This window comes from Python bivittatus, unplaced genomic scaffold (assembly GCF_059951505.1).
Source record: "Python bivittatus isolate LINGU-HERP-01145 unplaced genomic scaffold, Pbiv_v1 ctg000480_np1212, whole genome shotgun sequence".
Lineage (NCBI taxonomy): Eukaryota > Metazoa > Chordata > Lepidosauria > Squamata > Pythonidae > Python > Python bivittatus.
In genome coordinates this window covers 9,814,039-9,958,217 of record NW_028277075.1, presented here as the reverse complement: position 1 = coordinate 9,958,217, position 144,179 = coordinate 9,814,039, and the positions used below count along the sequence as shown (strand labels likewise).

The 144,179-nt window shown below is 40.2% G+C and overlaps 3 protein-coding genes across 5 annotated transcripts; 2 read left to right on the top strand and 1 right to left on the bottom strand.

Moving 5' to 3' along the window:
* The first annotated feature begins 38,503 nt into the window (after positions 1–38,503).
* VASH1 (vasohibin 1) lies at positions 38,504–61,130 on the top strand. 2 transcript variants are annotated; one of them, XM_007438866.3, is made up of 8 exons: positions 38,504–39,150; positions 39,466–39,821; positions 47,699–47,787; positions 48,450–48,506; positions 49,179–49,253; positions 50,514–50,895; positions 51,873–51,985; positions 52,853–61,130. In XM_007438866.3, exons 2-8 carry the CDS (start codon positions 39,552–39,554, stop codon positions 52,923–52,925), a joined length of 1,059 nt encoding a protein of 352 aa, XP_007438928.1. In that variant the 5' UTR covers positions 38,504–39,150; positions 39,466–39,551; the 3' UTR covers positions 52,926–61,130. The 2 variants fall into 2 exon arrangements, with proteins under 2 accessions (XP_007438928.1, XP_025029355.1); XM_025173587.2 differs by having other exon boundaries at positions 39,435–39,821.
* Positions 61,131–64,226: 3,096 nt separating this feature from the next.
* Positions 64,227–80,373, bottom strand: ANGEL1 (angel homolog 1). 2 transcript variants are annotated; one of them, XM_088145294.1, is made up of 10 exons: positions 80,094–80,373; positions 77,756–78,364; positions 75,217–75,437; positions 73,727–73,796; positions 72,950–73,383; positions 71,233–71,359; positions 70,061–70,171; positions 68,676–68,745; positions 66,271–66,434; positions 64,227–65,152 (listed from the first exon to the last, which is right to left on the bottom strand). In XM_088145294.1, the coding sequence occupies exons 1-10, from the start codon at positions 80,155–80,157 to the stop codon at positions 64,992–64,994; spliced, it is 2,031 nt and encodes a 676-aa protein (XP_088001420.1). In that variant the 5' UTR covers positions 80,158–80,373; the 3' UTR covers positions 64,227–64,991. The 2 variants fall into 2 exon arrangements, with proteins under 2 accessions (XP_088001420.1, XP_088001421.1); XM_088145295.1 differs by lacking the exon at positions 80,094–80,373 and adding an exon at positions 79,661–80,069.
* A 127-nt stretch (positions 80,374–80,500) lies between these two features.
* Positions 80,501–109,386, top strand: LRRC74A (leucine rich repeat containing 74A). Its single transcript, XM_007438868.3, has 14 exons — positions 80,501–82,864; positions 84,767–84,880; positions 85,572–85,747; positions 86,631–86,738; positions 88,505–88,601; positions 90,746–90,795; positions 92,305–92,386; positions 94,923–95,008; positions 97,431–97,625; positions 99,386–99,481; positions 102,245–102,388; positions 105,160–105,267; positions 107,684–107,769; positions 109,311–109,386. Exons 1-14 carry the CDS (start codon positions 82,822–82,824, stop codon positions 109,384–109,386), a joined length of 1,461 nt encoding a protein of 486 aa, XP_007438930.2. The 5' UTR covers positions 80,501–82,821.
* The last annotated feature ends 34,793 nt before the right edge of the window (positions 109,387–144,179 follow it).

The following is a 144,179-nucleotide window of genomic DNA, read 5'->3' as shown; positions in this document are numbered from 1 at the left end:
TATTTCATCCCCTATCCACCATGGAGGCAGCTTACATTAGTCTTCAGCTGTTCCAGTGCTAAAGTGGTTTGTCCCTTTTCTCCCAACATAAGTCTTGCCCTACATGTGAACTGTGATGTATGATTGGCAATGTGTTTGATGACACAGTTGGAAGCTGGGATTTGTACAGCTTCCATTGGTCACTCTAGACTGCTAAGGGCATGACCCTCCCTTCTGTTGGGTGGGAGGTTCCAGGACCATTCAGCTTTGTGCATGAGTCTTCTTTTAAACTGGGTTTACTAAAGACCCATCTCTCCTCACTTCTCCTGCGTCCTCGGCAAGAGCAGGCTACAGATATCTAGGCTACTGGGACTTGCAGTAGTGCTAAGAAGATGGTGGACCAACTCTTTCTCTGCCAGATTTCCAATCATACAGAGCTCTTCCATGGATCAGTGACCTAACGGGCAACACATTCCCTGCACTGCTCTTGCTGATTCGCTCTGAGGCTGCTAGGGCTAGGTGGAGTGGCAAGAGAGGCAGCAGAGAGCCAACACTTTCCTTCCCCAGGTTCCAGTCACATGAATTGAACTCTGTAGTTAGAAACCTGGTAGGGAAATGGTCAGCTTCCTGCAACCAGCACTGCCATAGTGCAAGCAAATGTCATGTGTTTTTTGGCCTACAGGTATCCCCCAGTTTAAGAACGAGTTCCATTCCCAAGGTCTGTCCTTAAGTCGAATTTGTATGTAAGCCGGAACAGTATTTCTGTATAATATTGTATAAGTAGTATTGTGTAATTAACTCGAACCATTGTGTATTTAACTTGAATAATTGTGTATTTAACTCAAATTTTGCTACTACAATAGGCTCTATTCTTAACTATGGGTCATCCTTAAACCAGACATTCTTAACCCAGGGATTACCTGTACTTTTAAGCTGACAGTGGTGGTGGTGGGGGAGTTAACTGCAAGGTGAAGTTGGAGAGCTCTTTCCCACTTTACCTCACAACCACTGCCCATTAGCTGGGGGCGGGGGGGTTGCCTTTAAACATGGATTTATTGCTATTCCAGAATAGCATTATTTCAGAGTAGCTCTAAACCCATGTTCAAAACGAATCTGTGTATCAGCTGATAGGCCAGTCCCCCTTGATCGTACTTATATGAGATGGTTAAACCACCAGTCTTGTCATCGATAAAAAATTATCTCTTCCTCAATCCCAGCCTCACTCCACATTAAAGAAAGTGATTGATGGATGCTCCACCCCACCCCAAGCTGGCAACATTTTGACGGGAGGGGAAATGAAGCCAAAGGACTCTGCCAATTATTTTCTTTAACTTGTCCTAGTCAAAACTAAAGGGCAGCACTACATGTTAGCCTCCTTATTGAGGCAGAATAGGGCTCGACAGTGAGGAAAGCACAACTGATGCCTGCATGCTTAACTACCAATTCAAGGACAGGAAAACGCACATGAATGTGGCTATGCGGAATTGCCCTTAAACTCGGTTAAATAACTGCAACATCATTAGAGAAATAAAATGGAGTTTTCACCTATTGTCCTGAAGTTAAACTTAGTCATTTAGGAGCAAGTATTGCAAAAGTAAAAATACTAAAATTTGCATTAATAATCAAGTCTATGCCTCACTGAACATTCATACACTGAGCGTAGTATCAGTCCCGTTGGCCACAGTTCATGTTGCCTAGTACTCTGTAGCTGTGAACTAGAGGGGAGCAGGTAAGTGTTTTATGAAGACCCTGGACTTTGACCAGAAGTCTGACCTATTGGACACTGCAGATGCATCATTAGGGGAGAAAGAGAGAGAGGCAGGGAGGGAGAGAGAGTACAGCCGTTAAGTATCTGGTGGTATACAAAATTCAGAAGAGTGAAAATCAGGTGTTCTCCCATTTTAAATGGTGTTATGGGTGACATGGTGAGCCTATTAATAATGAGTGTGAATATAGAACAAAGGAATGAAAGTAATTCAAAATTAAGTGGCATTACTGAGGATCTACAGTGAAGTTTAATAGACACCTGGATCAAGGCTGAAAAAGTAAGTATTTGGTGCCCTCATGTGGTCAGAAGATTACTGGTACAACTGGATTATTCCTGGAATAACATCACTTTGCTCAGGCTTCAAGAGTGAGGTACCTATTCCTCTCCTGATATTGGAGTATGGCTCCCAGAGCCCCAGTCAGTATATCCAGTTGAAACATCTGGAAAGCTGTAGGTCCTCTTCATGGGCCACAGGACAAATTGTTGTTCCAGTGTTGGATTTGAAAACAGGTTAAAAACTTTTGTTTCTACCATGACTACCAGATCTGGGCAACAATCCAGAGTTACAGGTTTATTTGCTGCCATCTAATGGTCATCTGGATTTTGGCAGCCCAGATCTAGTAGCCCAATTTGATAGAAAAGTTAGTAATAAGCCATTTCTCTTTACTCATTGGAGGAATCCTCCAAGGACAAAGTAAAAAACCAGGGGATCCGCTAACCCAGGATTCTCAGGGAAGGCAGCTCAAAGCCCAGCCTAGAGGCTGATGTCCTGCTAAGCTCCTGAGAATGCAGTGGCTGAACATTCAAAGACATCAGGAATGCTCAGTTACAATAAAAGTCTCCTTGGGAGTAAAAGAACTACTTGGCTGCACATTCCTAGTCCTTTTCCATCACAATAGCCATCTTAGATGACAAACTGGACTGCAAATTAGCTAATAGGGCTGTGCACACCTAAAATGATTCAGAAGAAACACTGTGGATCTCAAGTAAGCACAGCATTTCCCATGTAAGCAACATTTTTCAGGCCTCCATCCTAGCCTGGAAAAAAAATCCCTCAGTGCTTTAAGAATTACATTAGTAGACTGAATTCCATCAAAGCTGATACTAACTTATAGAGGAAACTTTGAACACAGCATCCAACACTGCGGCCACACAGTTTTCTTCCACAGCTAATAGGCCCTTTAAGGGGAGATTTTGTTTATTATAGCCATCTCATAGCAGGACTTAATGTGAAAAATCCATTAAGATGCAAGAACAATTAAAAGCAGAAAAACAAGTAGAAAACCCTTTTTTGAGAACTCCAGAACAGAAGTTGTTTAAAGTTGGGGTATCACAGAAAAGGTGAAAATACAGCTGTACTTCAGTATTGATTAGAGTGTCAATTAAATAAAACAAAGCAAAGCTGCTGCTTGATTAAAAAAAATTAAAATGCAGCTTTGTATAATGTGTAGCTTGCTCTGGACTTGATTCCATTATCAGTACACTTTGGGCCAGTTCCTACAACCTCTGTTTAGACTAAGAATTGATATCTGATACATTTTATAGCTTTTATCAGACCTGATCTGAATTTGAGTAGCCTTTGTTAAATACTGCTAAATGATTCGTAACAGCCCATGCTGCTCTATATGTTTAGCATAAAATTGCTAAACCATTCTGGGCCTCAACCAGCAGTTCATAAGAAGGTATATAATCTTCTTTCCTAGAGCAACTACATTGCTTTTTATAATGAATTTTAACAAGTGAGTCAATTGCTCTGCAATGGATAATTCAAAAAGCTCAGGCCTCTCTTCAGGAAATCCATTTTATTTCTTAAGACTTCCGAAACTATAGGGTAAATAGAAATCAACATTCCTTGTGATCATAGCTTCAGGCCCTGCACAGCTGAGTACATAACTACTTACATGGAATACAATCCAAATCCATTTAAAATGATGTTTATATCATTGGCTTCCAGCCTCTGAGCCCAATGGTGAACAGATTAATCCTTCATGCCACTCGAAAAGCTGGGATGCTGGTCTCTCAAGTGATATGAATATTATTTGTCCCACTTTGATTACTGATCACTCAGCATCATGCCAGAAACCACACAGGAAAAATATGATAGTACTGGTTAATTATTTTTTTTTCAGGCAGGTATCTTTGATATTTTGCAAACTATCTCTCCAAAGTGAAGTGCGAGGTAATAACAGGTAACTAATTTATTAACAGATTTTTAAGTGAGTTTCAATTTATTATAGAGAATTATCTTTGGAAAATTTAGAGGAGTTTTGATTAAACTTAAATATGAATCACACAGGATATGTGCTACATGTTTTTGCTTTCATCCAATTCACATCAGCCCAACAACCCATTTTCTGTTATGTAATCATTAAGACCCCTTCATGGATCACTGCCTTGTCGTGGCGAAGGGGCTTGCGTAACTCAGTGAAGCCATTAGCTATACCGTGCAGGGCCACCCAAGATGGACAGGTCATGACAGAGAGTTCTGACAAAATGTGGTCCACTGGAGAAGGAAATGGCAACCCATTCCAGTATCCTTGCCAAGAAAACCCCATGGACAATGTTAAAAGGCTAAAAGATATGACGCTGGAAGATGAGCCCCTCAGGTCGGAAGGTGTCCAATATGCTACTGGGGAAGAGCGGAGGGCAATTCCAAGTAGCTCCAGAAAGAGTGAAGCAGCTGGGCCAAAGCCGAAAGGACGTTGAGCTGTGGATGTATCTGGAAGCGAAAAGAAGGTCCGATGCTGTAAAGAACAATATTGTATAGGTACCTGGAATGTAAGATCTATGAACCAAGGCAGGCTGGATGTGGTCAAACATGAGATGACAAGATTGAACATCGACATCTTGGGAATCAGCGAACTGAAATGGACGGGAATGGGTGAATTTAATTTGGGTGAACATTATATCTACTACTGTGGGCAAGAAACCCTTAGAAGAAATGGAGTTGCACTCATAGTCAATAAGAGAGTGGGAAAGGCAGTAATGGAGTACAACCTCAAAAACGACAGAATGATCTCAGTGTGTATCCAAGGCAAACCATTCAATATCACAGTCATCCAAGTCTATGCCCCAACCACTGATGCTGAAGAAGCTGAAGTTGACCGCTTCTATGAAGACCTACAACACCTTCTAGAACTAGCACCAAAAAAAGATGTCCTTTTCATCATAGTGGATTGGAATGCTAAAGTAGGAAGTCAAGGAGTAATCGGAATAACAGGCAAGTTTGGCCTTGGAGTACAAAATGAAGCAGGGCAAAGGCTAATAGAGTTCTGTCAAGAGAACAAGCTAGTCATAGCAAACACTCTTTTCCAACAACACAAGAGATGACTCTACACATGGACATCACCAGATGGTCAATACCGAAACCAGATTGATTATATACTTTGCAGCCAAAGATAGAGAAGCTCTATACAGACAGCAAAAACAAGACCAGGAGCTGACTGTGGCTCAGATCATGAACTTCTTACTGCAAAATTTAGGCTTAAATTGAAGAATGTAGGGAAAACCACTAGACCACTCAGGTATGACTTAGATCATATTCCTTGTGAGTACACAGTGAAGGTGATGAATAGATTTAGAGGATTAGATTTGGTAGACAGAGTGCCTGAGGAACTATGGACGGAGGTCCGTAACATTGTACAGGAGGCAGCAACTGAAACCATCCCAAAGAAAAAGAAATGCAAGAAAGCAAAATGGCTGTCTGATGAGGCTTTACAAATAGCTGTGGAAAGAAGGAATGCGAAAAGCAAGGGTGAAAGGGAAAGATATAAGCAACTGAATGCAGATTTCCAGAGAATAGCAAGGAGAGATAAGAAGGCCTTCTTAAATGAACAATGCAAAGAAATCAAGGAAAACAATAGAATGGGGAAGACTAGAGATCTCTACAAGAAAATTGGAGATATGAAAGGAACATTTAGTGCAAAGATGGGCATGATAAAGGACAAAAAAGGCAGGGACCTAACAGAAGCAGAAGAGATTAAGAAGAGGTGGCAAGAATACACAGAAGAACTATATAAGAAAGATCTTAATGTCCCTGATGTCCACGCTGGTGTGATCACTGACCTTGAGCCAGACATCCTAGAGAGTGAAGTCAAGTGGGCCTTAGGAACCATTGCTAACAACAAAGCTAGTGGAGATGACAGTATTCCAGCTGAGTTATTTAAAATACTAAAAGACGATGGTGTTAAAGTGCTGCACTCAATATGCCAGCAAGTTTGGAAAACGCAACAGAGGCCACGGGATTGGAAAAGGTCAGTTTATGTTCCAATTCCAAAGAAGGGCAATGCCAAAGAATGCTCAAACTATCGCACAATTGCACTCATTTCACATGCTAGCAAGGTTATGCTCAAAATCCTACAAGCTAGGCTTCAGCAATACATGAATCGAGAACTACCGGATGTACAAGCTGGGTTTCAAAGAGGCAGAGGAACTAGAGATCAAATCACCAACATTCGCTGGATCATGGAGAAAGCACGAGAGTTCCAGAAAAATATCTACTTCTACTTCATTGACTATGCAAAAGCCTTTGATTGTGTGGATCACGACAAACTGTGGCAAATTCTTAAAGAGATGGGAGTACCAGACCACCTTACCTGTCTCCTGAGAAATCTGTATGCGGGCCAAGAAGCAACAGTTAGAACCGGTCATGGAACAACCGATTGGTTCAAAATAGGGAAAGGTGTACGACAAGGCTGTATACTGTCACCCTGCTTATTTAACCTATATGCAGAGTACATCATGAGAAATGCCAGGCTGGAAGAATCACAAGCCGGAATTAAGATTGCAGGGAGAATCATCAACAACCTCAGATATGCAGACGATACCACCCTAATGGCAGAAAGTGAAGAAGAACTAAAGAACCTCTTGATGAGGGTGAAAGAGAAGAGTGCGAAAGCTGGCTTGAAACTCAACATTAAAAAAACTAAGATCATGGCATCTGGCCCCATCAATTTCTGGCAAATAGAAGGGATAGAAATGGAAGCAGTAACAGACTTCATTTATTTGGGCTCCAAGATCACCGCAGACGGAGACTGCAGCCATGAAATTAAAAGACGCTTGCTCCTTGGGAGGAAAGCTATGGCAAGCCTAGATAGCATATTAAAAAGCAGAGATGTCACCTTGCTGTCAAAGATCCGCATAGTCAAAGCTATGGTTTTTCCGGTAGTAATGTATGGCTGTGAGAGCTGGACCATAAAGAAGGCTGAGCGCCGAAGAATTGATGCCTTTGAACTGTGGTGCTGGAGAAGACTCTTGAGAGTCCCCTGGACTGCTAGGAGGTCAAACCAGTCAATCTTAAAGGAAATCAACCCTGATTGCTCATTGGAAGGATCGATAATGAAGCTCAAGCTCAGATACTTTGGTCACCTAATGCGAAGAGAGATCTCTTTGGAGAAGACCCTGATGCTGGGAAAGATTGAAGGCAACAGAAGAAGAGGACGGCAGAGGATGAGATGGTTAGATAGCATCACTGAGGCAATGAGCATGAAACTGAGCAAACTCAGGGAGGCAGTGAAGGACAGGAAGGCCTGGCACAATATGGTTCATGGGGTCACAAAGAGTCGGACACGACTTAACGACTAAACAACAACAACAACAATCATTAAGAAATTAGTTTAAAATGAATTTTTTTATATATAATGCTGCAATCATTCTTTGAATGCTATATACAGATCTGATCACCACACCTCAAAAAATAAATAAATCTGAATCTAGAAAAGGGAAATAAAAGGGCAATCTATTGGGTTCAAGCACCTTTCTTGTGAAAGGTTACAACGTTTCCATTCCTTAGCATGGGGAAGAATATAAGTAAGGGAAACATGATAGAGGTCTATAAAATTATTCATAGTGTAAGGAAATGGACAGGAGGTTTTTCTCCCTATTTGATAATGCTAGAACCTAGTATCATTCAATAAAGTTAAGAAAACATTTAAATGGATTACTGCATCATGAGAGATATTTCTAACTAACTGCAAGCAGTCTGTATACAGGCCATCTTTCTACATATTGCAATACTTCCAATGGGGTGGGACTGGCTCCTCCAGAATCCTGATATGTAGGTTAGTTGAATTAGATGGATTCTCCTGAACGGAGTATCAAACTCTGCCAATTGTTCCAGCATAGTGTTGGGAGGTGAGTGCGCCTCTGCTTTTCTTGTGGAGTGCTGTCCTTGGTACTGAAATCTTTAGGCTACCACTTTCTCTCCTTTAGCAATTCTCCAGAGTTCTGAACTTCTGTGTCTCAGATTTGCATTTTTGTAGTACATCTTCCTTCTTGAGCCAGTGCGGCCTTTGATAATGCAAGCCCTGATAGACCAGAATATCAAGTTGTGGAAACTTCTTGTAGGAGAGAGGCAACCAAAGCCTTTTACTTGCCATAATTCTTAACACAAACCAGTGTTTCTCAGCCTTGGCAACTTTAAGATGTGTGGACTTCAACTCCCAGAATTTCCTAGCCAGCATGATGGCTGGAAAGTTCTGGGAGTTGAAGTCCACACATTTTAAAGTTACCAAGGTTGGGAAATACTGACTTAAACAATTCAATCCTATGCAAGTGTAATAAAAAGTAATCCTCTTACAATTCTTTTTTCTCTGTTTTTCTTTCTTTCTTTCTTTCTTTCTTTCTTTCTTTCTTTCTTTCTTTCTTTCTTTCTTTTTCTCTTCCTTCCTTTCTTTCTTTCTTTCTTCCTTTCTTTCTTTCTTCTTGTTCATTTTCTGTTTAAAAAAGATTAATAAGTGATTTTTTAAAAGTAATCCTCTACTCTCAGATAAAAAACATGATGATGATGATGATGATGATGATGATGATGATGATGATGATGATGATGATAGAGTTGGAGGAAGAACAGGAGGAAGAGCCACCCAATACCTTTGGGGGGGGAGGGTCATAGGAGTGGAGAACTAAGGATTCCACAACTAATAACAATCCTGCTTTATACATGGAAGAATAATATTTCAGTATTCCATGCTACTCCAGTAACAAAGCACTTTTAGCCAACTTCCAGAGACTTCAACATATATGCACAGAGACAGAATGGAGAGCCACAGCCAGTGGGATTAAAACTATTCTAGGCTGTGTTAGAGGGAAAACAGAATAGTCCATTTTATGGATTTGTTGTTTCCATACAGTAATAATATTCTAGAAATCCTGACAACTCTAATTTACCACACAACAGAAATCTGTTTTCCCTGGAGCACATGAGTCAACGGTTTAGACCAGGCAGACATATAAAGGTCTTGCTTATTTGCACTTCTCTCTCCATAGAAGGGTGGGATGAATTCTTCAGTTTACAAATACTTTACCTAGAACTGACTCTGAGCTGTTATGTAAAGTGATGGAATCTTTCCCTTCATTTTGCTTTGGTGAGCAGGGAAATACATTGCACAACTATATCACTGGCCATGCTTTATTTGTCCATGATAAGTAAAATCAATATCTTCAGACTGATTAAATATATTTGCAATCCTCTGCTCCTTGGATGTAGCTTGGGACATGCTGTCTAGTATTCCAGGAAGATGGTGTTCCATGGAGGGGGACAAAAATAATCAATGGCTATAACCTTCATTGCCTTTAGCAGAATGAAATGCTTATTTGCATGTTACATTTTTAAATTTCATTAGGTAGAATTTTTTTTTAATGATCTTGTGAATATATTCTGGGCTGAAGGATTAATTAGCTTCCCTTGGGAATGTTTGCATTGAGCTTCCACATTCCTCATCATTTATCACATTCAGATCCAATATTTATCACCCAGAACAATGAATAGCTGGACCCTGCATTCCCTATTGCATTCCTCTTATTTTATATCTATAGTAATTATATTCTGTGTCAATCCTAGGGGGAAATACATTTTTAAATATAAGAAGTTTCTGATTAGCCATAAAACATAATACTCAGGTCAGAGACTGAAGTGTAGCATCTAAAATTTCAAACACCTGAATTGCTCTAGCAGTTAGGTGACTGTATGTTTCCAAACAGAAAATAAAAAACATAGAAAATCAAGTTAAAATGGTTGCTGTGATTTACCTGCAGGTAGAAATGATACTGCTCAGAAGTCTTTTTTTTAAGTGAAATGCTACAGTTATCATGAATATATAACAAGAGGGTAAAATAACGACTAGATTGGAAACAGAGACAGAAACAGAGACAATTCCAGCATTAACTAGGACTTTTTCTACCCCCCCCCAAAAAAACCCCATAAATATTATATAACAAGAAGGATCTGAACCATGATATGCACAAACCTGATGAATGCTAGATTGGCACCTCAGCTAACTGCTAGAGGTCCATCATACTAGAAGATCAATACAAGTAACAAAGCAGGATCATAGATAAAAATAAAAAAAATCAATCTCTCCTCTTCACTTGCCATGGTTCTGGTAATTATTATGCTACATTCAGGAAGGATTTCTGAATAATAACCAAAGCTGGCCTTCAGAATTACATTTGGAGGCATCTCTTCAGACTACTCCCACTTTCTGCTGAGGTGCTGAAAAAATATGCCACCTGGAAGCATTGTAATGCTAATTGGATTTGGGCAGGTATGGTTCAGAAAATCCTGTGGTTTGAGAGTCTACTCTTGTAGTAGAAGGAATTTTTGAAGGCCACCATAGAGTCAACTACCAGAAACTTTGATGTGTCCACAAAGGGGACAATTAATGAAATATAATTGTTTAAAGGCCACCTATACTTATTCTGTCACCTTGCCTGCAGCCATAGCTAAATACCTGATTTACTATCTCAGAGGTATGTTGTTCTTTTTTTCCTCTCTTTTTCTGTGTCTTCAAGTTAGTGTTGACTCCTGGCAACTGCCTGGACAAGCCCCTGAAGTTGTCTTGGCAAGATTTCAGAAGTGGTTTGCCATTGCTTTCTTCTTCCTAGGGCTAAGAGGGAGTGACTGGCCCAAGGTCACCCAGCTGACTTCAGGCCTAAGCCAGGACTAGAACTCATGGTCTCTCAGTTTCCAGCCTGGTGCCTTAACCACTACATCAAACTGGCTCTCATTTTTGGTCATACAGGTTACATATAGGTATAGGTAAATGGAATGTGAAATAACATTTCTTTTGGTGCTGCTCCAGTTACAGAGGAATTTTAGAACTGCAGCATTATAGATCTGGAACCATGCCTATCATCCAATCCGGCTGGCAGCTTAGTAAAGAATTTTGCAACTATAAAATCCCTGACAATACAATAGCCATCAAGCCTCTGTTGAAATGCATTCAGCAAAGGAGAACCCACAATTCCCATGGCAGTTTATCTTACTGTTTGGGTTTGTATATTTCACAAAGCTATGGTTTTTCATCATAGTTTATTGAATAAAATTAGTTAGCTTCACTGGAGAGGATGAGCCACAAACTGTGGTTTATAAAACATAATTCTGGGTCACACAAGTTAAGGCTGAAACCAACATATATAATATATAAACCAGCCTCTGTCAAACAAATGCCCCCAAGGTTAGCCAAACTACTTTCTATCTCCTTGCAATGTGCAGCAGGCACTGTACGCATTGTCTGGCATGATAATTGAATAACGCTCACCTAATCACAATGGCATATTTCCCTGCAATTCAGTTTATCAAAAATACAGAAAAAAACAACAGTGATTCATCAATTATTATACAGAATATCAGCACAGTGGAAGAAGCCAGTCTTTCCTCAAACTAGCACCCCTTTGATGTGTTAGAATTGCAACTTCGAGTATCCCAGCCAACATGGCCCCTAAGTTTTACCATGTCTCTGCAAAGTTCAGTGTCATTGTCTTTGCACTATCTGCTGTAGTCACCTTCCTCTTATCAATTTCTGCTAATTAAAAGATCAGGAGATCTGAAAGGTCACCCTGAGGGACAGGTTGTTACCAACAAGTACAGTGCTTAGAAAAAGAGTTTAGATCTTTCTTAGGTGCACAAACCACACCTCCACCTGAAATACAAATGAGTTATATTTGTTCAATATATCATGATTGGCATTGAAATAAACAGATTTTTATATCAAGTTTAGGTTTAAAAATGCAAATATACAAACTATATGCTTTGCACTGAGTCTAATCCATCTCTAACCTGTTTAGTCAAGTGTTGTTTTCATAGAGGTCACCCTAGAAGCTAAATACTATAATAGCCCTCTGGAGACTCAGAGCAGACATTTGTAGCAAACTTGTGGCATTTTCTGATCTGCCCAAAACATTATATTTTCTGTAGGCTTTTTCTTGTTTAATGTATTTGTAACTGCGGTGTACCATGATCTGAACAACTCTGTGCTGCCTTTCCAGCAATCAAAGTAAAAAAGTTGAAATAATTTCTATGGTGCCAACCTCTGGCCATATATTGTATAGGCCTGTGGCTAGGATCCAACCCATTTTTACTTCCTTGGGAGATAGACAAAACTCACAAGAGATAAACAAAATCAAACATTATTTAGAAGAAAAAAGTAAAAACTATGCTTAAAAACATTATTTCAACTTTTTTACTTTGACTGCTGGAAAGGCGGCACAGATTGTTGAGAGCCCTCTCTCTCATTCACATGGGATGAATAGTGAACACAAGGTGGGGTGCTTCTGGAAGCTAGAAGGTGGCAGTGAAACTACCAAATTGCTACTCTAAGGCAGAAGACTCAGAAGGCTTCTTGGAGGAGAAGTTTGAGATTACCAGCTTTCCACAGGCTCAGCTGTTTGCTACAATGGCATATCTTTATTGCTCTGCATAAAAAAGGAAAAGCAGGGACTCCAAGGAGAGAGTTTCATGTTGATTGAGCTTGTATAAATATACTCCAGTGTTTGTGGAAGGGAGAGAATGCCTGACAGTTGGCAAACACCTTCCCTCTATTCCCTCTAAGCCTTTTCCAGGTATAAGGACATATCAGCTGCCTATAAAACAGCAGCATTTTCACACTCTAAGTGTGGAGAAGGATGGCAGAATTGTATGTGTTTTGGGTCGACCAACAAAGCAGAGAGAAGACAGGTTTGCTGCAGAACCCAAGAGAGAAAAGGAACAGAGCCTACCAAAGATAAAGCTCATCTCTTCTGAGGGAACTATTGGGTGACTGAACAGAGCGAGAGCTCAAAGGAAGCTGCAGCTGAGCTGAAATTTCTGCTGAGTGAGAATCCCTAGGAAGCAGCTGCTGGAAGCCTGGGGAAGTGTGTGTTGTGTTGTTCCTTTGTTTCTGCTGCCCTTCCCTCTCAAACAATGATAAAAGCTCTTCCAAACAGGAAGAGGGACATAAAGAAGGCTGAGAGTGCCAAAAAGGCTCAGGTGCTCCGTCTACTGGCCAGTCATGGGATGGCAGAGACTTTAATAAAGTACAACAAGGCAAGACAATGTACAAAGCAGACAACGAATCAGATTCCTTGAATCAAGGAAAAGCGCCAGCCTACCTCAGGAGGACAGTAGAGTTAGGAAAGGTACAGAGTGGAAGTTAATGTTAGAGCGAGGGAGAGATACAGTGAAAGCAATAGTTATATGAGAGTAAGTAGAAGGGAAGTAGGGCAGAAGTAAGATATTAGTAATATAGCATGTGTAATAGATTGACATAAGCCTAAGTAGTGTAGCTGATTAGGAGTACAGCATAGGAGTATAGCATACAGTATGTAATATAACAGTATAGGTAGTCCTTGCTTAACAGCCACAGTTGGGAATGGCAACTCTGTTGCTAAGTGATGCGGTTGTTAAGCAAGACATCATGTGACCACGACTTGCAATTTTACTGCTGGGTTCTCCATTGACTCTACTTATCAGAAGCTGGCTGTGAAGTGGGCAAATGGCGATCATGTGACCATGGGACTCTGTGACGCTCATAAACACCCGCCAGTTGCAAAGCAACCAAATTGTGATCATGTGACTGCAGGGATGCTGCAACAGTTGTAAGTGCGAGAACTGGTTGTAAAGTTACTTTTTCAGTGCCATTGTAACTTTGAACAGTTGCTAAACAGGGCAGTCATTAAGGACTACCTGTATAGGACATTGGGTTAGACAGAGATAAGGAACCTAATTACGTTTTATTTGTATATGTTTGTATTTGTAGTTCCTTTGTAATTCTGTGTAATACCAGTTGCGAACAACACCTTGTTATATATAGTAAACATAACAGAGAAAAAAGAAAAGCACTTTCTGTGTCCAGTACTTGTTGGAACTTTACAGAATCTAAGGTCAGCTTGATTGAAGGTAGAAAAAAAGAACCTCCTACGGTGTTAATCTCTCCAAGAACACAAACTTCTGGGAGATGATCCTTGGACAATTTCCTACTGTGGGAGCTAAACTGAGAACTAGAGTATCTCAGAGAAGAAATGTTAATTACATCACTAACCAATGGACACAGCTGCCTTTTAGCACCAATCCTGATGAACCCAAAGCTAAAAGACCTTTAAGGCCTGGAAAAGATAGGAAGAAGAAATCCAGAATTTAAATCACAGAAGGTAAAAGAAGGGTCTGGACGCTTGTGATGATGGATTAAAATCCGCTGATGAATGTGGCTTCAACTTGATTGGAATAAAGAACGTAATCTTGTTCTGCCAGTTTCCTGCCAAGTGTGAATCATGGAGCCTGATGCCTATCATCCTCAGTAGAAAATGTGTACAGTAGTAATTGTTTTAGGTAAACTGAAGATGGATAGCAGAGCTAAGAACTGGTTGGGTCAATAATGTATGTTACTATTTCTGAAATTATTCCAAATATTTAAACCAGAAATACTAAGATACTGGAGAAGCCCACCACTATATGTGTATATTGTATGTATAACATTATGTGTATATAAACCACCCAAGAAGAACTGCAGTCAGAATCAGTTGCAGTAACCTATAAGCCTTGTAAAAAGAGATAAATACATAAACACATAAGCTCTTTCTTTAATTTTGCTGATGTTGCCTGTAACACGTGACAACTCATCCAAATTGTTATTCATAACTTTTCCAGATGATCCTGTGCCGTGGATCATCAATGTTAACAATAACAACCCGTTGCATACATAGTGGGAAATTAAGAGTAGATTTTAGTACAAAATGACAGTCTAATTTTGGTACCAAACAGCATTTCTTGGGCTCACAGGTACCTCATTCTTCAATGAAATTTCTAAGCATACACTTGTTCTCTAGATCTTGCACCTGCACAGAGACATGTGTGCACACACAGAGAGAAATGCACGCATCACTATTTTACAGCTCTGGCTGGGATTCTAATTAAAAAACTCATATATTTCCCATGAATAAGAAATCTGTCCATCCCTGGTTGGCTGTGTTTTTTTAATTTGTTGTTGTTATCTCTTTTTCTCTTTTTATGGAACATGGGCATCCTATTTTGGGTTCTCATAGCATGACCTTGATGAATGATGATATTAATGGTACTAACTCATTTAAACTTTTGCTGAACTGCAACTATTGCATAACTATTAAATTGTTACTATTCCATATTATAATAATATTTATTGTATTTCAATCATCTATTCAGTCAGTCATCTTAAGGAACTGTGTCAAAATTCCTCAATGATATAAATTTAAAATATCCTGGTGGGCCAAAACCAAATGATTTTTTCACAAATAACATCATATAGGAACTGTGATATGTATTAATAATCCCATATAATCTCTATTTTATTGGATATATTTGTGATTACAAATACAGCAAGTCAGAGCAAATCATGGATTACTAACAACTATAAACACCTGTGGGATTTGCATAAATAATATGTAAGGCATTTATATAATACATGATTGACTAGATCAGTGTTTCTCAACCTTGGTAGCAGAGGTGTGGACTTCAACTCTAGAAGTCCACACTTCTAAAAGCTGCCAAGTTTGAGAAACACTGGACTAGATCAATTTTTTTTTTTTTTGATAAGCCAAGGCCAAATCTTGTGTGTCTCATTAGGAGCTACATTCCAAAAAGTAGTTGGTGCCAGGATAAAGAGTAAATTTGATTCAAGTGAAGTTTAAAGTTCCATCAAATGGATTAAATATGATTACTCAAATGTATTCAATAATTTTCCCCATTTGTCTCATTCAGAATCAGAATGCCGCAGCAGCACCTTGGGAGCGGCACCTCAGGCCTTGTTCTCTCCTGCCCCAGGTTTTCAGGCAGGAAATAAATGACATCCTTGTGGGGTTCCTGTTCTTCTACTCCTTTTCCAGCTTGTGAAAACCAAGAGCTTGTTATTGAACAGGGAGAGGGAATGAATTAACCTAACCGCTTCTCCACACAGCAATTAGCAAATGAAATCAAAACAAGGGAAATGTCCTCCATTTATCTCCGCTTGCCAAAGAGACCTGACTGCCATATAATCCACAGCAATTAGCCAAATAATAGGGCAGTAGATTTATCATGATGCAGGAATTAGGGAAAAGACAATTAATGTGCTGTACAGAAATGTACATTGCAAAGTTGCAGGAGAAAGAAGAAAAATTTAGCAGAGTGATCCTTCTGCACTCTTTGCTATGTACGAAGCATATATGGAAAGAAGGGAAAATGTTGGCATGCGCTACATTTCAGCCTGGTGGGATGAATTTTATTGTTGCTGAATTCTTTTGTTTTGTTTCTCAAATCCCAAACTCCATCAACCAGACTTAGCCCTGTACATTACAAAACTCACTGTCCAGAAGTTTCTTCTGAATTGCAGAACCAAAATAAATCATGGTCTTTCTATAATTGGTTATCATGGCTTTCTTTTTTTGAGTTCAGCGGATTAATGGTGAAGGGAAAGGGGTCCTTCTGTTGCCACTATCATGACAGAAGACCCAGAAATCCTTCCGCAGAGATTTTTTGCCCATTTTCTGCTCACAACTGAACGATGGGCTCAAGCCCCCTCCAATATCCTAACTGTTTTTAGTGCCTGCATGACATTGGGACAATAGCTTTTAAATATTTTCATTTTGTTTTCTGGGCTACTCATTAATGTATTTTCACTACTTTCCTATTTCATCACTTTTATCACTTCGCTGTTTTTAATGCTTAAAACAAAAATTTAATCTGCCCAGTGCATTCCACTTACTGCAGATTTTTTTTTTTAAGAAAAGCAAAATAAATCATGCAAGACTACAGAGGGGTGCACTTGCTGGCAAAAACAAGCAGCAAGGAATGGGTATTAAAACTTGCTACCAGCTGCTAAATTATGTGCTGCAAAGGGCCACCAGCTGGCTTAAAACTTTTTCCCAAGTATGCCTTGGGTACAAAAAGGTAAAAGTCATGGTCCTCCAGAAGGACTCTTGTGAGTTGGGGGAGCGGGACTGACTATAAGCCTACCCAGAGGAGCCCAGGTCTAGCTTTGGTATCTTGATAGAATTAACTTCCTCTGTCCTTTTCTTCCCAGTTCAGACCTTTGAGTCTGCTACTGATTGTAGACCTGAATTGTGGACAAGGCTTTGATTGTGGTTTTGTATACAGTTCAACTGTAAGTTCTTTGTGTTGATTTTGACCCAAAGTATCTGACCATGATTTTTGTCTTCCTGTATGACTCCTAGATAGAATAGCGAAACACTGCAGAGAAAGAACGGCCTTGTACAAGGTAACCTGTTGTTTCACAGCAGTTAAGCAAACCTGTGCCTAGCTAGACTGCCCAACTTCCCTACAATGGGAATCCTAGCCCCAAACTCTCTATTTCATCAAATGTGGGGTTATGTTAATTTTAACAGCAATAATTAGATTGTGCTATAATAAGCCATCCTGTGCTTAATTCCTAAATTCACATTACAAGTGCCAAGGCTGTAAGTCTGCACTTATACTACTAAATGAATTTTGACTTTCAAGATGTTCTTGAACTACAATTCACAGCAGCCTCGGTCTATATAGCCTGTGGGTTAGGATGCTGGTAGTTTTGGTTCAGGAGTATCTGGAGGTCTTAAAGTTTCCTCATCCCCAGTGGGAGGGATGATATTCTCCTAAGCAAAGATATCCTAGAACAGGGCTGTTGGGGGGGGGTGTCAACAGCCCTGTTCTAAAAAAGTCAAGATAATAGCCATGACCACATGATTAGAATTCCACTTCCTGTTCGTTTGTCACTTGTGCACTGCCTGTCAAAAGGGGCAGGACTCCTGTTTTGCATTTGTGGGCACCATCTTGACTTTTTTGGACCCACCTTATGGATGCTGTGCCCTAGAATTTGCTTCCCCTGGACTGTGTCTCCATTTTATAAGAAGAGTCAGCTACGTCCTCATCATTCATCTACTACAACCATTGTGTGGAAATGATTCTAGGAAGAAAAAAAATAAAAGGTAGGCAATGACGATAGCAAAGCCAGAGTTTAATCAAGACAGATTATAAGTATTTGAATGACTCAGATACCTGCTCATGTTTCAGATAGATTATTCCTTCCCCCAACTTCCGTAGGGCCACTGAAATACCACTGACAATCCTCTGGGAAGAATGTTAATGATCTGTAATATACTGATAATGTTTATTGTATTTTAAAATTTTATTTTGGAGTTATTTGTAATAGCATATAAGTTCAGAGATGCTAGCCCACATGCCCCATTCTGTCTAGGAACCCTGGTCCCATATCAACTGAGAGTTGGGGATTACGATAATGTAAGCAATAACATGGTTGGGGGTTTCAGGCCTTAATGTGATGTGAATTAACATAGCTTACCAACTGAAACTGTGGCTTAGCACAATGAGCAAACAGGGATGAATAGTCAGATTGTGGCATACTGGTTTGCAGAATTGCCTGTTTCTAACACTATACATGTCATATACCAAACTAGGACTGCTTAAAAAGAAGAGAAAATAAACCTTGAAACTGATCAAACAAGTCAGGACTGATGATTCAACAAATCATGGCTAAAATTAATGTGATGTGTGAACGCAACCATATTTTGATGTTGAGGTTATTCAGTGGTGATAAGAAAACATCCAGTATATCTTCTTCTTTATATATCCAGATTACTTCTCATATAATGCCCTGTGCTGGCACTGGAAATGCATTCTAGTTACAGTGATAAGCCCTCAAGCATCCTTTCAAATTATGCAGAACAAACTGTTTGAGCCCCTTAATCTTATTTAGGATCTAAGAATTGGCACAGAATGAATGCTCCTTAGTTTTCTTTTATATAATTGAAACATTTAATGGTTTCATACATTTATGGACTTATGTTTTATCATAAATATTTCAGTACTACAACGCTCTAAGAGGCTGTTAGACGAATTCTAAAAATCCAAATAGCCATTATGAATGATAGCCCACGCTTCAAGGACACTCGGATTTGATCTCTTTGTATAAAAGAAAAGGTACAGGATTGTTTATCATACATCTTATTTTTTAAATATCTGTATGGTTTTTTAAACTATTAAGGAAGATGCAGTGCTCTAATGGTGGAGCTCCAAAGGGGAGGAGATATATTAGGAGAAAGGGAAGGAACAAGGAGGAGAGCTGTGTTAAAATAGCAATAACATGGCTTGGGAAGGATGGTGAGATAGATGTATGTCATAAAATTTATAATATTGCTGGCATCAGATCAATAAAGGAAGGGTATGAACAATTGGCCCAAAGCAATTTGCTCAGAATAGACAGGCCATGGTGTGTGTGTGGGGGGGGGGGGGGGGGAGTCCAGGAACTCAGTGATGCATAATTAATGTTCAGATATTCCTTTGTTTTGCATCAGTGCATGTGGAAATAGGATTGTGGTATTTGCACTGTGCTGTCTTTTGTACCTCCAAAAAATGCACCCACTTACATAGTCCAGAAATATGGCTTTTAGAGGGTGCCCAACTGGGCATAGAAACCTAGAGAAAGTGACGGGTAGCATTCTGATAAATTGGTGTTTTGTGAGTGGTTATGTTTCCCAGTTGCAAGGCTGCCATTTTATGAATAGGAGAGCCTGCCCCAGGCCACAACTGGGGTATGCATCATGATCCAATTTGCAGCTGTTGCTAATGCTAGAAAATAAGCATATTAATTCACTATGGGATCCTAACAATTACTCAAGTTATCAAAACAACTTCCTTCCATTAATTTGTTTATTTTCAGGAATTCCCCTAAGTGACAAGCCCTTATAATAATTTTCTAAAAAGAAGTTAAAACAGAAAAGAGTTTGTGCATAGTTGCCACAGTCTTATTTCCTCAAGCTGTGATACCTTTTTGCCTTCTTAACCATTCAGTAAAACAATCACATGATGTAACTCATAGTTTTACCTTACCTAAAAGGGCAGCAAGTTTTCTGCCCTAAAAAATGAATAAGTTTAACAAACTGAATGAAAGGAGAGTGAAGGACACTATGGATGAAAAGTGAGATGTAGAGTAAAAGATTCTTGGTTCTGACATAGACATTTTTACATTGGATGATTATATCACATCACAGTCTGATATGAAGCCCTGGTCTCTATTTAATTCTTGAGAAATGGCATTAAATTCTCTTTTTCAGCCCATTAATAAGTAGCAATTCTAACTGTTAGCCTTCTGAACTTATAGCAATCCTACCAATTCCCCTTGTCTTTCTCTTCTTTCTATCAACTCTATGTACTTATTAAACACATAATATTCTAACATAGATACCAGGCAATCTCTGGAACATATTATTAAGCAGTTGGTTTGGCAATATTTACAAAAAATTCATTGCTTGGCAGGAGACAGCATGGGCTTATCAAGATCAAATCATACCAAACCAACCTGATCTCTTTTTTTTTAATCAGATGACCAGTTTTGTTGACTGCAGGAATGTGCTGGGCATAGTATATCTTGATTTCAGACAACCATTTGACAAAGTCTCCCATGAAATTTAAGTCCAAAAATGTAGGCTAGATTATGCTACCATCAGATGGATACAGTTAAACAACTGTGATTGAACAATCATACCCAACAAACATACATCATTGACTCAGCATCCAAGTGGAAGAAAGTGTTGTGTGGTGAATTACAGGGCTTTGTTCTGGACCTGTGATATTCAACGTATTTTTAATGATGGATGAATAGTTAACAATTATCATATCTGCAATGACCCAAAGGTAGGGTGGATAACAAACACCTCTGAGAAATAGTTGGAGGCATTGCATATGTTTAGGCTGGAGAAAAGAAGACTGCAGGGAGGCATGATAGCTATCTTTGAATATCTGAAGGGCTGTCATATAGAAAAGAAGCAGAATTGCTTAGAGTTGTGCCTGAACATAGGGCAGGAAAAATGGTTTACATTATAAGCAAGTAGATTCCCACTGGATATCAGGAAAACATTTTGAACTGTACAAGCTGTTTAAGAATGGTAGAGAGAAATTTGGGAGATGGTGGACTGTCCTTTTGCTGGAGGCATTTAAACTGAGATTAGATGACATCTGTTGGGGACATTGTAGCAGTGGATGTATGCATTGTGCAGGGAATTGGACTAGCTCATGCTGGCTAGGGAATTCTGGGAGTCAGAGTCGACACATCTTAAAGTTGCTGAGGTTGAGATATTCTGGGCTAGATGATCTCCAAAGATCCTTTCCAACCCTTGAATTCTATGATTCTGTGATCCAAAATCTCTCTCACTCAACTTTATTTAGGTGGACATTATCCATGAACGTTTATGTGAAAATAAACATGCTGGATGCCACAAGATTTTGTTGATTTCATTTCTAGAAGGAATTTAAACTGAAACAGTTTGGGGATTTTGTGAAGGTTTTTAATTTCAAAATGTAACAGTAAAGATTTATTTGATTCTTTGTGCACCTCACTGGAATGTTATCCTCTTAAGACTTAAACCAACATGTTCCTTCAGCCATAATGCTCAATTCAATCAAGCATTTCAAGCTCAATCAATAAAATGTCCAAGCTATCTTCAGAGGGGCCTTGCCTATCAATATTCGTAGAAGTACTTTACATAATATTTATTACTTAATTTCCTTTAAGCATTTCTGACTACCTTTCAGCTCAGAAAGTTTCCCATTATTTATAATTTAAAATTTTAAAATAATGTTAAAATACCTAGCTGCTACATTACATGTTGCTGTGATAGAGTACATGGGGGGGGGGGGGAAGTAGCAAGTTATCAGCAAAAACTCGTTGGACTGTTATTTTACTTGGAAAGTTGTGTTCAGTCTAAAAGGACAGAAGGAACTAGGAACAAGCAGGGTTCGAAAGTCAACCCAGAGATGGATGGGTTTCTAAAGCACTCCAGACAAGAACCAGAGAAAACCCAGAAATAGACAGCATTATGGAGGGAAAAATAACCAAGAGTGATCCTGCTGGGCTGAGGAAGGGAGCTGAATTTGCAGCTCTGAGGAAGCTGACTTTAAGGCGACCTTCAGTAGACTCCTTTGCAGTGCATGCCAGGCAATCGCTGGTAAATCTTTATTAATTTTAATTGGCGGCACCCATTTATAAGAACCATTAAAAAGGATAAATTGAGCCCATCCGGCGTAATGTCTTTTGTTAATTAGTTTGTCAGCACTGTTTTAATATCCCCTAATGACTTCATATTTCAGGCCTGACATTAAAGGAGACGCTGTGAGAAAGGAAATGGTCTTATCACTGTGTACCTTTTCTCTCTCTCTCTCCCTTTTTTAACAAAAGTGTCCTTCCAGGACTAGCCAAGGTTAGGTGTCATTAACTCTGAAGCAGGTATGGGGGGACTTGGAAGGACACTCCTCTCTTGTGCTGAATTTCTCCTGTCCCCAGCAGTTCACAGTGTCAGACAGCTGTATCTCCTATGAAGTTCCCTCTCCCTCTGCCTGCTCGGCCAACAGAGTCACTGGAGAACATTCCAACTGCAGTGAAAGGCCTTCATCTTTGATTTTCATAGACTCCTTATCTATGCTTTTCAAATATGTTTACACCCAATCTCTGTGGACTTAACTTTTTCTGCAGATCTGCCTGCCTTCTTTCTCAGAAGAAAATATCACATGCCATTTCAAGGCCCTGAGGAGAGATTACTTGCAGTTTTCTTACAAGAAGAAGCAGAAGGAGCAAGGAAAAGTGCTCAGCCTCCTCTGAAAAGAAAGCTTCAGCAGGAATTGCAATTCATTTACCAGTATGATGAACAAGAAAGGGACTGTCTTTAGATATTTATTCTAATGTTTAGTGCCATTCAAATGATAATTTGTTCATTTTATGCTATCACTACTGATGGAGTTTTACAAAATACTAGAGGAGCAAGTCCCACTCCGGGAGGCTCACAAACTAAATGCCATGCAAAAGAAACAGAAAGAGAAGGCTAAACATACAGTAATGTCTTAGAACATGTCCTTCAAGATGGTATCTACCTTTTACCAAAGCAGTTTCCACAGTAATGCTAGGTTTGGATTTCCAAAGAGTTCAAGCGTAATCTCTGAGCAACAGTGGTATCATTCAAAGTCATGGTACGTGAGACTTCTACAGAAAATGCCTGATCTCTCTGGCTCAAACAAATCTTGATGCCAACCAAATCTTTCATTCCCCCTCTTGTCCTTGCGGTATATACCAGATCATGAAACAAGCCAAAAGAGGACAAGGCACCTATAGTTCCCAAATCTTCATGACTACACGTCATGAAATTGATTCCCTTTTCACACACCCCAAAAGAAAGACACAGTAACTCACTGGACTCCTTTTCTATTCAGAGACTCTCAGTCCTGCTCTACCCAGAGTGCAAAACCCATCTGATCTGAGATAGGGAGAAATGCTGGGGACGCTGGGTCTGTATATGAGAAAAAGACCGCAGTTTGGGAGGAGAAAGAAAAAAATAGAGGTTGAAATAGGCCATATAAATCCCAAAACCAAAAGAAAAACAGAAATTAAATCTGAGAAAAATGGAAATATATAAAAGGACAAAAAGGAAAGGGTCATTTAATCCCAAGCTAAACAACTGTCATGCTGGCAATGAAAATCCCCTAGCTTGCATTTCCAACAATCACACTTGCACTGGTTGTAGAATACAAAACAAGACCCCATTGATTATCAGAAGTTCACATTTATGCAGCAAAATACAAACTTTCAATGTCCCAGCTCTGATTCATTTAGGGATTCAGAGCTGTACGCAATCGGATTCAGGCATAATTAGAAGCCAGTTCATTTTTATAAGACCACTGTCACATGTTCATTAAAAAAACACACACACCAGTAATTAACTGGCCTTTTTACACCAGCTGTATCTTTTTAACATTTGCAAAGTTCATTGATCTTGCATCTATTGCAGGAATCTCCTCTAGATGTGACAAAAAAAGCAAACATACATAGAACTAGGGCCAGATCTGCTTATTCCAGAAAAGATGCAGTTAGCATACTGTTTATTACAGTTACTTGCCTGTTCTCCAGAAACCCAAAGCAGAGACGTAGATCTAGATTTAATCCTTACAGCAACTTGTAAAACAGGTTATGATGAGAGACAGCAACTGGCTTAAAATCATCAGGAAGTAACATGCCTGAGTGGAGATTTGAACCTATATTTTCCTCAAGTTTCTCATCTTACATTCTGACATGGCACCACTCTCTGATAGGCAAAACTGGGCAAAAATACTCCCAGCCTTAGGAGCTGGCCATCCAGGGGCAATATTGAGTCCAGAAATACTACAAACTGAAGGGCTATACTTCCGAAAGCAATCCCCATTCAGGTAAGTTATATTTCATGACCCTGGATACAAACAGCAAGGACTTTATAGTACTACTGAGGAGCATGGAATGGAAAAGTACTGTGCCTGTGATTCTTGCAGGACAACAAGGATGTATTCACCCATAGCTGACCCTTCTAGGTTAGCCTATATCTAACCTTGGTAACCTATTAACTGTATTCACCTGTAGTTGACATCTCTTGAGACAACAAAAGATATGGGGATGGGTCCACAGCACAGAAGAGATCAAAGGGAAATCCCAGTTAAGGGGATGAAGAACTTCTTGAACAATCAGTAATCTCTAAATGTTATATCTCCTTAAAGCAAAATGTATAAAAACTCTGATCTCTTTGTGTTCGGAGAGCCTCTTTTCATAGAGGTATCCCCTTTACTGCTGCACACCAATAAAGGAATTTTGCTCTAAGGGGTTCTTGTGTCCGGCAAAGTTATTGGCAGTCGTCTCCGGGCAAAGAACCCTGTTTTGGGTCCAACACTACCTTCATCTATCTTCCGATTTATTGTAGATGTGCAACCTTATACAAAGACAGATTTCTGTCTTTGAAGGAGGATTTTGTCATACCAAGCTTCTTTGTTTTGTTCAGTGTCTATCACACGTACCAAGTATCACTGTGGCTGACATTGCCTATTTAAGTATAACTATTATGAAGGCTAAGATTAATATCGTTCCAGCCAGCTCCTAGAACTGTCCAATATGAAATAAGATTTATTAAATAATTGATGGGAATAAAATCCACTCATATTCATTAAAATGATGGGTCAAGTTAATATTATTCCATCTGTTCTAATCAATGACCAAATACACTGCAGAAGAAGCTGATCTCTGGCGCCACCAATAGCTTCACAGGCCCATCAAAGCAAGAAACAGAGAGCTGTTTTATAAATTGGAACACCACCTAATTAAATTGAAACACTTTGCTACAGTCTATGCATGATATTATTTATAGTATAGATATGCCAGGGCAGGGATGGAGGGACACAAAAATTAAGTTTCCTGTTAAACTTTCAGTGGTAAATGGACCTTTAGATGGTTGATCACCCTAAAAGAGACTAGACATTTCTTCTGATGTCCAGAAAACAACATTGTTTTTAATAAGTTGCACAACAGAAGGAGAGACACGATGGAATAGAGATGCTGAAGGCATATTTCACGCTTATATTTCATCAAGCTCTACTCACACACACCCCTTTAATTTGAGGGCCAATTAACAAAGCAGGAGAAACAGCCATTTCTATGCACATTATGTCTAAAATACGTTATTTCTGAATGTCCAACTCCAATTTAATTGGGAGGAATAGCCTAGAGTCCTCTGCTCGCTGGTTTGGGAAAGGAAAGGAGTGCTGTAATATGGTCATGTCTTTGGAGTCCAAGGGAATCAAATCCAGGGCCAGATAGAGGTTTGACAGAAACTGAAATGAGCGGATAAGCCTGTGGAAGAACAGGCTGTTGAGGAACAATTGCCATGGCTGCATAACATATGGGTGGAGCTGAAGAATCCTTTGTGACATAATACAGCCTCACCTATTGCCCTGGACAAGGCCTTTACTCATTGACTTAGAAACATGGCGGGGGAGGGGGGAGGGAGACTTTTCTGGTAATACTTTTATTGAATGTTATATTCTGGAAAAAATGGAGAGAGAAAAAAAATCCTGCTATATCCTTCATTACACACACCAAATGGAAGATACTGTGGTGGTAAAAGGTACCCCTCCATACACATGTGAGCTGCGTTCATTACCAAACCTCTGAGATGTCCCCTCCCTGCCCATATATGTGAACTCCTTAAAGTGCCCTTCTAAGAAAACATTCACAGCAAGTTGAATTGACCCTGAGTGGTGACAGGTAGAAGACTCAGTCAGAAACCTGTGGCCCAGTAAACCAGACTGTTTCTATTCACTGACCGTATCTCAGAGTTAGTGTGGCTAGCATGCTGACCTAGTAGGAAGGTCACATTGATGGGTTTACAACATTCCAATGTCATGCTGTAATTTTCACTGTCTCTGTGTCTTGTTTTTCTGTTTTGTCTTTTGCAATGCAGTGGGCAAACGCCCTGGTTCTGCTTTTGCTCATGGCTGTCCAACCAGCTGCCAATGCTTTGCTAGGAGCCTAATATATGCTGTATGCATGTAATAAAATTATACTGTAACTTCAAAGTGATTTGGTTGCTTTAGGTGAGCCATGTTTTGGCCACTACAATATGTACTATTATGCTGGGAGGCTTTGAAAGGCCCACATCTTTCAAAGAAACATATATTTTAAAAGACTGAAATGGAGAATAATGATCATAGGAAAGGGGATAGACCTTTATAAATTATTTAATGCATTTTATACCACATTCATATATTACAACCATCTCAAATGGTGTACATAATTACAAGAAAACACAAAATACAACAAAGTTTAAAACATTTGCTGTTAAATAATATTTAAAGATGGGGAGCAAAAAAATAACATTCGCATATACTGTAACTTTCAGACAGGAAAGGCCTAGTTAAGAAACAAATATTCCATCAATGGCTCAAAGGAATAATAACAGGTGACTCTGGACTATGAGGAGGGAGAGCATTACGGAGGGTGGGTACACCTGCAAGAAGGCCCGTGAGATTGTTCAGTTGAGCACATAAGCACTTCTGCAGTAGAGTCCAAAAAACCATAAAGCCATAAACCAGATCTTTGGATGACTGGATTTCCCTCCTTCGAAAACCATCTTGGGCATGGACATCTGACCTACATCCTCAGTGAAGACAAAAGCAAGGAATTCATTTAGTTCCTCTACTACTTCCCCATCCTCCTTTAACACATTTTTGACACCAGCATCCTCCAATGACCCAACAAATTCCCTGATCAGTTTCCTATTCCAAATACATCTGAAGAACTTTTTGTTGTTTGCCTTAATAATTTTTACCATGTGCTCCTTCCAGTCTCAAAGAGCACCTCTGACCCTCCTTGTAATCACTATGGTGTCCTCTTGAGTTTCATGGCAGCTTTCTTGATTTTTTTGTTCAAGAAATGGTATATTATTAAGAAATACTGAATAATAATTGTGATTTATTTGCATATTAATTCAGAAGCTGCAAATTCGGTAAAGTTGGGTACTTTAAAATGTCATTGGAATGAATTATTCCATTATGAGTAAAAGATTAGCAAAAACTCCAGTTCTGGAAAAGTCTTGGGGTAAGATGCCCTTAATGCCCCACCTCTCCTTTCCTGTCGCTGCTGCTGCCATCACTCAAATGTGCCCTTCCTCTGGACCGGATCCACCCCACTTTTCAGAGGAAGGGCACCTGACAAGTATAGGAAGGGTTTGCTGCATTACCTTTTTATTCATGTGGTGCCTGAATATTCAGAGAAAAAGTGGTGCCAGGAAGCTGTAGGATTCTTCTACTGGGAGGTGGGCTTTGGTAAGTGCCTATAATACCTACTGCTGATGCTATCACTGGAGACAGCCCAGCTTCAATATTGTGGCATCTCTTATTAAAATAGTTAAATAATTACTTGAGATCCAAGATAGAGCTGCTGGTAAGCTAATTTGGTAAGTGTCTTCCCTATGCTTGGTGCCTGGAGGAGAGATCCCCTGAGATTCCTATGTATGCCATTTGAATTTCTGTGGAAGAAGAATGGGGTATAAGATAAATAAACTAGTGATGGTTGTATCAGAGAGACTGTTACCACTGCCCCATAAATCCTGTAAAACATTTCTTTGAATGCAACAACCATAATTAGTCTCTGCAGGACTGTTTCCTAAAAACAGATAGATCTATCATGGAGAACATTTCCAGATACCTTCATTAGGGTCTGCTCAAGCATGCATTTCAGCAAGAATAACACTAAAAAAATCCTACTGTGCATTGCATGTTTCACTTAGGACCCTTGATGCTGAAACCAAGAATACAAGAATGCAGTTGTTCTTATTATCAAGGACTGCCATAAGATTTTGCATTTATCAGTCTTCTGAAAGGTTCAGGTTTTTCTATCTGGACTATTTAAATATCCAGTCTGCTTCACCCACAAAGTACAGTACAAGTAACAACAGGTTTTAAAATAGCATAGATTTTTAGGAAACCACTTTATAGTTATTGAATACTGTTTTCTAGCTGATTTCAGTGTGCTCTACTATGGCTATAGTTTTATGCAGGGGAACGTGTATGCAGAGAAAACTAAAAATAAGGGAAAAATTCATAGAAGGATTTCTGGAGAGGAGGCAGAGGGGGAGAGGGGAAAAAGAAGGAGTTGTTTATTAAGAAATTAATTTAGATTGAAAGCCTAACTCAGTGTTTCTCAACCTTAGCAACTTTAAGATATGTGGACTTCAACTCCCAGAATTCCCCAGCCAGCATCAACAGCAACTAATCTACCATGTTCATCAGTCAGTACAAGTTCTGGTTTTAGGTGAGAATTTATATACAAAACAACTCCATTTCTTTTCTTTTCTTTTTTGTTCCTGTTGAAATAAATTCTTCACCCAAATTTTTATAAATAAAATATTTTATGTCCTTTTTTCTAATATGTGTCTCCAATCTTTTCTAATATGTGCACAAGTTGATACCTGCAGCACCTAGTTCAAGTGTCATCCCTTTCAGTTTCCTGTTGCACCTGTTGAAGTCCTTGTGTAGTTTTATCTGACAACTCTGTTTGAATCTCCTCCAATTCCTCTTTAAATTTTTCTAGAAATTCCCTCTCCTTCTGGACAGAATTGCTAAAGCTTTAATAATCTTTTCTCTAATATGTTCACCAGAATCCTCTGGGATTGCTCTAAATCTCAAACAAGATTCCTTCTCTCTTAATTCCAATAGAGCCAAATTATCTAGTTCTCTTTCCAACTCTCTGCCTATAACTTACTCTCCAAAATGTCCACTTCATCATTAATTTGTTTTACATTTCCAGACACTTGTTTTATAGAGCTTTCCATCTTATTAACTTCTTCTTTCTAATTCTCTTTCATCTTTACATGTTGTTGGTGTATTCTTTTTTCAAAAGTCGTTGATTTAGTATCAAGTGATTAAGCTAACTTATTGCCTAATTCCTCAAACATTTTCTGAAGTAAATCTGGTGTAATTCCTCTCTCTGCAGATTGCTCTAGTGATCCTCCCCTCCGCTCTCCTGTTTTTGCTGTTTTTCTGGTGGTTGCCATTGTAATATTGTAATCCAAAAGTGAAAGTGTCTCAACTGCAAGGGAAAAAGGCAAGCTTCCCCCCCCCTTTCTTTTATTTTTTTGTTTAGTCTTCCTGTGCCCTTAATACTTTTATCTCAGTTGGCTCTCTGTAGTTACAGTCAGCATCACCGTCTGGCTCATATTACCTTTATCTTTTGTTTTATAAAATTCACCAATTGTCTACACTTGGTTTAGTGGCAGACCATTGGTGAATTTACTTTTGTTTAGTAATAAACAAGAAACATTCCCACGAAGGTCTGGTTCATTTGTCTATTTTAATTCCAATTTATTCAAAAACACTTTCACCAAAAAGTAATCCTTCAAAATAACTATCCCCTTTATCTGCTTTGAACTTTCTTACATCCACTTCTTATTAAGTTTTATGCCAAAAGTTTTTAAATCTTTGAAACTTGTTTTTTCTTTTTTAATCCAGAAAGAAGGTTGACTCACCAAGTGGAATTTTCTTATCCTGCTGCTCAGAAAAATATCTCTTTAGCTGTAAATTAATTACATCCAAAAGTGTTTTAGAAATGAGGCTTGTCCTTGCCTTGTGTCCATACAGGCTGCATTACGGCTGTGAGCTTGGTTCAAATCTCTCAACTCCCAGTCGCTCAACTCATGAGCCAACTGCAAAAACCTCAGTTCCTGCGTGCAAACTCATGAGGAGCAGCTGTTCCGAGTGCAAGGAGGCAATCTCACGATCTCTCTTTTATCCAGAAAGACTGTGCCAGCCCAAATTTACTGTCTGGCTGCCAATCTCTGCCACAATGCCATCCCTGCTCCTTCAGAGATGTCTAGTTTGCCATGAATCCTCATTGGAAGCAGAGCATTGCTTCCTTTTAAATGAAGCTCTGTTTTAGCTGGGAGTGGGGAGGCTTGTGCTGAAAATAATGCCATGCAGAAAAAAAACCTTCTGCCTTTTTTTAACCAGCTGTCATTTTCTTAGTTGAGAAAGTTTGTTTTAGACATTCCTTCTGAGTATTTCAGATACTCATGGTTAGAATGTGGTGTTCTTCTACTTATTCAGTTACAAGGTGTCCGAGGTATGTGTCTTTCATTGTACAAGCATCTTCCCAGATGTCTTCCATAATTCACTAAATCCCAAAAAGAAACTTCTCCAACTGGGGTTTTGTTTCTGTTTATTTTTGTATTGTAATGGTACAGTATTAATGTAACCGCTAGAGGGATGTTTTGTCCATAAGAAATTGTTGGAGAATTTCTATTTCTTCAGCAATTCTGGGAATGTGTCCACCCAGTTTCTCTGTTAATAAATTGGCAGGAGAATTTTTAATTTTTAAAGTCTATTTGTGCCTTGCTTCAAATTTTGTTTAGCTTTGATGCTTAGTAGGTGACATTGGCTCTATCACTCAGTAGTGCAAATGGGTAATTTTAGATTATGGACTTATAATTCTTACATATAGAGTGGGTTTGTAGACACTCTAATGTCTATTACTTCAATTAGTTTATGGTGCCACATTGCATCTTTAGATGATAACAGGTATGATTTCATTTATATTAAAGTGCAATATACCAGTCCTGCTGCATCTGGAATCAAGTGCATTGCACTCTTTGGCTAAGCCATAGTTTGCTTAAATGTGGTTTGTTCAATGATCATAGTCATTTAGGTTCATATATAACATTAAGATATAAAGCATGGTTTCCAAACCAAAGCCAAAGCCAAATAAACCACAATATGATTGGTGTTATGTTTGAACTTTGTCTTGGTTTTTTTTTTTGCCATAATCCAGTTTACAGACTTTCTGTGAGAATAACACTGGTGGAAGAGAGGACTACATATTTTGTAATCTGATATTTTGAATCATGATTCTCATCACTCCCAAAGAATTATTCCTTTGTGGAGTCCTTGGGGTTCTCTGAACTTTGTTGTTTTCTTGCAAATGTTTCATTACCTGGCTAGGTAACATCAGACTTAACCATAGCTGGTGTGGGTCTTCCGGGCTGTGTGGCCGTGTTCTTGAAGTTTTGTTTCCTAACGTTTCGCCAGCACCTGTGACCGGCATCTTCAGAGTGCTGGGCACAGAGAGAACTGCTCCTGTCTGTGCTCCTGCACTCTGAAGATGCCAGTCACAGGTGCTGGCGAAATGTTAGGAAACAAAACTTCAAGAACACGGCCACACAGCCCGGAAGACCCACACTAGCCATCGTATGCCGGCCGTGAAAGCCTTCGACAATACACAGACTTAACCATAGTTTCAACTGGGAAACTGTCAGCATCTTAGACCAAGTTAAATCCAAAAATGCGAGGGAATTCTTGGAAGCTTGGTATTCAGACAAGGCAGCCATCAACAGGCACATAGAGATAAACAACATCTACACACTATTCAAAAGAGACAATAGAAAGGAAAACAGAAGACCAGAACATCTCCTCACCAGCAATCGTCACCCAGATAAGCAGAGATTAACACCAACATCACTACCAGACATACAACCAAGCAGTAAACAATACCCTAATCAAGGAACTACCAGAGGGAAAAAATAAAACAAAACCCCCACCCCCACCAACACTGGCAGGGCATGCCACAGTATATAAACAGAGAGCAAACCCCATTCCATTCTATCACTGAAGATGTTACCTTGCTGGGTAACAAAATGTTTGCAAGAAAACAACCAAGCTCAGAGAACCCCAAGGACTCCACAGTTCAACCCTAAGCTACACATATTCACTTCTATGGTAATTATTCCTTTCCCCAGAGGGGAACATCCAAACCAGTGTTCCTCAATCTCAGAGCCTTTATGCTGGCTGGGGAATTCTGGGAATTGAAGTCCACACATCTAAAAGGCTCTGCGATTGAGAAACAGTGATCCAAACCCTTTCTCATTTCTCCTTGTAAATATTATCTGCTTGTCACTAGGGGGCTCTAAAGACAACTGTAAATGAATATCAGTGAATTAGGAAGATTCTTTTAAAGTATTTATTTTCATCATTACTTTTCTAAGGCACTTGTGATTCAGAAGCAATGAATTTAAAGTTTGGACCAGTCCACAAAATTAATGAATTGGAGACAACGAAACTGCTACTTCTGGGAAATCAGTGACCAAATTAAACAGCAAAAGTTTCCACTGGTTATATTATAACTATCTTCCAATAGAAGAGAATATATGTAATTCAGGGTTGAACTGTGGAGTCCCTGGTGCTCTCTGAGCTTGCAGACATTTCATTACCCAACTAGGTAACACTGTCATTGCTGGTGAGTGTGGGGTTTGCTCCCTGTTTATATACAGTAGCTTGCCCTGGCAGTGTTGGTGGGGGTATGGTTTTCTCCTTGGCAGTTCCTTGATTAGGATATTGTTTTCTGCTTGATTCTTTGTCTGGTGTTAATCCCTGCTTATCTGGGTTTTGGCTATTGGAGAGGATGTTTTCTGATCTTTTTGTTTCCTTCTTAGCTTTCTTACTATCTCTTTTGAATGGTGTGTAAATGTGGTTTATCTCTGTGTGTCTGTTGATGGCTGATTTGTCTGAGTGCCAAGCTTCCAGGAATTCCCTAGCATTTTTGAATTTAGCTTGGTCTAGGATGCTCACAGTTTCCTAGTTGAAACTACGGTTGAGTCTGTCCATGTGTTGTGAGATTAAGGAGTTTTCATCGTGTCTTCTGACTGCTAGTTGGTGTTTATGGATATGCTCTGCCATTCTTCTGCCTGTCTGTCCTACATAATGTTTCAAGCAGAAGCTCTACTCATAGAAATGAAAGTGTGATCTCTCTCTATCCCGTAGACTATACATAGTAAAATGTTATAGACCTGGTACTGTTCTATCTTTTCTAGGGCATAGCAGCCTGGTTTGCATACATGATTCTGCAAAAGTACCTATGACAAATTGAAATTATATTTGGAATTTCTATGCTTTCATTACAACAGATGTGGATATAGGTATTTGGCTAGAGCAGGATCTGACATTGTGGCTCATAGACACACAACACCCCTCACAATTTGATGGCCTCCAGAACACATCCTTTTAAATTCAGTGGTAAAACTGCCAACTGCAGTGGGATGAATTCTAGCTTTTATTGTTGTTAAAATAAGGGATAATCCTCCAGAATGCATAAAACACCCATTTTGCCCCTTAAAATCCCCCAAATGCTCCTCTAAAAAGTAGAAAATGGATCAGAAAATAGCATCCATCCTGTGACATTATCAGATTCACCCTTGTTGTTCTTGCAGCATGCGTGGGAGTTTGAGGGTTCTGCGCAGTATCTTAGCTGTTCCTAGCCCTGTACTCTTCTGGACAGGGAACTCTGATGCTGTTGCTGGGATCTGTTGGAGCCACTCTCCCAGCTTAGGAGTCACAGCCCCGAGTCCTCCTACCACCACTGGGACCACTTTGGCCTTTACTGTCCAAATCCTCTCTAGTTTCTCCTTCAGGCCCTGGTACTTCTCCAACTTCTCATACTCCTTCTTCCTGATGTCGCTGTCACTTGGCACAGCTACATCTATCATTGCCGCTATCTTCTGGACATTCTCTCCTATCTCAATGTCTGGTTGATTGGCCAATACCTGCCTGTCTGTCTGGATCTAGAAGCGCCACAGGATCTTAGCCCTGTTATTCTCCATGACCTTCTGTGGAATCTCTCATCTAGACTTGGGAGGGTCCAGCCCATACACTGTGTAGATGTTCCTGTACACAATGCTAGCTACTTGGTTATGCCGTTCAGTGTATGCTGTTCCTGCCTGCATCTTACACCATGCCACTATGTGTTGGACTGTCTCTGAGGCCTCCCTGCACAGTCTGCACCTTGGGTCCTGTCTAGTGTGGTAGACCCCTGCTTCTATGGATCTGGTGCTTAGTGCCTGTTCTTGTGTTGCTATGATCAGTGCCTCAGTGCTGTCTTTTAGTCCAGCCCTTTCCAGCCACTGGTAGGATTTCCCAATGTCAACCATCTCAGCTATCTGTGGATGGTACATCCCATGCAGGGACTTGTCTTGCCATGGCACTTCCTTTCCTTGAACTTCCTCCCATGTCTGCTGCTGCCTCAGGCATTCTCTCAGCAGCTCATCTTACTGATGTACTCCTGGATGCTCTGGGTTTCATCCAAGACAGTGGCTCTGACACTCACCAGATCTTGCCCACCCTTTTTCCGTCTCCTATATAGTCTCTGGGTGACTTTGGGTGGAAACCTCCATACATGGTGAGGAGCTTCTAGTTCTTCACATTGGCAGCTTCCATGTCCTCCTTTGGCCAGCTCACTATACCGGCAGGGTATCTGATGACTGGCAAGAAGACATGTTGATGGCGTGGATCTTGTTCTTCCCATTGAGCTGGCTCTTCAGGACCTGTCTTATCCTTTGGTGGTACTTGGATGTTGCTGTCTTCCTTGCCTCCTCATTATGGTTCCCATGTGACTGTGGCCCACTGATAGTTACAAAGCAAAATGGAGCCCCTGACCACAAAAAAATCACCTGGCCCTGAACTGGCAGTATATATGGGACTTCGACAGGAGCAATCTGTCTGAGTAGGAAGAACTGAAATTTCAGTAGTAGATCCTTTTAAAATTCCAGAGCTATATGAAACAACCAATGATTGAAAGAAACCAATAATTTTATGTATTTAACATTTAAAATGGGTGAGAATAAGAAACCTGTACATTTTAAAATTTAAGTAGTGTAAGAGAAAGCAAAATTGATACCTATTTAAGGGTTTCTGACTGGTATGGAGGTTTGAAGAAATCCTAGTGATCTCATGTGCCTCATGATGTCATAGTGCCATTGACATGATGTACATTAGGTGATCTGCCTCAATTATGTCATGATGCAAAAGGATGTCATTTACATCATTTTTGTAATGATGTAAGAAAGTATTTGATATCACTTGCCCCCTCCACAGTTGCCCATACCAGGGGTGACTGTGGGTGGGGGGGCAGAATAGCAGATATGTCCACATGATTGAAGCTCTGCCCCTTTCTCTTTCTGTTGACATTGCCTACATGTACAATGGGGCAGGGCTTTGATCATGCAAAGTCATGCCTGTCATCTTGGCTCCTTGCTCTCCTTGCAGATGGCCCTGGTCCTGCCCAGCGTACTGACCATACTAACAACACTTATTGTTGTTAAACAGGATATGTGTGACTAGTAGAGAGATAAGACTATTCTCATGGTTCATATAAAAATGAATCTAAATGGTACTCTTGCTCTCTCAAAAACCCTTCCAGCTAACTCTGACTCGTGTGGAAAAGACTGAACATTACAGCTGCCAGTGCAGGAGCAAGAAATGGCATGAGAGTCCAGCAAGATTACAGACGCTCTGCTGCTCATATACATTGCTACTATTTCCAATAGGGCAACAGGTTGATTTATTATAAATGTTGGGGTGGGGGTGGAATCTTTTGGCAGCTGATTAAATCAAAGCCAGTGGTAAGCAATTCTGTAATTCAATAATGCTTTTGAAAAGGTGGTAAATAAACATATCAGAGGTGATGCTCTGATTTATTTAATGCTGACGTTGTCTGGCAATGAATGCATTTGTGCAGAAGTATGGCAGAGTAAACTAAAATGTGCTAATTAATGGCTTGTGGGAGTAGTAGTGAATTCATAAGTAAGAATAATAATTTAGGGAAAAGACAGTGCTTGTATCACAGTACACGTGATGAGGCATCTATAAGGAGGAAATTAACAGACAGAATTATTGAAGTTTGGGTGGTAGGAGACCACCAAACCTAGGCTGCATCTTTCTGACTTTCTAAACATAAGGGATGGGTTTAAAAAAAAAAGAAGAAGAAGAAGGAAAAGACAGAAGAAGAAAAGTAAGTCATACACACAAACGTGGAGAGAGGATCTCATTTTGTAATTAAAAGCCAGGAACTTAAAAGTGGAAAGGACTCAGTTTGCACTGATTGTAAACATATCCAGACTTAGAGTAAACTTAATCAAAGCTATAAGGCATGCTTTTAGTCAAGATTAAGATACCCCTTTGATTTCAGCATGTCTTCTTCAGTAAGTCTGACTAGATCCAATGCATAAACTAGGCTGGATTGGCTCCAAGGCCCACCTCCCAGCATCCTGTGTCTTATAGTAGCCAACCAGAAGATTCTACAAACTGAGCATTTCAACAACTAGGCAATACCACACCATTTGATTTTACTGGATTTTTTATCGAACAAAGCACCCAACAAGTTGCTTTGGTGAGCAGACCATCTCTTCATTGCTTTTTGCCAGGCCTTCACTGCACTTTAAGACAGCCTCTAGTTGGTTTCAGAGATGATCAGTAAGACTCCACTCAGAAATCTGTTCATCATTGCTTGGGTCAGCTCTTGAATGAAGACATAAAGGCAGCAATGTATTTGAACATAAATGGAACTTACTCATTTTTATGCACTCAACTCTAGGTATCTTTTGAATTGTATAAATCAAGTGTATTGGGAGCAAGTGTTAAAAAAACAGACTATGACTGGTTTCTAAATTAAAACAATAACAGCAAAGCACTATTATTCCTACAGTTAAGGATTCCAGGGCAATGTATATAAAGATCTGAATCTCATAAACCAGCAGTTTCATTATTTTTAAACCTAACTTTATAATGTTGATTCAACTGTTTGGAATGTACAAAAAAATTAAAATAAAAGATTACTCTGGATCAAGCAATTTATTTAGCTGCACTATTATTTTTTCAAGAAAAAATGAATACTATGAAACCAGTGATACTAGGTAATGCCACTGATTCCAATGGTTTTTCTGACTGATTGACAGGAAGTATTTTTTATTGTCTTCCTCCTGTATTTCTGGAGGTTTGCAAGGATGCCTTTTCATGTAAAGTGTTTTGATCTACCTTTAGCTATGTTTTTATATCTTTAATTCTGAAGGCAGGTAAGGATCCTGCAGAGTGCATGTTATCTTCAAATTTCTTTATTAAATGTAGATGCTAAAGTGTTGACAGAGACTTTAGCTCAAAGACTCTAAATTATATTACTTCTGAGAGTTTATCATGCACATTTTGATTTTATAAAAGGATCCCAGGTATTGGATAGCATCAGATTACTAGTGGATATACTTAGCATACTATCAGATTAACTGGATTTGGAAGCGGCTGTTTTGTTAGATGTGGAGAAAGTCTTTGACAGGCTACAGTTAAAATTTTTGGAGCACGCTCCGATTAAATGCAGTTTTCATACAATGTTGTTGATTGGATTAAAATGTGATATAACTCATTAGCTAAGTTATCATAAATGGATTTGTTTCTTCAGCCATTAGGATGTTACACAGAATTTGTCCACTTTCTCCTCTTTTATTTAATCTGACCTTGGCACCGCTAGACAGTCAAAAGATATTTGAGGTAACAAGGTGGCTGGAATCCTTGCTATTGATTTAACAAAAGATTACTTTCCATGTTTACTGCATCTCAGAGGATGCGTAGTAAGGATTGGAGTTTGTATGTTTGACATGTAACATGTCAAAGGGGGTATCAATTTACATGTTTTGGGCTTGTTCTATGGTGGCACCATTTTGGTTTCACATTTGAAAGGTGGTGGGGAAAACAAATAAAGGAAAAGAAATACGATGTGAATGGAATGTTAAATTATTTTCCAGTAATTTGTGGTCAAAGAAAAAATGTTGGATTTGTCATGGATGGGCTGCATAAGGTCGTTTATTCCATCAAAAAGATTCTAGTTCACTTGACTTGACAACCTCATGGGAAGACATGAGTTGACTTATGACCCAAGTTTTTGTTTTATATATTTATTTCAATGTGTATTTTTTTCTTTTATTCTTCATTCTTTCTGATCCTTTATTTTCGTTTGTGTCATTTATGTTCTGCTAATTTTTGTAGCTGGTTTTGGTTTTGTTTCGTTTTTCCCACAGGTTTTAAAAAGCAGTATTTTTTTTTAGAGGGTAAATCCCGAGAGTATTTTCCACAGCCCTAGATCACAGTTCTCCGCAAACCCCAGGGATGAGGGTCCCATGGGAGGGTAGGGGGCGTGCAAGGAGGCCGTAGAAACAAGCAGCGACCAGCCTCTTCCTCCTACCGTCCAGGCCGTTCCTGGTCCAAGCGCAGCAGCAGCCCGGCTGCCCACTCCGGCTGCAGGCGAGTGTCTGTCCCTTTAACTATCCCCTGCTGCCGGGAAGACACGCATGCGCAGGGACCGTTCGATTCCTGCCACCGGGAGGGGGGCAGGGGAGACCCAGCGAAGCTACCCCGGGCGCTTAAGCCCGCGCAGCGCCAAGCCCGCTTTCTTGCGCTCAGGCCCGAGGCGCCGCCTGGAGAATTTCAAGGCGGCGGCCCCGGCGCAGCTGCAGCGGCTTTTCTGGTCGCCGGCATCCGCAGCTGCCCGGCAGCCGGCTGCTCTTCGCAGAAGCGGCGAGGGGAGCTGCAGCCGCTACCTCCTCGGCGCGGCCCGACCTTTGTCCGTCCGGCTCGCCCGCGCAGCTGCTGGGGTTGCCTGGGAAGAAGGAACCCCGCGGGGTTCCCCGTATTTCCAGGGCGGCGGCGGCGGCAGTCCTGGCTCTCGGCCCCCTCCCTTCCCCGGTGGCAGCGCATTGTGACCCGCGCTGAGTTCACCTGCCTTGCAGCGGGCGGGCTTTGGCTGCAGGAAAAGACTCCCCCCTCCCCGCCCAGAAACCCGGAGCAAGGCGCCTCCTTCACTCCCGCGCCCCCTCCCCGCCCGCCTGCGTGTAGCCCGCTGCTTCATCTTTTGTCTGCCTCTCTTCTCTCCGTGTCGGGCTGGGTGGGAGGTCGCCTTTCCTCCAGCTCCTTTAGCATCGCCCTCTCGCTCTTGGGATGGTTTCCCGGACCTGGTGGCGGCCAGCTAATGATGTCCAGCTAGGTGAGTGAGATCTTCATTCTCAGATCATCATTTCTCTCCCCTCCTCTGCTTTCTTCGGATAACGGAACCTGGTACTGTTTTATCGCTGCAGCCTTGAGGGATAGTCACCCCCGGGGCTTGTTTTCTTTAAAAAGACCAGCAGACTCTTTCTGAGCAAAAATTCTGAAGTTCCCAAAGCAACAGCCTTGCTGCTCCCTGGCTGGAGAATTTCAAAATCCCAACATTGCTGTTGCACTTTTATTCTCTGTGAATGAACCCCACCCTTTTGTCTGTCTGTCTTAAAGGGCCTCTACTCTCTAACTACTATGTCTTCAGCAGCAGCATTTCTGTCTCAAACAATCTGAAGAGGCCCAAAGGTTTTGTGGTCTGAAGAACAGAAGGTCAGATTGATAGATGCTGGGATGTCAGTTTGCAAAGTGGATGGCAGTGGTGGTGGCGTGGCTGTTCTGCGGAGGTCCCAGGCCAGGGAAGGGGTGGCCCAGCGAGAAGAAGAGCAAGAAGAAGATGGAGACGAAGATCTCCGAGATGGAGGAGTCCCTTTCTTTGTGAACCGTGGAGGGCTTCCCATCAATGAGGCCACCTGGGAAAGAATGTGGAAGCATGTGGCCAAGATCCACCCTGAGGGAGAATTAGTAGCTCTGAGGATCCGGGGAGCCACTGATCTACCCAAGGTGAGAAGACTCAGAAAAAGAATGTTGGAGGAAACTGCTTCATTGACATCAGTCAATGAATGGAAATAGGAAAAAGCATTAACCGGAAACCAATGCCAGGGCTTTTCTAATTTGAATCTGATGATGAAAGGATGTGAATCACAGATAAAAGTTGCAAGTATGGGGATCCATCTGTATCTTCACATAAACATACATATAATTTATCTGTTCAACTCATAAAGATCCCACTAAGTTAAGCTTGGTTCCTGCTGACTAAGAGAGCATATCCATGTAGATTAATTGACACAAATATGGAAGTGTTTACCATTACCTTTTTCCAAAATATTTTTGACTACCCTATCTCGCCTATTGCCTTGGGATTTCCTGCTGGTTTTCCATCTGTGCTAACTAGAATCAACTAACCCTGCTTAGCTTATTTTCAAGATCATCTAAGCTAGGCTCATTAACTAATAAATGAAACAAAGAATAGGCAGATTGTCCATTTCTATTAAAGCAATCAGTTAACATTTTTAGACACAGTTCAACAGAATACAGTATGTTTGAAGTGCATTTATTTGCAATGTTTGTATGCCGGTGACTCCATATGAACTCCCAACCCTTTACAAGAGTACACAGTTGGGCAGTGGCTTCTATAACAAGCTACAATGACATAAAAATGACACATCTAGACATCGTTATGCAGAGGTGCAACTTAGCATTTATGTCATGATGCCTAACATAAGGATGTAAGTCATCATGATTTCATGAGGCACATATCATTGGTTCTTCCCACTTCTGCCTCCTGCAAACATCTCATTTGGGAATACTTCCTCTTTTGATGGGGGTGTGCCCATATTGTCTTTAGCAGTGATCTGCCTGGGGTATGCAAGGGTCTGAGTTGACTTAAGTTTATTCATACTGCCCTGCATTGAACAATTTTTCTTTATTCTGATACTTGTGCTGGGAAAAAAACTGAGTTGAATTCACATGACCATTCACAGCTAGCTAAATGCCTAGTGTATTAAGAATTATATCCCCAAGAGTTGTATGAAATAGCATAACTAGCTTCAAGAATCTGAGGCTAAGAAAGAAACAGCTTTGAGGAAAGCAACTTAGAAAAAAACATTTTTCATACTTCTAACACTGGACTGAAAAAAATATTTTTACTGTAGGGTAGATTATAGTTGTAAGGTGTGTTAACATTATTCTTGATCACTTAGAACCTGTGTTTGGGGGATACTTAAATGTTATCAGGTTATGCTAGATATGTTTTGAGTCAATAATATGTGGATCATTGCAATTTTGTAGACAGCTTCCTACTGCTTCTGGAAAGCGTCACTGTTGTCTTTCAAGTCTGGGAGAGATGATCTAAACTTGCTAAGCTACAGCCACACAGATATAGACTAAAGGAGGCTTTTACTGCAGTGTAATTGTATGATGTGAACCGATCTGAATTCCAAATAGGAACTAAGAGCCTGTATTACTGTGTTGTGGGAAAAATGAATGTACCAACTGCCAAGGCTAAGAAGAACAAATGCATAGGAAAGGCTAAGAACACTTGAGTTATTTCCACCAAATCTTATAGTGTAGCCTTCTGAACTTTGCCCTTTGGCTGTGCTTCCTGATAATTTTGGGAATCCCAGACCCTATTTATACATGTTGAGGTCAGGGTATCAGGAGGAGAAGACTGTTTAGTATATGATTCAAGCTTTATTTTCTTGAAAGTGCATGAAATGCTATTGTGCGTCTATATTTGAAAAATGTTTCTTGTGTGGTTGGTATATAGTTATAGCTCAGTGGGTGTGGATGGCAGGTTCTTCCATAAATGCAAAGAATGGGGTGAATATTCACTGCCGTATTTTTTTCTTTCCCCTTATACATGGTACTTATGTGATTTCCAGTATGGTTTATATTAAATGCTGAGTTAACCTTCTTAGGAACTTTAAGAAATCATAGTGGTATAAACCAATAGCTTGGATAATTGAAGCAGATCTTTCTTCTGTCTGATGAGCAGTAATGCCAGATGACTAGGTTAAATGGGTAAAGACAAGTAGCACTTTGGAAAAGGCAGATGAAAAATAGCATTACTAAAACTGGAAATAGAGTGCAATCCACTTAACATAGATTGTGTCAACTCTTCATAGTTGCCTTACACTGGAAAAAAATGTGATCAGCAAGGAACTTTTTTGAAAATGCAACCATGTGATAACCTGTGTAGTCATGACAATGATAGCAGAAATTGAGAACAGACTGTTGAAATAACCAGTACAAATCTATCTGCCAGTCTTCCTCTGTGCAGTTACATTTTGAGTTATGCTTTCTTAAACAGAATGGAAGAAAACTGTTTATATTCAACTAATAGAGACGTCTCATACGAGATATTGGACTATGAAACAGTCTGGATTTGAAGGGGAAAAGGTGATGGTACAAGCACACATGTGACACTTGCCCATGTGCACTCCAGATCACTTATTCCCTTTTGAATTCAAATAACTGTGCAGCCCTACAAGTTGTATTTTCATTCAAATAACTGTTCTTAAATATATGCTTAGCTACAGGCCAGTCTTCTGGGTCAACACTCTATCTCCTCAAATGACTTAAGCATGAGATTGTAGTGCCATTGCTAAGTTGGCTAACCCAACAAGCTTCATGAAGTTGCTGGGAGTCGGATGCCGTATAAAGTTTATATTATTATTATTATTATTATTATTATTATTATTATTATTATTATTATTATTATTATTATTAGGCTCCATGAGGTGAGTTGCCATTGGGCAAATGCAGAAGGTGGGCAGACTTGTGTTATTAACTTAAGCAGGTTTCCCAGGTCCACTAAAGCCAGTGCCAGCCTCACCATGTGGTAATTGACTTGGTAGCCATTTTCCTGCCACACAGCAGTGCCCAAATGAGCTGCTTGCTGCAGAAAGGGTGATCACATGCCTCCCCACCTCCAGTGCTACTCTGTATTATCTCTTGTTCATCTTGGACAGATGGATAGTCTCCAGAAAGGTTGTAGAGAATACAAAAAGACTCATTTGTGCTAACAGGAAGATGTGTTGGAATGAACAGAGCTGCGTTTCAGAGTTAGTACTGGAATACAGTCTGTTTCTTCTGTTGCTTCAGGCCATGTTGCAGAGTCTGAAAAGCAGCTCCTAAATTTGGTTTATTTTATTCCTGTGCATTATCACCAAGCTTTGTCTTTCCTTGATGTCTTCAGAGGTAATACTATCTGTACTGTCTGAATGCCTAGAACATGGCAGACTCTCCAGATCTTCACATTTCCAAAGTCTAGGAAGGAATAATCCTTGTTCTGCAGACATTTGCATCTGGATAAGTTCCAGCCCCAAACTCTGAGTCAAATATGGGTGTCTGGCAGATCTAGTGACTCAGTACCAGGAATTCACATATAGATTTCTAACTGTAGTTTTGTCAGCATTACAAGAGATAAGTGGGAGTGTTTGAAAATTAACAGTATACTCAGTCTGCTGCCTTTAGGGAGGCCTGTGCACTAGAGCAATGCTGCAGCTTGATTATGTGACATCAACCTGCCACTGCATAGATAGACCTTCACCAGATTATCTGTCCCAATCTGGATCTTTAGGTGTCCCAACAGTACCCCTATCACTGCTGTCATTGAATCCATCCACCTTGCTGCTAGTTATCCTTTTCTCTCCTTTCACCTTTCCAAGCTTATGGTCTTCTCAAGGAAGCTGGGTCTTTGCATAGTGTGTCCAAAGTATGATAATCTGAGCCTGATCATTTGTGCCTCAAATGAGAACTCTGAGTTGATTTATTCAAGTGATCCATTTGTTGTTTTCCTGGGTATCTATGGTATTTGCAAGAGTCTTCTTCAGTGCTAAAGTTCAAAAGTGACACTACTCTTTCTGTCATGCTTCTTCAAAGTCCAACTTACGCTTCCACAGAGTGTCACAGGAAAAGCCATTGCCTGCATGATTCTGCTCTTTGTAGGTATAGAAATCTAAATATATCTTCCAAGGCTTTCATTGCAACTCTATCAAGTGTTAGTATGTGGTGTATTTATTTCTTGACTTCTGATTCCTTTACCATTGATAGTCGATCCTAAAAAGCAGAAGCTACTCACTACTTCAGTGTCTTCATTGTCAATTCTAAGGCTGATTGCTGTAGCTGTTGTCATTAGTTTGGTATTCTTTATATTTAATCTTAGTCCCATTTTTTCACTGTTTTCTTTGACCTTCATGACTAGAGCTCACAGATTATTTGCATTTTTAGCTATCAGAGTACTGTCATGGGCATAGTATAAATTATTGACATTACTTCACCCAATTTGAAAACCACTTTCATCTTCCAATCCATCTTCCCTCAATATATGTTTTGCATGTAGGTTAAATAAATAAGGGGAGAATATACAGCCTTGTCTCATTCCTTTGCTGACCTAGAGCCAGTCTGTTTCACCATGTTCTGCCCAGACCATGGGTTCCTAACGTGTATAGGTTTCACATGAGGACAATGAGATGTCCTGGCATTCCCATTTTTGTAAGGAGATTTCATAGCTTGGCATGACTGACACAAATTGAAGACCTTTTTATAATCAACAAACTATGTATTGGATCATTTTTGTTTTTGTTTGGCTTTCTCAATTATCCAACATGCATCAGCAATGTCTTGTGTTCCTTGGCCTTTTCTAAAGCCAGCTTGAACATCTGGCATCTCTCTTTCCACATAGGTCTGTATTCTGTATTAAATGATCCTCAGGATTATTTTTCTAGCATGTGAAATTAAGGATATTCCAATAGCTTTCCACTTAGTAATGTCTAGAGTGCTGATCTAACTTCATCTTCTGGAACTAAAAGTCCTTATAAATAGGGAATATCTTCTAAGGGATCTTAGATGTTGTACAGAACCAGTTTACTCCTTCCATCTTTGTTTGCTGCAAAAAATATTCTAAATTGTAGTCACTCCAGTGAAGCTTTGTCTTTTTGTTGGACATTTCCCAATATTAACTATTGTAAATACAGCAATTGTCTATGGTAGCTGCTTTCAGATATGCCCATGCAGAAAATGGAAATGTGGAAATGGCATAGGAATACATAGTTGAAGGCTAGGACATTCATGGGTTACAGGCTCCTCTTGCTCCCCAGGTTCTTTATCCTACATGACACTATTTCTAAAAATGTCTTCCTTTTTTATTATTAAAAGAATCTGGCATTCTGCAAAGCACCGGCCTCTTATATAATATTATTTATAAGTATGCTTCCAGGTGCCATATAGCTTTGAAAAGACATTCTTTAAAAATTGGTGGCCAGTGTTTTGTTTGAAAATAGGACTTCCTGATGCCTCCCCTCCCCAAAGGGGTGGGGGAAAGAACAGTGGAACAATAGAAATCATCTTGGGAGAGCTATAACAGGTGGCAGAAAGCAACTTCACCAGCTTGGCTTCTGGTGAAAAAGAGTTTAATAATTGACCACATTTGTATCCATTACATGGTCTCAGTTTTCCAAATGTGCTGGTTCTGTCCTAATATCTCCAGTCACACATTCCTTGCTCCCACACTTTCCAGTTTGCATGCCAAGGTCTAGAAGGGCATTGAATGGACTCATATTCATTGGAATGTGAATAGAATTCTCTTGTTATCAAGGAGGCTGATTTAACAGGGTTTCCAGTTTTATGGGCAGGAGACTCCAGTTGCATTAAATAAGTGTTTTCTCTAACATCACCAAGAGAATTGCATGGAACCAGGCTTGACTCAAGGGCATCTTTACATTTTTAACCATGAAATGAAAAAGCACACAAACACACACCCCAGATCTCCTGGTGAGGAAGACCAATACAATAGAATCACATATTCCCAAATGAACTTTATGTACATTTAATGTCATTCAAGTATAATACCTGAAAAGACAAGTGTAACCACCTTATCCCCTGCAAGTTTCCTTTTCTTTGTTTAGTTATTAAATGGTTACGCTTGGAATCTTCAGATGTACAGACTGTCCAATGGTGGGCCAACTCTCATAATTTTGTGTCTCATGATTTTGAAAATTGCTTTCAGGATTCTAGCAGCTGTGGAATGCAGAACATCTTTACTGTATTGCTAACATTGCTGTGTAGCTATAACCAGTGTGACCTAGTAGTCTACACTCTCTTTAAAGGAAAATAATAGCCTGCTTTTTTGGTAGAAGAAACTGTAGCAGGGCACTGTCCCAAGAAAGTATTATTGTAGCATCTCAATTAGCTTGGAGGTAAGAGGAACAAGTTATTGTCTTTCATTCTGCCTTCTCTTTCTCTTAAGGGACAGAACTGGAATCCTTGATACAGTGGAAATCTTAACCTAGTCTGGGCTCAAGGCCCAGGTCTGTGTATAGTGAATTCCTCATCACTCTAATTGCTTACACGAGAAGCTAGTTACAGTAGAGGACCTGCATGCTTTAAGCGATTTCCATTACATTGTGTAGGTCTACATATGCCCTATGCTAAAGCAGATGGGGAGAAGCAGAGAAAGGAGCAGCTAAAAAGAGTTGTTAGTCTAAGTGCAACCAAGATGCCCTTCTCTAAATACCTTCTGCAAAGAGGGTTGTAACAATGCTAACTGGGAGTTATGGCCAGTTCTACCATTAGGCAGAGGTGAGTGGCTGTCTCAGGCAGCCGATTTTGGGTGATAGGAAAAAAAACTCAGCAGCTTGTTTCTCACCAATTGACTATTGTATATTTTTCCTGCCTGGAAGTTGGAGGTGCTTGAGAGATTTTCTGCTTCAAATGCTAAAATAACTTGGCTGTGGGATATTGGAAGAAGGCAACTTAAGAAATAAAATGTCTTGGGCTGCTGGGAGAGGCTCTTCACTGTTTCTTATCAGAACTGAAGAGTATTTTCCCATTCATCAGGAATCCCCTAATGTACTCTGTTCTGAAGAATGGACACATATCTCAATATCACTTTCTCTCATGTTCAGATGTTTCAAAACTTTCCATCTTGTTTTATAACATAATTCACAAATTACATTAAATGTTGGTAAAAAAATGAACCATGCAAAATTCTCACCTTCCTACTTGTTTATTGTTAAAATATCACAGTTATCCTTAGCTTGACATAGTCCTGATGAGTTTAATGACAACTCCCACAATTCCAAGGCCTCTAAGAATTAATGAAGTTGCAATATAGCACTTCTAGAATGTATTGTTCTGATTTAAAGGATAGAGAAAAGGGCATATAGGAGAAAAGTTTTTATCATCATTAGTTTTTTTCTCTTAACTAACTAGTTGTTATCATTAGACCTTTTTCTTAACCTACTCCAGTTAATCCTTACTTAACAACCACAGTTGGGACCGGCAACTTGGTCGCTAAGTGGAAAATCATGTGACCGCGAAGGGCTTACAACCTTACTTCCCTTTCAGTCATTAAGCAAAGTGCCATGGTCACTAAGCGAAAAATCACTCGACCACAACTTATGATTTTACTTCTACCTTCTCTATTAACTCTGCTGTCCACAAGCCAGTTGCAAAGCACGCAAATGATGATCACATGACTGCAGAACACTGCAACGGCCATAAATGTGCGCCAGTTACAAAGGGCACAAATGGCAATCTTATGACCACTGCAACAGTTGTAAATGCAAGGATTGGTCACAAAGTTGTTTTTTTTACACCATCATAACTTCAAACAGTTGCTGCACGAGGCAGTCAGTAAGTGAGGACTACCTGTAATAGGCACGAGGTAGGCAATCCTGTGGCAATCCTAATATTAATGAATGACACCTTCCAGTAGCCCCAGAAAGTATAATTATGATGAGGGAAGCTGGGAGTTGCAATTGACTTGCCTCTGGAGTGCTACAGGTTGCCAACCTTTGCACTAGAGAATAAATGGAATCTCATCTTTGGTTTGATGATCATGAATCTCACCTTCTCCCTCCCCTTCTTATGTACAGATTCCCATACCAAGTGTGCCTACGCTACAGCCATCCACTCTCATCCCTGAGCGCCTGGAAGCTATACAGCGCTATATCAGGGAGCTTCAGTATCCTTTCAGCTATATCTGAATCCCCAAGAAATGAAAAGGGAAGCAAGGCAACTTCCTTGCTTGACCACAAAAGAAAATAACTGACTTGTTAACATTTCAGCTCTGCTGGGAAATGAATATTTCTCTCTCTCTCTCTCTCTTTAAGGAAGCTGTTCTTTGTTAGAGCCAGTGGCCTTGCTGCCTTATTCATTTCCTTTAACTTGTTCCCTTGGCATTCCATCATCATTGTTGTGAGCAAGCCAGAGTTAACTTGTTTCAAACTTTGCTTTGCCTGCATCAGAAATACAGCATTCAAACGGCATTTGACTTGATGCCTTTCCCAATGCATGGAGGGAAACCAGGGATTGTAGAAAGGATTTTGAGTGCTTAGAGTGCACATTGCTGCAGCTGGACTCACTGGCACTCATAGCAGTATTTTGGAGGGGGGGGGGGAGAGAGAGAGAGTGTAGAAGTGGGGGAGAATTTTGTGGGGATCATTATTGATGAAAGAAAAGCCAAATTTTCTTGCTGCATGCACTGCATTCCCTCTAACTTGCTATTATATATTTTTTTTAATTCACATCCTGTCATTATTTTTCTAATAACGTGCTTATGATTCCTCCTTCCCCATCCTCCAGCAGCTCTTCCAACCCATGCAGCCCTTAACTTCTTCTTCCCAGGTACAATCACACCGGGACACAGTTCTTTGAAATCAAGAAGAGCAGGCCTTTGACTGGGTAAGTGTTGTCTTTCTAGGCCTTATTTTGAGAATTGTTCTTTTTCTGACCCCAATACTAATACAAGAGCACACCTTTCTTCCAGTTGCAGAGGGTCCATGAAACAGCAGCAGCAAAAATGTTATATAATCTGGTAAAGAAACAGCTTGCACTTCATAATTACTTGCTGGATTTATAGGTCTTCTGTCTCTTTCAGTGCAGTTCAGTATTTCTGAACTCCTGCAACATCGCCATAATTAGTGTCTAGCTGATGTAATAAATACGGATGGAGGTGCTTATTATTCCTGATTGCAGTGGCACTCATGTAGTTGAATTTTCTGCAAGCCTCCATTACACGCTACATTTGGGTCTCTTGACCTGAGGCATCTAATGATAGAGATTAAACACACAATGTTATATGATTATACTCAAATTATTCTAAATATATACCAAGGCTGTAATCTGGTTTGGAAGACGATTTTTTACTGAATGGTGAATTCAGTATTGGTAGTGAAAGATAAGTGTGACATGAAGAGGAACTGACTGTCATGGGTACTTTTCTGTTCTTGTATGATTAAACAGTTATTTCCCATCGTGCTTTCCTTCTCTCCGAGCTATTCTCTACCTATATATTATATGACAAAAGCCTTTAAAATATTAGTTTTCTTGTTCTTCCTTTGACTTGTCCCACAGGCTGATGGATCTGGCCAAAGAAATGACAAAGGAAGCCCTGCCAATCAAGTGTTTGGAGGCTGTGATCCTAGGAATGTATCCTTTTATTTTAGAAGATTAAATGGGAGTGCATAGTTTTCAAACATAATGCCTTAACATTAATGTGCTTATGCTTTGATGCAGACTTCCCCAACATGGGTGTCTTCAAGATGTGTGGTCTTCAGCTTCCAGTATTCTCAGCAATGGTCATGGTGCCTGGGAAATGAAGTCTGCACATCTAGAAAACCCCAAGGTTAGAGAGGTTACAGGTTCTGTGAAGCCTGTAATATCATAAATATGCAAACTATCCAAATAAGCATTGTTTAATTTTCTTCTTGCTTTAGACAAGAAGCATATATAGAGAATGGGGAAGCTCTCATTCTCTAATTAGGAATACTTTTAGTTGAGTGACAGATTTCTTTTTTCTTGTACTAATAATCTAGGAGTCACATCTTGTTTTGAGAGAATTATGTCTTATTCCCCAGTATTTCTTGTGATTATAGGTTTTCCCTTGATTTTGTTGTAACATTGAATTATTGACTGTGAATACAGTTGAAACAAGATTTTCATTGCACTGCATATTTGAATTAGTGTCAGAATCTTGTTCGGTGGGCTGTATTATAAAATTTTGAATTGAGTCCTTGGGGTTCTCTGAGCTTGGTTGTTTTCTTGCAGATGTTTCATTACCTGGCTAGGTAACATCTTCAGTGCTAGCCCCGGCTAGGTAACATCTTCAGTCCTAGCACTGAAGATGTCACCAAGCCAGGTAACAAAACGTTTGCAAAAAAACAACCAAGCTCTGTCTTTATGATGCTAGATGATTTGTCCAAGCCCATAATCTCAATGATTAATATAAAGAAGTGTTGCATTGTAATCCCTGCTTTTTTCTTTTTGCACTCCAATTTGCGACTGGGGAGAGGCAAAGAGGGAAATTAGAAATATGTGGTTCTGTGCAATGTTGCTGGATAGAAGTAATACATTGTCTTCAGTCTTCAGTTATTAAAGGCGATATACTAGGGCTATGTTCTGGGAAGAGGAAATAAATATTAATATAAATATGAACATTTGCTACTAGATTAGTTAGGGTCAAGTTTGCTATTAATTTTATATACAAACCACTCTTCCTAAACAAAGGAATGGCAACTATTGCCTGAGTTTATAGTTTATAAATATAAACTTTTGTAGCCCATACTCATAGCTCCTGTGTTCCTTCCATTTTGTAAACTGGCAAGCCAATCAAGAAGTCATCAATTAATCTAAGGTTCATTACTTTTCTTTGTCATACCACCTATTTCCTGAATATTTCATCATTAACAGTTACCTCACCAACAACATGCCAACACTGGACCGCTTCCCCATCAGTTTCAAAACCTACTTCTCAGGGAACTACTTCCACCATATTGTGCTGGGAGTGAACGTTGGGGGCCGCTATGGAGCACTTGGCATAAGTCGACGCGAGGATCTCATGTACAAAGCTCCCACTTTCCGCACATTGAGTGAGCTTATCTTTGACTATGAGGAGGCGTATCGGTGCTGCTGGCATACCCTCAAAAAGGTGAAGCTTGGCCAGTGTGTGTCCCATGATCCACACAGTGTGGAGCAAATTGAATGGAAGCATTCCATCTTAGACGTGGAGAAGCTGAGCCGTGAAGACTTCCGCAAGGAGCTTGAAAAACATTCCCGTGACATGAGACTAAAGGTAAGGGGATGGAGGAAAAGAAGTTATCTTACCTCTGTACTGTTTGTTTAATCTACACCTGTAAAGTATGGGTGAGTGCCCTTTCAGTGCCTAGAACTGCTCTTAAATTACAGGTAGTCCCTGGGTTAAGAACCCCTGGTTTAAGGATGACCCATAGTTAAGAATGGAGCGTACTGTAGCAAAATTCGGGTTAAATACAGAGTGATTTGAGTTAATTACACAATATTACTTATACAGTATATAATAATACTGTTCCGACCTACATACAAATTCGACTTAAAGACAGACCTTAGGAACGAAATTTGTTCTTACACTGGGGACTACCTGTATTTTGGAACCATACTCATTGGGTTGATTATTTAGAACAGGTGGAACAATGTCATATACACATGAGTCTTTTCTTGGGGTTTGGGGGAATGTTATTTCTTTTATAACAGTTAAGCCTGTTTTGGACTTATACTGTAATTTTTGTGTGGTTCACATCTTGAAATAGAGAGGAGCCATTTCATCCATTTTTGGCAATCATAGTTGGAGGGACTCTGGTACCTACAAAAATATTGCTGGGGGAGGGGGGCGCTGTGTGTAGCCTTTGTCAGAGTCGCGCCTTGATACTTCAGGTTGCTCACCCCTATCTTAGTTAAATATTACTCAGTTGAATTTCTCATATTTGCATGCTTGAAGGTGAAATATGCTACAGAAAATACCAATTTTTACCACTGGGAAGGAAGGAATAATTGTTTGATCTTTCTTAAGGCCAAGTCTTGGATGTGCTCATTTGGCAAATATTGCCTTCCTATCAGCATGATATTAACAGCAACTTACTCTTTCTGTAGATATATGTAGCTGAGTTTTTATATACAAAATGTTGGTAAAGTGCTTTGAACATTACCTGAACAGTGCTAAACATATTGTAAGCTCCTTCCTAATTTTTGCATCAAGAGAGATTCCTAACGGTATGAACTTTCTCTTTCCCCTAGATCAGCAAAGGAACTGGGCCACCATCACCCACCAAGGATAGGAAAAAGGATGTATCATCCCCACAGCGTAGCCAATCCAGTCCACATCGTCGTAACAGCCGGACAGAAAGGCGGTAAGCCTGAAATGTTTTGCTCTGCCTTTATGTAGTTTTTTGTTTCCTTCTTGTTTTTGCTATAATTTAAGTGCACATACAACGTTTTTGTCCTATGTGAGTAGAGACAAAAGTGTATATATTGTGTCAATATATACACTTTGCACCTACATTTTTCCTCTGTTTTTAAGTAACCTATTTGGTTGTTGCTCCCAATAATGTTTTGAAATTAAATGATTGATTGATTAATCACTCATGGATTTTTGAGAATAACCATTATCTGAAATTCCGCTCCTTTTCAATGGAGCAGTATTTTGCATATTTATATGGAATTATGATCTTTGCTGAGTGGGACCGTTCCCAAACAAGGGTGTTTTTAGAATTGTGGGTTAGAAAAGATATCTGTTAGTCATGGATATCTTTGGAAAGCATTGCACAAACTCCTCCCTTCAATGAATAGTCATCACAGAAAAACAGTGGATGCCATCTGCAAGAAATTACCTTCAGCCAATGCATTCCGGTATTGTAGACTCATTGTCATAATGAAAGCTCATTAATAGAAAGAAACAGGCATTGCTTCCTGTCTCCTCCTGATGCCTCCACTGAAGCAAGAAAACCTCTTGCTTCCTGAGTTACTGTATGACTCATAGACGGAGAGGAGGTATTGATGCTGACTAAAGCCTGGTGTTTCTGCCAAGTCAAGGCTCTCAGAACTCTGCTTGAATTATGTCCAAAATGGATCCTTAAAGAATGTGTGGGGTGACTACTTAGCTAAGTTCCTCAGATACTGTTAACAAATTAAGATATTGAAATAGTTCAGACTTTTTCTTGTGAGAAGGTGCAGACTCTTTTCATTTGTTATTTGCTTTTTTTCTCTCCCTTGCATAGACCATCTGGAGAGAAGAAACCTACAGAGCCCAAAGCCATGCCCGATCTTAATGGTTACCAAATCAGAGTATAAAGATCTTCCCATTTGTGAACCATTTGGTGGAGAGCATTTGGACCAATGTTACCTATGAGATGTGCAGTGTGGGAGGGGACTCAGAGGGTACGAAATGCATATTTTCCAAGGTATTTCTTTACTCTGGGTTGTATCCTGTGGAATAGAGGATATCCATTTCTCTGAATTATATCAGGAACTGTTTCTAAATGCACCAACTAAACAAAAGAAATTAAATAGCAGATCTTCCACCAATTATTCAGTGTTCTACATATTGGCAAGGAAAGATACATTTTGCAAAGTAACAGTAAAAGCCCTTTCCATGCTGTTTCTCAGCCCACACAGAACTGGAATGCTTTTGACTTCAAAAAGCCCCATGATAGGCTACATGTCTCCTCTCTGCTTTTGAAGGAATCAAATTAGGAGGTCTCAGGAGAGAGACGGGGGCTAGAAGCAAAAAATACTGACTCCTATGGAAGAATTTCTTAATTTGTATTTTCTGAGAATTTTAATATTTTTAATAACTTGGGGAGTGGGGGAAAGCATACCAGATTGTTGCATATGCTCTAAAATCACCAATGTGATCCTTGTGTTTTTGTTTCAAATAATGGATTGCCTGGAATGAAAACCCACATCATGCAACTCCCGCTGCAAACTGGCCGGTTGGATCTTCAAGACATACATTTTGTAAATAGGAGGCAGTTTAGGAACTGCCTGTGTTTTGGAGCATGGATGTCAGATGAATGTGATAGCTTAATTGGCTTGTCATGACAGTACTCCATTGTGATGGATTCTAGAGATTAATTGGAGACTAGGTTTCCATTTTCCTCACTTTCTGGTGCTATTCTAGAATTGATTGTTGTTAGAGTATTAGAACCTTTCAGATGGCAGCAGAACAGCCCCAATCTGACACTCTCCATATGTGTGGGAATTGCAGTCTCACCATTTGGAGGGTGTCTTGTTGAGAGCAGGCTGCTGGGTAAGCATATCTCCCATTTCTTGGAAAAGAGTGTCCTACTCTTTTATAGTAACATGACCCTTGCTCTTTCTCCCTGTCAAGATGTGAATTCATTCTTGCTGTATGAAATAGCATACTGAGGATTCCTAGAGTGTGTCAAGTAACTTCTTGTAGCAGTGTATTTAGATATTAACACAGGGGGATCAGATCCTGGAATACGTCTTTCTGTGCTCTCTTTTCTTATTCTTTTTTTCCTCCCTTCTTGACTTGTGCAAAGTGGGTAGAAACCCAGACTTTTTCTGTGGAACAAGTATTTTGTTGCCTTTTCTTAATCCTATATTTTGATGGTGAATTTGCACTACTTTACTGGTGCATCTTTTTCTTTTGGATGTTTTGTTAATTAAGTATGGCTGCTAATATTGGCAGGAGCCAAACTTAGTTACTTTATGAACCTGCTCCACAGTTCAGTCCAAATCCCTTTGTCACTGAACTGGAAGATGGGAGAAAGGTTGGTAGGGCTTTAGATGCATGAATGGAACACTCTGTAGTGGTCATTGTCAAAAAGTTGTATGGGCACCCAAAAAGCAGAATAAACTGGACATTTAATATTTATTAAGTTCTGTGAAAAAGAATGTGATGGGCCTCTTAGACAACAGTTACAGTGGTACCTTGGGTCACGAACTTAATTCGTTCCGCGACTCTGGTCGCAACCCGAATTGGTCGCGACCCGAATCAAATTTTCCCATAAGGTTCAATGTAAATACGGTTAATCCATTCTGACCCCTACGAATTTGGTCGCCAACCGATTTTGGTCGCCAACTGAATCAAATTTTCCCATAAAGTTCAATGTAAATATGGTTAATCCATTCTGAACCATATGTATTTTTTTTTTAAACCACAAAAATATGAAACAAAGTACAGTACAGTACAGTATGAAGAGAGAGAACGCTAACCTTGCTTGAGGCGACTTCTGGCGTGGAGGACAGGAAGGCGGGTGGGGAGGCGGTTATTGTTTGGAGGGAGAGTCCCCCTCCCTACAGGAAGCCACGACCACGTGTCATGGCAGGGAAAATGGCCGCGGGTCATGTTCATCACCCGATCCGGCATTCGCGAATGGAGGCAAAATTTTGCGAACGGAGCTGTTCATGAACCAAATTGTTCGTGAACAGAAGTGTTCGTGACCCGAGGTACCACTGTATTTGAAAAACCTCTAAGGAATCTGATGTTAAGTCTTCACTTACCACAATTTATTAGCTCAGTGTCTCATACACTGTACATTTTGTACTTGCAAATCACTGAAAGAAGTCATGATGAACAGTATAAGGAGAAGAGCCCAGAGAGACCTTAAAATACTTGACCCACTCTATTCTCCTGTTCAGGATGTAGCTTTCCTATAATTGAAAGAAACTCAGTAGACTTTTGTCACACTTCAGTTATTGTTCCCTACCACCTTTATCACAATTATATATTATCTTTCAGGGTTTTTTAAAAAATTATTGTCTTGTAGCAGAATAGACCTGCTATGAATTAAATACTTAAGATTCTGATGTGCCTTGCATGTGTCTACCTATAGACGCAGGGAGCATTTCTGGTGAATAGTATTGCATTTTGTATATATTGAGAGGGGAAAAGAAAGGTATGATATGGGCTTAAAAAAGGACAGAGCTACAATATATTAGATAATTTAGAGGCAGTGATAAGGAAGCACGCATGAAATATTCCCACAGTCTTTTTGAACTATTGGGTACATGTGAAATTTTGAAATAATGCTATGTGTGATCTCAAAAAATGGCTACCATTGTAGGATTTGCTAATTCATAACATGGCTACAATAGTGGATATGGCCAGCCATAAAATGCCTATTTACTAGAAAACAGCCTGGGAAGATACTCCCTTCCATTTCCTCTGGCCCTCCCAGATTGCTTCATATCCTAGTTTACTGTTGACTTTTTTTTCTGGTAAAAGAGGCACACTTTCAGAAAAACTGTAGCCTCCTATCATTTTTATTTGTGAAGTATGCTTATAGGGTTGTGTGGGATCCAGTGGCCCTCTTGGAAATAAAGTTGTTGTTGGCCATTGACTTTGCAGCAGGCCAGCTTTTGATATATTTGTTTTAATTAAGACTAGATGGAAGTATCCTGTCAGCTCCACCATGTAGACCAGGTCAGGCAATCAACTCCACAGGAAGGCTAAAACTACTTTTCTTGAGATTGCCTATAATTACAGAATCTTGCAAGTCTCCTTGTGCTGTACCTTCTTCCCATTCTTATACTCCTGTGAATTAGGGAGGTGTCTGCCTCAGCCATTTCCAAATATCTTCTATTTGTTGTGGACTTAAGATACGTTTCACCCCTTGCTGCTTTGGGAACAAAGCTTGCATATCTCTGTCAAGGCCATCTTCCTTACTCTCTACATATCCTTGTACACACTGATCCTCACAGGCACCACTTGGTGATCTTAGTCACGTGTTGCATTATACTACAGAATGTATACAAGCATTCCTGCCCCAGTACAAGCAGGTCACAAACAAAAGATGCATTTGGAAAATCGTTGCCTGTATCTTTTCATCTTTATAAAAGCAAGGGAGAAAACATATAATTGGATAATATTTATCTTTAATATTTTATTGTGGTTTGTTTTTACACCGAGTCTAGTTTCTAGGTAATAAATGATGGATTCTAATGAAATTGAACTGTGTATTAATCCATTAACAGTTGCCTGTGCAAAATGCTTAAGCATCCTCCTTTTTAAAAGTCTGCCTGCTCTCATCTGAGTTGTATTCACCTTGTACTTTGTCACCATTATTTATATATTTCTTAGCTGTTACGCCCCCTTTAAAATAAATGGACGACAGCAGGGAAAGCCTTGATACAGTGGTGACTGAGATCAACTCTAAGCCTGATTTATCCAAAAAGTTGAGCCAAAGTCCAAGATGAAATGGAAAGAAAGCATTAAATCTTTGGCATCCATCACTTGGCTGAGACCTTGTATGAAATGATAGCTGCCATTAGTTCTCTCGGAAGAAAGGCTCCATTCTGAAGCACTCTAAATTTTTGTTTTTTTGTTGTAGATAGTAATAAGAAGGTGAAAGTAAATAAAACATACAACTAAACTTAAATTCTTTTACCAGTCTGTGACTGGATATGTGTTCCTGGGCTGGCTCTGAGAGAGAAGAATTTAGTTGAGAAATTTAAAGGATTCAAAGCAGAGCTACAAATTTCGATGAGATTTGGTGGATAACTGCATAAACTTAGTGTAACACAAAAGGGCAGCAGAGAAATAATTGAAAGAATAATGGGAGTGAAGAATGGCAGTTGCTTACGTTCTCCCCTGCAGAAAAGGAAATTATGGAGTGAAGTTGAGGAAACCTTTCTCAGTGAAATAGAATTCATGAACAAAATAAGGAGCTCAGTGAGTTTATGCAATCTCCTTCCCTTAAAAGCATTCACACAAGCGCTGGCTTCACCCTTCATGCTCTCCATAACAGTCTTGTGATGCTTTGCAAATGGCCTTGCTGCTTTTCATGGTGAGGGGAAAAACCAACTGGCTGCCATGCAGCCGCCAGAGCAGCCAGGAAAGATGGATGTAGGCAATAAAGTACCCTGGCTTCAAGGAGAGGAGGACGTTGAGCGGGGGGCGGGGGAGGATTCCAATCAGTGGGAAGCTGGCTTCTCTGCAACTTGAGGCAAAGCTTCTGGAACAACAGCTAGCTTGGCTTGTAAAACCATGCCACCCCACAGCATGATGGATACAAAGAGGCAAGGCACTAATTTCAGATCAGAGCAGTGCGTGCACATAGAAGAGCCTCAAGAGTGCTTTAGGCTGAGAAGTCCTGAGTCTCTAGCTGATGGTCTCCAGTGCCTATCAGCCACAGTCAGCATGGCTAGTGGTTGGGAATTATTTACCTTTCTAGTGCTCTTTAGAGTGAAGAGACTAGGAAGTTAGGGACTGGTAGAGTCATTCTACATGATAAATCTCTCTCCAGTGAGTTAGGACCTGATGTGGCAGGACCTAACATTGACTTCAGTCAGTTCACTGGCCAGAAAATCTAGGTTCATCCAGAAAATCCAGTTTTGAGCATTAGGAGTTTTAGAGATGATAAAACAGGACATCATTTTCTGAGGACACTATGACAGTGAAAAATTTGTCTGAATAATGTTTTCCCTTCTGGTTTGTCTCGCAGCCTCAGTGATTCTAGGTACTTCCCTGCAGTCTCTTAGTCTTTGGGAGCTCCTGGTGAATACTAAGTCAAATAACAGGAAAAGGTTCTTTATCTCAGCTTAAATTCTAAAAGAACTTGCTGAGCTTGCTTGTATTACGGCAGACCTGAAGAGAAGGGATGGAAGTCAACTTTTCACAGATGCGTCCACCAAGGAGTCATTCAGTATGTGGGCTAAGGTTTATAGAATCCACTTATTTTCTTCTAACAGGGAGACTGTAGAATGCATGAACAGATGTTGAAGGCCATTTGGGATGGGTGAGGGTTCAAAAGCTGAAACTTAATCTAGACAAGGCAAGATGAGAGGCTGCTGTGGGGGTAAAGAAGCTGGCCAATCTGGTTAGATGATTATATTTACTGTTAGATGAGGCTGCTTTTCCAGACAGGTTCAAATGAGCACTTTGGAAACTGGAGCTAAGTGGGCAACCTAAGGTGGCTTCTATGGCTGGGAATAATTTTTATGAGACTAAGATGCTATGCCAGTTGTGACACTTTGTGAAGAAATCCAATCTTAACTTCAGTTCATGTGTTAGTGACATTTAGAACAACTACTGTATTTAGAGTTGCCTTTGTACATTGAAAACATGCAGATTATGGCCATTCAGCTGTCCTGGGAGTTGATTGGTTAACAGTGCATTTGTCAGTACATTTCTGAGACCAAGTTTAGGTCCGAATTTAACCATTAAAGCCTTAAATGGTTTGGCCTCAAATTACTTGAAAGACTGCCTACATCCATACCAACTTGCCAACACTGTCAGTTCATCCACATAAGGTCAGGGCCTTTACAGGAGTGGCCCCAGCCTTTGCAGTGAGCTTCCATCAGGGAACCATCAGGCCCTTTCATTGCATGTATTCAAGATAGCGCTGAAAATAATTTATTTTGGTGGCTTTCACTCAATTTGGGGCCTGCTGATTAACCTGTAATCAGTAGTATTTTAATTATGTTTGTGCAGTAGATATGTAGCTTGTATGCCATCTTGAAAGGGCTTTGCCCTGTTAAAATAATGTTAAATGTTTTCAAGAGTAGATGGAGGACTAAAGTTCACTACTTCAGCTCAGAGACACATTGTTCTACGTCTTATGTTGGGGGCTCCTTTTGCCTGACAAACAATAGACCTGTCTCACAAAGCTGGCAACAGTGATGGACTAAGCATCTTCAATTCATGTTCCATCCATGCAAGTAAGCAGAACTAAGCTACAACCAAAGTATCTTTAATAGCTATGACTAAACATGTAAAAGTGTGAGTGTGATGGTAAGGGGATTAGAGATAGTTGCATTTTATTATCGCAGGTGGCTTCCCATAAAGCACTAAGTAGTAAAGATTAAAAGAATCTAAGTTGTAGCAGCCTTATAGTGATTAGAGTGGTGCTGAGCATATCCATGCATGTCTCATACAAAACGCTTTGCATTTATAAATGAGCTTACTAAGGGAAATGTTGCCTACCCTTGTCCTGGACAGTACGCAGTGACATGGTGTATTCCTCCCCACACTTTCAGCCCAAAGATGCAGCTTGAAGACTGGTGCTGGGGTGAATCAAACGTTTTGACTTATTCCATTAAGGCTTGATCATGTGAAACTCTAGGTATGTCACTGATACACTCCATTTAGCTGTGTGAATTTGTGTGCTTATTTGGAATCATCAGTTGTGGAAGTGATGAAAGCAACAATACAGTGTTATGAGAAAAAATACAAACCTGAGGAGGGACTCACTGGAGAGACATTTCAAAACTTCTCCTTAAGGCTTGAATGGAAAGGAAGGAGCTGTGTATACTGTAGCAGGGCTGAACCAAAAAATTCAGAGCAGTCCATGGGAAATGCTACAACCGAATAATGTTACTATAGTGTTCTCTTCTCACGTGCACTGGTATTTTTAATTTATGCATTACTGCTGCTACCCAGACCCAGCATATGAAGAGTATTTAAATTGGTTTGCACAATACTTGTCAGTATTAGATCTGTTTTAGATCACATAACAACTATATTTGGTGAAAACCTTAGCTGAAACTCTGCAATTTTGTGATTGGTTGATTATATGTCTGTGCGTTGTGATATCCATTTGCAGTGTTTATGCAGTGGATAGTGTACATAAGCATCTCTGTGTCCTTGTTCTTTAGCCTCCAGTCAGCCTGTTACTTCTGTATCAAGAATTAATGGACAGACACATTGACAGAATCTAACGTGGTCACCTGCTAATTCTATGTTGGCTTAAAGCCCTGGTCCCGTCTCTCTCTTGAAAGCAGTTTTTGCATATGTGTTTTGACATGTCCATGTTTTTGCAATGGGGGAATTGCTTTTGAAGAACAACAATCCAGAACTTCTCAGAGGCTGGTGAATGCAAGAGAAAATGTACAATTGTGATTATATATACCAATACTGAGTTCTTATTAAGGAACCCCTAGTCACTGAAGACGTCCCTAGAACAGAGTTCAAACCGGCTTCTTGTTAAGGAGGTATTGCACGTAAAATAAATCAGCAGTTAGCTTTAGGGCTCTGTGCAGAATTATAGTTTTATCTTAAAAATGTGTGCAAGGAATTTCCAGCTCAGTTCTTTTGTCACAGACTGCTGGTCCTACCCTGTTAATTGGCCAGAAAGTGAGCTTAGCTAGGGTCCGTAGGGAAATCTAAATGAAGCATGATCTCAGCAACAGATGTCTTATTATCCACAAACCACTCTCTTGGCATGACATGCTAACCACCTGCCTCAAACAATTGTGATTGCCTGTAGTTTAGAGATCCTCTAATTTTGTCAGAAACAAGATGGTTCCAAGGGAAATGAGGGCATTGCTTTGAGACAATCAGTATTTATCACATTTTAGCAGTTTATTTTGTTTTCAGGTCTGTTGCCATGACAGCAAAGTACAGTTTTGTTTCTTTATGGATTATGTTATGTATCTTCTGTGAACTAGTACCACCTCATAGATCTGTGCTCTTCCACCACTGGTACTGAACCTGCATAGATTTAGTTCTTGTTACTCTTCAATTTTGTATTTCTTATCCCAATTCTTGTTCAGAATTAAAAATAAAGTTTGTTTCTTCACATTTTTTAACCTTGTGAGTGATAAAACAATTGTTTATTGATGCTGTTATTAATGATTAAGACTTCTTCCTCCCCAAATAAAAAAAGAGTATGTTTGGGTGCATCGTTACAGCAGGCTTCTGGGACTGGCCTGTTCAGGAACAGTGCATATCTGTAATACCCACTGCAACCATCAATACTACAACGATTATTCTACACTGCTAAAACTGCAATGAGTTGTTTTTAAGCAGAGAAAGGCTATTAGCAATATTCCAAGACAGAATTACTTCCAGTAAAGCATACATCCTATTAGCTTTCTAGCATGCTATAAATGACAACACTTAAGATTGAGAATGTCAGTTACACTCAAGATTAGTACAGAACTTTATGAAGAGAGGAAAGATTTGATGCATTACTGTATTAAAGTTTCCACAACTGAAATGTATTGAGAATTTACATTTGTCAGATTATGGCTCTTCCATCATTATATCCAAGAAGTTTCCTAGTTCTTCACACTCTTTTCATAAAACCTTTCCTCTCACTAGATTTTTTTTTTCAAGTGACCAACACTCATCTTAAAAAGTCTTAAAGAAATTAAGTCTTAAACAAGTTAATGAAATTAAGACAAAGGCCTAGATATAATGATCTAACTTTCCCACATTCATTTAAGGTGACATGGTTCCTGGAACACCACAGGCCCCTACTCATTGGCAATTGTTTTATGCCTTGTTTACAAACTAATAACATGGATGTGGCAGCTGAGAGAAAACCAGCAGCAAGAATGAGATCCATTATTTCCAAATCGAACACTTTTTACTCTATCAGTTTTGCTTTAGAACAGTGGTAGATCTCATCTGTAGTACATGACCTGAACTAAATGTTACCTATGAAGAGAGCGGAGACTTTTAGAAAACCTCATTAGGTGAGAAATTCTGCTGGTAGGTAGACTAAAAAAGCTATCTGAAATGTCTCAGAACACACTGATGAAAAGTTTTAGATTTGTTTTTTCAAGTATAAAACCTATCAAATGAAACCAATTTTGAAATCCTTCATCTAATGCTAAGTAGCATATAGTGAGTATGCAATATAAAATAAATACAGCATTTGTTAGCGGAAATAGAAATAAGGAAGTGCCTTGAGAAAAAAAATACTACTGAACTGTCTTGAAAAGAGGCAAAGATATGAATGTGCCTCTAAAGGCTGTTTTAAACTCTAAAGTGGGTCCTTACCAAAGACAAACAGTCCTTCCAGTCACGCTTAGCTTCTGGTGACAAGGTGGATACTCCATGTAATTTTCTTGGCAACAAAGAAAGTGATTTGCCTTGGCTGGTCTCAAAAAATAAAGCACAATCCAAACTGGTTAGTATTTATATGGGATGCCTCCAGGAAGAAGCATGTGGCAAATTATTTCTACATTTGTTGCCACAATAACTACTTGGATGTGGCCATGAAGTCATCAGTAGTGAAGCTCAACTTAAAGGAGACTTTCTCTTTGTAAATTTCAAGATTACATTCAGATCAGAAATGTCTGCAGCAAATGGGGGCATCAAGGGAGGACAACTGATAAAAGCAGTGTTATGTCACAAGTTCCTCCCATTGTCTACATATGATGTGACATAGTTCACATGTACAAAGGGACAAGGGTTACAGTGTGATGTTGCTTTCATCGTGTTGATGAAAACCTCCAATCCTGCAAATCTCTCTTATTTGGATCCTTAACAACACAGTCTTGTATACATCTACTCAGAAGTTATCTGGAGCACAACGGGGCTTATTCACAAGTAGGTAAGTAAAGATTGCAGAGTAAGTCTCTCTAAGATTCTCAAGTAGGAGTACAAAAACATTTTGCAGAGAGAGGCAACACCTAAGGCTGAAAGCATATGCCAGAGATAGCAGAGGGAATGGAGTTAGAATTTTCAATAAAGTTTGGGAGATGGTTATTTTTATTAAAGTAGGTTTTTCCTGACTTTTTTCCTTAAAAAAATATGAAAAATTCCTTCTCTCTTCCAATAACCAGCATTTTGGTGCAATCTTGGGATTGCATGTGGCTCATAGGCTACCTACTTCTGCTCTAAAATGAATATTCATATACCTATCAGTCAAGTACTATCTAGTTTGTGCAGGGCATCAAGGTCCTCCAATTACAGCCAGGTTAAAAATACAGTACCTGAAGTGGTCATGTTAGGCACTAATGGGGTTGACCATTACTTCCTATAACTTGAGTCAAAGCTGAAGTAAAATCTACATGCAAATTATTACAGATTTGGAATTCCTACCTAAAACTTTTCAAATCAACCAGCAGAAAAGCACAAAATCAGCAGCAAAATGCAGTTAAGATTCTTAATAAGAACTGTAATGAACAATACTTCTTCCAATTGAAGAAGCTGAATTAGAAATAAGACTCTTGTAATCATCCAGAAATTTATCAACAGATCCTAATTTTCTTTCTGCCTGCTCCTGTAAGAGAAAGAACCTGAACGATTAGGCATTATTATATTCTGGTGAGCTCCTGAGGGAGGTCCAGTATTCATCTTTTCTAGCACTTGTCTGTTGAGAAACAAAGCACGCATTCTAAGCAAATCCCACAACATCCACCTGAGGGCAATCCTGGAGCCCCACAGATACCCTCAAAGTGCTTCAGCTCGCTCACTTCTCCAGACTCAACCAACTGAATTTACAACTTTTCTGAAATTATAAAAATTTATTTTTTCTTTTAAATTTAAGAAAACATTAAAAATACTGAAAGCTCCCAATGCATTTTTTCAACATAACCTTGCGCATGGCCCACACACAGCTGTAATAAATCATGTTTTCTATGTATTGAGAATGGGAGTTAATTACAGACCAACCATTACTCTGAATCACATATTCCTTTAACAATCTGTTAATATATTTTTTAAAAATGAGCAGCAACTGCCAGGCCCACTTGAAGTTCCCAACAATGTGGCTTCCAGATTAAAAAAAATACACACGCTCACAAAGCATCTGTCATTTTCTATCAGTTTTGGCAGTCCTTATTTGCAACTCTAGTTGCCACCAGAGGCAGCAAAAACATCCCAAGCTGATGAATCAGAGTGTAAAAAGCCTCTTGAAGAACCTGACAATAAAATACAAGGTTCTCAGAACAGAGAATAAAATTAATTTTTAATCTGATATTAGAGCAGCTTTCAAGAAGCTTTGATGCCATGCAAACAAATTAAATTGCCTGGGGAATCTATGGAAAAGCTTCTGGGTAGTCAGGGGACACCAGCTGAATTAATTTCATTTCCAAACAAACAAGAGGGGTGTGCCAATCAACAAGCATCTACCCATGGAAACAGGATCAGCAGCAGCAATAGCACCACTATCACCAGCTCTCAAAAAGTTTAAATCACTCCATCACCATTACTCTGGTTTGAATGCAATAGAAAACAATACAGAGATCCCTTGCTGCCTGCAGCACAAAGCAAGGGTTTGTTTGTTTGTGTGTGTGTGTGTGTGTGTATGTAGCCCACATTACATGAAGACTCTGTTCAGATTTTTGTGGTGCTCCATGACACGCCCTGCTAACTGGTGCTGGCTAAGCATACTTTCCAAACAGAGGAAGACCAAATAGAGAAGGCTACCAGTTTGATGGCAGGATGCCCTTTAAGATGGTACAGTGGCCAGACTATAGGCAGACATAAAGTGGCAGTGAAGCTCAGACTAAGATTGCAGAATTCTAGAGTAAACCAAATCGTTATTTCCTCATGAAAAAAAGGGAGAAAAGAACAAGGACATCTCAAAAATAGGGAAGGGGGAAGGATGGGGAAGATCCTTTTTTTTTTTCTTTTCGTTCGCTGATGCAAACTTCAGTAGCATGATTTTCCCATTCAGGCAACTCTTAAGAGAGTCCTGAAGATCTGGCACATGATTAGAAGTCAGAAATCTCTAGCCCAAAGCTGGCCAGCAGACAGAGATGATCAGATGAACAGAAAGGATTTGGCAAGCCATTTGCTGACCAAAGGATGTCTTCAGAGAGAAGGGAGAGGCGGCCAAGCAGCTTTAGGGCTCCATCCTGGTACATCCTGCGATCTAAATAAGAAGCAGAACAGGAAGTATGAACAGGGCCCCACAAAGTAAAGCTGTAACGGAGCTGTCAGAAGATAAAAGAAATGCAGATAGAGATACAAACAACAGTCACAGCAATGCAAGAAATATTTACAACAGATACATTTCTAAGCCCAGACACTTACCCAAGCTTTTGATATCCTTTTCTATATGTTTTTTCTTAAAAAATGTGACATGACCATGTGGCAAGTTCTCAAATATCCATATAACTCATTTTCAGCATTCAGAACAATGTGAGCAGTGAAACAAATGAGGGAAGTTACACAATAAAAATGTGTTTCTAGTCTTGCTGCTGTCACTATATATGTGTCAATTTCTTGGCTTCCATGCTGCTAAATTTAAATTCAGTTTTCAATCCACTCATCAAGTTAGACCTCAAATGAATGGGAGGAGAGTGAACAATGCATTGCTGAGAAATAATCCTCAACATTTCTTCCCAGAATAAACTGAGGAAAAGCAGGGGCTAGCATTTGACATGGACACAAGAATCTTCTCCTTGAAAAACTCTGAAGAATTAAATCAGAGATACAGTATAAGCAGTATATCATATTGGTGGATACAATGTTGGTGGAAGGATAGGGGAACTAGATTAGAGCAGGATTACAACTAAGCAGACAGAACTAAGCAAAACAATGGAAAGTCAGCACTCTGGGCAGAATTCAGGGGTCCACTGCTGGAGGTAGATCAGTTTCTGTTCACAGAGCTGGACAATTTCCCTTCCCTCCTGAAGTTCTCTCTCTTCATCTCATAGCACTTGCACCAGAAAATTCTTCACCTCTTAAATAGTTTTTATGGATTTGAGAAAAGGGAACACAAGAGGGAAGGAGAACAAGGGGAAGCCCACTGCAGAAATAGATGTTAATATAATTATGGATACCTCCCCCATCTGACAATCATTAAAGGAAAGTCGTAAGAAGCAGAAAAGATATATAATCAGAACAATTTTTTTTTAAAAAAGCTGAAGTTACAGAACTTGTGCCTATATAAATTGATACATTCAATGGCCCACTGTAGGAATGCAACAAATCAAAAAGAGGTCTCAGAAAATACACATGCTTGCTGAAAGAAAAATGCCTACTCACATTCTTCCTTATCATTCTTGACTGGTGTTGCTGAGTAGAAGATATAATCCACAGTGGCCCCCACTCCCATTGGCATGGTTGTAATCTCTGGACAACCTCTCTCAGGCAGGAAGTGGCTGTAAGCTGAGGTCAGGGTGAGGCCATGGTGAATACTGCCCGGATACCTACACCCAGGAAAGAGATTCCACCCCCAAAACAGAAGAGGGGGCAGATGGCATTTAACAACAGAATTGGAAGCAAGAAAAACAAACTCAGCTAGTATTTACTGTTTTTATTGCCATGCGTCAGAAATTTACTCAAGCCAAAGCTGTACACCAAGGACTGATGATTATTAAGGACACAGCCTATGAAAAAGAGGAGGTTAATCTTTTTTCTCTCTTTCTATATTCCTAACAAAATCAGTTATTTGAAGCTGCATGAGAAGAAAATGTCAGTGATAGTCAGGCAACAGCCCCATTTCCAGTAGCTGTTGTTTACTATTATTGAATGCTCATGTTATTTTCAGGTTCATTTCATGTTATTTTTAATTAATGTCTAAGAAATCATGCAAAGGACAAACATAATGTACTACAGCATTTCATCCAGAAATGCAAAGTTGCAAACTGTTCCAGGAGAACATACTGGGGAAGGACTCTTATATGGCATTATCAACCAAAGCAATTATATGAACGTTGCCCCAGGATTAGATTGTGATGGAAAGTCCCCTGAAAGTTAAGGGCACTTTTCCTCAGGATTAGCCATACTGCCAAACGTTGCTAACTGCTCAAATGTAACAAATGTCAAGGGGAATTTGTGAATATTTATAACAATCCCCAAACTAAGAAATCATCTGGTACCTTATTAATATAACATTTAAAAGCGACATGAAGTGGTACGATGTTCTACTACATCTTTCATTAAAGTTTCAAGGAGATTCTTCACTTCCTAAGCCTTCCTCTGGTTAGCTGGATTTATTTCACTACAGGCAGTCCTTGACTTACAACCACAACTAGGACTGGAATTTCTGTCGCTAAGCAATGTGGTCGTAAAGCACAATGTCACTTGACTGCATCGCTTAGCGATGGCAATCCCGGGCAGGCCCAGTTGCTGTCATAACCCCAAGACGTGTGGGTCGCTAAGTGGGAACAGGCAGGAGTCCCAGGTGAGGAGCATGGGGGTCCGACGGGGGACTGGGGGAGGCCTGGGTGGAGGCCACGCACAGTTGTGTGTGGGGGGGCTGCAGTGTGGCATGAGCTCAGGAAGGCTGGGGAAAGAATACACTGCAGCACAGGGGCCTCTTGGTGTGCCGTGGCTCTGGGGCTGCAAGCTTTTTTCAGCCCCAAAGCCGCAGCGTGCCAAGAAACCCCTTTGCACCAGGCTGCTGGGCCAGGCTGGGGCTGGGCTTTACACAGCGCAAGGGCGCTTCCTGGCACGCCACGGCTCTGGGGCTGAAAAAAGTAAAAAGCCCCAGGGACATGGCGCAGCAGAAAGCCCCTTTGAGCCCCATGAAGCCCAGCCCCAGCAAAAGCAAAAAGCCCCAGAGCCACGGCACGCCAGGAGGCCCCTTTGCACCATGCAAAGCCCAGCCCCAGAATAAAGCAAAAAGCCCCAGAGCCATGGCGTGCCAGGAAGCCCTTTTGTGCCACACAAAGCCTAGCCCAGCAGCATGGCACAAAGCTGCCGCACCACGGGAAGCCTCAGCCGTCCCAACCCAGTCCCAGGTGCACTTGACACCCTGCACTCTGCCGCCCCAGCTGACCTTCACCATTTTCTTGCTCCCAGTGCTGACAAGGCATGCCCAGCCTCGCCCTTCGCGAGGCAGCTACTGGTCACATGAGGTTTTCTTCCCAAAGTCACATATGGCAGTTTTCTCATGAGACCTGGGGAAGATAGCTTCACATGGCCAGCAGCTGTCTCATGAAGGGCCAGACCAGGCATGCTTGGTCAGCAGCAGGAGCAAGACAGTGAAGGTCAGCTAGGACAGCAGGGGTCATGGAATGCAGGGGGCCAAAAGGGCATAGATGGGGGGGAGACAGGTGGATGGGGTGAGTTGAAGTACCCCTGCAGTTGTAAGTGCAGGCGGGCTGCCAAATGCCTGGATTTTGATTGCATGCCCGCAGGGGCGTTGCAAGAGCCATAACTTTGGGGACCAGTTCTAAGTCCCTTCATTCAGCACCATCATAGCTTCAAATGGTTGCTGAATGAATGGTCATAAGTCAAGGACCATCTGTACTGAAAGCAAAAAAAATTATCCATGATGACCAAAATAGTTCATATTATTTAAAAGACATAGATTCTTGACAAAATGTCTGCCTCAAACTCACTTTGACAAGCATTCTTTCATTATTTATTGTAGCCTTCCCCAATCTCGTACCCCACAGATGTGTTGGAATTAGAACTCCCAAAATTCCCATCATACAGACTACCTTGAACAAAACAGTTCTGGATCAGAGTTGTTCTCTACAGTGAGGTCCTTAGGCCAGTCTGCAGGACGGTCTGCAATGCAGCAAAACAAAAACAAAACATTTGATCAAACACATCTGCCAATTTGCAGTATTTGGGGTCAAACAGACATAACAAAACCAGTTGTCCCCAACTTCCTATAGCAAAATATACCAAAATGTCAAGACTCGAGAGCTTAATTCCAATGTTGTATGCAAACTACCATCTTTTTGCACAACACACTGGAAGAACTTCCGGAACTTTCTGTATAAATCCAAGCACCAGCATTTGTCAAGTTAGAATGGGTCTGCCTGCTTTGACTCTCATTGCTGCATTCTACAGCATGTGTGCAGACATGAATCAGAAAAAAAAAATTAAAGCTCAAGAGAGAAATACTACCACTTTTTAAGTAACAGATTTGATTCAGGACCTGAAACGAGATATTGAAACCAAACAGTGATGGCTTCAGGAATTCTTCCCAACCTCTTAATTAGGCATGGCCACAGAAGGTGCCTGTATTTTCTTCTGTGTAATGAAACAGCATGTTGTCTCCGTGGGAGGTGCATGCAAGCACACATTCACTTTTCCCCCAGGCACTAATCGAGTTGTATGCATACATGTTGCCTATGTGTACTTCTGGGTGCCTTTTCCTGCTCTCTCCTTATGTTGTGCCTGTGGGCACTGAGAAGCAAAGGGCAGGCAGCATACACTCCACTCTGATCATGTGATTGAGAGAGCTTAGAATGGAAGAGTCAGCAGCATTCCAAGCCAATGACCAACTCTTTCTCCCATATGGATGCAAGGGGACATTTTTTTTCTCTCCACAGTCCCTGGCCAGGTCCATCACATTTTTCAACTGTTTGCCAGTTTCTCCACTCAAATCAAATTTGGTCCCAGTGTGTTCAGTTTTCAGAAAGTTATATCACTGGTGGACAGCATTCTGACCCTTTTACATAATTTCTTTCCAGCTTCATAGGGCATACCACAGATTTAAAGAAAATAATCATAAAATGTGAAGGGTCTGTTTATTGCCTGAATGATATTAGCCCAAAGCTCCCTTGCAACTTGCAGAATTCATTGATGGTCTTCTGAATACTATGAAAATCAAGCAAGACCATGCAGGATGTCTTTCCCTACCTGGTGATCTCCCAATATGGGATTCTACACTATTAATCCCCACCAAGCAGACAATAGTGCCCAGGAATAATGGAATATAAAGTCCAAAGCTTCTTGAGGTCACCAAGCTGGGAAAGGCTGTTTTAACCCCACCTATGAACCCTTCTGGAGTGTCTTGTTAAATATTAAAAATCTTCTGCAGTGAGGTATATTATTGCTGAAAGAGGAAAAAGCAGGGAAGAATCTTGGACACCTGGCATGGCATCTGTCACACCTTCCAACAGGATCAAGTCTGTAGGTCGCTCACAGGCAGTATCACAGTAACGGAACTGAAGCAGGAAGTCACGACTATATTTAAGTCTGTCTGCAGAAGAAAACCAGATCCAAAGGAGAAAAATAGAATGGTTACAGTGTGTTCAAACTCATAATTCATATCTAATTTCCTGCTGATACTTGTTAAAATGAAGCTGCATGCCCCCATGCATCCATATAGTTACAATTTCAAAAACTAAGGACCCATGAAACAAACAAACAAAAATTAAAACCCTGGTATAAATACACACATACTTATGAAATCATATACATGTAGGTTACAAGGTTGCGAAGAACCAAATGCAAACTAAGCCTACTAGCCTGGATATATCCAGTTATCCACATCCTTATCCACTTATACCCCTAGATGTGACTACCATACGTGGACAGCTAGAAATTCAGATCACTGTCCCATAATCCTCTGTATCTGAGCACTGAGTAAACAGAGCAGGATGAACTGATATAGAGTAAGATCAGCTTCTCATTTCTCAGTCAGATAAAAATGAGCATTTCTAACCAGAAAGCTCAATAATGTTGCTGACAACATGTTGATTTTTTTTCCTAAAGCAAAGCTATGCTCTGTGGAACCACAAAATCATGGGGCTGGCCCATAACCATTGGAATGACCCCTTTCCTGATTTCTGAACCCTACTCTGGGAAGGAGAACTAAGACTAATCATTTGGAGCCATCAGGAATTTTAGCTGACTACCAAGACCAGGGCAAATTCCTGGATTCCTGCTCACGAGATGTGTTTATTTTTTCCTATTAATTGTTTTCGAGGTTACTACTTTATATGAACTCATCTAATTTTAACATCCAGGCCAAGAAGCCAACCATGTACTCCAACAGAGATATAAGCTGGTACCAAAAGCTGGAAAATCATTAATTGTTCACTCCCAAATCACCACTGATCCTGTTTACTCAGTGAGTTTGCTACTGTTATTGAATAGTGTGCATGCAAGGGAAATAATTCTTTAAACAAAATTAGGAACTCCAGAGCTTGAAAAGCCAGTCATTCTGAGGAACCCGCACTGAAAAGAAGACATCACTTTCTGAGTGTACATTATTAAAGAGCACGAGACCTACAATTTCAATTTTACCATGAGACTCACCTGACTTCTTGCTTTGGCAAAGGGTGATATACTGACAATCATCTGTTATACCCAGGCAGCTGGGCCACAGAGGAAACAGCAATTTCCGTTGGTGTGGGTTCTGACAAAATTCCTCCTGCCCAGACACCTGTATAGGCAGAAAAGACAGAACACAAATACCCACGAAGTATTTTGAGGAAAATAATCTCCAAAGATCCCAAAATCTAGAATAACCACATGGTAATCAGAAAGCCAGAACCCATCATCTAGAACAGTGTTTCTCAACCATGGCAATTTTAAGATATATGGACTGGGGAATTCTGGGAGCTGAAGTCCACACATCTTAAATTTGCCAAGGTTGAGAAACACTGATCTAGAATATAAATGCAAGGATACTAGGGATGTATTAGCATTAGCAAATGGATTAGTAACTACTACAGAGAAATAACTCCTCACCTGACCCCCAATCTCAAACTCTAGACTTTTCCTGGCTAAATAGACTTTGGAAATCTAGCTGAGCACTTTAATACAGCTAGTCTCTGGGTTAAGAACACCCAGTTTAAGGACAACTCATAGTTAAGAACAGAGCCTGCTGTAGCAAAATTTGAGTTAAATACATAATGATTCAAATTAAATACACAACAGTTCGAGTTAATTATACAATATTACACATACAGTACAGGTAGTCCTCGGCTTACAAACACAACAAGGACCAGAAAATTTATCGTTAAGCAGTGAGATCATTAAACAAGGCATCACACGACTGCACTCAATTTTACATTGTTGCGGCAGTCATTAAGCAAATCACTGTGGTCATTAAGTGAATCACATGGTCATTAAGCAAAACATGCAGTCATTAAGTGAATCACATGGTTCCCCATTAATTTTGCTTGTCAGAAACTGGCTGGGAAGTTAGCAAATGGCGATCACATGAACCTGGGTGCTGCAACCATCTTAAATACATGCCGGTTGCCAATCACATGAATTTTGATCACATTACCATGGGGATGCTGCAACAGTCATAAGCATGAGGACTGGACGTAAGTCACCTTTTCAGTGCCCTTGTAACTTCAAACAGTCACTAAATGAATGGTTGTAAGTTGAACACTACCTGTATTATACAATAACACTGTCCTGGCTTACATACAAATTCAACTTAAGGACAGACCTTGAGAATGGAACTCGTTCTTAAATTGGGGACTCTCTGCACTTCAAATCCTCCTGTTTTCTGCTAATGTAGTAAAATGCAAGAAGTATATATATCTATCCCAGCTTAATTACTTGTTTTTTGCAAAAGGAAACCTTTCTGCCATGAGGAACACATGTCAGATCACAGGCCATAAGCTCCCTCAAACAACGGCTTTCTCTTTTTCCCTGCAGAGAGCCACTGCACTTCTCCCGCACTGCCCAAACAGTGGCTTGGTAGGCATAACAGGACTAAGGAAATGGGAGTGGGGGGAGACTGGGTAGGACTTAAAGCCAACTCCTCTCCCAGCAGTACCCATCACAATTCTTAAATATCTATCTGGCTGGCTATTAGTTGGAAATAGCACTTTCTGCTGCAACATGATTGCAGATGGCCTCTATAGTAACCAGATCACTTTAAACGAATGAACTTACCTAAAAAAGATTGTGCTGTGATGGAAAGAAAAGCAAGCAAGATTCTCAAGAGATGCTGGAAACCATAAGACTATTTAAGAGCTAAATCAAAACTATCTGGTCCTCTTCCTTTGCTTACCTTCCAGGCTGGCATCCCATGATAGTACAACTGGCCATTCCGGATGAATTTATATAGTGGTGAGTCAGGCACAGAGTTCAGATCCCCACACAAGATGATGGGGCAGTAACTGCCATCAGTCAGTTTTGCAATTTTGTCAATCTCCGCCAAGAGCAGAGCCATCTGGGCCAGTTTGATGTCTCCCCGACGGGGGCTGTACAATACATGAGTGTTTGCCACACACAAAGGGCTGATTGCCTTGTTTCCTGGACTTTCTGTTAATAAGGGCTGTAGCAGTAACACCAGGCCCACATTGTCCCTGCTGAGGATATCCAAGCCAGGCCGGAAGTATTCAACAGGGCTAGCGCTGATCAGTTGGAACTTGTTCTGCTTGTAACAGATTGCACAACCATCTGTCTTTCTCCCTGTCCGCCTCTTGTAGATGCAGGTAAAGCCTAGCCAAATGACAAAAACTTCTTGTTACATATGCCTCTTCTGTCTAGTTTGACCTTTGAGATGAAGAAGCTACTGCTCATCTTGGCTCAACTCCATTCAAAAAGCAATGCATGGGAAAGGAGAAGCAAAACAAAACTCAGTACACCCTCCCATTCAGAACTTGATACCCACTGGAACTTTAAAGGCATGTCCCCAAACCATGTCTGCTATCAAAATAAAGCCAAACATCCCAAAACATTGATGGCTGCTAAATATCGAGTAAGAAGCATTTGTACTGAACATGCTGGGAGGCATCAAGAGGCATATTCTTGAGCCGAGCTCACTATCAAAAGGAAGTTTTACCCATCATCATCAGTGTTGGCTCCAGCTGCTCCCAATAGTGATTCTCCTGAACTTCTTGGAGACAGAGAATCTAGAAGAAAATAACTACAATAAGTTACATCATAGCTTTCTAAGGCAGAACAAATAAGTTACTTTACACTAGACACATTCCACTTCTACTAAATATATCATCTTCTCTAATTAATTTGCCACAGAATGAAAAAATACAGGTAGTCCTCAGTTAATTATGGCAATTGGGACTGGAATTGCCGTCGCTAAGTCGTAAAGTGAGATGTCACATGACCGCGCTGCTTAGCAATGGAAATTCTGGCACTTCCAGTTGCTGTTAAGCAATTCCCACACTGTCATTAAGCAAGGGTGTCATGTGGTCACCATTCACAACCTCCTGCCTGCTTCCCCATTGACTTAGCTTGTCAGAAACCAGCAAAGAGGTCGCATATAGCAACCATACAATCACGCGGATGCTGCAACAGCTGGAACTTCGAGGACTGGCCTTTAAGTGCCACTTGTTCAGTCTCATCACAAGTTTGAAGGTCACTGAACAAGTGGTCATTAAGGGAGGACCACTTGTATAGCATATTTTGAGATTGTATACAACTATGTATTCAAGTGAAAATAGGGAGAGAAAGTGAAGAGTGTTGAAGAAGCATGTGATTCAAGAGGCATGATCACAGTTATGAATGGTATAAGCTAAAAGAATAAATGGTTCTCTCCCCTTCAAAAGATGACCCCCAATTAATCAGAGAAGATAGGCTTAAAGACAGGTGAGCAATAGACTCTGGGTGAGGAATAATCTGAAGCTTCATTATAATACAAAGCATAATGGGCCTTTTTCTTTTCCTTTTCCTCCTTTTACTACAAACGTAAATATAGGTAGTCCTTGCTTGCTGACCACTCATTCAATGACTGTTTGAAGTTGCGACAGCACTCAATGGGTGGTAATTACGACCAGTTCTCGAAGTTCCAGCCATCGCAGCATCCCAACGGTCATGTGATTGTGATTCAGGCACTTGGCAACTGGCTCACACTTACAACGGTTGCAGTGTCCCACGATCACATGATCATAATTTGCAACCTTCCCTGCCAGCTTCCCACAAGCAAAGTCAATGGGAAAGCCTGAAAGGAAGGTTACAAGACTGGTAAGTCCCCCCAGCCTTCCTCCGCTCATGCCCTGCTGCACCATCCACCTCTGGCCTTCCTGTGCTTGCGCCCTGCTGCGCCGTCCATCCCCCAGCCTTCCTGCCTCATGCCATGCCATGCCATGCCATGCCATGCCATCCATCCCCTAACCTTCCTGTGCTCGTGCACGGCCTGCACCAGTTCTCCCAGGGCTTTCCCCACCCCACCATGGCACCCCTGCACTCCTTACCTGGGACTCCTGCCACTTCCTGCTTTACAACTGCATCGCTTAGCAACAGCAATCCCAGTTCCAATTGCTGTCATAACCCAAGGACTACTCAAATACAGCAAAGCTGCCAAGTTATACTCACATCAGGATCCCAGTGCTGGATTTCCTGTAAGAGATTTGCAAGACGATAGCTCCAGTTTAGGGTATCCGGATGGCAATGCATATAAAGATGAGGGCACTGCTCAATCAGGTCCTGGGCCAGAATGTTGTATGACATTACTCTGAATTCAAATAGAGACCCACTCTCTGGGTTCAGCTCTGGCATGCAGGCAGAGAGATCTTCCCAGTCTCTCCACAGAATCTCTGCACAAGAGCAAAAAGTAGAAGACACAGTTTGGATCTATGCTGGAAATGCCTGCTTGTGGCTGATACCTTGATGTTGTCCTTGAAGGCAAAAAGCAACTTGAGGGAGGATTTAACTAGAGACCGAGCCTGTGCCTCACAGTAAGCTAATAAGCTGTAAGGGCTAGTTTATACACATGCATCCTCTGACTCTCTACCCTGAGCAACTCATGTGCCTCTGGGTTGTTTTGAGTTAGTGTATCATCTGAATGCACGATATGGGCCATAATTTTGTTAGCCATCCAGAGTTGCTATTGCAAGATGGGGGGGGGGGCATAAAACTTGATTAAATACATTCATAAATAAATATCCTGGAACTAATAAAAATACAGCTAGGATTTTCATTGGTGTGTTTATGGCTACATTCTTTGGCTTGTTCATTATTTATTTATTTAGCAAATATATATAGCCACCCATCTCACTGAAGTGATTCTGGGCGGCATACAACAATCAGATAAAAAGACAGATAAAAACAAAAGAAGAAATAAAAAAGAAATATTAAAAAAACGCATTCATAAATACCATAAAAACCAAAAATACAAAGCATAAGGGAATGGAGAATAAAAATGACCCCTCAGCAATGGAGCCCCAGGCCTGATCACATAACCAGGTCTTAAGGGCCTTTCAGAATAGCAAAAGGGATGGCACTAATCTAATCTCAATAGGAAGGATGTTCCATAAGGCGGGTGCCACAGCAGAGAAGGCACATCTCCTGGGACCCACCAAATGCAGGTCCCTAGCCAATGGTACCCGTAGCATGCCTTCTGTGATGGAATGGTTTGGTGAAGGCCGCACTCAGGGACATAAGCATTTCCTTAGCCCCCAGAATGAGTGTGGGAAGGTGAAGAGGATGAGACTGGCAACACCCTAAGGAATTCGCAGTGTTTGCTTGCTGGCTTGGGAAGTTTAGATTCAGTCTGGCGAGATTCTGTCTTGCAGGTGGAAGCTAATAAATGCTATAGAACTATATCTGTACTGTCTCGTGGAGTTGTTTGGGCTGAACCTGACACCTTCTCTGCAATATCTGATGGGACATGCTGATCCCTCAAATAGCCCAGTCCCATGCCACGAAGGGCTTTAAAGGTTAAAAGCAGCACCTTGAATTGGACCCAGAAGCAAACTGGCAACCGATGCAACTCATGGAGCAGAGGTGTAACATGCACTTTTCTCAGAGCACACATAACTGCCCGCACCGCTGCATTCTGAACCAGCTGAAGCTTCCAGATACTCTTCAAGGGCAGCCCCATGTAGAGCGCGTTATAGTAGTCTAATCTGAAGGTGATTAGGGCGTGAGTGACTGTAAGCAGGGCCTATCGATCCAGGAATGGGCACAATTGGCACACAAGATGGAGCTGTGCAAAGGCCTTGTTCCAGCCATAAGAAGCCCACATTCTGCATTTGGAGGATATACTTGGAAAGCTACACATGATGCCTTAGCTGATGTGCTGTGACCCACAGGAAACTGCAGGGGAGAGGTATAAACTTCCTTTTTCCAAGACTGCAGTTTTTGTTTTTAAGTTAAATGCAGTACTCTGATGTAACATCACCTACAATTTGATCTAAAGAGCAAAACATTAAATGTACCTCTGTAATTAACCTAAATAAATCTTTGCTTTGTAGAATTGAGTAATTCCTATTTTTCCAGAGTTTTTACTAGGACAAGAGAGTCTTTAGATAGTTTTCTTTCACTAACACAACAGCTCTCTGCAAACTAATAAATGTGTTATACTTCACAAACACATTTTCATTGCGACAAACTAACAGCTTCTTTTCCAAAATTGAAAATGTTCAAAAGCTAGCATTTGGGCATTATATTCAGAAACATCAAAGAAGCCTCTGGATTCCTCTCAGAACTAGATTCTGGAAATCCATTCTACAAAAATGATGGTACTCCCTAAAGATGTTATTTTGTCATTCTAGTCTGAAAGCAACTATCTGAAAAGTTCCTTTCTGTAACTGGGTATACTTCTTGAGCAGAAATAATGCAGTGGATTAAATTAATATGTATTATTTGTATATTTGTACTAGTTATTTTACTAGCTTTTGCCCTTACTAGGCTCATAGTGAGTAGTAATAATATCTCTAACCATCAAAAGAATTTAGAAGATTCAGCAGATACCTTGAAGGATTTCAAGGAAAGGTAAGGCTGAGGTGTTTCCGCAAGATCTAACACAACTAATATTCACACATGATAGAAATCATAAAGTCACAAAATAATGGCAAATCCTGCTCATATCCAGCAAGGTCAAAATCACACAATGAAATGCATTAGTGCTCACCATGATAAGGTATTTCTAGTGGGAGTGGCTGAAATTGACCTGCATCTGCAAAAGGCCACATTACTCCCTCGGCTGATACCACATCAGTCTCCTGGGCAGGACTCCAGGCTAACACAGCAGGATCTTCGATCCACACTTCTGTGGACAGAGGAGCATCCACATCTGGAAGATCACCCTCTGTCTGTACTGCTGCCCACGGAGCACTGACTTCTACATCCTCTCTTTCCTCTGTTGGTGAGCTTGCCAGGGTAGTTTCTACAAATTCCTGTAGTTCAGAAGATCCTTCAGCTGGGACCCCTTGCAGCTGCTGCAGCTGTTGCTCCTCTTCCTCCTCTTGGCCACTAGACTGTGGCGAGACAATCAAGTTGCTTAAACTTGTCATCAGTAGCTTTGGGCCTTCTTGCCACTCCACCGCCGAAATGGCTGGCACTTGGTCCGGTTCTGAAGCCCTCTCATTAGAGCAAAGCCCCCCAGCCCCCTTCTCCAGCCACTGCTGCAGCAGGGCTTGCTGCTCCTCCGAGCCTGGCTTCCCACCGACTGGAGCAGAGAGGCCGTCTATGGGTGTGCTCTTTGGCAGAAGCACATTCTTTCGACATGTAAAGAAAGCATCTGTCAAAAATATAAATATGGACATATGTTGACTTTAAAAACAACTTGCTTCTTAAGTGTAGTAAAATTAATTGTAATAATGCCTTTAACAATTCACAAATGCTGGCATAGACCAAATCACTGTTTTCTATATCAGGGATTGTACTGCAGACTTATGTAGTCCCAACCTCTCTGGGCCAGTGGGCAAGTTTCAAATTTTGAGAGTCCATTCTGGCTACATTCACAAAATGGATGACTGGTGATTGGCTCCCCAAATACCCATTATGGGAAGGCAAGCAAAGCCCAGGCAGGTTATGTTTGAGGGAAGTGTTGTGCTTTGCTGTCCTCTCATTTTTTTTTAACTATAGAGTCCACAAAAAATTAAAATTGAGTAGGGCAAGAAACCTGGAAAGCATAAAGAAATTTGTTGGTGAGTATGTTGTTGTTTTTCGAATCAGAGGAGGGAACCAGGATCTATAACAATTCTATATTATATGTCTGACACAGGATTTTGAATAATTGGGTTTAGCAATATTAATATTTTTTATCATTTTAGCTGAATTTGATATCAGCCAGCAAACAAGAACTGCTTACTGAAAAACAAAACTTTTCCATTCTTGATTCAAATAAAAGCAAATTAACTGATATTTGCTTTCAAAAATTAGTTGACCAGGTCAAGAGGCCCTACTGTATTAATAAAGACCCAGATGTAAATCCTAAGTAACTACTTTATAAACAAGATTAAAAGAAATTAGAATGAAGTAATACACAGAAAGTTTTAAGCCATGCAATTTAGTTGCTATCTGCATGCTATCTAGGACTGTGGGCCTGAAATTTGATATACCTGTAGTTTCATACCATCCTGATTACTAGAAAGTAAGTAACTTTAAACCAGTGGGTCATTTGTACATCTCACTTAAAACAGGGCAATGAAACGAGGCCACAAAAAGAAAATGTTTTCAAGGCCATCCAGAAAATTGAAATGTGGCACGTAGGTAGTCCAAGGCATTCTGGTAATCAAAATCACAGATTTTGTAGAAAAAAAATACCTATGAAGTCAAAACTTCAGATATTCCTGCTCTAACACCCTCTCCATTCCAATAGCACTGCAGGGAAAATAAAACTGGCCTACCTTATAAGGTTGTTGCAAGAAAATAATGCAAGTAAACCCTTATGTAAAAGTTAAGCATTAGCAAAACACAAGCAAAGTTATCAGCTTGTTTCCGTCCCCCCGATGCCACCAACCCAACTGCCTCATTTTCTCCACACACAGAGAGACACACCCTCCCATCGCTCCAACCATTAGCCTTCTCTTACAGGTTTTAAAACGCAATGTTATTTCCGGGAGTCATTTCAATACTGATCTTAGTTATGGCAACGTCGCGACCGCCCCGGTCCGGCTGTTTTGATCCTCTGCGGAGGAGAAACTTCACCAGCACGCCGGGAGGCGGGACGGGGAGGGGGCGGGAAGGCGCCAATGAAACCCCGGCTCCCAGCGCTGGGCGGAGACGGGCGGCGCAAGCGGGACGCCCTTCCCGCGAGTCCCGCCGCCGTTGGGCCGGCCGCCTGGAGTAGGCCGGGGCCTGGCAGACGAGCGGCAGGCCTCCCCGGGGCGGCGGCAGCGACGGGCGGTCGAGCAGCCGTGCCCCTGCCTGGCTGGACGCTCCGTCCCATCCCGCCCTGAGCGGGGAGTGACGGCCATCCTGCTTCTCCCGAGCGGGGGGACGAGTCCGAGGGGGGAGGCTGTTACCTTGGAAAGCCTGCAGGAGCCTCGACAGGGGCAGCAGGACGTAACAGAGGACCGTCCCGATCATCCCGCCAGCCCGCTCCTACCTCCCCTCCCTCGCGGCCGCCAGCCAGCCACGCGGAAGACTGGCTCCGCCTCGCCCAAGCTCCCGGAGGTCGACGGGCAGCTGCGGCAGGGCGGGCGGCTCCGGGCTGTCTCCCCCGGCTTGGAGGCTGGCGGGACGGGGGCCCTTCCCGGAGCCAGGCGGAACGGTACTTCGCGCAGCCCCGCCCGCCGCCTCTCTTCCCCCGGTCCCACCGACTTGCGGCGAGAAGCACGCGGAAAGCCAAACCCCAAACCGCACCCCTTTCTACGCGGCCCCTGCTAATCCCAGATTCGGCCGCTGTTGGATACTCCCGCGTGCTGGAGCTGTTGTCAGTTTGGCAGAAGGGCGGAGAGACCCAGATTGAAAGGGCGCCGTGGGGCTATCCTACCTCGCAGGGCTGTCCGGCGGGGGAATAACGTAGCGGGGGGGGGGCGTAGCCCCTCCCCTCCCTGACTTAGTTGAAGGGAAAACGGAATGGGTGGACTTCCAAGAGTTTAATGGAAGGGGGTAGCCGCGAAGCACTTGCTTAACTATATATGGTGACAGAGTTCAATCGCAGTTTATTCTTCTTAAAAATGGGTGTGTAAATTGGCAGCTAGTACTGTAGAAGACGCCGCAATGGAGGGTAATCCCGCTACAAGCCCTGGTGCTGAAGACTTTGCCTCCCAGTTTGACTGTCCAGATAGTTGTGTAGCAGTGCAAATCAGGGTTTACCCATTATCTCATAATCCCAATACATTGATAGGGTATTGAGTTTAAGTCAATACCTGAGAAGATTTCTTAAATTCTGAGCTGTATGGTCGCTGAGTTTCTTACATTGTTTTAAAATAAAGATGAAGTTTTTGTTTGCCTACTAGTTTCCATTACATATATTAGTGTCGTCCATTTTAATTTTTTTTTTCTGCCATCAGTCAGAATAGCTGCCAATACTTTTTTTTTTAGTATTAATATCTTAAATTACTTAGTTTTAAGCTTTTAAAACCTAGCATTTACGCCGGTCCAGTTCTCTACTCTTTTGACCTTATTCCTGACATATGTACATAAACACACAGCTGACTCATGGGGAATGGTTTTACTAAATTTACCCCTGTGATTACTCCTCCCAGAATTACTCCAGTTGAATTGTCTGCATAATTGCTCATCCCTACCACCGGCTCTAGTTGAGTTTATTTACATGCTTTCTATGTAAATCAAAGATCAAATTAGCTATAAAACTGGAAACTCTTACCTGCTGATTATATCCAGTATGGCCTTTATTAGGAAATACCAGAATATCCTCAGCCAGTTAGAATCATAGGCAGCTCATATTCTACTGTTACCCAAAATAACTAGCAGGAGTATATAATGTGGCAAACAACTGAGTCTCATCTAGAGATGACCATGCTTAGGATTCAATAACTCATCTTTTAAATAACTATGATCGTAAGAGGATGATAGAAGCAGCATATAGCTTCATTCATTCTCTTCTGTGTCTAGCATGGATAATGGGCCATTTTATTATATATACCACTTTTTTTTTCTTTTTTGGCAACTTCGAGTCAGTCTTTGACTCCTGGTGACTGCCTGGGCAAGTCCATGCGGTTTTCTTGGGAAGATTTTCAGAAGTGGTTTGCCATTGCCTCCTTCCTAGGCTGAGAGAGAGTGACTGGCCCAAGGTCACTCAGCGGGCTTTGTGCCTAAGGCAGGACTAGAACTCACAGTCTCCTGGTTTCTAGCCTGGTGCCTTAATCACTAGGCCAAACTGGCTCATACCACCTCTGGCCAGTATAAAAACTTGTTCAGTGTTTAAATAAGTAGCTTCAGGTCTAGGATTATGGAATATTTGAAGCTTCATATAAATAAAAAAGTACAAATTAAATCTCCCCAATCTGTTATTTATAGAGTCAAATAGGGGCAGCTCAGGGAATTGTGGGTAGAAAACGTACTAGAAAATAGCCACAGAAAATAGGGTATGAATATCTGTGATTCAGCTCATTTGTGCTTCAGTTGTCACCAGTGGTTCAGCTCATTATCAGACCCATATTTTAATTTAATAGGTCACCTGAACTGAATACTGCCAGAAATAGTCAGCATTTGCCATACTTGTTGAAAGAAAATCCTGGCCAGCTTGTGCAACAATGACAAAACAGTAGAGTTTTTCATGAATGTTAGAAAAAATTAATATACACAATCTAATGTGGTTTCTCATCACTGCCCCTTAAATTACCAACAGCACCACTTTCGAAACAAGATCTCTGACCTGAATTCTGATCCATTTTGATCCAGCTCAGCAAAGAAGACTTGACCCAAGTCTCAGCTATGTGACTATAGGAGATATCATATATCTTAGGTCATAATGTCTAGGTGAGGTCATGGAAGACTTGAAATGAAATTAAAGTGACCTGAACTTAAGTTGAGGCAATCAGCATGCATAACATACATGCAATCTTAGGGATGTGGAAATGTGGTCATTATAATCAGAATCAATGTAATTTGGGATTTTCCATCACCAGCTGACATTTTAAGACATGAACATTTCTGTGATTCGTAATAGTTGTTGGATGGCTTGGGTAAAGGTTTTGCTTTAGAAGGGCCTGAAAGAAAGGAAACTATCACTACAATACAGTAAAGAAGAATCAATAGATTACTTGATCTCTCAGCAACACCATGGAATTTTTACAGTTTTTGGAGGAAGAGGAGGAGGAGGAAGGTGAGATTGTAGTAGATGTATTGTTTAATTTTTTAAAAAAATAAACATGGCCAAAAGAATGCCATTCAACTTCTAGCAAATGTCATAATTGTGCAATGTTGACTCTGTATACATATGAGATCCAAAAAGGGGAGATGTCTTTGTATGACTAAAGTGGGCCAGTAGCCAGATTTGTATAAATTCAGAAATGAAGAAAACTTTGCCAATGCATTTCTTTTCAGGAAGAAACAAAACACTGAGACATTTAGCTTTGTAGTAAGAAATGTAAACAAATGCATCCCAATTAAGTATCCAATAATAAAACGTCTATCCCTAGCCCCAAAGAATAAAACAATACTATTATTACAAATTAAATAATACCAGGAATGGGATCAATGGCTTACTCACTGCGTATGAGCTTCTCGCAGGTTGCATTGCTGGAATTCGGCTACACAATTATTAGTATTTGTTTTAAAAATGTAACTGATAAGCAAAATAGGTATGGTAAGCTTCCTATGAACCTTCTTATAGTATTTACCTAATCCTTCCCCTTCCCTGACAATTTTCTCTAGTGAAGTCACCATCCCCCCCATAAGAAAAAATATAGCTTGTGAGTGCAAAATATTACCCTCTTCCTACACTATTATAACAAAATGTTTGTTTGGCCTGAAACCAGGGACTTTAAGAAATAGGCTGAGTAACAAATATTGCATTTTAAGAGAAAGTTTATCTAAGGTCTAAAGGCTACCAGATCTTGGCTACAAAAATCTGGATAACCATTAGATATCAAGAAGGAGTTGGAGTTTTATGTATCTAATTAGAAATCCTGACCATGGTTTGAATTGTACCAATAATGCTGCTTCTTCACAAACTATCATCCCATGACAGGCAAAGACAAGAGCTGTTGGACAGGTTAGTTGTTCATCCTTGAGCACTCATTCAGTGAAACGAGAGATCTGTCAATGGCCACAGCTAGCATTCTTTCTTTTTGCACATATCCAGAGCTGGATGGCTCAATCTGGGTCTCATGTCAGCTTTGAATGTTAAGTAACACTTAAGAAGGGTCCAAAACTATAAGTCAGTAACATAATGGGTAGAAGGAAGAGGCAAAATTTCCTGCATACCCCCCACAAGAAGGTAACTGAAAAATCAGAACACCAGTATCAGATTATATGATTATATATTATATAATCATATTATATATATATAATAACAATATTACCTGAGGCCCTTGTATGGTTTTGAATTTCTTAAAGGGAAATTTTCTAGAGCCTGCTTCTGCATAGTTGTAAAATAAATTATGAATTGGGAGTGAGAGAAGTGGTATCATGTCTAACAGCATCTAGTTACAAATCTTGCTTCCGATTCTTGCGCACGCTGACATTCAAACCATTTCACTTCATTGAAGGAGAACCCAGCACATCACCTTCTTGTCCAACTGTTACAGGAGATTACTATTGGGGTCTTCCAGTTAGTGGCAGGAAAGGAATACTAGAAAAGAAAAGGAAAAGGCATAATTTTAGGTGAAAGATCAACAAATGGTGGGGAGCGTAACTCTGATAACAGGAGCAAACAACAGGGAAAACACAAGAGATTTTCTAACCTTAGCATGGTGTCCTTTTGAAACCAGCAAAAGTATCCTTTTGAACCAGGACGGCAGGCCTCTTAGAGGACAACTTCAAAAGACTGCTTGTGGTGAACTCTTCTGACTCTGGCCATAGATAACATCCACTGACTTGTAATAGCTTTTCCATGAATGTTATGCACAACTGGGTGAGGTAAACCAAAGAGCGAGAAAAGAAAATGAACTGCTATCTACAGTTCTCTGAAATTCATTAATAGATTCACTGATCAACAGCATGCCATGAATTTAATGTCACAAGAACCTTCCATTCACAAAGAAAGTAATTCATCTTGTTGCAGATGGCGAGATATCGGAAATCAGCACCTATGCGGAGATACTGTCAGTTGCTGATGTCTCTGAGGCAGCAGAAGAGAAGAGGGAAGACAGTTCTGACACAGACCTTGAGATTGAAGGTGAATGTTTCTATTCTGTCTTTTATGCAAACATTCCCCACCCTCATCTTGTGAGAGTTGCCCAAAGTGCTCTGTAGCTGTCACCTTAAAATAGGGCTTCTGTTGCTCACCTAAAGAGATTATTTTTATTGTAGTTCACCAATCCAAAAGAAGACATAGATCTGTCATAAAGTAGTCTTGTCAACACCATATGGCAGGAATGGCCTAATCAAAGTGAATTCATAAATCAAAAATGATCTGAAACAATCTAGCTCTAATAGCACTTCTTCGCATGGGAGGGTGATGCATGGCCAAACTGGTACCAGACTTCAAGTGAAATGAAGACCTGTTATGTAGTTTGTGCATCTCTGTCTGCTCTGTAAGCATATACCCTTGTTACACTGAGCATAAATAAGACTTGGTTGACTAAGCTTGGTTGACCTATATGAAAGAAAGATAATTAGATCTCTTTCTAATTTGGTGACTATTTGGTGACTTCATTTCAGGATGGCTCTCATGGAGTCAACATGAAATGTGCACACTTGCAATGTATAAGGAGGAGTTTCTGAAGTACTTGCATGCACAGATATGTTAAGGATCACCAGTTCTATTCTCTTTAATAATTGTCTTGTGTAGCCCTTGACGGGGCTTAGTTTGTTTTCTCTGTATTGAGCAAGAGCATGCATTGTCATCCACATTGTTTCCTTTGCAGATGCTGAGCGCTCATTTGCAACTATAAAAGGTGCAGAGCTGTATAGAGAGGCGTGCAAACTGGTGGGAGTGATTCCTGTCTCATACTTCATCCGGAACATGGAAGAGCCTGTTATGAATCTCAACCATCATGGTCTTGGACCAAAGGGAACCAAAGCCATTGCTATTGCTCTGGTTGTAAGTACTTTTTCCTGGTGCACTTCAACACACTTTTTCCTGTTTGGGGAAGAAGGGTTAAAAGATCACACTATAACACTGCTAGATTAGGTTTAAGCACATAGTAAAACTGGCAATTTCAATGAACTTTCCTACTTCCTCCCACCTTTTAAGCATTGTAACCAGAATTGTGTTGCTTTTGTGTTCTTTACAGCAGAGATGAGCAGAGTTGACAGTAATAATGCGCTCTACTGAATATTAAACATACAATCACACAGCACTTTTTAAATTCACTTTAACATTGACCAACTGGTATATCAACCCTCTTTATATGAAGCCATTAAACCACTGACTGGTTGCATAGATATGATGAGCTGCGAGAGTTACAGACATTTGACATGCTAACCTTAATGTCTGCTACACAGACACAACAATGAAGAGGAAAGACAGAAATGTTTTAATCTAACAATGTTTTAGGCATACAGCATTGACTAAAGACTAAAGACTCTCACTGTGAATATGTTCAATGTGATCTATGAGGCTGGCCTTCAAAACCACCCAGAAGCTGCTGGTTGTTCAGAAGGTGGCAGCTTGAATTGTTATGGGCACTTCTAGTTTTGCCCAGATAACACCACTACTGGTGGCATTTGGCTTCTAGGTGCATTTCAATTGTCTCTGACCAGGATTTGGAAATCATACCTTGTAGCTTACCAACTGTGTAAACCCAGTTGATTGTAGTTAAGCAAACAATGGCTTTTCATGATATAAGAACCCAATCAGTGTTTGGGGATTGTGAGTTTTCAAAAACAATATTTAAGGCAGATATAGCAATGGCCGTTTTTTGTAAATTAACGTCACTAAATGTCTGCAATTTTTTTTCCTCTTTGAATTCTTCATTCTGTAGTCCAACACAACCATCACTCACCTGGAGCTAGAGGATAACTGGATTCTGGGTGAAGGAACGAGATACTTAATACAGATGCTTCGAGAGAACTGCTACATCCAAGAGATGGTATTCCGTGTTTCCCTCATATGGATGACAAAGGAAATTCTCTTGTACTGGACTGTAGAGTTGTGGCTGGCTATTCTGCCAGGCTATTTCATGATTTTCTGGATGTGCTATGAGTTTCACAGTCTTTTCTTGTTTGACCCTGTGATTTACTGTATCTTTATCAAAGGTGAACAACCTAGGGTCACATGCAGCCCCCAACATGCAGTGAGTGTTGTCTTCAGGGAAATCCAAAAGTTGCTATTAAATTTGAATGTTAATGTGACCAAATGGAATATTATTAAATGGGACAGTAGGGACTGTTGGAATCCTGAAGAGCTGCATTCCATTCTACAATACTTGTGGCAGAACCCACATGTTCAGTACTATTATTACTATTATTATATTCTTATTTCTCAATAAAAGTTGTATATGTGTTTTGTAAATTTTGAAGTTACTAATCAGCTTAAGTAGCTATGACAGCAAGAGGAAAAGTGTTAAATGCTTCCTACAATCCCTCCCCCCCAGAATCCTATACAATTTGCCCTCCTTATGTGAAGAATGGTAAACAAACAGGCCCATTGACTATATTCACAAAGTTACTAGAGTGCCTTCTTAGTCTCTCAGCGTCATCACTCTTCTTCTTCAGAATTCAGCAGAGAAGATGGTTGTTGAGTACTTTGTCATCTTCTGGGGGTGGGGGGTGGGAGGGGAGGCAAATTTTGCATTGATAAAATTGGTCCATTTTCTTCCACTTGCTTCCAGTTGCAGGCCCCAGAAAATGCTGTTCAGTAAAATAAATAATAGAGACACATTCCGTGGATCTAGGTGTTAGCACATACATTGTCTTTTAGAAACTTATATTAGGTGCAATAAAAATGATGAAATGGTCAATGTTTATCCCATGTTTTGGTTTCTCTGTTTTTAACTATTTTGTTTGATACAATTTCCACAATAATCTGCTAACTGAAAAAAGAATTTGTTGCTAGATATGAATATCTATTTATCTGCAAATGAATATATTATTTACAAAAATTAAGTGTGTGTATGTGTTTGTGAAGGCATAGAGAAACATCAGTTTAATGGACTAATTGGGGGAGAGGTTTGTTATTCCTGAATATTAAATTAAATTACAAATTATGTTGCTTGCAGCAGTTATGCCATTTGTGTAGTGACATCATTACATAAAAGATTTAAATCAGCACAAAAAGTGTGAACTAAATGTAAATTTAGCTGCCTGATCTAGACTACTTTGGGTACAATGAACCCAATAATAGTTAAGTCTAAGTGGAAATTTGATCAGCACTGAGTTTTAAGCCATTTAGTTTTGCTTGGGAGATCAGGCTGCTGGATTTAGCCTTCTTCAAGTGTTCATCAACTTCGAAATGTGCTTCTTAGCCCTCCAACCCTTCCCTTCTCATGTCTATGGGGAAAACCTGAGAAAGTGCATTTTTGTGGCTGATTCCTCATACAATTTTTTTTTCATATCTCCCTTTTGGTAGTCTTCATTCAAAGCTTGCAACAGCAGTGAAATGCATTTGGCTAAATGTAGGTCCATTAAACTGTGTATAAACATACACATAGACATTTGAAAAAAGAAAACATTTGGAGAAGAGTAAAATCTTGCTAGTTAAATTCTGACTGACATACCAGTCTGGAAAACTGGTGGACTGTGTCATTCTGTAGGAATTCACAAATATCCAATTGTTCAAATACTGCTAAGTGGATCAACTTCATCCTCTTTTTCTTTTTTTTAACTCTTTCCTATATGTTTTTCTCCTCCCTTTCAGAATATTTCCCATAATCACCTCAACACTGACGGAGCTGAAGCTATCTGTGGGATGTTTTTCAATAATATTTCTAATATCCGGGCCATTCGACTTGCAGGTAGATTTCCTATAAGAAGAGTAGAATGATGCAACAGAGCAATATTCAGGCATCAGCTTTACAGAATAAGGCATTTGCTCTTAGAAAGTAATGATCTACTGAAAGATCCAAGGATTGTGGCTGGCAGGGATGGGACTGTATACAGAACAATGATTTGGCCCACATCTGCACCTTTTGGGCCTGTAAATCAAAGGTGAGAAAACTGTGATCCTTCAGATGTCGCTGCCTGGTAACTGCCAACATATACCTCCTCTCTGAGCATACAGGTTAAACCCTACTTGTAGTTTAGGACCACAGATCCCCACCTTGGGCACACAAATCCAAATATGAGCCATTTCAGGTCAGAAATATTTTCTCCCACCATATAAGCCTGTAGTGCAGATCTAAAATTCAACATGAATTTTCCAACCTCTAACTCCATATAGCAAAGCTTCATGAAAACTAAAAAGAAACAAGAAAAAGAAACAAGTAACAAAAGCAATCAATCAATATTTCTTTTTACACGTAAGAAACATGAGAACTGCATAAGATTAGTCACGTCCTTCCTTCTTCCCTCCCTTGCAAATTATTTAAAAAGCAATCATAGATCTTGATCTGGCTTTTACTTGCCTCTATCTGATTTATAGCATGTTTGATTACTTCTGTAAACGCCAGCTGACTTAATTTGTCATATATGGCTTGGTAATACAATTAATGCTTTGCATGTGTAAAATTCCAGTTTCATCTCTGGCAGCTTACTGACTTAAACAATCTTAGGTAGTAGGGCTCTGATTCTAGCCTTTGAGAGATGTTGTCAGGATATGGAGAGGTCTGGATAGACAACTCTGCAGCTAGGTAAAATACTGGACCATGTAGATATTACCCTAATGCAGCTATCTTAGATAACCAAAGTAGGCCAGAAGCATGTATTTCAGACATTTAGAACTGAACTGAAGAGAAATAGTGCAAATTCTAAATGATGCTGACATATAATTCCAACCATCCTTCTCGACCATGAGTGTTATCTAGCCATGAGTGTTATATAGTTTGGTTAAATTCATGAGAACTGGTTGCACTCATTACAGCTAAGTGAAAAACTCACATTTTTCCTGCTCTGCCTGGAGAGGCTGGCTTATCCAAGCAGAACAGGACAGAAATCCTCAATTGCATCTGATAGGCAAGGCCAAAACTCCAACCAAATAGCGCTCCACACTTTCCAGACAACCTGCTTGTCCAGGCAGAGTAGAGGGAAATGTGAGTTTATATTTTAGTTCTGTTTTGAAAATACTGGGATATAAGCACCTAATGAAGAATTTAATTTCTACTGATTTCTTTGTTAATAGAACTTGATGTACCTAATTGTCGTCTATGCTTGAACTTTTCTTTCAAAATTTGATATGCATATGGCTATTTAATGCAGTAGGGCTGTAGGCAGAAAATTGTACTATGTCAACCCATTTCTAACCAAAAATGTGGTCAGTGAGTTTAGGATTACAGCTGATGCCTCTTAACTAGCAAAGCCTTTATAATTGTTTGAATTATGTAACTGTATACCAAATCAATAATATTAAAAGGAGAGGCAGAAAGTTAAATAAGGGGAAAAATTCTAAGCACTCATGTTTTTACTATCCACATTCAAGAGGGAAGTCAAGCTATTTCTACTTACATCTTCAGTTTTCTCTATATAAAGCAATCAAATTCTGTAACCCTATAGTATCAAGAAATTCTATCCAGCCCAAAGAGAATTCTTTACATGGAAGATTTTTTTCAGAAGATCTTACATTCCAAAATCAGATTCCTGAATATATGATATTAAGAGGATGAAAAAGGTCATCCTCTTGATATCATATAGTATCTCAAAACTCCAAGGTTTGACAACCTGTCCTCTTGTTATTGTTATCACTCTCTAAGCTTTTTATCTTTTTAAAAATAATATGGCTTTTAGAAAGACTTGTTGGTATATTCTTATTAACTACTTTGATAATTCTCATTTTTATGGGCTAACAGTTTGAAGCCCTGTTAGAACGAATTGCTGCCTAGTTTTAGATAATACCCCTGTTCTTGACTTACTACTATGTCATATATTCTTCTTTTATGAGACAAGGACCATTTCTTATATAAAACAGCTCTCCAACCTTTTAGCACCTTTTTTTCTTTGTCTTTAGGAAACCATTTTAGAGATGAGACAGCACCATACTTTTCTGAATCCTTAATGGTAAGTAACTTGCTAAAAGGGACAACTGGGCATCTGGAACAAAAAAGGGGCATTTCAGTATATACATGGTAAAAATGTATGACACCATTTAAAGAATTCTCAAAACTAGCTGAAGCTTTTAAAATAAGCTTTCCAAACTTGTGAATTACACATTTGAATGTGAATTACAACTTCAGTCATCCCCAGTCGTAGCATAAGCCTATATCTGGAAAATTCCTCCTGTCCACAAATGCAGCAAGCTTCTGCATGCAACACCTTCCATTGCTCATTCAGTAGAGGAAGGACTCATCCTGAAGCGATAGTAGTGAATAACCTCTGGCAGTAAAGATCTAATAGTAAGCATTACAAGAGGACAAACTCATCTGCGTTGGTTGCTGCAGACTTCTGTGTGCAATTCAAAGTGCTGGTCGTTAACTTTAAAGCTCTAAACAGTGCAGCACTGGGATACATCAGGCAATCCCTCAGCAGAACTGAATCTGTCTGTCCAGTCTGGTCATCAAAGTTCCCTCCCCTTGGCCCCTAGGGCATGGGTAAGATGGCAGGCCTTCTTGGTAACAGCCATCACTTTATGGATTACTGCTCCTCCAGACATACCCCCCCACACACACACACACTGCTGAGTTCTGGAAATAAATTAAAACCTTTTTATTTCAATGAACTTATGGTCCCAGATGAATAACTGTGGATTCCTATCTGGGGTTTCATTGGGGTTTATGTGATTATTTTTTTGTTTTGGATATTGTTCAGATTTACTTATTTATTGTTATGGTTTTGGTTTTCTTTTCATTTAAGTATGTTACCCAGAGTCTTGGGACTGAAGAGGCTTCTAAATACTGTAAAATAAATAAATAAATATATAAATGGATCTTTTTTCTCTCAAACTGTGATCAGACATGGCCTCTTGGGTGGAAGGACTGTATTTCCTTCAAGTCTCTATTTGAGACATCAGCAGAAAATGCAGGCCTCTTTAATAAAATTTCTTCTTTAATAATTATTTAATAACTTTGAGCTCTTCTCTACCTCCTCTGAGGGAAGCCCTAATCAGAATCAGAACCAGGGACAAGGTATGCTCTGAAACTGACTGTCTGTTTGAACCATATTCTGTAACCCAAACCATTGAGTGTAGTTTCCAGTGTACTATAGTTTCCCATCAGTAAGGTCTCCTGAGGAATAAACCAGATTGGCTTTATTCTGAAGACCACTTGCTACCTCAAGACTGGATAGCTAATTACACACTGGCCCTCTACCAGTAGAGTCAGAGAGGGAATACAAAAATAGCATTATCTGAGATGGTACTAGGTCAACAAGGGTATCTCATGTATACGTCCTAAGGTGGATGGATGTATATACAGCACTATCTTGGAAATATTATTATTGACACTTTGGAGAAGTAGATTGTCACATAACACAAGCAGACATTTGTGAGCAAGGGGAGTCTTGTTTTAAAACCAGTGCTTAACAAGAAGGCAACAACTGAGTTTACAGGTTTCTGCACCAACTCTTTTTAAGGCCAATTACAGAGTGATAGAGCTGGACCTCAGTTACAATGAGTTTTCTGAGAAGGCTGGAGAGCTACTGGGGCAGATGCTGGGTAAGTCCCACTTTTTCTGAGAGGAGATGTGCTAGATGGTAATATTACCTGGGTTTGGCTTCCTTTTGGAAGAGGGACATTAGATATTCATGCTGGTTTTGGAATAATTGGCCTACATGTATACTGTCATAAGAGAGGTAGAAGTAAACGGCATCTCACTTTCTCCAGTCTGGTTCCCTCCACCTACAGTGAAGTTCAAGTCCCCAAGGGCTGGGCAAATCATGACAGTGGAAATTGAATGCACCTGGAAACAAATCACATTTTTATAAATATTTCTAGTTGGATTTCCCCTTTTGTATTTTTCATTTATTCTAGAAGATGCTTATCTTATGATGGTTTCTTAAACCAAAAGCGTATGAGCAAAATTACTTTAAATAATAATAATAATAATAATAATAATAATAATACAAATCGTGGGTTTTTTAATGAATAAAGCAATCTAATTGGATTGAGGTCTGCATTCACACCTATAAGTTATGCTGATGGTTGCACTCAAAAGTGAATGCCTCCAAGGAGAAAGTAAATGAAGCCAGAGGGGTTTAATGCAGAATGATTTAGTATCAATTTCATTCTTAGCTACTATACCTTGCACTCATATTATCAGTTTGGCCATATTTCAGGGGAGAAACAAGTGTATGGCAGTGTTTCTCAACCTTAGCAGCTTTAAGAGGTGTGGACTTCAATTCCCAGAATTCCACAACCACAAGCTGGCTGGGGAATTCTGGGAGCTGAAATCCACATCTTTTAAATTTGCTAAAGTTGAGAAACAGTGGTCTATGGCAACAAAGCAGACATGGAGCTTGGTAGCACCTTCAAGAGTAACCAACTTAATTAGGGCATACTAATAAAGCAGACCATACTAATAAGATTAACCAAATCTTAAAGATGCTTCCAGACTTTATGTCTGCATTGTAATTTAAGAGAATGTATGTTTACTGATACTCTGAAATCGATATAAGCCTATGTCACAGCACGTGTGGCATCAACATGTGACATTAAAAAGGCTTTGAAATGCAGAGACTTAACCCTAAGCCATTTTAAACTGATTTAAATATAATTTATGATCAGAGTGAATCTAATGTTCATGTTCTTGAGTTCAATTTCACACAAATTTATTTAATAAAGGCAAATCTTTCCATCATTCTATTCAAAGAGCTGTTTCCTTATTTCGCTTAAGTCAATTTGGAATTTCTTTCCCACTCTTTTGATTTTGATTAAAGTTAAATCTGATGTTACTGTGAAACTGGGCAGCTGATTTTAGCAGCAATGGTCTGGCTGTCAAGCTTTGGCAGCAAATGAAATGGAGGCTTCAGGAATTGTAGAAAACCCTCAAGATAGCTATGTGCTATTTGTAAGCTGTGCATAGCTTGCTCCTGCTTTATGGAACACATAGCAACATAAGGCACTTTCAGATAAGATAGTCACTACTCCAGATTCTATATCTGTGGCAGCTAAGCTGATTTGCTTCTGACTCAGGTACAATATGGTTGAAATTGCACTAAAGGCAATTTTTTATTTTCTTCACTGAAGAGCTTGTGGGCAATCCATTCTCCAAATGGTAGAAATTCCTGCCTCATCCCACCTCCTGGCTTGTCCAGACAGCCTCTTTTCACACCCCATTTAGTTCCATTGCCATAGCTTCATACTGAAACTATTATTTGATGACTCTTTTAAATGCAATAGAACAGGGGGCAACTCTGCACAGATTGGTGGCCAATTTATGCTCCATCAAGGACCCCAGATCAGGCCATTGAGATATGGCATTCTCTGCCAAAAAGTATGTGTACTGTATAGGCATCATCAAACTGCTTTTGATGGACTGGGCAGTAGAAATGGTGGTGATGTGGAGGTGCCCATAGAATCATAAAGTTGGAAGATTCCATTATTTATTAAATTTGTATGCCACCCATCTCCCCCAGTGAGTGACTCTGGGCAGCTCACAATAAAAGTAAAAGCCACAAACAGTTAAAAAATAAATACCCTCATTCCTTAAAATTAATTAATTAATTAAAAGTCAAACTACAGAAACAAGCCCTATACATAAAAACTAAAAAACATTCAAGATGATGTGGGAGTAACATCAATTACCCCACAAGCCACTTCCACTGGTGTGAGCCCCCATGCGGCCCCCAGGCCATCTGGCATAGCCAGGATTTCATGCTGTTCCTGAAGGCCATGAGAGTGGAGTCTTAATGACATAATGACTTAATAATGACTTAATAATAATGACTTAATGGACATAATCATGACTTAATATAATATAATATATAATATAATAATGTAATGGACATAATGACTTAATGGACATAATGAGAGTCATTATGTCCACTGACTCCAGGACAAGTGCTCAGTACAGGGATAGAAATGAAAGCATCCTTGACAGATGTCTAACCCCTGCTTAAACGTATCTAGGGAAAGGGGATTCCATTCCTCCCTAGATGTTATCATTTATTTTACTTATTATTTATATGTCACAAGCTCTGGACAGCTTGCAAAAATGCACATATACATAAGTGTTTGTGTGCCTTTTCTTCAGCCAACAATGAATCACTGGAGATTCTGAATCTGAGCTGGAATCATCTGCGGCTGAAGGGCGCTACAGCTCTGAGTGCTGGTCTCAAGGTGAGAATCTGCCAGACTGGCTGCTCCACGTGTCTTGAGATCAGGCCTGGAGCAAGGCAAGGTTGAGTATGATACTGAAGCAACAAAGACAGAACAAGCCTATGGTGAGATTAGCAACAAGCAGAGACCCTTATTCACAAAGAATCTTGAATATTTTAAAACAGGAGATGCTTTGGAAGCTGGCAGTGAAACAGCCATTCATTCAGAATTGGCATTTTTTATAAAGCACCACCATAACTAAGTGACTATGTCTATCCCAAATTTAGTCTGCATCTCTCATTACCCTTTCAGATTGTGTAGATCAGACAAAACATCTGGTTCAAGCACACCTGCAATAAGATCATCTTTCCCAACCTTTCCCAACTTGGAGCTGTGTTGGACTACTTCCCCAGAATTTCCAGTCCCCCTGCCCCATCTGATTTTATACAATTTCTTAATTTAAAAAATAAATAAGGGGAAGATAGGGAATTTCAAACTAAGTTCTTGCCTGAATCGTAATCTGTTTCCAACAATGCCTCTGGCTGTCACACAGGGCACTTCCACGTGGCCAGTGTTACCCTTCTCAACACTCTCCAAATCCTCAGAGCCATTCCTTCAATGGAGTGCAACAGTCTTGATTTCAGTTATTGCTGGAATGGCCAGAGCCAACTTCCATCCCCTCTATAATATCTGTGAATGAGAGCTGAAAACAAACCTCCTGTACTCTTCATGCCCAGCCCAATCCTTGCATCACTGTGTTTGCTCATAAGGAAGAGGTCTGGTGCAAGAAAACTATGATATCATGAGGCCTTCACTGTTGACATAGAGTCAGGAATTGACAGGAATTCCCCCCAATGGAAAAGCTCCCTGCCCCTGGTCCTGTGGTGCTCAACCAAATGAAATTACAAAGCAGAAATTTGATATTTTGGCTGGGCAAGCCACAAGAAAATTGGTTTCCAAAATTGGGTATGCTAGTGTGAGAACTGGGAGAGCTTAGCATCTCTAAGGATCACATCAAAGCCCTTTGTGAAAAAACATACAGACCTGAGTAGGATTCTAGGAAATTAGATGGTAGGTGGCTGTTACTTGTGCTTTGTTTAGAAGTGTGCTCACCTGCCCAGAAAGAAGAGAAAGATATGTGGTGGAGAACATCCTGGGAAGCTCAGAGAGCAGATGTTTTGTCATTGGCCATGTCCACCAACAACAGCCAGTTTGTGCCCATAATGCTCTCAAGATTCCAGATGTGCTCACTAGCCCAAAAAGGTTGGGACTTCTTGGCTCCTTATTCCAAGTTGAGATGACTGCCCTACCCTTTCAAGGTTACATACCAATTCTTTAAAAATCCTAATTCAGAGAAAGAGCTTGAAAGCTACACAGCATCAGAGTTGTCAGTGAGATTTCAGTAACCACATATTGATTTTTATTTTAAGTTTTGTTAAACTTTTATGCCACATTAGCTCCAAAGAGCATAAAGCAACTGGCCTATGATTCCATATGAATAAATTCCTCCAGATGCTGGTAAAGGCTAAACCTGATTAGTTTCAGCTGTAGAACTGCATCATGCACTACAGGCTACCTAAATGGCTGCTTAATTCAGCTGAAGGACAATATGTCACTTACAGAAGAGGAAAGTATGTTGCTGCCATTATAAACAGTTCCATCCCACCCCAGCACCAGACAGCATATATTATTATATTGTATTATTATATAGTTAAGTCACTAGGTGGTTCCAAACACAACTCTAGCTAAGTGGCATCTTGAGTTTTCTATTGATTTCTATTATTATTGATTTCTATTATTGAGAGATAATTATTGGGAGATGTGTCCAGGTTCCTGACTGGGCACCATGCCCAAGGTCTGTTTCAGCCTTTCATGTTGTACCACTGGCTTTATAAGCCACGCTATTTTTAAATTTACATTTTCAGCACCTGTGAGTGAAAAACTATATCAAGCACTTAGCAGCATTCTGGAAAATTTAAGAGGCAACAACGTCATCCATGAATCACTGCAGTCATTATGCAGGCATTCCTCAATATCATCTGGAATACTATCAGGAGATGTAACACATCCTAGTCCTGCTGTGAGATTCCCAAAGTCATCTAGTTGGTCTCTGTGTGGAAAAAAGTGTTGGGAAAGTAAAGCCTTCAAACTATATCAGTGTTTCTCAACCTTGGGAACTTTAAGATGTGTGGACTTCAACTCCCAGAATTGGAGTTGGCTGGGGTATTCTGGGAGTTGAAGTCCACACATCTTAAAGTTCCCAAGGTTGAGAAACACTGAGCTATATGCTTGTTGATTGAAAACATGCTCAGAGTTCTCTTCATCCGAATTGCTTTCATTTCTAATTTCAGAGCTGAAAATAGTTTAAAAGATTAAAATATTTTTTAAAGACATACATAAAGTCACAGATGAAAGTTGATTCTATCCTCTCTTTTTTCTGGAGGTTAATGGAACCTTGAAGATACTGAACCTTTCCTGGAATGGGTTTGGGAATGAAGGCGCCTTCGCCCTTGGAGAAGCTCTCAAGGTCAACAACGTGCTCACGGAACTGGATATCAGCAACAATCATATCAACAACGAAGGGGCAACAAAGCTATGCAAAGGATTAGAAATGAATGGGAACCTTAGAATCCTAAAGGTGAGATGCCCTATTCTGAGCTGGCCTACCAGTCAGACGAACCCACAGGCTGCCAGTATTATGGCCCTAGCGAGCTATTTACAGCACTGACAGAGCTACGCAGCTCACCGTAGAATCTGAAAAGGTCCAAGTGTCGTTTGTTTTCCTGTTTCTAGACCTCAGGGCTGCAGAGACTGATTTCAGATCAGTTAAAGTAGCAAAGAGAGTAAGAAAGGTGAACGCAAGGAAGATCTGTCAGATGAAGATGTTGCTGCTTTATGAATTGAGGGGCTGAAAGGGGTCATTCTTACAGCTTTTGTCTGAGATTGGGTTGCAACTGATCACACACACAAAGAAAGCCTTGACTACAGGTAGACCTCGTTGATCGACAGCAACAGTTCAACCATTATGACAGTGCTGAAAAAATAACTTTGTGACCAAGGCGGGCATTTAGCACCTTTTGCAGCGTCTCCGTCTCAGTCGCATGTTCACCATTACAGTCAGTCAGTATGCATTGTCCTGTCCCTGACCCATTTTTTTCTCCATCGCAGAGCAAAGAGATGGCTTAAACAAGCCATCTTTCCAAGCAGTGTCTCCTGTGCCTGACCTGTTTTTTCCTCCCCCCACCCCCCGCAGAGTAAGCAGTCACACAGTGGGGAATACACATCAAAAGGAATTCCTTTTGATGTGTATTCCGCATTGTGTACCTGCTTACTTTCATCATCCCTTCCTCTCCAGTGAATGTAAATACAAACGTTAATGCCCTTCTTGTTAATTATCCCAGTACTGGCGTGAGCATTCCAAAGGGCAGAGGAGTTGGAAAACAGGAAAGCTGGAGTAAAATTGTAAGCACAGTTGCAGTCACATGATTTTCCACTTAGCAACTGCATCATTCAGCAACCAAGTTGCTGGTCCCAATTGTGGTCGCTAAACAAGGACCACCTGTAGTATTTGTCTGCTCCTTGTTTGATGGCCCATTGTTATGTCAGGAATATGGGCAGCAGAAATGCAATAAGCACAGTTGCATTTATCCACCACCACCACCATTTTCCTTTGGTTTAGAGGATGGTATTTTTCCCCCATAAGTAAAAGCATAGAACATGACGTAATCTATATGTCTGTTACAGTGCTTGCACCACCACCACCAGCACCCCTTGACCTGGGTTAACTTCCCAGCCCAGCTAAGTTTGGCCAGGCACTGCCATCTGCTAAGACAGTACTATATTTAGCACATTTAAGAAAAAAAATAAAATGCAAAGTGCTTCAATGTCTTCTGATAAATAAAAATTGTAATAAAGAAGTGGCTACTTCCATTAATAAGCTGTTGAGAAGGAGATGAGAGTAGGGGAAACCACTGTTGCTTTCTGATGCAGCACCATAGAAATCTGTTCAGAGTTACAAACAATGAACAATGATGTTGTTTGACTGTGCTGAACACAACAGTTCTTCCAGGCAGCCGTACCCTGTTTCTTTTGCTCCAGCCTCCCCAGAGATCCTTGCTAAAAATCCTTTTCCCTGATCATATCATCAATCCATGGCAATGACTGAGCAATGCATTCTACTTCTTCAAATGCCTAGTTAGCTACTAATCACTGTTATTTCCATTTAACAGGTCAAGAATTTGCTCATGAGCTCATGCATTGTATAAAATCATGCAACAAGCCTATATCAAAATTGGAACAAAACCAAGCCTCTAGGTGCAGGTTACTTTTAGCTCCAGGACTAAAATAATTTATAGGGTATTATTTCAGGATCCAAATTATTATTTATTTTCCTCACAGATGTCCCAGAATCCCCTCACAGTAGAAGGCGCTATTGCTCTTCTCACGTCAATCAGGAAGAATTCAAGATCCAGAATGGAAGAAATCAACATCTCAGTAAGAATGAATTAGGAGTGGGAAAGTTCAGAAATATATATTGCTATGTGCACACATCCAATTTTTGATAAATGAAAGGTTGCAGCACTCACCCTAGACTCTGTTTCCGAAGAGAAATAAACATTTACAGCATTTCTGTGCTATAAGATTTACTTACACTCTGTGCAGGCTAAATATAAGATGGGAAGACTCCTGACATTAACATCTCAACAGATTCCTGTTTCTCATCAGATTTTAGGGGAACCCATAGTGCCATCAAATTTCCGGTCAAAAACAAAATCATCTCTCTCTCTCTCCTATTATCAAGGGCATAGTTGAAAGGCATCTTGTGTGTCAATCAAATCACACCATCATACTAATACAGAGTCATCAAATTTGATAATATTGAAATCTCTTAAAGCTTTCCATGGACGATTTTAGCTGCCTTTTCTAATACAGCCCATGTATGAATGACCAGAGGAATATTAGCTTGATGGCTTTTCAGCTTCCTGAGTTAAATGAAGGACCTTGAAATGGATTGTATATTAAAAGAGCAGTTCACTGCATACATACTAAGTGAATTTCAAAAAGAGAGACATAAAAACACATTTGAGAGTGATGATCTCATGCATATTTGTTTGGAAGTGCATGCCACTTTGTTCAAAAGAATATGCTAGCAAGCATGTTTGTATGAAAGACTCAGCAAAGCTTCCCGTGATTGGCAAACCAGAATACATTGTGCAAAACAGGAAAAAATGGGCTGAACCTTATGAAAACTGGTGGTATATATGTAGATTTGTGCAAGTTACAGAACCCAGAGTTTTTGGGTGCACAGTTTGAAAATCAGAAAATAAACAGAGCTCTGTCAGAGGGCTCATCCTAAAGTTCACCTGTCGATACCAAGAACACATTCTGGTAACTCTTTTTATAGGCTGTGTTCTCCTGTTATTGCTCTAATCTCATCTTCAAGCTCAAAGTTGACTTCCACTTTTAAATAAGGATGTGCCCTCTTCTGACACAGTTTTTGCCACAGACTTGATCAAGGATGCTTCATAGATGATTGGCTGACAATATGATTAGGAATGGGATCTCTACTGTGTGTATTGGCCCCTTCAGTCTGCTGTGGACATGCTCCTTCCCCCTGTGAGACCACTGGGTACCATTTTGGCTTTGACTGCAGGATTGACCAGACCCCTGGCTTCTACAGAAGCAGCTGTCTCTTTCTGAAACACTCATCAGATCTTACCCAGGCTCCTTTTATGCATGGGTATGTGCTCTTTTGAAAAAGCATTAGACACGTTTACATCTGTATTTATATACATACATACATACATAATTTTTCTGAAACTTTTAAACAAGATAAAAACTAACATAGGCTAATATAAAGTAGGGAAAAGAAAGAAAAAGAAAGAAATCAAAGAAAAAGCAAAAAGTGCAAGAAAATTTTAAAAAGGTGAAGAAAAATAGAAAAGAAAGAAAAAAGATATAAAGAAGTAGCTTCCGATATTCTTCATAGCAGTTATAAGTACAAATATATATTTAGCCTCTCCCTCTAAAGTTACATCATATTACCGTACTCTTCTTTCTATAATCTGTCCTATCTAATCATCAAAACCATAAATCACAAGTTCATTTTTTTCATGTTTACGCAAAAAATCCATAAGAGGCTTCTAGTCATCAATCAATGGTTTACATCTGTGTTAACGTTAGAAAACAGAACTCACACTCTCTGGAGAAAAGACAGTTCTACACGGCACTGAAGGTCAATCTAAAGCTGGCTGGGGAATTCTGGGAGTTGAAGTCCACGCATCTTAAAGTTGACAAGGTTGAGAAACACTGATCTAAAGTGATCCGGTTCTCTTGGCTGTGTTGAGCATTGCAAGTTTTCAGCTGTGTCTGCCAACAAGGGGATCTGTGCAGCCATAGCATTCACTGCTTTTATTATTTTGGGATGCGGGCGGTGCCATTTTGCCTACTAATGTCCAAACACCCTTATCCAAAAAGAGGCCAGTTAATGGGCCACAGGCATGGCAGAGGGGTACAAGTTGAAGTTGGAGCAAGAGTTCCTTCTATTTTCCTCCTGCCCATTCTTCATACTCATGGCCAGTGAGTCAGGCGATTCCAGAACATAAATGTAGTGCTCTTTCCAAAGAGTGCTAGTCTCGTGTTCGGAACTAGAGCTTCTACACTTGTAATCTGTCACTTGAGAGGCAGGTCACTCATGCTGATCTGACCCTGTCCTGCCACATGTTAAAAGAAGTGATGGGTGCTTGCTTTTCCTGGCAGAAGATGATGCTTAGTGGGAGAAAAAAAAAATGAAACTGGGGAATTTATATTTATATTTATTTATATTTCAAATTTGTCACCGCCCATCTCACTGTGAAGTGACTCTGGGCAGTTTACAGTAAAAATAGAATAAACATTAATTAAAATAGATACATATTAATTAATTAAAATATGCTAAAAACAAACTTTAAAAACAAATTTACCATTGCTTTTCTTAACATGTCCTGATTGAAACCGTAAGCACATCACCCCTTGCTGGCCACATTCCTGGACAGAATTGGGGGGGGGGGGTGAGGGGGGCAGTTGCCAGCATTCTTTTCTGCTGACTCATCCAACTGTACCTAGAATGACTCATTGAAATGATTTCAGGGGCTAATTCCTCACGGGAACCAATTCAGTAAATAGGCCTAAAAGTGGGGGATGGGATGGGATGGGAAGGGATGGGATCCCTTCTTTCTAACTCCAAAACTTGTTATCTTGCTCTTGGCTCTCCTTCAGAACGTGCTTGTAAATGAAGGCTTCATCAAGCTGTTAGATCATGTCTGTGAAGTACGACCTGAACTAGATATCATCTATGGAGGAATTGGAGGCCGCATTACACGAAAGCATGAGCGGCAGGAAGATGGTATGAAGCTGATTCAGGTAAGAGTAATGGTCGGTCACACATTTGAGTCGAGTTTGTTTAAGCTTCTGCTCAGAATATTGGGGATTTACTGAGCGACTGTCATGTCTTCCAAAAATGCAGGGTTTAGATCAGTGTTGTCCAAACTTGGCCACTTTAAGATGAGTGGACTTCAACTCCCAGAATTCCCCAGCCAGCATGGCTGGCTGGGGAATTCTGGGAGTTGAAGTCCACTCATCTTAAAGTGGCCAAGTTTGGACAACACTGGTTTAGAAGATGCTGTGGCATGGCCAATTCCCCTATCCCCCTGCAATGCATCTGGAATAATGCTTTGTCATTCAAACCTTGCATTAATGAAAGACATAGTAGTGGATTAGCTGCAAATTGCTCCAGGGCTTGGAACAAAGTGTTAAAAATAAATGCATAGTTTTTTTTTTAATCTGTTGTCCCTTTATTAATTAGTGTGTATTGTATGTGTGGGTACAGCCTGAATCAACTATTGCAGGATGAAGGTTCATTAAAGGTTGTGAATCATAATCTATCATGGTGGTGCAGTGTGGGTTGGCAGACAGATGTTTTTCAATTTCCCAGTCTAAGGCTGAGAGAGGGTGACTGGCCCAAAGTCACTCAGCTGTCTTCCATGCTTAAGGGAAGACTTGAACCTGGGTTTCCCCACTCCTAGCCCAGAACCTTAACCAGTATACCACACTAGCTTCCATATACATATATATGGAAGACACACTCATACAAACACATATACTTTCAGAAATATGTTATCATTTGCCAGGTTTCTGAGAATGTTAAGCTCTATTTCTCAACACTTTTTCATATGCCTCTCTAAAGGCCAAATGCTTTAATCTGGGCCTAATTCCTACATGACATGTGATCAGTAGCTGAGAGGAAAGGAACCACCCTATTCTAAATTTTTGCAAACCCATTTGAATATGTCTTTAACAGATCAGAGAAACATCTTCCGACTGCTTTGATAGCCTCTCCATAGGGACAACATAGCCTTTGTTGGCTGGTTACTGTGGCCTGGTCCATAGAGCCATAGAATAGCAGACATTAAAGCATCAGTAAAGCCCATCATAATTAAACTACCCAGGTCAGCGAACCAGAATTTATTAAATTAAATGGAACAGTTGGAAAATAGTTCCTGATGCAGCAATCACCAGGATGTGCTCCAGAAGTACCTGCAGGAACTGAACCTTTTATTTATTCAAAAGCCACATTGCTGTTATGATGCAGGTTCTGCCCTTTTCATAAGCACGTGGAGTATCACAATGCACATAAGAAAGAGGCAAAGCTTATGTCATGAAGTTGTGATGCTACTTTCATTATTTGCCCTTCCCCCACCCAATGCCTCTGATGTGCTCCCCAATTGCCTGCTGGACTAACATGTTTTAAGGCTACACCTAAAATAGGAAGCAGAGTTGGCCAGATAGAATTCTCTGGAAAAAGCACTATGTATTAAAAGTGCCACCACTATGAAAGTTATCTTATCTAGCTTCAGACAATTCTTCCAATCAACCAATACAGGTAGTCCCCAGGTTAAGAACACCTGGTTTAAGAATGATCCATAGTTAAAAACAGAGCCTATTGTAGCAAAATTTGAATTAAGTACACAGTGATTCAAGTTAAATACACAAGTTCATTACACACTACTACTTATACAGTATTATACAATAATACTATTCTGGCTTACATACAAATTCGTCTTAAGGATAGACCTTGGGAACGGAACTTGTTCTTAAACTGGGGACTATCTGTAATTTACATTTGCACCTAGGAAGTTTGTATAGAATGAAAGCCTTTCCATTGTTGTACTGCCAAGCAACAATGAAATGGCAACATGCTATCCACTTTGTACTGTAAGTGATTGACTGTCTAGAACATAGATATACAGGTAGTCCTTGTTTAGCAACTGCCTTGTACAGTGACCATTTGCAGTTACAGTGTTGATGAAAAAGTAACTCTGCAACCAATTTTTGTATTTACGACCTTTGTGGGTATGTAAAGCAAAGGAAAGCTGAAGTAAGATTGTAAAATCGTGATGTTCCACTTAGCAACCACTTCACTTAACAACTGAATTGCCAGTCCCAATTGTGCTCGCTAAACAAGGACTACCTATGATTCTGCAGCAGTTGCTGAACTTCAGTCCTTATTAATCCAGGCCAAATAGCTTCTTCTGACGGGTGGTGGGAGTTACAGTCCAGTAACCCTTGGCTACATATTGCCCATCCTGATCTAAAAAAAGGGATTGGCAATCAATGTAGAAATCTGATGAATGTGCTACTGAAAAGAGATGTACCCATCTGAAAGTGTCCATCGGGAGAAACAACCCTTAAGGAGCATCTATGAGGTTTTTGAGCCTGCAGCTGGCAGTTCCAGAATGGCAGGATCAGAGCTAAGAAGCATTAAAACTGAGGAAGTTTGGCTTGTACGCATCGAGCCTGGCTTAAGGAAAATGATCCGTTGTAAAGAGGAAACTATAGTTTTGGCAAAGCAATGTTATGTTTTCTGAAATGAAAAGTGAACATGGTTTAATAACTACTTAAGTATTAACAGTCAAAAAGCAGAGAAATTCACCAAAACTTCATCAAAGAGTCATATTTAGAGGGCACATTTGAATTTCAGCAATAGAAAACTTAGCCTTTATGTTAGAACTGCAAGAAGCAGATGTCGTGGCAGATTTAATCTGAATATCCAAAGACACTTGATGCCACCCTGAGGGAAGTGGTTTAAAATGCTGAATTATGTCTCATTCTCTTCTTTTTTCTTTTATCCCCAGAACTATTTAGGTGCCAACAACCTAAAGCTTTGGGACTTTTTTAGGAGTATGGATAAATATGGTGACATGAAAATTCCTGTGGCAGAGTTTCGGAGAGCCATGATGCTGGTAATGTTTCAAAATGTAAAATACGTTTAACTTTTACGGTTACCCCAAAAGATCCTTGGGCAATTTAGAGTGCTGTAGGTTCCCAGTGCTACAGCTCCCAACTCTTCTGCATTTGAAAACCAAGACAGATAAATAAGACATGAAACAGACATAAAATTATAGTGGTGATCAGGACAGGCTTTTTTTTTCTTTTTTCTTTTTTGTGGTTGGAATCTGCACTCCCTCCCCCACCTCCAAATTTTTGGGTGGCCAAGGCCACAAATGACATGACTGTGAAGACAGGTGGAATGGCTGGCCCTTTTCTCCATTGGAAGAGGGGTGACTTTTTAAAAAAAAGAATAATTAAGCAAAACTCCTTGCTTTAGTTCTATCATAGTTATGTTTTTTCCCAGAGAGAAAGAAGAAAATTGCATCATTTTTATTCAACAGTTGCCAGATTTTGGTGGCATGAATTTTAGCAATTTTGAGATACCCCAAAAAGTGCTGAAGGAAATATATGGCTTAGTTGCCTTGAGTTGCCCATCTCTGATGGAGATGTGGACTCCAAGATTCTCAGCAGTACTTTAATTGAGAAGCCACTGTTGACTAAATGCTTCTCAAAGAAAAAGTGTGTGTTAGCCCCATTAGGTAGACCAGACCAGGAAGTCAACTCCACAGGAAGGCTAAAACTACTTTTACTGAGATTGGCTATAATAACAGAACCTTGCAAGTCCAATTGTTATCTGGACATTCTAGACTTAAAAAATGTTTTACTCCTTGTCGCTTTGGCAATGGAGCTTGCACATCTCTGTCAAGATCATCTTCCTTACTCACTACAGTGTGCCAGGATAAATGTCTGAAACTCAGTAAATACTGATATTTGCGAGTTAATCTCAAAGCCAATCAAATACCTTCAGTAAATGATCAAATATTTTCAATTTCACATGGTAAGGTGTGAGTTGGAAAAAAAAGCTTAGTTTCTTACATGTATTGGTACATCTAAGGTTTTACAAAGTGCCTTCACAATATCTAGCATAGATACAGACTTTTCTTCCTCATAGATTACAATGCTGATGCTACAGAAAAGCATTCATTCATTCATTCATTCATTCATTCATTCATTCATTCATTCATTCATTTGATTTCTTGGCCACCCAACTTGCTAAATTACTTTTGGTGGCTGACATGGGGAAGGAAAGGATATGCAGTGAGGAAAAGAGTGAGATCTGTAAGGATGAAACTGTTCCGACAACAGTTTCATTACAAGGATTGTGGATTTATGAGAAGAACTTACAACACGTCTAATAGAAATAGGAGAGCTATAGCTCGAAGGGGTGTATTGCTAACACATGACTAGGTAGTGCTAAAACTGAGATTAGGAATAGCAAATCTGGGTGCTAAAATGATATGTCAGATTCAGTTATGGATATTGATAGGGAAATATAGGCTATAATATGAGTAGGGTTGGGCTTTCTGCCTTCTGTTGTAGGTAGAGCCTGGGGGCAAGTTATTATTGCAAGAGAGGAAACCTCTAATCTTTTGGACTCCCATCCCAAACTCCCATCAGTGTAAGACAGCATGGGTAATAGTCAGGGATGATGGTGGTTGCAGTATAAGAATATCTGGAGGACCATAGGTCCCCACACCCTGCGTGTAGTCCTGGCAGTTTACATAAGAGAAGTTAAGTCAGCGTGCTCTGTTAGAGCCTAATAAGGTTAAACAACAATTGTCTTGTGCTCCCCTCTCCTTGTAATTCATATTATGAAATGGCTGTGATTTGGAAGTGGATTGCCTTTGCTTTCTTCTGGGAATTTTTTAAAACTTCCAAGTTTAGTTTACAGCTCTTGAATAATACTTGGATCTCCCCTCCAAGTACTATTCAGATCTGATCCCACTTTATTGAGATCAGCCAAGACTGGCTAGGTGCTTCCACCTCCTGAGACTTCTCAAATGGAACTCAGCTCCTAACGACTACGTAATTTTAGCAGTGAAACTGGAGTGGCTGGCTGCTGCCTTTTTTTCCAGGATGTTTTTTTCAAATCCCACCTTTATTGTTTTTATAAATAATTCAAAGCGGCGAACATACTTAATACTCCCTCCTCCTCCTATTTTCCCCACAACAACCCTGTGAGGTGAGTTGGGCTGAGAGAGAGCGACTGGCCCAAAGTCACCCAGCCGGCTTTCATGCCTAAGGTGGGACTAGAACTCACCGGCTTCTGCTTTCTAGCTTGGTACCTAACCACTAGAACAAACTGGCTCTTTTCAACTTTTTCAACTTCCCAGTGTAGCCTATAACTGTAGTTTTTCCTGATGGTTTCCCATCCTAACCAGATCTGATCCTGCTTCAGTTTGTGGACCGCTCAAGGTCAGATAAGGGCCACCATCTACTGTGACAATCACCAAGATCTATGCAATAACTATATTCTTGTGTCTCAAGCAATCAAAGATCCCCCTGAATCGGATGCAGGTTGCAGAACTGGTACGCAAATTGGACCAAGCCAGAACAGGATATGTGGACTACAGGTGAGTGTATGTAGTATTATATTAAACAGTTTTACCCTCTCTGTTACTTTTTTTTAACTTAGAGAAAGAGACAGAGAGAGAGAGATGGACAAATACTATTTTGGTATGTGAACATTTTAGAGCAGTAAGTAACCTGTCTGCAAAAGCACACTGTAACAAAGATACTTTTGCCATTTTTGAAAGGAAGAGCAAAGTGCTTCTTGAGTAGCCTGGGGGTAGTGGTGCAGAGAGGAAAAGGTCCACCATGGCTGGAATGGGAAGGTGAGGAGCTCCCCAAGGCTGTTCTGTCCTCATCCCTCCCTTTTTTCTCCCATGGGGAACCCTGTGATGCCAAGTAAAGGGAGGAGAATTTATGCAGTCACTACTTGCAGGAGCAAACAGTTCAGTCTGTTCTCCAAAATCTCAGGCTTTAAGCCTTAAGCTTACCAAAATTGTGTTCTCAAGATGTAACGCAGAATGACAAGTCAATGAACATTCTCATGCATATGCAGGTCTGAGGAAACATATTCTAGAATCATGACATGAATATGGTTAAGAAACTCAATCCCCAGGGCTTCTTCAGAGATGCACAGATCTGAATCTTTCTGAATTTTGTAAAACAAAACAAGTTATTTTTGCAATTCCTTTTCATTTAGATCCTATAGGTACATGGTAAACAGAAACTTTGTAATTTCTTCTTCCTCTATGATTGCTAGTAGGTCAAGGATAGATGAGAATAAACCTGAAGGCTTCTTCATATTTCTAGCTAGATTTTTAAATCCAAGAAGAGCATATCTGATTTATCCTCAAGGGAATCAAATGTATATTTCATAATGGCTTATCTATAATGAAAATGCTTCCTCCTTAGGATTTTTTTGCATTTTTTCTTCAGTTCAGTAGTGAAGCCTAGCCCTTCATAAATAATCTTTGTTTCTCTAAGAAGGCTTGGCCAGAATTCATTCAACTACTGACCTTCTTCCAAGAGGCTTGTAATAGGACACACACATGTACTCACAGGATGTGGTGGCTCAGGCCCCATGATTCTTATAAAAGGTCTCCAAACCCTCTTCTATCCTACCTCCCCTTACCCTTCTTCAGTCCAAGCTAAACAGCCCCAATTGTTGTAGCTCTTCCTCATGGGAGAACTGTCCACTCCCTTACTCACTTTGGTTGCCCTTTTTTGTATCTTTTCATATCTCCTTTTTAAGATATGGTGGCCAGAACTGTAGATATAACCATATGATGAAGCCTGATCACAGTTGTTCAGACTTGCTTTCAACCTACAGCCAATAAAGGTCATTTATGCCCCTTCAGTTCATTGCATTTGGATGCACAGAAGCACTGTTTGTGTTATTTTTGAAAATTTGTGTTGATGTGCCCAAAACTGAATGTATGGGACAATGAATCTCCATGATTGTGAGTTAGGAGTCAATATTTGCAGAACTGTCGGGCATTTAGTTCTTTTCCGCATTCTAAGGAACTGGGAAAAAGAAAAGAAAAGGGAGAAAAGTTCAGGAAAACTATTATTAACCCTTTCTGTTTTTTTCTCATCTTCAAATTAGTCAATATAGAGTTGAGGAGTCAGAAAAGAAACCCAAGGAATATGAGGAGGAGGAGGAGGACAATGACACATTCTGAGCTGGTCCTGCAAGCAGGTTGGCCGGTGAAAGATAAGTGCTGGCAGGAAGCTAAGAAATGTGTTGTGGGCTGAGGGATACGTGCTGGAGGCGGAGAGGCAAATGAATATCTACAGATCTTGAGTTTAGACAATAAAATATATTGTAATCAAGGCTGGTTTCTATATCTGAAAGAGGAAGATATAATCAGTGGCATTTGTGAAGGGCAGTCAAAAAGGTAAGATGGCAGAAGCAGACAATGGCCAAGTCTCAGAAAATTTTGGTCCAACTCATCTGGGGACATCAGATTGGAGAAATCTGCATTGGAAATTCCTTTGATGTTAGCTGCAGTAAACAGCATGACTCTCCCATTTGAGTTTTTTTCCATTTTTTTTTATATTAAAAAAAGTTAAAGTTTTTTGTTATATTAATTGATTTTATTTATGTATTTAAAACATTTACATCCCACCTACCCTTTGTGAAGTTCTAGACAGCTCACAACATCAATAGTAACACGGAAATGAGGGCGGAGCTGGCGTCGCGGCGATACGGCGGGCAATCCTGGGCTCCCAGGATCGCAGCCGATATCTCCCCCCCCGGACGGTCCCGATGGACCTAAGCCGTCCCGTAGAGATGGCGATCGCAAAGGGTGCGTCCTGTGGATCTCAGGGACGCCGCAAGTCCCAGATTGATCCCAGGAGAAGCTCTTGAAGCCGGCGGAGGAGAGGCAGCCGTTTAATGACTGCGAAAGCTGGGACAGCTCCAAAGGAAGAAGAAAGAGAGGGGTGTCAACCGGGTGAGATGGACCTTTACTATTCAACTATTCTTAGAGAACACCTTAAGTAACTTAAAGAGATTTTTAAAAGTGAAGAAAAGTGGATTAAGCGGCGAGATTGAGCCTTATAAAAAAAAGGGGAAAAAAATCTTTTTTTTCTAACTTTCCCTTTTTAGAGGAATTGGCAAGATCTTTTTCTTTTAAAAAAATATATATATATTTTTAATTGGACTGGCTTTTTCTTCTCAATACTTAATAATTTTTTATCTTAAGCTTTTTTTTTTTACTAAGATTTTTCTATTGCTATAAGAAACTTATATTTTTTTATTTCAAAATGGGGAAAGTGGAGTTAAGAGAAAGTAAATGAAAGAAAGTTGCACTGCCATCTAGAGGCTCGATATAGTGCCTTTTTTCTCATTGTGACGTATGCTCAAGGACCCTGGGCTTTCTAAAAAGATAGTGGGATGTGCATGTTTATACAGGTGCCATCCGAATAACTATAAATAAGAAAGCGGAGTTGAAAGCGACTTTGAAAATAATTCAAGATGGAAAGTTTGAGTTAGTCACAAGAGCCCTAGCCTTTCCCCTCCTCTTCTTTTTTTTTCTTTTGCTTTTTTTTTCTTCTTTCTCTTGGCAAGAACAAAGATAAAGAATCCTTTGACTTAATGAAGGTTTATACAAGATAATAGACTATACGAGAAACACAATGCAGAAAAAGATTTTTAAACTATCGAGGATGACTATAAAAAACTGGAAGAAGAGCTGCAGAAATTCCCGCAAAAAGAAAAAGAAAAAAAAAGATATTAAAGCTAAAATGGACTTAATTAAACATAAAACGGGATCAATGGAAAAGGAAGAAATAGCACAAGAAATCAGAAACATTAAACAGAATTATTTTGAGGCTTATAAACTGAGAATTAAAAGGGTTAATCAACTGATAAATGAAGAGGGACAGACTTGTTCTTGGTACTGAGGGTGAGAAAAAGATTATACAAGATTATAATGGAGAATCGTACTAAGAGAATGCATAAAAAGAAGAAGTAAAACAATATTGAAAGAAACTACTCCAGATGCCTAAAGAAAAACGAGGGGAATACAACAATGATGGAACTGACAGAAGCTTCAAAAAGCAGAATGTTTGAAAGGACATTTATTATTGCTTTCTCTTATCCAATAATATAGAAAAAGGAATAAACAGCTAGATGTTTTGGGATATTGAATGAAAAGGGTGAACTTAAAATTATGCAAGCGTTGCAATAAGGTATAAAACTGAGATATATAGTAAAGAATTGTATTTGATTGTAAATGTTTTAAGAGATTAGACTAAAATTCATACATGGTTGGATATAGTAACATATAGATTTTAAACTAGAGACATTTTTGTTGAAACATGTAGTGAAGAATTAAGTATGTTTTGATAGTGGTTAGAACTGTAACTTTTAAGAATTGGAAGAATGAAAAAGTACCTATGCAGGAGGAAGTTATTGAAAATTATGGAATGTGCAGAGATGAGTTAAATTGATATTTGAAATTAGAGTAAGAAGATAAGTAATTTTATATGACACGGGATTTGTTTTTTAATGATTAGATGAGAAAATATAGTAATGTAATGGATTAGGAAATTTTATAATAGACATTTGATATTAATTATTATATATATACACATATAATCGATGGATAAATATGTACTACTAATCCTATTGAAAGTTAAAATTTTTTGTAATAAATGATTCTATAGACTAGCTATGAATGACTAATAATTGTTAATTGATAAGTATACAAGTATATTTTGAATAGATGATATGAGAATTTAAGATTATGAAAGGGGCACCAACGAGTTGGTAACTGGTTGACACACGGTATAAAATGGAAGATGTTGTTTTTTATGCTTTTGTATGTTTTTGTTTGTTTATATATGTCTTGTGTTTGTTGTAAAGAATAAAAAATTTTATTAAAAAAAAAATAGTAACACAGAAATGAACCACTACAATAAAAAAATTAAAATATTAAACAGCAATCTGACGAAAAAAATAGCAGCATAATTTTGTATTGAAAGCTTGCCTAAGTGAGGAGGCTTTAAATATCTTCTGGAAAGAGAAAGTTGGCATACTGAAGTAATTGCCCAATTAATGACTTCAGATGTGTAGCCCACTCTGTCCCAACACTTCAGAACAGGTAACACAGGCATAAACATTTCATTAAAATCATCTGTTGGCAGAACATTAAAAGTCCTCTGTAGATTTTCCATCCTGCTTGAAGCATCTTCAGGGCTCTTTGAAAAGATGGTAATTTTACTTTTCTGAGCAAGCTATTCTTCGAATCGGGGAAGACAAAAATACTTGCTGATATGTGTGGCTTCTTGTAATTCCTTTCATTTAAGCAACTTTGTGCTTTCCTGGTATAAACATTCACAGAGGGAAGTGATTCTGCACATTTACTTTGTGTATTTCTGCATATTTACTCAGTCATTAGACCAACTGAGATCTGCTGGATTTAATCCCACATAATGCCCCTCAAAAGGAAAAAGTGGAGGGAGGAACTAGGCTGTCCCCATCCAGTGTTCTGCCCCTTTCTGCCTCTTCTTTTAGTATATGCGTGTACTAGAAATGGTAAGAGCACAGCCTAGAAAGCTTTATGGCAGCCACTAGCCAATCTTGGCTGATGTCAGAAAGTGAAGGAGAATCAGACCTGTAGTAATTGGATGGGAGACCAGCTGGAAATATCAGAGCTGTGGGCTAGACTGGGAAGTTGAAACATCCTTGGCACACCACATCCATCTTGTTGCCAAGAAAATAACATGGATATGTCTATGAAGTCACCAGGAGGTGAACTTTATTTGAAGGAGACTTTACTTTTCTTTCCCCAAGTGGTGAAGTTAAGATATGTGGATTTCAATTCCCATAACACCCAGCCATCATGCTCTTGCCAGGAGGATATTGTGGACCAAGTTGGGGGAAGGGTGTTTTATGTTACAAAATTTATGGTATTAAAGAGAGGGAGCAGTATCACAAATATTCCTCCAAATGTTAACACATACGCTTTCACACACAGCACACCATTGTAGTTCTAGTGGGTTCATGAGGGTGGAATATGGAGCAACCTTCATCTATCTAGGTTTTGTGAATATTTTGTATATATTTTTTTAAAAAGCCAAAGATACAGTTTGTCTGGATAATAATGCCAAAGAACTCTTGCGGAGTTCCTGTCCTTGAATAATGAAGTGCCAAGGTGGATAGGAAAAGCAAGGGTGAGGCTGTAGCTTAGCTGCAGGATATGTGCTTTGCATGCAAGTTAGAGGTTAATTCCCTGAATTTCCAAGTGATGGGAACAATGTGCTTCTGGGGATCCCTCAGAGCAGCTGTCCCTCAAAGCAACAGACATGTCTCACCTAGGTGGATAAACTAGCAAAACATTGTTTCTGATGTACCTAAGTTTCTAAAGATTTTATCAAGGCTGTATACAGAAAATGCTACAGCATTCAAATATTTTATGTTGCCATCCTGCTCCAAAGCAAAAGGAAAAAGAAAAAAAAAGGTGGGGGGAGCATAAAAGTTATTATTAGTCTGGCAGGCTCACACTAGATTGGCCACAGACAAAGGAGGGTTTTTAGTGGATTTTATCCATTTTAATCCATTTTAGTGGATTCATCATGCAGATCACCTACTTCAATAATTCACATTCTGTACAAAAGTGAATGATTGCAGACTGTCTGCCTTCACATTGGAGGAGTGCCTTTTTTGAAGCGTACGGGGATGAGGGAGGGAGGTTTGTCAGATGTCACAAAGTAGCTCAGAGAAGATCTCACAACACTCTCTCATTCTTCTCCTGCTTTGTTAAAGCAAAGGGCTAATATGCTTGAAAATAAGATTAGGGAAAAATGCAAAATTCAGGAAAGTTTGCAACAACAACAACAAAAAAAGGCCCACCCCTATGCTGTACTAGGGGTCTAACAGGAGAGAGATATCTTGGATTATATGAATCAGAAATTAAATAATTGGCTGAACAGCTATTTTTGTGAAGCCAAACGTCCTTCATGTAGAGATCCAAGCTTGGAATAACTTAATTCTTGGGAAAATGTCTAAAGAACAAGAAGGAAGGAAGGAAGGAAGGAAGGAAGGAAGGAAGGAAGGAAGGAAGGAAGGAAGGAAGGAAGGAAGGAAGGAAGGAAGGAAGGAAGGAAGGAAGGAAGGAAGGAAGGTTACAGATATGAAAAATAGGCAGTCATAATTTTCTTAATACAGAGTTACTGGATTTCCACATTGTGCTAAGCTAGTGTGTATTTAATTACAAATGATGGACCAGGATATTGTTTTCACTTTCATTGATTCCCCTCTTCATTAATACTGTATGCTATCAAGACATGGGGTATTGAAAATGAAGACTTTTCAAGTAACCCAGTACAAAAAGAACATCTTCAATAATAGAAAAATACATTTATGAAAATATACAGCAAAAATAGCATGTTGACTTAACTATAATTCCAACAGGTAGAAGTAGAAAATACTTTGTCATGGCTACATAGTAAGTTTCCATAGTTACAGAATAAGTTACTATTCCACTGGCAGAACAGCTGCTTATAGAGAACAAAGCAGGCCCAGAAAGTCTATATTTTGTACTTATTTCAGGCAATTGAATTATCTCTTGGTTTTCCAGTTTTTGGTTTTCCCAGATAATGATCCAATGATAATGATTTAGTTCTGATATGTCAGAACTAAAAACAAATCGGGAATAACTTTCTCCTGAAGCTACACGCAATAAGACAGGGTGCTTTCTGAGCTAAGCCCTGAAAGTCCTATTTTCCGTAAACTTGACTTCTTAGTGTGTGAAGTGATATCAGCTGGGACATTAGAGGGAAATAGGAAAACTGGGTGACCTTGGGCCAGTCACTCTCTCTCAGCCCTTGGAAGAGGCAATGGCAAACCACTTCTGAAAATCTTGCCAAGAAAATTGCAGGGACTAGTCCAGGCAGTTGCCAGGTGTCACAACCTCTGCAAACAAGCATCCACCCGGCTGGCTTGTTTACTCCAGCTCTGCCATTGAAATGCTAAGAGGGAGAGGGGAGAGCTGGCAGACACCCAAGGGCTATTGCTGCTCCTCAACGGGAGACCAAGGTGTCAGGTGTGAGACAGCAGGAGGAGCAGGGAAGAAATCAGCAGAAACCAGGCAAGACAATCTGAAAGACATAAGGGGGGGGGGGGAGATGAAAGGGGAAATGGGAGATAAATGTAACTACTGGAGTGGGGGGGGGTCAGTTTCAGCAATGCTTTCAACCTGTATACCAATCCCAAATAAATGAATTCCTTCTGAATCTACAATGGTGTCAATGGAGTTGCCTTCATTAGGAACTGGGCATTGCTGGTCCTTACACCAGGAATCAAAGCTGACTTCACTTTCAAAAAAATAACAAGGAAAATAGAGCAGCTACCCAAGCCTTCCCATAGCAGCTTGGAATTGAGCATTCTGGTCAGATTTAGAGGAAAATCTGGACCCCAAGAAGTTCTGTGAGCAAAAGATCTGTATTGAATTCCTAAGTACATCATAGGAGCAACAGTCAGTATTAAGGCAGCTTTGTATGACCCTTCTCTTCCTTCAGTGAAACATGAAGTAGTTTATCTGTTGGGATGTGATATCATAATTTACCAATAGTTTATTATAGGAACCTCCTTCGTGGCAGACCAACTCCAACAACATGAATGAGGACTGTGGGAAAAAATAGGTTTTCACAGTGACAAACTCAAGTGGTACTGGAAGTCAAAGTAAATGTTTCTCAGAACAGGATGAAGATTATGGGAAGTCTAGCTTTCAATTAACAACTCAGTGTTGCGGCCCTATGAATGAATACTTAGACATAAATCCCATTCAAAATAATGAAGCTTGTTTTCCAGAAGGAGCAGGTAGGAATGATCTGGAATATTGTGAAACAATTATGTTATTCCTTCCTAAGTATGTTACGAGACTTAGCTCTTGTGATGACTTGCATACTACGAAACAGATGTAACATGAGCTTTATTTTCAGCTCCCTTTAAAACAAGGACACACCATCCCTGCATATAATAGAAAGGAACATCTTGAAAACAGATAGCAGCACTGCATGACCAACCTCATAAAACCTAAACTCTATTTATGCCAGAACTCCAACTGAGATATACCAACAGCTCAAAAGGCATTTTGTACTTGGCCACTGCAAGCTTTGACTGCATCAGTGTGTGGGTTGAACTGAGCCAGATTGTAAACAATGGTTTTAAAAAAGCTGCTAAACCAGGATGTCAAATGCTGCTCGGCCTTCCCAGAGGGTGCTGCCTCATGGAGAAGAGATTGGAATGAACCCATGAAGGGGAGTGCTGAATAGATGGGAAATGAAAGCAGAGAAGTAACTCTAAACTGTCCTATGTGCTTAATTATGGTTTGCATAGCCATGATTTGTTGTGACTGGAACCCATGTGGAAAAAGTCCCTGAACTGAGAAGAAACCATTTTTAAAATTATTTTAAGTTTGGGGCAGATTCTTAGGAAGGAAGACAGAACTAGTTTTTCCATGACAAATGAAGTATTTTCCATTTCACTGCTTCACTGTAGGAAGTCTCTCCTTTTCAGCTGTATATCCCAGATGGATTTCTGGCATAAAGTAGAGTTTAGGTTTTGTGATGTTGGTCATGCAGCACTACTGCCTGTTTCCAAGGTGTTCCCTTCCATAACATGACAGAGTGTTTTGCCCTTGTTTTAAAGGGAGCTGAAAATAAAGCTCATATAACATCTGTTTCATAGTATGCAAGTCATCACAAAAACTAAGTCTCATAGGAAGGAATAACATAAAGTAGCATCAATAACTCAATGAATCCCTGGACAAAGTGTGCTGGTGGATCCCAAGCAAGAGGTCAAAATTCAAACTATTGGTATAATGAAGATTTTGTACCAATGCATGGCACATTGGTATGATATTGGAGGGCTGAAAAGTCAGCCAAAATGATCCCATGGTGGGAATAACTATACTATGAGGAGAGGTCTGAGCTCAGAAAAAGCAAATGCAGGAGTTGTGGTGATGACCTGATACAGGTTTAAAATACGCATGCCATGAAAAGGCAGGGAAAGAAGTTTTTCTCTCTCTTCCTCTTTCATAATATTACAACTCTGTAGCAATTCTGGGATATTAAATGATGGGAGATTTTGGTAGTCAAAAGGAAGCCCTTCCTCACATAGCCAGTGATTAATAGGGCTGTGGATGTTTGAAAACAATTCTGATAAATGCTTTGTGCAAATAAGAACACAGCATCTTTCTGCACCTCATTAAAGCAGCCCATCTTTTTCCAGGCTTCCCCTGAAGCCTAACATTAATTTTAATGATGGACTTCTTAAAGCAGCTGCATGGTTTTTCAGATGCAAAGCATTTCTTCCCAATCCTTTTGCCCAGCCTTAACAGTGAAAAGTACAGAATCCAGGACTGCACAAGGGGTTAGGGTAGCTTTTAAAAGATGAGACAAATTCATAAAGTCATATGAGGCAGTTTGGTGTAGTGGTGGAGGTGCTGGCCTAGAAACCAGGAGACGGTGAGTTCTAGTCCCGCCTTAGGCATGAAAGCTGGCTGGGTGACTTTGAGCCAGTCACTCTCTCTCAGCCCAACCCACCTCACAGGGTTGTTGCCGTGGGGAAAATAGGAGGAGGAAGGAGTATTAGGTTTGTTTGCTGCCTTGAGTTATATATAAAAAAAGCGGAGGAGGAGGAATTGATATTAGCTTCAGAGTCAGTGGTTGCTTCATACACTGTGGAGTCTTTGGTGCTCTCTGAGCTTGGTTGTTTGCTTGCAGAAGTTTCATGACCCGACTGGGTAGCATCATCAGTGCGAGTGAGGGTGGGGTTTGCTCCCTGTTTACATACTGGGGCCTGCCCTGCCAGGGTTGGTGGGGGGTGGTTTTCTCCTTGGTAGTTCTAGAACTGGGACAGAGTTCAAATACCTGATGGGAACAGACATTGGGACTGAATTTGATAGTGGACCTGAGTATGTGGAAGTTGAACCTGCATATGAAGACATGGGCGGGGGGCTGGCATATGAGAACGTGTGCATCTGTGATAGAAACTGTACTCGGTGTTCTTGTCAAGAGTGATATATTACTTCCCAATGACATTCTGGTCAAGAGTAATGTATCCCTTGCTTGTTCTTGTAGTCTTGAAGCTTTAAATATAGCTATACTATTTTAATGCTTTCATTGTATCCTTGAATATAAGAATGGTTGTATGATTTGTGATTTCCTTGATCCTATAGCAGAGATGGGAGAGATCAGTTGTGGTCAGTCTGATAAGAGGCCATGGCTGGGGCAACTGACAGGACATACAAGATCTATAAGCCTGTAATGTTATTCAACTGACAGAACAGACAAGATCAGTCTGATAAGGGGTCATGGCTTGGGCAATTGATAGGACAGACAAGATCCATAAGGCTGTAATGTTATTATCCGGATAGGGTAAGGGGAAGAGAGTTGGGGTTAAGATAAGTTTAAGATGGATAATGAGTAATAATTAATGTATAGCCAGAAGGATGTCCATCTTTGGTTGAAGTCACCATGACCTGGTGAAACAGATGTTTGTAAGAAGTTAACCGGTTTCTTTGTTTAAGCTGTCACGTGGATCCTGAGAAGAAAAAGTATATAAGCTATGTAAAATCTGTAATCAAGACTCCCTCTTTTCGCTGGGAGTCTCCAATTTATTTGGAGCTCTGAAATAAAGTGGATAAAAAGTCTGATTTTCATCTTGGTGTTCTGTTCACCTCGCACCAAGTCCCGAACCTGGTAATTAGGGTCGATTGGCTGGACCCAAACATACCTTTGGCTGCTTTGCCTTTTTAAATGGACAGGGAGGTGACTGTTCAGAGGGTGGCTTTTCCCTCAGGGGCTGGAGCCACAATGGGAGGGGAGCCCCATCTGTACAGTATTGTGATGAGATGTGAAATGGTTCATTAGGAGCCTTCGTGATACTATTTAATACTTAATTTAATACTTGTACTATTATGTGTTGTTTTGTGATTTATGTTTCTTAGCCACCCAGAGTCACTAGGCTGAGGTGGGTGGCCATATACATTCTTTAAATGAATGGATGGATGGATGTCCAAGCAAGCTGTTAACCAAGCCTTGATTTTATTTCTGTTCTGTATCATATATTTACATTTACTTCATTGTCCTCGTTTATTCTTTTTGTATTTTGATTGCTTTCTGTATAAATATTTGGCTTAATTAATTAATAACTTTAATTACTATGTTTGAGTTCATTCTGTTTTGAAATAGGTTACTTCAATGTAATGCTACACTGCATTCAATTTAAGCTGGGACTTTCAGCACAACCTTGTTAACTTGTCTTCAGCCCTCTTACCTTTACACTGTGCTGATTACCAGGGAAAGGAAGCCTACATTAACAGGGGGAACAGCTGCATTTGCTTCTATATCTTCTTTAAAGATAACTGGAGTTTGTTTGCTCGTTTAAATCCAGAAGACTCTTTATATACTAGGTGTTGTCAAGCAAATTTGGCTTTTTTCAAATTGAGTAGCTGTTTGGTATTATGACCACTAGATGTCACTGCAGCCCCAGGATTGAAAGGAGCCTGGCGCATCTTCTCCGGATATCTTGCCTTTCTAGAGCAGAGCTCCTCAACTTCAGCAACTTTAAGATGGGTGGACTTCAACTCCCAGAATTCCCCAGCCAGCACTTGAAGTCTACCCATCTTAAAGATGCTGAGGTTGAGGAACCCTGTTCTAGAGAGAGATGTATCCATAAGGGCAAGAATAACCTCTTCAATTCCTGCTGTGAAAATCTGCTGAAACAAGGTGTCCTTATTGGGGACAGCTGGCCACAATATGTTGGCCCATCTTTCTCTCTCTCCATTTTGTCATTCTGAACTGCAGTTGCTTTCCTAACAAGGGAAATTAAGCTCCTGAAAACCCAAATTGTCTTTAATGGCTTCTGCTCTTATTAATGTTCCAGAAAGGGGATATTTGTTTGTTTTATATTTCGACTGCTGACCGCATTCATAGAACATAAAGGTTGGAAGGGATCTTCAAGATCATTGAGTCCAACCACTTGTCTAGTGCAGGAACCTACTACTAAACCCAATAGTAATACAGTAGTAGATTCTTGCATCCTGCTTTTAAGGGACGAAATAAGAGTCCTTCGGAAATGATTGCCTAAAGGATACTGTAGCCAAGGCCTACATCCGCTTCCGGGGACCTATTCCAAACAATTTGATCTGCATAAAATAATTGTGGGAGGCTCTCTGAATTTATTAGCACAGTAGCACCAAGGAGATGGCTTAATCTTTCCTCCAAGCAATTTCCATCCCTGAAATTCTGCCCTTTTCCTTCTCTCTTTCCCATCAATCAGACCCAGTTTTTTTCCTCGTGGTCTCCATAATCCACATTCCTCTAGTCCTTAAGATGGAGAGGGCTGAGGACGAGGTGACTTTCAACAGATGTCTGGACTGGTGGCTTAAGTCACCTATCAAAATGTGCTCTCCTTTTGCACCAGTGTTTTGTGCCTTCACCTATCAGCTGATATAAACAGAAAGCTGGAGTCCTTTCAGACACAATTTTATTGTTATTCTGGAATATTGCTATTTTGAAAGAGCACTAATATGGGATAGTGTTAAAACCATGTTTAAAAGTATATTTAAAAAAAAACCTGGCTGACAAGCATAGAGGGCTTAGCGAGCAGCTGGAGTCACCAATCAACTGCCTACAGACCCGCAACCTTGGGCTGTGTGTGTGTGTGTGTGTGTGTGGGGTCATTTGTACTGCTTGGCAGTTCTCTTGAGAGAAGAGTTCCTGAAGTCCCAGACATGAATGCATCAAATCAAACCACAGAAGTCTTGTGCTTAACAAGGGATAATAATCTGTCGATTCAGTATGTCATCCCCTATAGATGGCAATAACAATCAGAGTGTTCAGTGTATACCAGAGGGCCCCTTTATGGTAGTTGTTACAAGACTTGAGAACCACCAATCACCCATCCAAGCAGAGAGCCAGTTTGGTGTAGTGGTTAAGGGATCAGGCTAGAAACTGGAGACTTTGAGTTCCAGTCCTGCCCTGGGCATGAAGCACCTCGGGCCAGTCACTCTCTCTCAGCCCTTGGAAGAAGGCAAGGGCAAACCACTTCCGAAATCTTGCCAAGAAAAGTGCAGGGGCTTGCCCAGGCAGTCGCCAGGAGTCCACACTGACTTGAAGACACCTCAAAAGAAAACAACCGCCCCACGCACACACATACCCAAATAACCCACCCAACCTTTATTGAGAATATGAGGTAGAGACAATACTTAGGATATGCCTTTTATTTCAAGATGTATGATCAGTGCTTTGAATCGCTTGGTCTTTCTTGTTATGGTGAAGTGGAAAAGAGCTAATGATATGTAAGCAAAACAGTATAGATGACTGCATCATGGGGCTGTGGGGAGAGGTCCTCCCTCCCTCCTTCCCTCTCTCCCTGGCACAATAGAAATCAGTTGGCTTTCTCTGCTGCTCTGGTAAACAGGAATAATGTTTGTGCAGTCTCCAGTTGTACAGATGGAACAAGATAAACTCCCTTGGAGGGCAACCTCCATCTCTTGCCTCTTTACCTGCCACTGATGTTTTCAGAGAAGCTTGAAGTACACACACTCACGGACAGAGCAGAGCAAAGGAACAGCCTTCAGGTTGCCTTGCCAAGGCAACAGAAGGAAGGGGGTGGGAGATGAAGAAAGAAGATGAAAGGCAGCAGAGTTTTGGCCCAAATGGAGATGAAAGCTGCAGAGGAAAAAAAAAAAAAAAGAACCTTTCTCAGTGGCTCTTCCATATGGTAAACCCATGTTTAAACAAGTCTAGAACTTTTTCAGAAGAATGCTGAACCTGGGTTTATATGAAGCCCATGTTATGCCTGACTGGCGTTTTCTGAAACAGTTGCAGGCAGATGCAGCCACAAATGTTTCCTCTTGTGGTCCAAGCCAAATGGCCTTGGAGGTCTATGCTCAGTGACCTGGGGAGAGAGGTGTGCCTATAGCAATCTGGAGAGTCCAGTTGGAGCAGATCCCAGCCCTTGGATATGTCATCAGCCACATCACACTCTGAAGCCATTGACAAATCTCTACAGGGAGAAAACACTACTTTAAAATGGAAACAGCTAAATATGAAATTAAGCTGCCTTTTTGGGGGGCTGGGGATAGACAAAGTTCAGCATGGTGAAGCTATGTCCTATAGAAAGGTTGGTGGGGCACCTTCATATCAGAACAGACAGGATGGGCCTCAGAAATTCCCGTGAATTCTGGAGCCTAAAAAATCAAATTAGAAATTATTCTGAATACTTATGAAAATCATCTCATGCTTTTTCTCTTTTGCTAAGTTACAGTAGTCTTTCTAGTCTTGTAAGAAAATATTTAATGAAACATGTTTGGAAAAAGTGCAGAGTAACTCTTACAGTTTTAGGGTTTGCTGAAAGTAATGCTGTTTGAACTGAATCATTGAATCAGATTGATTCAGTTTGGATTTCCTAATCATTTTGCAAAAAACTATTTGGGGCTTGCACACAAATACTGAACTGTCCAAACTGACTCAGGCGTTCACTTCAGTGATTTAATTTTTCTAGAGATTCAGTCAAATCATCATCAATTTCAATCTCCAGATCAAATGTTTGCATAGTCCTGGTGTCTTTCCTTTCTGCCTAGTTACTTACAAACCGTCCATTACCATCTTACCATTACAACATCAGCTTTCACTTATCTTTCTTATACTTTCCTTACCAAATCATGGGCTGAACATGAGCACACTCCCAATCACCTAATTTAATACATTCCTGGCTTGTTGTTACATCCTCCAGTAAATTAAACTGTTCTATGTAAATCTACATAAAGAAGTATTTTATACATAGTTGGTGAAATCAAAGCTATAGGCATTTCCAAGAAGAAGTTGGATTTAGCGGAGGAAAAGAATGAAGTGGGGACAGAATAAAGAGCTCCAGGAAATTTCTGGCTATCTGGTATGTGTGAGAGATTAGTTTGGTTTGTGTGTGAAGGCATGTCCATGTGTTTGCAATTTTGTGTACATGTGGAAAGCAAGAGTCAGTTTATCCATCATCTGTTTATTGCATGTTTATTGCTCTATCCTTTGAAATAACATCCGATGGAAAGGTAGAAGGATCAAACGTTGAATCCATTACTGTAATCCTTGGATTTTAATGGTTGATGTTCTTGTGAAATATTGTGGGGAATTCCTTCAATGTGCTCACCATATGGAAATGGTCATTAATGCAGTAACTTGAATGAGACCAGCTAGTCTTACCACAGGGTTGAATAATGTCAAGCAATGCCTGGGGCCTGGATCTCATACTGCAGTAAGAAGCAATCTGATGAAGAAACCGTTGCAGAAAAGGTGTCACAGGAAATCCAGCTGCTTATAAATAAGGCATCAGTATCACAGTCCAGTGCTATAACTGTACACTGACTTTTAGTGGTCACTGGTGCCTAGAGCTAAAATATGATTTTGGGTAAGGCCCAATAATTTTTTTCCAGGGCCTTTTATAAGAACAAAGGAAAGCTGCATTTTAATGAGTCAAATCATTAGTTTATGCAGCTCAGTATTGAAGTCTGCTACACCAGCAGTCTTTCCATTTGCTAATCATTCTTGGCTCACTTCAGAATCAACCCCCTTTACAGTTAACTCCTAGAAGTAAGACCCTAAATGAACTTAGGCTAGATCTAATTCAGGAATGTCCCCCATTCCACGTTTGTTTTCCCTAAGAGCAGGGAAAGCTCCAGAGAGAGACTTTATTCCCCCAGAACTGTTGGAAGCTAATATAAAAAGGTGGACCCTGTATCTGCAGCCCTCTTTGCCACAAAAATACCTCAAGACTGGTGTGCAGTCAGTATGCTGGAGGAAAAAATGACCCTGTCAATTAGAGACCAATCTGAATGTCATAAGCAAACTTCATATGAGACACCCATATTGAAAATTCAATGAGTGTCCATCCTTTCTATTTCAAACTGGTCAATGGCTGTGAATTCTGCCCCCAGAAGTGCCAGTGGAATTAACAAGCAGTCCTTCTGCTCCCATCACAAAACGAGAAGCAAGTAAGATTCTGGCATTCCTCTTTTCCCACACCTTCCACACACGCAATCCATACATTTGTCCACATATGTTTGTATATATTTATCTGATGGTTTGCAAACCATTCCTTCTGAAGGAGGGAGATGGTGTCATGTGGATGGTTGGGGGAAAAATGATTTTTGAAACTATTAATAACTGCACTTGGAAGCCTCAAATAGTTTCTCTTTGCCAGGGTGCCAGAACAGTGCTGCAGAGCAAACCCTATGATGGCGTATTTTCCCAACAAACCCTGATAGTGTTGCATGGCAACAAATTCTGTTAGAATAGTATGCCAACAAAATTACAGTCAAGGGTTTTTCCATGCTAATTGCTGTTCTGATTAACCATAACTCTCCAAGATTTCAGACAGGAATCTTTTCTAACTTCCCCTAGAGATGCCAAGACTCAGATTCAAGGCTTCTTGCATGCAAAATTAAGTCCTGTCTTTGCTGCTTTCTCTTCACACTAATGTAGTGACAACAAAGTTATATCCATTGGGGGAGTGCCTTCTTCAGCTTGTTGCTCATCTAGAAACACTTTCTTAGACCCTTTCAGATTTTTGAATAAGAAAAAGACAGCTGTCTTTCTTGGCAATCTATTGCTTGGCAAACTCAGTTTAGGTCTCCAGGCTTCATTGTGTCTCCTGAGGTTAAAAGGTAAATGAGATGGGATGTGGGAGATTCTTAAGGGGACTTCCATAATACCCCATTGGCTCAAGCCCAGGGAAATAAAATAGATATGAACAGTAATGTCTTGCTGTCTTAATGTTGTTTAACTTGAAAGCATCTTGGCTAACCCATTGCTTTAATTCTGGAAATTATGCTAGACCCTCCTTCTTTTATTCCTTCTTCTGCCAGCCAGCTTAGATGGTCCACAGCTGGTGCTCCACCTATCAAAAAAGCAGCTAACAAAGCCACAGGCACATCAGTCTGAGACAAGTTGGGTTACTGTTTGCAAACAAGAAAAGACGCAAAACAAACTAACAATAAATAAATCACAGCTGCATGCATAATATCCCTCCCCCAGCATTCCAGTTCTTAATGGACAAATTGGGAGCCCGGAAACTGAGCAGAACCTTAAAGTAGAGGACTGCCTGAGACAAAAATAGGACTTCTGTCTATTCCATCTTTGTCATGGTGGATTTCCTGCATCGGCAGGAGTTTGAATTATATAATCCTTAAGACTCTTTCCAGTTCTGTGATGCTGTGCCTCTAATTTGCTTTTGGTTTTAGGTATACCCCCAATAACTTTCCAGTTATTCCTTGTAAAGTGTAGCTTTCAGCTAAGTTTAATGCACAGCTACGTCAATTCTTTCTCCTTATTGCTCTTTGCTTGTTACTTAAGATAAACCAGCTTCAACACTTCAGATAGATGAAGGAGAAGATAGATCCTACCTTATCTGGGTATTTTCCCAGCTCAGTTCTTTCCCCAGATGCTTGTCTCCCAGAGGGAAGGCAAGGGGGAAAGATACAGTAGATGCAATCATGTATGACTTCTGATTTTATTCTGAAGCAGTATTTCTCAACCTTGGCAACTTTAAGATGCATGGATTTCAACTCCCAGAATTCCCCAGCCATCTGGGAGTTGAAGTCCATCATCTTAAAATTGCCAAGGTTGAGAAACACTGCTCTAAAGTAACGTGCAGGGCAAATGTGTGTGTGTGAAATTTAAGGTGTTGATCATCAGATACTTTGTATTTTGCAGTATTTCCACAGATGCATCTTGCATAAAACCTGCAGAGGGAACCCTTCCTCCAAAAACAACCCCCTCCCCAAAGGTGCCAAACTAAACTTTAGGGTTTTTTTATTTATTTATTCCATTCATTGTCATTATTAAATTTTCATTTCAGTTTATTATTCATTCTTTTGCATTTTCATTACTTTTCATAACCAATTTGGAACTACAGTAATTCATTTGATGTACTGATGACCTTATTCATTTTTATTGTTGTTATTTTCCAATAGACTTCTGTGAGAGGCTCTGCTTGTAATGATGGCATTTCCCACTGAAACGATATGACATTTTCACTCAATTTTACAACTCCCCAGGGCACAAGACTTGCCAAATTGTAGCTGTATTGGACAAAGGTCTCCCTTTTTACGGAACCATATTCTAAATCTATGCACTTCATTGTTCTCCCTCATCCCTGGTTCCAAATCCTATAGCATTCCTGTGTACCAGAGTGTTTCAATTTCTTATTCCAGTAGAAAAAAATGAAAAACAATTCAAGCCAATCAAAGTGATGAGTAACTTAAGGCCTCTGGAGGCACAGGATATTGTACTAATAGCCTTTTAAAAAATTAACAGTCAGACAATATTGACATCAGACTTTTCCAGCTATATGCCACTGCTGGGCGAACTGACAGTACTGTTACAATAACAATCACACCATTGGCAATATGACATTCAACTAACATCCAAATGCCTAGCACCACTGAAATGGAACATCACAAGTTGAGTTTATCAACACGACCTTTCAGAGACTGAAGGACAAAAAGAGAAGGAAAGTTTGCAAGGACAAATGTGAATATTTCCAGCACTGCTGAGTACTTGGGCTGTGTTATTGATGCTAATGTGCTTCACAAGACAGCAGGAAAGGTCAAAGCTATAATGAATATCTCTGATAGTGTATAAATCAGAAGTCTTCTTCTATTACAGATGACTCATTTCTATTCTGGCTACTGGCCTAAAGCTTTTCCATAATTTTGTAAGTTAAGGAAAATCTTGAATTTAGACAAGTGTGGAAAAACTTTCTGAAAGTCATGTCTATGAAAACAGTAATAAAAAACACACACTAACATTAATAACATTAATACAAGGTTGAAAAAAGTAACCCAAAACAAAACCAAGAGTTATTATTTCTCTGTGTGTGATTTTGAGGAGAAATACAAACATTTTAAACATCTGTATTCAATATGTCTGCCCAAAACAAGAGATGTGCAGATGAGGGTAAACAACTGAAAAAAGTTATTTATATAGTAATACATTATAATTGACTAAATTTATGCTTTGTTATAGAATTTTTCATAGCTCTTTGTGTCTTGTTTCTATCAGCCAAATCAGTTTCCCACATTGTAGAATACCATTGATTTACTGAAAGATATACCTTGGTTTCCCAATCTTCTGAAATTGCAAACTTAGTAGCTACAAATCAGTACTGAATGTATTTCCTATGTGCATAGATTTATATGCATTAGGACAGGGAATCTTAAACTGTGGATCATGACCCCTAGGTGACTGTGAATAAACTTAAAGGGTGTTGCATTTGCTCCTAGTTAGCCTTCACCAGACTACTGACCCAGGATCAGGCCATTGGCATGACGCAGGTGCTGGGAGTCTCCCTCAGCATCTTTGTGTCTTGAGAAACAGCACTTGCAACAGCTCCAATCCACCCCTGAGGACCCCCCCCCCCCAACAAGGCAACCCAAGTGGGATTGAGGCATTGTTTCCTAGTCTGACTTTCCTCCTCTTCCAAGGGTGGATTCTTCCTGGACTTAATCTTGGAAAGTGTCACCCTGGGCCCTGGCACTGAGCTTGAGTCCTGGCTCCAGAAATCTCAAGTACTGCACCACTTCCTGTAGGAGGGTTATAGCTCATCCTGGGAGGCCAACATGGCTAGGCTGCCTGGAGTGCACCTATAGTCTCAGTGCCAGGGCCCAGTCTGAAGAAGAGCCAAAGAAGGGGAAACTGAGACACTCTTGAAAGTGTTTGAATCCTAGCTGGGTCATCCAGGGACTGTTTCTGTGAACACAAAGACCATCAAGGATTGCCCTGGCCCTAGAATTGAGTTCTGGTGGGGCGCCTGTGTGCCAACTCCAAGCAGTCTGAGTGCACTGACCTCCCATTGCAAACCATCATCCTTTTGCAAGAAGTGGAAGAGTTTCAGTGCCCAGGTTACTTGGAGCAAGCATACAAGAACACCTCAGTCCTGGCTGGGTGGGTTTAGGTAGCATTCAGAAACAAGGTGAAGCTGTTGCTGCAAGCGCAAAGGCCATCAGAGGAGAGCTTGGTCCTAGAAGTGCATTCAGTCATGGGTCCAGCTTTGGATGTGCAAACCTAAGTTGCACCTGGACAGCAGAGTCACTGCCAGATCACACGTCTGCTTTTCCCAGGACAGTCAGGCAGAATGGAGGCTCTGTCTGAGCATGGCCTGATAGCTCTATTCATGGGGCAATCACACAAATTAATTGATTACTCTGGGGGGGGGGGGTCATGGTGCCTTCAAGTTTGAGAACCTCTGCATTAGGAATTAGTGATAGCAACCAATTACAGGATTCATTATCAATTATCACAGGGTGATTTTCCCAAATTCTTCATAACTTTTCTACCCAAAATACTAATTGGATGTTGACACCAAACATGTACTCATTTTTTCACAGCCCCACCCCAATTGTGCTCAATAGCTTAGTAGCTCAAATCATTAGATATTCATACTAAGAATGCTTTTCTGTATTTATGGCAACCTTAATTCCCCCTGTCCTGCAACTGTACATTTCTTTCTACAATCTGCAGTGTTAGCACAAGTCAACTGCAGGTACTGAAAGACAGAAAAGGCCTATCGTTGGTTTATGGTTTCCACAAATGCTGTGTGAAAAAGTTCTCCTGAATCTTTTTTTCCTCATCCAATTTGATGAAAGGATTTGCTCTTACCATTTCTTTCAAAGGAGAAGAGAATTTGGATGAATTTTTTATGGGTGGAGTGTGGTTTGCTTAGACTTGCTTAGTTACAAAGTAGCCAAAATGAGTAAATCTGTCTTTCATTGTGCAAACAACTCTCCAACAGTCTTCAGTTTCCTCAGCTTCTCACATTCCCATTAAATTTCAGGAGAGGATCTCATGAGGGAACTCCTCCCCCAGGGAGCTTTTTCAGATTGTGAGGTGTGGGCAGCAGAAAGGCTTCAGAGCGATTGAAGTATGTGTCAAGGAGAACAGGAACACCAGCAGAAACATTCTCTCCACCATTAAAACAAATCTGAGAGAAATGATTGAGCACCCTGAGAAGAAAGTATTAAAACAAAAGCTTTTTTCACAGGAGAAGATGATCCTGAGACATTGCAAGGCAGATTTCAGCTCAGGATTACTTTCTGTCAGTGCTACCTATGCACACCATAGTGAGATCTGCAGAAGAGAAGGGAGGTCCAGCTGATATCAGCATCATGGCATCATGATCCAAGCCCCAACCCTTTCCTTCGTGCCTCTCAGTACTGCACAAATGCTCCATTCGCAACGCATTTCATTTCAGCATTCTCATGAAAGCGGTGAATTCCTCCTATGGATGCCACTGGCACACCAGTATGACTTTCAGGGTTATGATTATGTGTTATGGAATTTAGTATTTATTTTAAAGGTACTAGGTGAATTTGGAAAAGACAAGGCAAGACAGCTACTTATTTTCAGTCTGGTCTTTTTGTCCATGTGAATTATTGTATGCTTATGTACAACTATGTTGTTTTGTTTTGTTTTAATAAGGTATTTCCTCTTTTTGGTGATAATCCAGCTTCTGATTTTATAGCCAATCTATGCAAGGGCCTTGTTCACCTTCACTTCCATCCTGCTTCTGAACGCTCTCATTTGAATATTTGCAGCATCCATGACTACGGTGTCATTCTATAGTATCTCAGAAGTAAGTTCAATTATATTCAAAAGAGTTGGGATGGAAGTGTACGCTTCGTTGATTAAACAATTAAACCAATTGAATCAGAAAACTATGCATATCTGTATAAGAATGAGGAAGGATGTGATCATTCTTTTTTTAAAAAAAATCACACTGTTTTTAGGCAATGTTTGCATGTGCCTTTGTCACAGGCACCATCTTAGGGAAAATGTTTCTTTGGTCTCTTTTCAACAGGAGAAGGTGAAATGTAAGTTTGTTTGGTCTTTCTATAGCCACCAGAGAGCACTCTGTTCCTGGGAATAGGGTTGCGGCATTAAGCTAGGAGCAGAATGAGCTGCCAGAAATAAGGAAGTTACATGCACACACTGTGCACAGCTCAGATGACTCTGCTGCCAGAAACTGTTTCTCTCAGCCTTTGGAAGCCTAGCCAGACTTGCAGTTTGTGGGCCAAAAAAGAAGCATGACCCACCTTTCTTGTCTGCCAACAAGGATCTGAAAAACTCTGTTTGAACTCAGTGTGTCTTTCTTTTACCCAGCAATGATACCCACCCTACATAATCCCCAAAGGAGTCATTGGGTCCAGCGTCCCACTTCCGAATGCTTCTGCTGCTCTGTTTTCCCTGTCTAGAGAAGCAAATATCCTGCTGGGAGGGCTGGAGACAGACATAAACAGAATCATAGCTCAGATACTTGAACCTTTACTGTCCTTTTCCACTGGGTAGAACATACTTGTACCACTTCCAACTTGCTCTTTAAATCCTTCCTTAAAGCTTTTGGAAAATGTTAGTCTCCCCACCCAGTGCTTATCAGACACTTAAGAACAAATCCCCCCTTCCTGCCTCCCTCCTCCCAGTAGCCCAGAATGCAAATGCTGGAGGGATCCAGGCTAGTTGGGCTTGTAGCCCTCTTATGGATTGGAGCACCCGCCCCGACCCCTCTTTTATTCCATAGGAAAGCAGTCTTCTCATTGACAGGCCCTTTGCCTTACATGCAGAAGACAGGTCTCTGTGCACAGGCTGTCAAGAGAGACAAGTAAGAATGTTATTCTGCTCTTAAAAAAAAGAATACCATAATTTTAAGTGTCTTTTTAAACAGGGTTTATAAAGCTGAGATTAATACCCATCCAGGTAGAAAGCTTGGGTGTGATGGGGGCAAGACCCTTTTTGGGGGGAGGGAGGGGGAGAAAATTGGAGTTCCAGGCTTGTGGGCAAAGGACTCAATAGTGTTTCCTATTCTTCTTCCTCCCTCCTCCATTGTGCTATGCAGCCAATAAGGTAGACTGCACTAGGACATAAGGAGAGCACTGCTGGATGAGACTAAAAGTTCTGTATCTTCTTTATTGACAGTAGCTATTGAAAGACTGATCCACCACTACATACTGTATGTGCCCTGCTTCCTCCCTTTTAAAGACATCTGAAGATCTGTAGCTCAGTATTAGAACATCTGCCTTGCATGTAGCAGTTCAGTTCCTGACATGGACCAAAAAGGCTGAAATCCTGGGGAGCTGCTGTCACTCACCATGGACAATTTGGAGTCAGATGGTCTGACTCAGCAGAGGGCAGCTGTCTATGTTATTAACAGCCATCACTACTGGCTCATCCTCACAGCCTCCTAAGCACAGCAGGAACATGTCTCGGTCACCATTTTTTATGGCATGTCCTGATGACGTTGCCTTTGCGTCACCAGCAGTCCACAGCTGAGATAGATTAAAGTGATTTTTAGCTATTCCAGTTTTATAGTAGTGATCATCCTCTTTTCCCAACACAATTCTTGTTGTGAAGACAGTCCATCATACTTTATCAACAACATGGTTGATGATGCAGTCAGAGGTTAGGATCTGTCCAGCTGCTGCAGGCATGCTCCCTCCCCCCCTTCAGTTGCTGGGCACTGCCCTTTATGGTCATTTTGGCTTGGGTTGCCCAACATCTGGCTTCTGAAGAGGCAGCTGCCTGCATCGTGCCCGACTAGCCCTTTCCAAGCTGCTTGTCTTAGGCGGGCTCCTTATAGATGCAGGTTTTGTTCTCTTTTGAAGCTCTAGGCATGTGTTCAAAGCAGAGGCCGTGAGAGAGTGCTAGTCCTGTGCTGTACATGAAGTCGTTATAAACCAGGAAAGACAGCCGGGTTCAGCCAGCTGTGTATTGCTCCCTCTCTCACTTTAGGTGCACCACAGTATTGCCATTACATTTGCCAACACTTTTTTTTTTTTTTTGCGCAGCCATGTTTTACTGTTTTTATTACTTTGGGGTGGAGTACCATTTTGCCTACTCCATTCCAGCTTTATGGCCACCCGCAGGCTACTTCTGAGTTTTGTTGTCCACAGCAATGGAAGTGGACTCGCTGTCAGAGCATTGCTGGTAGATCTGTGTTAAGAAATAATCCAATTGACAAGTCAAAGCATGAAAAGTCAAAAGCTTTTGAAAAAAACTCCCTGCCACCCCTTCATCAACAAGTGATGAGGTGCTGTTCAACCCGTTAGCCAGGTAACCCGACAAATGGGCTGTCGTGTAACTGCAGCCATCTATCCATATTAGAGAGTGATGGGTGGTTGTTTCCCACTGGAAGATGGCAGACCTTGGTGCAGGGAAACTAAGCCAGGAGACTCCACCAACAACTTATCTTAATTTGTTCCACATTAAAATACCATTTGCAAACCTTGTTATTAGGCACAATAGAGCCCTACAATAGGGGCAGCACATTTTATGCCAGCATACCTTTCTGCTAGCTTAAGAGCTGGTGGATAACACTTTAGGGCACCTGGTTGTGACCTACATCTTTTGGCAGTAAATACCATAATTTAATTATTCCATTACTCTTTGCTAAACTAATTAGCCTCTAGGGATGTGCATTATTTCATGTTTGAAGGTTAAAAGGTGCTTCAGAATGCATATGGGCGCATACACAGGGCCTGCTGACTGCCCTTAAACCAAAGCACATCTTTTCCCAGGGTGAGTTTTGCTAGCATTCTATTCCACCATCAACAGAAGAATAATTCAGAAAAGCAGTGCATTAGCACATCAATAATATGAGTGGAAGCAACAAAGGGCATTCATCTTTATTCCAGCATGCTGCAGCATCATTACCTAATTAATGTCATGATAATGTCAATGTCAGCCAGTGACATTATTCCAAATGCAGATCAACTTTTCAGATAAACATTAGGAAATGTTTCCTCCCTGTGCAAGCTGTTCAGCAATAGAATAGACTGGTTCTAAGGATGATTGGTGCTCCTCCCTTGGAAGACTATAAGCAGAGCTAAAGGACGACCTCTTAGAGATGTTATGGAAATCAGTTTCCTCTGTCAACTGATGTGGGGCCAGATGATCTTTGAAGTTCCTTTCAATTTTATTAGTCTACAATTTCAGATTGATCTCTGAACATATCTCAGAAACACTGCTCCATGCTGCTGTAAGACAGCAAAAATGAATCTGAACATTGTCTAGATATGTTTGACTCAGCTCAGTTTCAAAGGCGTTGCCTGGAAGTATAGTGAATGTTTCATCTTAAAAGTTGTCTTACTATGCATGGGATAAATTAGCATTGTTACTAAATTTCATATTTGAAAGATCCATTTTTTGTACTGTCTATCTTCTGGAGGAGTTTAAGCAGAGCTGAAATTTCATCTTTTGGAGCCAGCCAGATTTGTGGAAATAGAAAATACATCCTGGACAAGATTGTACTTAGGTCAACAGCAGTATGTGTATGTGTATGGTTTATTTTATTTTCTACCTTCACGAAACTCTGCATTAGTCTAACAAGTAGCATTTTGGGATAGCTTTATTCTGTGTATGTATATCAGATAGATGTGCACTGGATATGTATATAGCACAAGAATTAAAAGTCAGCTTCTGCATGTATTGATTTTTGTTGACATATTACTCCTACCAGCAGCAAGATAAAGAGAAAATGTGAGTGTGTGGAATCTAATGAGTATATGTAAATGTGAATCTTGTGTGTGTGTGTGTGTGTGTGTAAGTGTAATATATAACACTGGACAACGTATTCATTGTTTGTGCTTTGACATTTCATTTCCTTGCTTTTTAGAGCAATAAATCCATCCTGAACCAGGGGCAGCCATTCCATAAAATGACAACTAAACTATTGTCACAATAAGGCTGGGAAGCAAGTACAGTGCTAGTTACTCTTTTTTATCCAGAGACTCAGACACATAGAAACAACTGCAGGTTTACAAGTGTTACAATTCACTTTTTGAACTAAACGCATATTCACACACCCATGCACACCTTCTCAACATGGTCTAATTGGCTAGGCAAGATTTGAGCTCAAGAAAAATCAAGGCAGAGCACCAACACAGAATACGTGTCCACATGATGGCTTATAATCATTATAGTTCCCATACATGTCTATCCTTTCCAACAAGGTTGGACTAGTTTATTGACGTTTGGCCAGTTACACCTTGGCATTCTTCTCAGATCACCTGGTGCTTTTCCACCAGAGGGCTATGGCCTCATCCAGTTGGTCTGTTATTTGGGGAATCATAACTAACTCTTCATCCTGGTATTTTCCTACATGGTACCTTAGTTAATTCTTCCTGAGCAAAACTCTCTGCCTTTTTGGCCTGTTTTGAATGAGTCTTACATGCTCTGTCTTTCATACATATTCATTCACACAAATAAATGGCACAAAGCTACTCATTTTCACTATTTTGTGGGTTTATACAATGATTGGCAAGGTATATTAGTAACAATATACTTGCATTAAAATTAATACATAACTAATTAATGTGATTTTACCTGATTAATATATATGGACATTATATTCATTTCTCCAGAAACATTTGCCATTCAAATATGAAGGATTTTCTTGGTGGCCAAGGGCCTACAGTTTTCATGAAATGGTGATTGCAGTGCTGCTGGTACTGAAGAAAAATGTTATTAAAATATCAGTTATATATTTAATATCAGTTATATATGTAATTTATAGAACAACACAAAATTATTTAAGGCTGTAAGACTATTCTGCCTTGGATTTCCCATTTTCAAGGCCAGAGAGAGGCCTCTGCCTCACAGAGGAAATTCAGCACAAGGAAATAACTTTCCTTGCCAGTTTTTAAGATTGTCTCTTTCTAAATTCAGAAAGGCACACCCGGGCCACATCAATCTGCAAGATTCAGCATTCTCATGGTCACTTGACACACTAACCCAACCACTTATGGTGCCAGAGTCTTCCAAGAACCGCAATTGTATTGCTTTGTTCATTGTCTCCTGAGGCCCCATGTAATTTTAATGTGCCCAGCAAACAATAATAAGAATAAGTAAACACATTGAAACTCTTTCCCTACAGCGCATCCTAGAAGGATCTTTACTACAAAGTTTCTCATGTTGGCTGGCAAGATTTCTCTGCAGAAACTGATGAAGGAAGGCCTGTCCAATGATAGAAATCTTAATTTATTCTATTTAAAATTTATCTTGCTGGATTAAGATGAGAGTTAAGATACTAACAATTTGCTCTCTTTATTTATTCATTATTTGCCTTTTCAGTAACATGGCCCTAGTGAAAAGGAGCTCTGACTCTATTGTCAGAATAAAGAAATCACGTACAATACCAGATACAGGTGTTCTCAACCAGTGTAGGCTCAAGAGTATATGGCACCCCTAGGCCACATTGATTGATGGAGCCACCTCCCACTAATGCAAAGATTTGCATTTTTAGGATGATTCGGAAGGAGCAGTGGTATTGGCGCCCCCTAAGCTTTGGAGCCCTAAGTCAGCGCCTACTTGGTCTTAGCCCAAAGCCAACCCTATTCTCAACTATTCTACATTCTGCAGTAGGATAATCTCACCTATGATTTAAGATACAGAAGATAGGGCAGGGCCAGCTCAGGTGGCTTAATCTACCATGGGTTACAACCATAGTATTCCCACCATGCAAATGGACTGGTCCCCAATAGATTTCAATTACAAGTCTGAAAAGATTGGAGACTACTTTTCTTGAACACATTCAGTGACCATGTATCCCATTTTGCAGAAGTCCCTTATCGGAAAAGTTGTCTAATAAAGATAAAGAAACCTGGGAAGAAGGAGATGGAGCTGTCCATAAAAACTAGCACCCAGGCAGCAGATTCAGCATACATTTATGACACTGGTTACAGTGCTTCCTATGGTGGTGATATAGATTGCATTCCTATTTCAGAGATATTAATTATACAGTACTTACACTTCCATATATACATATAAATTAGTATGAACAAATGTTATGTCAATTTCTTTTTAAGGCTTTTTTTTTCATTTTTGATAATATATCCCCCAAGAGATATCCATCACAATACAACACTAGGTAGGTCTAGAATGACATTATTGTTGCCATGCTTGAAAAGCATCTGACCTCAAATCTAGGCACTTTCTTAGTATGTCTGTTATTGTGTGTCTCCAAGATTTCCTGGAACACAGTTTGCAAACTGCTAGTTCAGCAAATTAATGGAGCAAGGGAAACTATCCTGTAGGCTAAGATAGGATCTAGACACTCTGCTGTCAAACTCTTTAAAAAAAATTTCTTCTGTTCAGTTGGAGGGGCTTGGTGACAAGGAATCAAAGCAACCCCAAAACCTCACTCTTTTCCTAATGTCAGGCAGGGAGACAAAAATAAGCAAGCCCCGTCCATTATCCACTTTGCTCTGGTGGGTCTGAGCTTTATTTATAATACTAGAAAAACTCCTGAGTCAGCAACTCATTCCTACCCCAATCAAGATTTTGAGATAGATGTAGTAATGTGACTCCCCTCTCACACAGGGCAGCTATCAGCTAAATAAACCTCTTTCTGGACTATTAACAAGGCCTATTCAGGAGCCAATCTGCTGTTCTGACAAACTCCCTCAGTAAGAGGCTCCCAAGGAGAGCTGTTGGATTATTCCTTTTTTATTCAGCCAGTAGAAGCTGGAATCGCATGCAAACACAAAGCAGGACACCACAAAGCCCAAGCAAGGTCCCACATGGGATGCTAGCTGCAGGACAGGGATGGCCAAATCATGTGATGGGTCCAAGTCGTTCTGCTACTCACTTTAAAAAGTGCACAGGGGCAGCAACAGGAGAAATTTGATTCAGCATAGTTCCCTTGTACTAAAATTTTGCCAATCATGTAAAATCACCTTGGGTACCTTTACAGAGGTGGATGTTATACCAACAACAAAGAATTGTAAATTACAGAAAGAGATGTTATTGTCAAGCATCTTAACGGAGTAGTCCTATTGGCCCCGGGAAAGTATCCCCAAAGCAGGAGGATAGGGCAGGAGTGCCCAAAGTCTTGGCTTTTCAAGCCTTGTCCTGGACGTTGCATTACAAAAAGGAATGAGATAACTACTTTTAATTTCATTTTATTTCTATTTCATTAAAAATGAATATACTTCACATAATTATGCCCCAAGCATGTAATTAATTGTTCCACCTTCTGTCACATTAAAAACTTACAGGGGGCCACCCCCAAGTTTTAGCATGCATACCCTGGGGCTTCAGAGTGTGCACCTTTGCCATAGGATACACTGGAATACCACCTTGAACCTTGGATGCAACAAGCTAATATTGGATGTCTGCTTCCATTTCCCACCAGTCTCTAATTCTCTTTGAGTTTCTCACCTCAGAAAGATTCAAAGGGAGGAGATGAAGGAGGATCCATTCTATCCTATATCCCAGTGTTTCTCAACCTTGGCAACTTTAAGATGTATGGACTTCAGCTCCCAGAATTCACCAGCCAGCTTGGCTGGCTGGGGAATACTGGGAGCTGAAGTCCACACATCTTAAAGTTGCCAAGGTGGAGAAACGTTGCTATATCCTATGGCCCTGTGCTCTTTCCCCAAAATACTGATGGAATTTACTCCAGTTTGAGAGTAGATCCAAATGTATTCCCTCCCTGCTGTATCTTCCTCCTTGCACCATGCCTACAATCTAACACTTGCCACTTGAGAGGAAAGGAAGGGAAGTTTTGTAAACTCATCAAGTTAATTGTTAGGATCAGCTACAGGCAGAAATTGTAGCAGGATCTATTTGCTAAAGGAACTGAGAGTAAAAAAAGATATAATTTTATAAATGCACATTTTGTATTTCAAGCCTATTAACTGCAGAAAGGTTAACATTTGGTGAACATATAGCAGGAAAGTGAACTCAATGGAGAAAGAATAGTGGGGAAGTTATTAATTTAGTCAATACGTTCTATTTATCAATGCAGTATTAAATATCAGAAATTCTTCAAACCTTGCTGATCAGTCATAATGACTGAACTTAAGTAAGTTAAATAAATTAGTTATCTTAATTTGAATACTTGAATTCAATATGATTACAGAATCACAGACATCAGATGTTGGGAGTTTATTTAAATATTGACTGTTCAAAGAATAAATATGTGATATTCATGATGAAACTTATTTAAAACTGGTGTGAATTTGAAATTATCATCACAAAAAGCAGAGGATCCTGGGACACACCTCTCAGGCAACATGACAGAGATGTTCCCCTAGTGCCCTAAGAATATAGCTGTACAAGCTTGTGTTGTACTCAACACAAAAGCAGCAACACATTATGCCTCTGTTTCTGTGACCAACATGGAACAGTGGTTGGTTTTATCACAGACTTTAAATTATTAGTATTTATAGCCACATATTCCTTACTTTGTACATTCTTGGGGCCTTCAAAAAGGCAGGTTATCTTTATATTCTGTGGTTTTGCAGAAAGCCAGTTTGCAAGCTATACAATGCATGCTGCAGGTCTTCACCAATACTGAACAACTTTGAAGAGGCAGATTCATTCACCAGCATTCAAGACTAACAGAGAACAATCTACAGAATTAGTTATAAAACAGTGGGTGTTTAGCCCCCCTTCCCCAGACTGATTGCTTTCCAGTTGTATGGAGCTGAATTCTCAGCATACACAACATGGCCTTCTGACTGGGGAATTTTAGGAGTTGAAGTTTACATATCTGGAGACTAGTTTTAGTTCTAAAACATTCAGAGAGTTTTGATTTGTGGTAGACTTTGTTTTGTTTGTACATAGACTTTTCTGAGCCTAGGCTGCATCCAAACTCTGAAAAACACTTTGAACAACTTTTAAAAAAGTAGTTTCCAAATACTTCCATACAATAAAGTTAAAAGCTGCAATCTAATTCTGGATCTCAATGGTCATATGCAAATACCTCAATAAGAGAAATGATTCTTGTCTGGAATCTCAGCAAAGTTCTGTGGATCAATGTTGTATGAATTTTGTGACACCAAGAGTAACACCACAAAGTCATGGCTTTGTGGCAGAGTACACACTTTGCAAGCAGAAGGTTCCAGATTTAGCTGATAATTTAAAAAAAATCAGGTAAGGGGTGGTGGGGAAAGATCTCTGCTTAAGATTTTGAAGAGCTGCCCTCAAGCAGAGTAGGTTGTGGTCTAAATGGATGAATGCCATGACTGATTATGAGGCAGTCTCCTCTGTATTGCAGAGTAACTGCTGCTACAGTCAACCCTCTCCATCAACTATGGTAGGTGGGTTCCATCATCCTCAATGCAATCTATGCAGGATTATAGGAATAATGGTTAACTTTCAGATACATTTACCTTACTGACCTCTGTTCCATAGATTAGGATCTAGATAAAAGAGATATTTTTCCTATCAGAAAATGCACAGAAGGATTTGGTTTTTCTTAAGTTTTGGCAACAGTTTACCAAACTAATTTTTGTTTCACAATCCTTACAGTAAGGTTTTCACCATATATTTCAAAATCAGTTCATAAAATAGCCAAAGCATCTCTTGAAAAGCTGGGGAAACCCAAGAAGGAGAACAAGAACCTACTTTTCAGATCCAGCAGCCTCTGCATCCTCCTAGTGGAAGCACCAGGAGAAGGGGAAGACAAGTGTGGTCCCATCCATCTGCCTCACAAGGAACACATGCAGTGAATTTGCTTTGCTGCCAGAAGTAACACCAAAAAAACTTTGTAAGAATGAAGGCCTCCTTCTTTCCATCCTTTTCTCCCCTTTGTGGCAGGTTTTTTAAATCAGGAATAATCCATTATTCATCTCAATAAGTTGCTCTCGGAGCTTTTGAGCAAAAGCATGTATATGTCTGTGAAGAGCAGATTTTTTAAAAAAACTTTTGATAAATACATAAATATTTGTCTTATAATCTAAAAATAGAATAATCAAATCAGGATGAGGAGCATAAAAATATACAAATGAAAGCTGTAATTTAAAACCAGCTGTTACAATAATGTTCAGTGGAATTTGGCTGCCTTTACTTGTTTAATTCAAAAGTTCCCTAGGAATGAAAGTCTAGTTACAGGCCATGTAAGTTGGCTGGAGAAGACTGGAATTTGTATTTTCCCACATCCTTCTTGCTTAAGCAAGTAGTCTGCAGCACATCGCCTGATTTCTGAGTCTCACTTTATTGTTGACATATGGCAACGACAGCCTTTCTTTTTGTCCATTTCACCACAATGGTTGCTTAAGATGAAAGCTTAACCTAGGAATGATATAGATTCTCTCTCTTTTGAGAACAGGAAAAATATTTGCCTTAAGGAGAAATCTGTGCAAGAACTGAGCAAGAAAGAGAGGCGGCCAATAGCACACAATCTTTTCATTTGAATATATGTAAAAAGTCAGACTTCCTGTGATCCTTGGCTTTTGTTTTTAGTCTTGAGATCTCTCAGTTTTATATAAGCTCATGATGGAATATTTTATCTCTGCATATGTCTTCTCATATCTGGTATTTCTTTTTTGTGGTCCAGAGATGGACCATCTGCCACCTCCTTGTCCATGGCAAAATAAAGATGAAAAAACAGGAGTACCAAATTATGATGAGGGAGAGCCTGTTACAAATCCAATTTATTCGTTTGCTTCACCATTATACTCATTTAGTAAAGCCTCCCCCAACTTGGAATCCTAGAATATAAGAGTTGGAAGGGATCCTATGGTCACCTAGTCCAACCCCCTGCTCAGTACAGGAATTCATGGAACTATCCCTGAAGAGGAGGTTTCCAGGCTCCATTTGAAAACCTCCACCCTGTTCGATACAGACTGTACTGCTGTTAACAAGTCTTATCCTCAGGTCTTACAAATACTGAAAATCCTTTTGCATGAGTTGTTTTGTATAAACAATGGGTAGAAATATTTTCATTGGCAGCATCCACAAGAGGGAGGGTCAAAACAGGCAAGGTGGCAGTTGAGGGGTTGTGATTGAAGCCCAATTCCTGTGTATGTGTGTTTGTGATACACATAGAAAAAAGGGCAGGACTTCTATCACAATACCACAATTGCCATCCTGCCTCTTCTGACACTTCCTATAGCTATCACTGGGGTCTACTTTTTAAATTTATTAAAAATCTTACAGCAAGGTGGAATTGCAATTAATTTTCTCTCTGCAATGGTATCTATTTCCCAATACATCTTCTCTTGGATATTTGGGAGGCACTATGATTATGTCTTGTAGATAATTACTGAAGAACTATCTCTTTACCCAGGTCTTCCCTTGATGAATGTTATGAATGGAATTTCCCCCTTCTCTGCTCGATGTATGTTTTATAATAACTGGTATTATAAATTGATTTATTATATATTAATACAATTTTTTTCTTTATTTATTCAGAGTTTTGTGATGTTTAGACAGAAATACAATTTAAAAATATGTTAAACAAGTGACATTGACCTGCCTGTAACTCTGTATCTCTTGTAAACTAAAATGCTCTACCTGAAATGCATTCTGCAAATCTGTGTGTGTGTGTGTGTTACTTTTAGCATTATCATTGTTATCATCATCTTCATTTAATTCTCCACCCACCATGTTTTTTTTCCCACAGCTTTGTCTCATGTGCTCCTTGTACCAATCCCCCCCCCTTTTTCTTTAGGTTTCTATTCACACTTTGTGGCCACTAGATAACCTGAGGTTATTTGAGTTATAATCCCATACATCTGTAGGATGCTAGATTGGAAAGATGGTTTAAAGGTGCACTGCTATGATGTTATGGTTTCCTGCCTAGTGCAATAGCTTTGGGTTTCCACAGGCCTAGAAGCTCTGAAGCATCAAGCCTACTGATGACAGGCAACATACAGCTGGGAGGCATAGAACGAAAAAAAAACCCCTCTGCTACCACTTAACCAAGAGCTCTTTAAAAATTAAAACAGAGGAAAAATGGGAAGAAGAAAAAGTTATGGCAGTAGAAGGTTCAAAATTCTCCCCTGCCTCCTCCAGATCCTCTAATACTTCAGATTTTTCTGTGCAGGTTCCCGCATGCTGTCACTTAACCCAAAGAAAGGAAAGTAACTGTCTAAGGAGAGACAAAAACACTGTGTACCTGAGATACTTGTTTGACTGCTACAGGCAGAGTGATGGGTGGACAGATATTATACATGGATTTATGTACTTATTTTCTTAGATTCATCTCCCACTTTTCCTCCAAGAGTTTAAGGTGGAATAAGAATAGCACCCTCCTCCAATTTTTCATCAGAGCAACAACCCTGTAGGGCTAAGAGAGGATGACTGGCCCCCAAACATCTAGTGAGGTTCCATCCCTGAGGGTGGACTTGGGCCTGGGGTGGACTTCCTGGTCCTCATCCATTACCAGTCATGGACCACCTTGGCCCTATGGAAGGAGTTCCAAATTATGGCTCATGACAAGATCATATATCACAGACAGGATATGGTGGACAGTGTGGCAATATTTTAATCTAGAAGAACATAGCTAGTAAAGTTTGGGGGAAGACTTGTAAATGATGACAAAACCATTATAAATGCCTCGCCTCTGAGTTTTAATCTTCATCTTTGACTTCAGTGGGACTGAAGCCATCTAGTTGGGCTTGGGAGATCAGGGTGCTGGCTTTAGCCTTCCTCAATAACTCTAAGTGTGTGCGGAAGGGGGAGAGGCAGGGATGTGCATTCTTGGCCCTCTAACTCCACCCTCCCCTTGTTGATTGGGAAAGCCTGAAAAAGTGCATTTCTGTGGTTGGTTCCCAACATAGAACTTCTTTTGATCTCCACTTTTTGGTAGTCATTTCATTCAGAGCTTTCAGCAATATTGACATGGCATCTGGCTGCCTTTCTTAGCCTGAGAAAGGGGGTAGGGAAAAAATTACTGCAACTCCAGATGTGCTCTTGCTTTTCTTCTAAGGGCTCAGCAGAAGAGGAGGGGGAAACCTGGAAAAGGCCTCATATTGTCATGGCAACGGCATCCCTCGCCCTGATCTGTAGAGTAGGTGCAGCAGCTTCCTAGCTGAGAAGACTAGCTGAGGCCTCCTGAGGGTTGTCAAAAGTCCACAGGGGGGGGGGAAAGCTGAAAAGACAACTTTATTTTCTCAGGGAAGGCAGAGGACGTGGAATGGAGGAATTAAATACCGGTGGCTAGATATTTGTTTTTAAAAAGACAACAATGAGATGATTGTGCTGAAAAAGGAATGTGGCTATTCCCAATATAGTGATTGTGGCTCTTCCCAATAACAAACCATTTCCACAATGTTGCCAAGAAAAGGATGTAGATGCAATCAAGCTAAACTCAAGGGCATCTTTATGCTGGGAGCCACTCACTTCAATTTATGTAATCCAAAGAATCCTGAAATAATAAATATGCTAAAAATTTAAGGTAAGGTTCTTACAATTAACAATAACTGCATACATCAAAATCCTCTGTTATCTCCATGGGGTGTCAGTTGCCATCACTGCAACACCTTGTGCTCTTTAATACTGTGCTCTCTGGGCATCTTGACAGGAATTTTGTAAATTATAAGAGTAGCCACCTATTATTCTTGATCAGAAATTTACACATAATCTAACATTTGCTTCCCGTGCAGTCTAGTTGTTTTCTGAAGCCATGGAAACAATATTTCATATAATTTCGGAATTAATAGTATCTCATTCCAGCTGATCATGATAAAAAGTATCAATTCAAGAATTAGGGACTGATATTGCTTTTTAAATTCCCTCTTAACTATTCCTTTTGTTTTATGAATAAACCTAAGGATAGGGACTATGTTACACCTGATGTTTGTAAATTGTTCTGGGAGTCTTTTTGGCTAAAAAGCAAGATAAACATTTGTCAAGCACACAAATACATAAGCACCACCATCACAACAACAAAATATAGAGAGAAGCTACTGTATACAACTTAAGCCTTAATGTTGGGATATGCAAGATCCTGATCTATAATAGGATTTTCTTGGTATCATACAATTTAAATATCTTGTGACCAAACAGGAGATTAATTCTTCAACACAAACCTTCAGTGTTTGCTGCCCATGCCTCTCTGGTTTCCACTGTTGCTAATGCACAGACCCAGATGCACACAAGCAATTTTAGTTCATTGTTCTTGGAAAACTGAAAAGAGCCTATTAGCAAAAACATCCTTTGGAGATAAAGCTACTTTCAAAAT

Bases quoted from the DNA above. Each gene is read 5' to 3' on its own strand.
- ANGEL1 (XM_088145294.1), bottom strand. From the start codon at position 80,157: ATGATCGGGACGGTCCTCTGTTACGTCCTGCTGCCCCTGTCGAGGCTC. The intron at 73,797-75,216 runs GTGAGTATAACT...ATTTTCTTCTAG, and splicing joins TCCAGCACTGGGATCCTGAT to ATTCTCTGTCTCCAAGAAGT. The intron at 73,384-73,726 runs GTAAAACTTCCT...TCATTTGGCTAG, and splicing joins GCCAACACTGATGATGATGG to GCTTTACCTGCATCTACAAG.
- LRRC74A (XM_007438868.3), top strand. From the start codon at position 82,822: ATGGAATTTTTACAGTTTTTGGAGGAAGAGGAGGAGGAGGAAG. The intron at 97,626-99,385 runs GTGAGATGCCCT...TTTTCCTCACAG, and splicing joins GGAACCTTAGAATCCTAAAG to ATGTCCCAGAATCCCCTCAC. The intron at 105,268-107,683 runs GTAATGTTTCAA...TTGTGTCTCAAG, and splicing joins TTCGGAGAGCCATGATGCTG to CAATCAAAGATCCCCCTGAA.
- VASH1 (XM_007438866.3), top strand. From the start codon at position 39,552: ATGTCAGTTTGCAAAGTGGATGGCAGTGGTGGTGGCGTGGCTGTTCTG. The intron at 50,896-51,872 runs GTAAGGGGATGG...TCTTTCCCCTAG, and splicing joins CCCGTGACATGAGACTAAAG to ATCAGCAAAGGAACTGGGCC. The intron at 51,986-52,852 runs GTAAGCCTGAAA...TCCCTTGCATAG, and splicing joins AACAGCCGGACAGAAAGGCG to ACCATCTGGAGAGAAGAAAC.